The sequence below is a fragment of the Rosa chinensis genome, chromosome 5 (assembly GCF_002994745.2).
Source record: "Rosa chinensis cultivar Old Blush chromosome 5, RchiOBHm-V2, whole genome shotgun sequence".
Lineage (NCBI taxonomy): Eukaryota > Viridiplantae > Streptophyta > Magnoliopsida > Rosales > Rosaceae > Rosa > Rosa chinensis.
Window position 1 is genome coordinate 30,749,346 of NC_037092.1, and position 144,179 is coordinate 30,893,524.

The following is a 144,179-nucleotide window of genomic DNA, read 5'->3' on the forward strand; positions in this document are numbered from 1 at the left end:
GAATCTGAATCAAACTTGGCCCTGGAACTCTCTTTTACTTCAAGTAAGTTTCTTTTCTTGCTTATGTTGATTTTACTTACTGGGAAGAAAAATCTGGTTTTGGGTGTAGTTGGTGTTGAATAAAGTCTAAAACTTTTGTTTGATTTTAGCTGAGGTTGCAGATCCGAGGTTGCTTCTTCCTTTACCACAATCACTCTTCCATCACTGTGTGTGGTATGGAGACTAGAGAGACCCATAACCATGTGGGTCGAAAAGTTCTCAGAAGGAGAAAACAGAAGAAGAAGGGATCGGTGATGTATAGGTGACAGGTTTGTGGCCCAATGTCAAACTCGGTTACAAACCCAACCGTACCAAACCGACAGATTAAATCGGTAAACCAACTTCTCGGTATACGGGATTTTGTGGCCGGTAATGGTATAGTTTTTTGCATACCAGTATAAGTTGGTAAGGTACATGGTATTAGCCCGTAAGCTCCGGTACCGAACCAAACCCAGCCCTAAGGAGAGTGGAATAAGACTCGAGCTAGCCACAACAACACTTATCTCAGTATCCTAGCCATCATCACCACCCCACCACTGCTACACCGCTGGCATCATCGACCCTCCACCAGCTTCAGTCCAACCCGCTCGCACCATCATTGATGCTCCGCCCGTCCAAATTGTTTTCTCTAGAGCCCGTACATGGATCGCCGCCTAAATTGGTCGCCTTTACAGCGATCCAATCCCCCTGGCTTGCTTCTTCGTCAACCATAGTGAAGCTCGATCCCATAACCCCTTCATCTGATCAAACCGCTCGGCATTAGCAATCACCAAATCTACCTGGTCCGACACCAGATCGATCTTGATCTCTACCACCACCAAATCCACCCAACCTTTACCAAAAGCCATGGACATTTCACCCCTCATCCTCCCAAACACAAGACCTGACCTTCTCGTCCAACAACCACTTCCCAAGGACGTGCAACCAGACGAAGATAAAACTCTCAAAGAAAACTCGAGCGGCACGACTTTTTGTTTCTAATCTTGAATATACTTTTATGTATTGTTAAAGATGGATTAACTTTAATTTCTTGAAAATGACTTCATTTCTTGCTTCCAAATCTACCAACAGAGTGTACGAATTCTAGCAAAAGTATTGCTATCACAAGCCCATTTTAGAAACAAATCTTGGAATACATACAAGTAACTAGCATTCAATATATTGGTAAAAATTGGCTATTGTCCAAACATTCTTTGTAAAATGACAAGCTCCAAATATATGATCTACAGTTTAATTATCACAGTTACAAAGAGGACAAGACTATCATTTAGAACTCTAAATCTAGAGAGTATATCTCGTCTTAAACCTTCCCCAAAGAAGAAGCCAACTGAAAATTTTAAGGGCTAAATACTGGTTACTACCCTGTGATTTAGGTCCAAAATCAATTCAGTCTCTAGACTTCTAATTTTATCAAAACCACCCATGTATTTCCAATTTTGATCTAATAGGTCCAATCTGTTAGTTTTCTGATAATTGAGTCATTTAACTTATTGACGTGACTCATATATGGCCTATGTTTTATGATGTGGTGTTGAGGTGGTATGTATAGTCAATTTAGGAGTGGGTCTCACTATTAGAAATCTATCAAATAAAAAGTTTTTCATCAAATAATCCAACTATATATAAGTTGAACCCATAGCAGAATATTAAACATATTGGACTTATTATATCAAAATTGAAAATACAGGGGTGTTTTTGATGAAATTTGAAGTCCAGGGATTGAATTAATTTTGGATCTAAACCACAGGATAGTAACCAATATTTAGCCCAAATTTTATTTTTTGGTAAAATGTTAAGTTTTCCCATCTTCTTAATAAGTTCAATCTGATCATGTTTGTTTAGATAACCATATTGCAACCAAGTTGCGGATTTAATAGAAAACTTGCCATTAGAGGTCTGTCCCTAAACAAATTCATCCTCTTGATTAGTAAGACGAATAGGACTTCTTGGTCCACAATACTTTTATTAAAATAGTCAAGAAATTTTCTTGTGTTCCAAGTTATATTATGTAGAAAATCCTCCATAGTATCTTCCAGTTAATCAACATTTTATGTGCATCAGTAAGAAGTTCATAAAGAGGGAAAGAGAAAGCTCAATTCAAAGACCTGAAATTGATAATTTTATCATTACCAATGATCCACCTCATAGCTTGCATAATAAAGTCTCTTGTTTGAAGAAGCTTCTCCTCTCTTTTATTTATTTCTTTATTTATTTTTATGGGAGGTAATGCATTTGTTTCCTTCTAATATGATATATTCTATTTACTATCTTATCCTTAAGGCTGTTGGAGATACTTACTTCCAAACATGTGTTTCCAAAATCTTTCTTATTTGCATATACTCAACAAAGTAAATTCATGATTTAACCATTTGAAAGTTAAGTCACCCTCTAAAGATCATCTTTGTAAATATATATATATATATATATATATATATATATATAAATGTAAACAAAAATCGTTTATTTATTTGATTGCATCAAACATATGAACAACTTTAATGAAAGTTTACAGTCTAATGATTAACCTTCTATTGCTTGATACAATGGATACATATTTGTCTATAAATATTAGGTCGGAATAAGTGAATGGTAAAAGTAAAAATGTATTGGAATGGTCTACTCATTTCATTTCATAACCCCTTTATATAAGGAGAGAATTACAATGGAAAGAACAATTACAATGATGATATTAACTACTGATTGGTTCGTAATCCATGCTGATTGATGTTAATCGGTAATTGCTTGATTCCCTCTCCGTCAATCACTTTGACGAAGGCACACAATATGTTTTTCCTTTAACACTCTCCCTTGTGCCAAGTCAAAGACGAAATGGTGCATGAGTTGTTGCCTCACTAAAAACCTTGCCAAGTAACAATAAAAATCCTGTGGGACAAAAATACACCTTGGTCGAAGGAAAAGAGCACAACGCACCTTTTACATTTGAGTATGACATGTGTGTGTTAGACTCCCCCTGACGTCTACACCTCCCCCTGATACTTACATTAATCTAGGGAGCTTGGAAAGTCTTCGCATTTTTATGCTTTTCACATGTTTCTCAAATATGTCCTTAGGCAATGATTTGGTGAACAAATCTGCCACATTCTCCTCAGACCTTACTTGATTCATTTGAATCTTGAGGAGAGTCTGTTGTTGCTGATTGTAGGACAACTTTGGCAATATGTGTTTTATGTTCTCACCCTTAATATAACCTAGCTTCATCTGTTCGATGCAAGCTGCATTGTGTTTGAAAATGCAAGTAGGCTCTTTAGTGGTAGAACTCAAACCACTAGTCCCTCGAATATGTGCAATGATAGTTCTTAACCATACACACTCAAGAACCGCCTCATGTAGAACAATGATCTCTGAGTGGTTCGAGGAGGTAGCCACAAAGGTTTGCTTGGTTGATCTCCAAGATATCGCTGTGTTCCAATTGGTAAATACATAACCAGTTTGGGAACGATGTGTGGGTCAGATACGTATCCAGTATCAGCAAAACCGACCAAAACGTCATTTGGCGTTTTAGTGTAGTGAGTGGCATTTTCGCCATAAACATTTCCTTTAGGGATTGCAGTTCCATCTGCGGTCCCTCTTGTCTCTCTGTAGGGAAAGAACAGTCCCAAGTCAATGGTTCCTTTTAGGTATCGAAAATGTTCTTGATACCATTCCAGTGACGCTGCGCTGGCGCTAAGCTAAATCTAGCTAACAAGTTCACTGAGAATGCAATGTCTGGTCAAGTAAACTGGACTAAGTACAATAATGCGCCTATTGCACTTAGATGGGGAATTTCATCTCCCAACACTTGTTCGTCATCTTCCTTTGGACGAAATGGATCTTTCCTTGCATCCAAACTTCGACCGATCATGGGAGTGTTAGCAGGATGTGCTTTGTCCATGTTATATCGCCTGACTTTTGGACATATGCAGACTGGTGGATTAATATTCCACAAACTCGGTGTTCTAGTTCAAGACCTAGATAGAATCGAGTTTTCCCAAGATCCTTCATCTCAAATTCGGATTTCAAGTAGCTCGCGGTTTCTCTTATTTCATCAAGAGTACCTGTTACGTTCATATCATCGACATATACTGCTACAATTGCAAATCCGGAACTTGTTTTCTTTATGAATACGCAGGGGCATAATTCATCGTTCTTATATCCCTTCCTAATCAAGTAGTCACTTAGACGGGTATACCACATCCGTCTGGATTGTTTCAATCCGTAAAGTGAGCATTTCAATTTAATTGCAAACGCACTCTGTGGTTTAGAGTCTCTTGACTTGGGTAATGTAAGGCCATTAGGCATTTTTCATATATATCTCTGAATCTAGATCCCCATAGAGATATGCAGTAACCACATCTATGAGCTGCATTTCCAGTCCTTCAGAAATTACTAAGCTAACTAAGTAGCGGAATGTTATAACATCTATTACGGGAGAGTATGTCTCCTTGTAGTCAATTCCAGGGCGTTGTGAGAAACCTTCCGCCACAAGGCGAGCCTTGTACCTCAGGACTTCATTCTTCTCATTACGCTTTCTGACAAAGACTCATTTATGTCCTACAGGCTTTACACTTGGTGGGGTTAGCACTACCTGACCAAATACCTGTCCCTTTGTCAGAGAATCTAATTCTACCTGGATTAGTTTATTTCATTTAGGCCAATCTGCTCTTTGTTGACATTTTTCAACAGAGCGTGGTTCGATATCATCTTGCTCTATGATTCCTTGAGCAACAGTATATATCATCAATGTGTATGGAAGATCTTTCTATCAACTCATACGCACTCTCGTAATCCTTTGAGATTTCTTTGTTCTCTGGAATCATTTCAAACATCGGAGCGTCCTCCAGTATTGATTCATGGACATAACTATAATCAGAGATAATCTCATGAGAGAGATTCTATACATTGATGATTGGTTTGTGCCTTCGGCTCCCCCGTCCACTCCCCTGCCGTCTTCGGCTCTCCTAAAGTCTCTTCGGTGAGAAGAGCACTGTTACCTCCTCTCTAAGAATCTGTGTCGATTTCGACGTCAACCGCCGCGGCGACAAGTTTATCATTCGAATCCCAGGTTTGTAAAAGAGTTAATTATATATAAGTGCATCTTTGAATATTTTTTTAGCCATAAGGCCACCAACTATTTTTTTTCCCTCATAAGGACACTAGATTTAAAATGGATTAATTTTAGTTTACCCCCCTGAGGTTTGGGGGTGTCATCATTTCACCCCCTCTACTTTCAATTTTGAATTTTTACCCCCTAAACTTTCCAATTTCAATCAGCCGTGTCCAATTTCTACCATTCCATCCAAATTGGACGTTAAGTTTGACCCTTGAGGGCTAAAATGGTCATTTCAACATAAAAAAAAAACTGTTTTTTAGTTTTTTTTTCCCTTCTGTTTCTTCGTTTTTTTTTTGTTTGTTTTTTTATTTATTTTTTATTTTGTCTTCAACTTAAACACCACAAGTTATAATAGGTTTATAAAAATAAAAAAATACTCTAGGTGGTTGAAAACCGCTCGCTGGTCTACGATATTTGTGATATATCTCCGATAAAGTGAAAATTTTTAAGATATATCCCCAATAAAGTGGAGAAATATTTGTAAAAAATAATTTTACACTTTATCTGTAAATAAATATCTGTATATCCCCAATAAAGTGAAGAAATATCTGTGTAAAATCATTTTTGGTCTATGATATTTGTGATATATCTCCAATAAATTGAAGAATTTTAGGATATATCCCCAATAAAGTGAAGAAATATCTGTAAAAAATGATTTTATACTTTATCTGTAAATAAATGTCTGTATATCCCCAATAAAGTGAAGAAATATCTGTGTAAAATCATTTTTTACAGATATTTATTTACAGATAAAGTGTAAAATTATTTTTTACAGATATTTCTTCACTTTATTGGAGATATATCCTAAATCCTTCACTTTATCAGAGATATGTCACAAATATTGTAGACCAGTGAGCAGCTTTCAACCACCTAGAGTATTTTTTTTTGTTTTTATAAACCTATTATAACTTGTGGTGTATAGGTTGAAGACAAAAAAAAACAAAGAAACAGAAGGGGAAAAGAAAAAAAACTAAAAAACAAATTTTTTTTTTATGTTGAAATGACAATTTTAGCCCTCAAGGGTCAAACTTAACGTTCAATTTGGACGGAATAGTATAAATTGGACACGGCTAATTGAAATTGGAAAGTTTAGGGGGTAAAAATTTAAAATTGAAAGTAGAGGGGGTGAAATGATGACACCCCCAAACCTCAGGGGGGTAAACTGAAATTAATCCATTTAAAATAGTGTTATATTTTGGATATAAAAATCAACATATTTACATAAATGCCATTAGAGTAAAAAGTCAACAACCATTCTCTCTCTCCTCTCTGGCTAGGTCTCCGGTCAACTTCGACGGGTCTCTAGCTAACTTTTGGCAAACTCAGGCAACCACAAAATCCACTGTCACTAACACCAAAAGCTAGTGTGGCTAGCAACAAAAATTACTCTGATGAGATTTCCGGCAAACTCCGGTGATGTCACAAAAACTATTGTCACCAACAATAAAGACTACTGTTACTAGTAAAAGATACACTCCCAAAAATCAAAAGCTACTAACACCATTAACAAAATCTACTGTCACGAATACAAAAAGATACTCTCACCAGCAACAAATGGCTACTATCACCATCACCAGTAACAAAAGCTACTTTTACCATCACCAAAAGTTACTATCAATCAAAACAAAAACTACACTAACCAACACCAAAACCTACTCTCACAAAAACCAAAAGCTATACCAAGTAGAAAAAAAGCTACTCCCATAAACTGAGATAGTTATTCTCAAAGTCTAACAAAGCTATGAAAATAAAAAGCTCCTTTTATAGTTTTAAAAACCTACTATCATAGTTGTAAAAATCTATTACAATAGATGCAGAAACCTACTGTCAATGTGCTAAAAAGCCATTATAACAAAAGCTACTAACATCAGCTTAAAAAGATACTAACAAACACATAGAAAACTACTATCACCTTGTTGAAAAACTACTATAACATTTATAAAGAGCTACTAATGTGAAATCTATCAAAATGAAAACAAAAACTCTTAACATCAATTTGAAAATATACGAGCATAAGAAACTAGAAAGCTACTATCACTTGGTTAAATAGCTATTTATAACAGTTGTAAAGAGCAACAACATTCCTTGAGCATCAACATTTTGATTAAACACGAAATAATTCATATCGAGATATCTAGTCAATCCCACCAGCTATTCAAGAAACAAATATTCTAGTAGCAATCTTCTTCTTTCAAGATCAGAACAAGTAGCTTTCTGTGCATAGAATATGGAGAAATTTTTCAACATATACTAAACTCACAAAAAGAATCATAACCTATAGAATAGAAAAGGTTAGAGGAGACTCCTGTTATTATTCAGGATGTTCTCTATGAGGACTCTTGTACTGACGCTCGAGATCAAGGTTTTATGTCCCCCTCGACGCATTTAGTTCATTCTAATATAATAGTCAGGCGTGGGGCTGAGGCTCTCAGCTTGACTGGGTTCCAAACCCCTTCAAAAAAAAAAAATCATAACCTATAGAATAGAAAAGTAAGCGAATAACTGCAGCAGTGGAGAACCAAATTAACAATCCAGATTCAACAAAAGAGCAACTTATATAATCATAAAGGAAAAGGAAATCAGAGTGTTTCATTATTGATCTGTCAAGAGGTCAAAGCACTCCTCAAGGCCAACTCAATCATTTCTCTTCCATCTCTGTCATCCCCTCAGGGCCTTTCTTCACCAGAAACTCATGGAAGATGAAGAAAAAACTTCTCGTCTGTTTCTCGCTAATTTAGCTTTAGCCTCTCCAATTTTCCCTAATTCAAACCAAACAAAATTCAAATCAATTGGTATTTACACAATCCCCCAATTTGAAAACTCTAATTTCACAACCAATCAATACGGTCTTAATTAATAAGCAAAAACTCTAACTCTGGAGAACACAAAATAAAGAGTTAAAGTGAAAAGAATAGACCATGGTAGTGGATAGTTTCTTGTAATCTGAAGTGGATCGAAGCCAGGGAGTCACGAAGAGCTACCGTGGCTCTCAGCAGCCTTTGACCACCAGAATTCCGGACTGGATATGCGAAGAGGTTAGACAAGAAAAGCTCCGGCTCCGGCTTGCTTCGACAGTTATACTCCAGCCTGCTTCGACTCAGACAACTAGATCTGCTTCCCCGGCCTGGCCAATTGGACCTTCGTGAGTCGTCGAATTCAATTGTTATTGCGGCTATCCGAACTCAGCTCCTACTCCGGCCTACTTCGCCTCGGAGAGTTGCACCTGCTTCCATGGCCTGGCCAATCGGACCTCAGTGCTTCATTGTTTGATTTTCCACCGCTTTGACACCATTCGAAGCTACGAGATCCCTCGTCGGACGGCTCAAATTAAAGAAAACCCTAGAAAACCGGAATGAGGAAAAGAAGACGGGTCTGACGGCCGGAGAGAGAGAAGATTTCGCCAGAGAGAGAGAGAGAGAAAGAGAAGGGGTGGAACGGTTAGTATTTTTACGTGGAAGGGTAAAATCGTCAAAAATGAGATAATTTGAAAATATAAGTGGCCTTATGTGTATAAAAAAAATTAGGTGACCTTATGGCTAATTAAAGTTTTAAAATGACACTTGTGTGTAATTTTGAGACATTTCACTTTTCCATTAACCTTATTGTCGGCAAAAATCTCTCATAAAAGAAAGCTATCTAATTTTCCTAAATGTAACTTTGTTAGTGACCCATAAACTCCCAAATTCTGAAGGCGCACCCAGAGAAAATTTATTATGCCAGCAGAAAACATATTCACGTTCGTCCTCTTCAACAACCCTTACGAACAGTTCGTTGAACTTAATTCGAATTCACATGAGCTCGCTGAATCTCAAATTTCATTTTAGACCTTAGTTTAGGCAAAGCTGCTGGCATTTTTCTATAGGGCACAGCCCCACCCGCTTTCCGTGAGACGATGGTAATCTGTTCCTTATTCCCCCAAAACTAGTTGATTGATTTAATCAGTCTCTCTCTGTGTAGTTCCCTTCTTTTAATGTGAACTAGAAACTGCCAGCACACCATGTGAGTTATGGGATCAACATCTTCCCTTATCTCACTCTCGATTCTAATTTAGTTAAGCCCTAAATTATATGCTTGCAGTCTCTGAAAAATCTAAAATCTAGCTAATGCTCTGTGCAGCAGTCACTGTTCTTCTCCCCCAGCTGTCCATTATATCTATGCATGGATGACCAGTTATATTTAGAATAAACTAATGAGCAGCAAACACTAAGCATATAAATTATGATTTATTGTGGTGGGAGTCGAAGAGGGTGGCAAATGAATTATGAGAGTGATTGGGTTTGATTTCTGTTTGCATTAAAGACGAAAAAACGACAGCTAGTAGATAGAGTCTGTGGTGTTGTGCGGAAGACGCAAATGAGTCCCACACACACGGATTCAATAATACCAATACTCCCTCCATTTTAGCCACCCGGTGTAGAATGGGAATGGGGTTTTAATACAAAAGGCCTCGGCATTAGTGTGTGTGGGGTAATTCCTTATAAACCAAGGATGACTCTTCACCTTTCTGATGTGGGATTCCAAATGGCTCTAATCTAAGCCACACTTTTCCAACAATCTCCACCTTGGCGTGATTCGAGCCATCTTCAATTGTCTCATGATCCGAATTCCAATAGCTCCACCTTGACCACAAGCATCCAATTTCAAATCTTGTGATCCCAATCCAAATGGGAGCCCCTCCAAATTGCAACTCGACCGTATGAGACACCAAGTCTCAAGCGTAACCTGGCTTTGATACCACTTGTTGTGTGGAAGACACAAATGAGTCCCACACACACGGATTCAATAATGCCGATACTCCCCCCATTTTAGCCACCCGGTGTAGAACGGGTATGGGGTTTTAATACAAAAAGCCTCGGCATTAGTGTGTATGGTACCATTCCTTATAAACCAAGGATGACTCTTCACATTTCTGATGTGGGATTCCAAATGGCTCTAATCTAAGCCACACTTTTCCAACATGTGGGTGATTTGATTGGGAGGGAGGAGCAAAATGGTAAATAAATAACGTAAATTACTGATTCAGGAACGCGGGAGCTTTGGATAAGAGAATACGTACAAGAAATCAAAAGAAAATTTATTACCTCTGACTTGTCAAACACCAATAGTGTTTTTCCACCGTACTTTGACGGTTGACTAACGATGACTATAATACTGTTGCTGGAGAAAGGCAACGTTGTTTTATTCCTAATCTCTTATCTCTTGACAAAGTTCATTTTTGTATAACACTAAATGTTGCCTGCTTTTGACTAAGATGTATGCATGCTTATTAGTCAATAGGCCTTCACAGAATTTGCATATTTTCTTCTAGATCCTCAACCACCCCATGTTTTTTTCTCTGTTTCGATCAACCATACATTTTCTTTCCTTTTTTTTTTTTTGAATATGAATGCAACCCGAAGAGTCGGTAGCTAATGTAGAAAAATTAAATTCAATGGGTGATCTGTGTTTTGTGGTGTTTAGTACCAGTTTGCTGTTTCTGTTGTTCACAGGTTCATTTGCAGTTGACAGCATCAGTCCCTCGCAGTCTATCAGTGATAATGACAGCGCCTTGGTTTCAAGTGATGGAACATTTATGTTGGGTTTCTTCAGTCCAGGTAACTCGAAACACCGTTACTTGGGAATTTGGTACAAAAACATCCCAGTTAGAACTGTTGTTTGGGTTGCAAATCGGTGCAACCCGATTGATGACTCATCCGGTGTGTTGATGATAAACAGCACAGGATATCTTGTGCTGTTGGGTCAGAATAAGAGTGTAGTTTGGTGGACAAGTTTAGCTAAGTATACCCAGAGTGTAATGGTACAGCTATTAGATTCTGGAAACTTGGTAGTAAGAGATCTGACAGATGGAAAGTCATTGTGGCAAAGCTTCGATTATCCTTCTGATACATTGTTACCAGAAATGAAGATGGGATGGGACTTTAGGACAGGTCTTAAAAGGGGATTATCAGCATGGAACAATTCAGAAGACCCATGTCCAGGGGAATTCACTTATGGAATTGAAATGGAACCTCATGCATACCCTGAGGCATATTTTCGGAAAGGTGGCCTGAAATTTTATCGTTCTGGCCCATGGAATGGCCTAAGATTCAGTGGTGCACCAGAACTAAGGCCTAATCCAATTTATAGTTTCTATTTTGTGTATAATGATGATGAAGTTTACTACATGTACAAACTTCAAAGCAAGTCCGTAATTTCAATCATGGTCTTAAATGGAACCACTAGCACACGCGATCGCCTTACATGGATTGGAGCCGAGCAAACTTGGAGGGCCTATGCATCAGTACCTAGAGATTTCTGTGATCAATATAACCTCTGTGGAGCAAATGCAAATTGTATCATCAGTAACAATCCAGTATGTGAATGTCTACAAGGATTCATGCCTAAGTCACCAGAGAAATGGAATTCGACAGACTGGTCACTTGGATGTATGCGCAAGAAACCCCTAAGCTGCCAGGAAAGTGATAAAGATGGGTTTGTCAAGTTCAATAACTTGAAATTGCCGGATACTACACATTCTTGGCTGAACAAAAGTATGAACATCAAGGAATGCAGAGCCAAATGCTTGAACAACTGTTCCTGTATGGCTTATACAAGCTCGGACATCAGAGCAGGAGGTTCTGGCTGCGCCATTTGGTTTGGTGATCTACTAGATATCAGAAAGTTTCCGGATGCTGGCCAGGGTCTATACATTCGAATGTCGGCTTCAGAGATAGGTATGGTACTTTGTAACATGAACTTCTGAAATACTTTTATGTGAATTCAGTTATTCTTGCTAGGGTGTTTCAAGAATGTCATTGTTGTCTTTATATCTAAGACATTAAACTTGCTTTCTCAATTTTCTCCGGGCCTACAATCTAATATTTTATCTACTTTACTGCATCATCAACCATGACAAGAAGATGATGGTAAAATGAAGACAGGAATTATAGTTGCTGTTGTGATAGGCGCAGTTTTTTCAGGAATGCTCTTAGTTGGCTACTACGTCTACCGATGCAGGACCAAATTGAAAGGTAGACTAACTTTTAAAAATTAAGTTTAATTCTGTTTGATTGGATTTGGATGAGCTCAAATGTCTAAAGGGATTGAAAGTACTATCTGCTTTGAATAAGTTTTAGTGCGTTTAAATTTTTCTTGTACACTTCTCTTATAGGCTACACTCTCGAGCTAACATTAGGTTCATTTATACTGTATCAGAGACAGAAAAACGAGAAGAAAATCTGAAGAATGAAGGGGCAGAAAAGGAGGACCTGGAGCTCCCGCTCTTCAACATAAGCACAATAGCTAGTGCAACAGATAACTTTTCAGATGATATGAAGCTTGGAGAAGGTGGCTTTGGACCTGTTTACAGGGTAAACTTTCATCTTGCTTCAGAATAATGGCCAAAACTAACAAAGAATGACTTCATACTGAATTCCACAATACTTGAAATTTGAAATAATGTATAAACTTACAGGGGACACTAGAAGGTGGACAAGAAATTGCTGTGAAGAGGCTTTCAAGCAGTTCTGGCCAAGGATTTGACGAGTTCATGAATGAAATTATAATGATTGCTAAACTTCAGCACCGAAATCTTGTAAAGATTCTTGGTTGTTGCGTGCAAGAAGAGGAGAAAATGCTGATGTACGAATACATGCCCAACGGAAGCCTGGACAACTTCATTTTTGGTATGGACTTTTGAAATATTATAAAACTCTAGTGAAATTAGTTTTGTCCATAGTAGATAAACAGTTTCATATAGAGAATAGTTGGATTTGGATTAACATTATACTATTGGAATGATGGACTTGCAGATCAAACAAGGGCAGTACTGTTAGATTGGCCTAAACGTTTCCACATCATTTGTGGGATTGCTCGGGGTCTCCTCTATCTCCACCAAGATTCCAGGCTAAGGATTATACATAGAGATCTAAAAGCAAGTAATGTTCTACTTGATGATGAAATGAATCCCAAAATTTCAGACTTTGGCTTGGCTAGAATATTAACTGGAGGAGATCAGACTGGAGGAAATACTAAGAGAGTGGTCGGGACATAGTAAGTTTTCCTCTGAACATTTTTCTTGATAGACATCTGTACTTTTAATAATCGACATCAATGGTTTAGTTTTTCTTACTAATCTGCAATGTTTCTACTTACTACAGTGGCTACATGGCACCTGAATATGCTGCTGATGGGGTATTTTCTGTGAAATCTGATGTCTTTAGCTTCGGGGTATTGGTGCTGGAGATTTTAAGTAGAAGGCGAAACAAGGGTTTTTATCATCCAGACACAAGCCATAATCTTATTGGAAATGTGAGTAACTGAGTATCAAATAAAAAGTTCTTCCTCTTCCTTGTTAAACCTTTATACATAGAGATTGACGAATGGGGTTTGACGTTTTTCAGGCTTGGAGATCGTGGAATGAAGGAAGGCCTTTAGAATTGATTGATTCCTGGTTAGAGAGCTCATGTAATCTATCGGAAGTGTTACGTTGCATCCAAGTTGGTCTTTTGTGCTTGCAACATCATCCTGAGGATCGGCCAAGCATGGCGTCTGTGGTTATAATGTTGGGAAGTGATATTGCATTAGCTCAACCTAAACAACCTGGTTTCTTTCTGGAAAAGGAACATAAAGCAGGCCCTGATATAGGTAATGAATCATCAACCAATGAAATATCCATTTCGCTTTTGCAAGCTCGGTAAGGATCGATTTGTGTAGCTAGGTTCATGCTGCTTTGTTAAGGACATGTTTATATATTTAAAACAAGTAACTTTTAGATCTATACGCCAGAAATTATAGTTCAACATGAGGTAACCTGATTCAGAACAAGAAACATTCACTTTGCAACTCATATTGATGTATCCAAGTAGAAGCCAATTTTATAAAAATTGGTGGAAAACGAATGTTGTTTCTTTTCTTTAGATTAGAGGGGGAAGACATTTTATACACAGTAACACTTGGCTCTGTGCTACTCTAAAGTCTATTACAATATATGGGGGGAGCAAGAAGCTGCCGGGTCAATTGTCGCTTCATATAACGTGCTTCATTGATAAGCTCGGCCAATGACGGCACAGACCGGCCAGTTCAGCAAAGCTCACCCTTCGTGCATTTGACATTCTGACCCAACTCAAGGAGGAGAACTGCCCTTAAACATGCAGTCATAGTGATATCAATTTAGTGAGTTGATAAGACTATCCTATTTTGAAATGGAGTGTCACCGCATTTGTTTCCGTGCGGCAACATAGTAGAAAATCTGTGCTATTTGTAATGATGCTTCTTCGTGATAAAGTAATCTTTCTGTTATGTCACTGCTTTGTCAAAGCAAATAGAGTAGCCAGTTGTGCATTCTTTGCTAGTTGGTGCTTGTTAGAATACATAGATTTAGTGGAGACTCCTGATATTATTTCAGGTTGTTCTCTTGACACTTATTGTAATCTGGGGTTCAGGCTTTACATCCCCCCCATGTATTCTGCAATTTCATTAAACAAGGCTTGAGGGCCGCCACACTAGCACCCTTTCAAAAAAAAAAAAAAAACTATCCTATTTTGATTTGTATTGGTTGTGGCGATGTTTTTATTTATGTATTTTTTTTTTTTAAATAAAGGGTTAGTGCGGCTATTCTCAAGTCTTGATTAAGGAAACTGTCGAATACAAGGGGAAGATATTAAGCCTAAACCCCTCATTACAATAACCATTTAGAGAATGTCTTGAAATGATATGTCTACTGAATAAATGTATTCAACTAGGCACCAACTAGCAAAGAGTGTTCTAGTAACTACTCTATTTTCTTTAACATAACGGTGACATAACGGAAAGATAACTTGATTACAATGAAACACAATTGCTTTTGGCACAACTTTCCTACCATGTTGCCACCAAAGGATACATCCGATAACACTTAGCTTCACTCTGCCACTAGGCGGTAGCGACCATTTGATGAAGCAAAGGAACTCACCGCCTACCTAGAGCAAACGGGGCACTTTGAGTGCACACACAGGAATATAGCCCGATTAGCCATACACAAAAAATGTAGGGACTTCTTACTCGCACAAAGCGCAACCAAACTAAACAACATAAAAAACAAAAACTAGCAAAAACATAAAAGCCAGGTTAAGGCCTAGTAAGTGAGTCCAAACCCGAGCACTAGCAAGGAGATCACAGTCATGTAAGGCCCAGCCCAATTCAACCATAGTCCCCACCGACTGTTCACTGCCGTTGTTGTACCACTTCTTGCGTTGAGCCACCACCTCCAGTGCTCCACCAACCATGTTGCCCCAGATGGTTGCTCCACCTCCAGCGCACCATAGCATGCACTCCACCATGCCAGGAATCCACCTAATCCAAATTGGACCTGGGATGAATCACGACACCAATCCACAATAGAGCAACCAATGAACAATCGCCTTCGACGCGTGCTAGACCCTACGACCTTAGGTAGATCCCTCGACGACATTAGCCTTTAACCTGGCCAACAAAAATCAGACCACTACTAGACAATGACCCTGATCTCTCCTACCACCTGCCATCGATCTATAGTGACACCGTCCCGATGTCAGGCACCATGCTCACTCATCAACAACGCTAGTTGATGACACGATGGAGACAAGAAATTTTTTTTTTGAAAACTCTAGCGCAGTGGCGAGAGAGAGAGAGAGAGAGAGAGAGAGAGAGAGAGAGAGAGAGAGAGAGAGAGAGAGAGAGTGAGAATGCTTGTTCTTATCTTTGGTTATGGATATGCTAGAATGTGAAGATGTATATAAACAATTTTGTTTGTTATGTTTACCTACTCAATTACTTCCTAAGTCTATTGTGCTTAACTGTTATTTTGAATTTCAATCAAAGAGTGGAGAATAAATCTTAAAATACGCTTATTTGCCTCATTATTCTCTACTATTGAAATTAGAGCCAAGATCAGTTGAGCACAACTGAACAAAGATTCAACTGAGTAGGTGATTGTTATTAAAAACAGTGGCAAAGTAAAAAGTTCCTAGGAAAGTTAAAATTAAAAGAGGGAGAGTGTACTAAGGAATGGAAGCATATACAGATTATTTAGTGGTGACACTAACTACAATACGAAAAAGATGAAATAATCACTGATATGTTCACTAAATTTTCAAGAGTTCCATGTCCTCCTTTTTTTTTTAGATGGAATTGTAGTGAATTGGCTTAAGGAAACATAGGGTAGCAAATTGCCTTTGAAAACTTAGAATAATAAATTAGCTAAAATAAAACTTATGATAGCAAATTGGGCATTATTAGGGTTTAGGAATGAAATAATCAACACGATTCTCAAGATAGAAACCCTAAACCCAGGCCTCCCTTCTTGGCGGCAGCATGGCGCTTCCTCAACCGTCTGCCCCGCGACCTTCCTCTGCCTCTTTGCTGAGCCCCCAGCCTCCTCCACTAGATTTCAATATCGACGATTTGCCAACTCCTTTTCTCGACATGGCGTTGTCTCCGTCCAGATTTTTGAAGAACCATATCTTGTTGGTCGAGTTGTGCTCCCACCAAAAGCAACCCCTCTTAAGTCCCATGAATTGGTGTCGCAGCTTAAGTCTTGCTGGCCCGCCCTAAGCAACTAGTCCGTCTCACCCTTGGGAAGGGGTTTTTTTATGCTCCAGTTCCAATCCCTAGAGGATATGCAGAGTGTCTGGTCTACTAGTTCAGTCTCATTGCAACAAGGAATCCTGCGCCTGATAAAGTGGACGCCGAGTTTCTCCCCTTCAAACTACAGAAACACCTTCGCGTAGGTCTAGGTTCGTGTTTGGGACTTGGGCTTTGCGTTCTGGGAATAACAGACCCTCTTTGAAATTGCAAGGGGAATTGGGATACCCATGAAGCTCGACCCGAGAACAATTGATCGATCTGTTGGTCTGTATGCTAGGGTTCTAGTTGACATTGACCTTTCAAAGCCTTTGGTTTAGCAGCTTCAAGTGACCCGTGTAAATGGAGACCAGATTTCAGTTGGCATTAAGTACGAAGCCCTTCCAAGCTTGTGTTCCAAGTGCGGCCTTGTTGGGCACGTAGAGGTTAAATGCAGAGTAATGGCCCGAGCTCCTACAGATGGGGTGCATATCTCCGGTCGTGGTCGCTCTACCACTCGTAGACCGAGGAGGAAGTCCAAGGATGTTTCTAGTCTTCCCACTTGCAGCAGAGCTGCTCCGCCATGCAATGTGGATGCAGTTAATGTTAGTGAGAGTAATGGTCTGGTGGATAAGAACAGTTCAACAAGCCAGATGGATGTTAATTTAATGGCAAGTGTTGTGAAGTCTGGTGCCATCCTTGAGAGTGGTGAATGATGGTGCCGAAAATGGCTTGGTTATGCAGCAAACTTCTAACCAGGCTTCTTCCTTTGAGAGTGTCCCACCTGGCTTTCAGAGGCTACCTACGGGAAGTTTGAAGGAGGTTGAGACAGTTAGTATTCATCAGATAGTGTTACTAAGTCGCCAATTAGTGACTTGGAAAGAGGGGCAGTTTCAATCCCTCTTGAGAATGTTGCGGACTAGGAGGACTAGTTGGAGGATGGTGAGTTCACACCAATAGTTTCCAAGAGAACTAAAAAACAGCTCAAAAAACCTGTTTTGAAGGTTCCAACAGGTAAAACTTTCACAGAATGTGCTCTCATTCAAAAGGGAGCGAAGCATAAGTCCATCTAATTAATGAAAGTTCTGTACTGGAACGCTCGTGGCATCGCCAATGATGACACTCAGCAAGCATTAATGGATCTAGAACGAGTACATCGTCCTTGTTTTGTTGCTCTATCTGAACCATTTGTCCCGATTAGTGCTATTAACATGTCTTTTTGGAGGGCTTTAGGCCTGTCTCCTTTTGCTACTAATGACCGGGGTTTGCAAGCTCCCAACTTATGGATTCTTTGTCAGGAGGCTCTTCAGCCCACGGCCTTATCCTCTACTTCTCAGCAGGTTACTTTTTCTTGTCGGCTTGATGGTCATCGGTGCGTATTCACTGCGGTTTATGCTAAAACATCTACTGTGGACAGAAGGTTACTTTGGCAGGATCTGACTAGTATCTGATGTGCCCATGTTCAAGGCCCATGGGTAGTGATTGGTGACTTCAATTGTGTTATGGCTGCGCATCAGAAGTGGGGAGGCAGTAATCCGAATCTGACTTCCAACAAATGAGTGCTACATGTGGGCTAGTGGATATTCCTACTGCTGGGCTAGCCTTCACATGGTCTAATCGTCGAACTGATGTTAGGTTGGATAGGGCTCTAGGTAATTTGGCCTGGTTGGAGGCTTGGCAGGTCCTAGAGTGTACTACTTAACTAAATCAGCCTTAGACCACTGTCCAATTCTTCTCTCTTTCTCAAAGTTTGCTTTGTGTTATCGATCTCCTTTCAAGTTTCAAAATATGTGGCTACAGGCCCCCAATTTCATCCAGCTTGTTAAAGTTTTTTTGGGATGGTCTTCAGTTCTATGGCTGCCCAATTTTCGTTATGTGCTCTTAAAGTCATGCTTAAGACATGGAATAAAGCCCACTTCGGCAATGTGCATGCGCGGGTGGATGCTGCTAGGCATGATTTGGATGTTATTCAAGCACAAATTAGGGACTTGGGCCCTTCAGAGGATAGGTACATGAGGGAGGATGCAACTAATGCTCATTATCAATTTGAGCTTTCACTGCAACATACTCTACTTAGGGATAAGTCTCGTGTGCGGTGGCTAAACGACGGAGATCGTAATACATCTTTCCTACACAACTTGGTAAAGGTGCGTCGTTTAAATAAAACGATTTGTACTTTGTCTAATGGACAAGTTACCTTGCAGGACCACGACTCTATTGCTAGTTACATTGTGCAACACTATCAGACTATGTTTACTAGGGACCAGGGCATCATTGATTCTGTCCTTGTGGAAAGAGTGATCCCACATTTGGTCACAGCTGAAGAGAATTTGTCGCTCATTTCTATACCTACTGACGAGGGGATCTCTTTAGTAGGCAGGTCCATGGATAGTGGTAGGTCACCTGGGCCCGATGGTTTTGGAGGAGGGTTTTTTTAAAGCCTGCTGGTCCATGGTCTCTGGTGATGTGATTCTTGCAGTTCGAAGCTTTTTTGAGATGGGTCACCTTCCTCCACATTTCAACTCCAATATGCTTATTATGATTCCGAAAGTCCTTGAGGCTGAGGGTATCTCAGACTACAGGCCTATTGCATTAGCGAATTTTTTTTTTCAAAATGATAACTAAATTGATGGCTGATCGGTTAAGTCAAGTTGCTCCAAGGTTAGTTTCTGCAAACCAGAGTGCTTTTATTCAAGGTAGGTCTATAATTAACCCTATTATTCTTACTTCAGAGTGCATGAATCTCCTGGATCACAAGTGTAATTTTGGGAATATTGCTATCAAGTTCGATATTGCAAAGGCCTTTGATACTGTTGATTGGAGCTTTCTGCTTCAGGTTCTTCGAGCTTTTGGTTTTGATGGAACCTTTGTGCATTGGATTCATTATGTGCTTCAGTCCGCGCATCTTTCCATATTGGTGAATGGTCAATCGTGTGGTTTCTTTACCTGCTTGCATGGTGTGAGGCAAGGGGACCCTTTATCACCAATTCTATTTTGTTTGGCTGAAGAGGTGTTGAGTCGAGGTCTTTTTGGGCTTGTATCTGACAGCCAGATTGAGCGAATTGCTACCCCTAGCTCTTGTTCTCCTCCTTCACATGTCCTCTTTGCAGATGATGTAATGATTTTCATGCAAGCTAGTCCTAGGGGTTTAAATGCTCTCACCCAGTTCATGGAAGAGTATGCTACGAATTCAGGATAGGTTGTCAACCGAAACAAGTCACTTTTATTCCTTGGCAAGCATGCCTTTGCTCGGCAAGCGGCAATCCAGTCTACCTTGGGTATTAAAATGGGTGAGCTTCTTTTTATCTACCTTGGTGTTCCCATCTTTCAAGGTAGGCCCAAGAGTGAATTCTTAAGACCGGTGGCAGACAAGGTTCAGTGTAAACTGTCTGCATGGAAGGGAAAGATGCTTTCTCACGCGGCGAGGTTACAGTTAATTGATTCGGTTATACACAGTGTGCTTATATGCAGTTTTCAAATCTATGCTTGGCCTCGCTCTCTTTTGAAGAAAGTGCAGCGCTGGATTCGAAATTTCTTTTGGACTAGGGATTCCCTCAAAAAAGGTGCTACGTTGGTTTTCTGGGATAAAGTCTGCCAGCCAAAGGATAGGGGTGGTCTGGGGCTTAAAAATATAGTTGTCTATAATCAGGCCCTTCTTCTCAAACGGGGTTGGGATGTCATCTCCAAAGCTTCCCCTGCAACATGTTTTTTGCAAGATCGGTTTCTTATTGCTGGATTTCAGCCTTGTCTTTATTACAAAAAGTCCTCAATCTGGCTTGGGTTGAAGCAAGTTTGGAAGACTCTTCTTTCCAAGTTGGATAATTGGCGATGACGCTTCAATAAGGCTATCGAAGGATAATTGGATGGGAGACATATTGGGGGAAGCTTTCAATTTGAGTCCCCAGGAGCTTGCTAATCTCGATAACACAATTAGTGAGTTCATTGTTCATGGTAAATGGGTATTACCTGACATCTTTGGTCAGGTGTTTCCTGAGATTGCAGCAGCCCTTGCTTCTACCACTCTTCCCATAGAGCCAACAAAGGACCAAGTGGTTTGGTCTGACTCCTCCTCCGGTTCTTTGACTTCGAAGGATGCTTACCTAACCTTGGCTCCATCTTCTCCTATGTTGGCTTGGGGTTCTCTCTTATGGCATCCTGCAATTCAGCCGCAGAAAAGTATTTGTTCTTGGAAGATTTTTCATCAAAAAATTCTCACTGATGAATGGCTTCAAAAGATGGGGATTACTTTTTGTTCTCGGTGTAGCCTTTGTGAAGCTAGTTGTGAGAATTGGCAGCATTTATTTTTAAGTTGCACGGTGGTGTTAAAAGTTTGGAGGTGGTGCTTTAGCATGTTCAATATAGCTCTCCCTCAGTTACTTTTGTTGCATAATTTTCTTACTGTGGAGTTTATGTCTAATCTCTCTGTCTCCTCGAAGATCCCTTGGCGTATCACTGTCTGCAACGTTATGTGGTGCCTCTAGTCTGAGCGAAACAGATTGCGACATGATGGAGCAGGTAGGTTTAATTGGCTAGCTTCATGCATTCTTTAATTAATGCTATAAAACTGCTTGTTTGGTGTTTGCGTCATGCACTTCACATTCTGGGGCTCCCATGTTTAAGTTCTTGCATCTCTCTCCTTTGTGGCATAGTGCTCCCAAGTTTACTAGAGTCACTTGGATGCCTCCACCGGCCCTTTGGATAAAGATTAATATTGATGGGTCTTTCAAAAATCAGGACCAAGCAGGCTTTGAAGGCATAGCACAGGATAATGATGGTTCCTTTGTTCTTGCTTTTGCCTCAAGAGTGTGTGTCCCAAGTGCTCTAGAAGCAGAGGTGTTGGCCTTTATTGAGGCTATCAGGGTGGCCAAACTGAATGAGTGGCATTACCTGTGGGTCGAAACAGACTCGACCTTGGTCTTGAAGTATGTTGCTACTCCGAAATTGATTCCTTGGCAACTGGGTGTGCAATGGTCCAACTGTCTAGCTCTTGCAAAGAACTTGCAATTGCATGTTTCTCATATATTCAGGGAGGGGAATGCTCCAGCTGATACCTTGGCTAATTATGGTGCGTCTCATGTTGGAAGCCATTTATGGTCAGCACTGCCTTTGTTCTTGGTTCATGGTTTTGGTCGTGATTTTTCATCAAGGCCAACCTACAGGTTCTCTTAGTCCTATAAGTTGCTTTATTGGTTCTTTTTGCACTTAATTCAATTATGTTTGTTCTCTTTTGCATTAGTACAGAATCTTCTAGAATGTTCCATGTAGAATTGGGTCTCATTGCTTTTTTGTAATTTTATTTGGGAGTGGCCTTGCCTGCGTCCTCCACCCCACTTGTATTGTTTTTGAGTTATCAATAAAATTCCGAGAGTGGGCGTTGCTAGCCCTCTTCTCATTTTCCAAAAAAAAAAAAATTGGGCATTATGCCTGATGTATGCTACATTGCCACTCTATATGTTAATGTTCAAGATCTGGGAGTATCCAAATCTCATTAACACTGATCCGAGTTAGGACTGCTACTGAAGGATGCGCAGCACTAGCGTCACCTGTCAATTGAAATACAAAGAGCGTCAGAGGGGAGACTGCGGTTAGCGGTCTTCTCTACTCTGATGCCTAAGTTAGTCAATATATTTGTGTTGACAGCATAATGTTAGACAAATATTTAATACATAATGAATGAAGAGAGAGGAATGAACCTTTTATAGGTGAAGAAGAGAGTGATCTCCTCTTGGTTTTCGATGTTGGACTGATGTGCATCAGTTTGCAGCTTCTGATGCATAAGCGAGGTAACCATGACGCGGCGCGTTGGAGGTGATCTTGCCCTGAACCTGAGCTCAGGTGATAGTCCATGTGATGGTGTTCCTGTAGGTCACACCTTTGATGGCGCTAGTGCCTCTAGTGTCAAACTAGGGCTGACCTGATAGAACTAATTATACTTAGACAAATGCTCATATAAGTACACTATAGTCGATTACAATATAATAGAGAGGAGCAAGAAGCTGCCTTATCAGTTATTGCTAAATATAACGAGCTTCATTGAGGCAATGACTCCTCATACCAGTTTAGCAAATTAGCTCAACACCCCTTTGTGCATCTTACCTGACTGAAAGAGATGATAACAATGCAATGTCGCTTTTCTTTGTACATATCGGGTTCCACAGATGAGGTTTTCATATTTGATTGTGTCCCCTTCCTGCCCTCATGGAATGTGAAAGGGAAATTTGGACAAATTAGCTTCCAGTTGTTATCAACGTGGTTACATTTCATTGGTGCATCAATTCACCTTGTCAAGAACATGTCACACTCAAAAAAGGGAGAGGATCCTCTCCTAAGGTAGTATTTTACCTAAGCTACCTAAGCTTTTAAGCTAGTATTGTTAGATCTAATGGTCTACCATAAACTTGGTTTTCATTTTGCTTATAGAGCTCACTTTCCTCTACTATTGCCAATATTCTTTTCCTTTTCTCTTTGCTGCGCACTCTTCCAGTTCTTCATCCTTCATCCTCCACCCATTAAACAAGTCATTTTGTTTCGATTTAAGAAAACAACACCAACTCCATCGAAATTTAAATAAATCAAGAGCCATGGAAGGTGGTTTGATTTAGTCTGGGATGATTGGGTCTGGAATTGTGATGAAGACGACAAGTGAAAAGAATAGCCAAATCGAAAGATAATGGGAAGTTAGCAGTCGAGACCTTCTAATGCAAGATCTCTCTCCATTCTCTTCTCTTCTCAATCTTGTCATTTCACAAGGTTATAGAAGAAGAAAAACTCTCTGCATTGAACTAAGAAGACCAATTCAAACATCATCGATAGAAATTTCCGAAGAAAAATTCAATAAAAATTATTTGTCAGCAAGAAAGGTGCCATCTTCCCCCAACCCCATCAACCATTTTGATTCTTACAGATAGAGATAATATTGGGGAAAAATTCACCAACGGTGTCTGGACACTTAAGGGACTTTCAGAATGATACCTGAACTTACAAAGTTATCAATGTGATACCTGGACTCATTTTTTCGTATCAATGTCGTACCTATGACCAATTTCTGTAACGGCTCCGTGACGGAAATTGGCCGTAGGTATCACATTGATACGAAAAAATGAGTCCAGGTATCACATTGATAACTTTGTAAGTTCAGGTATCATTCTGAAAGTCCCTAAGTGTCCAGTCACCGTTGGTGAATTTTCCCAATTTTGCACGTGAGTCACTTAATGAAGACAAAATGACCGATTTACCCTCAAATTCTTTCTTTCTTTTCTTTTGTTTTTTTCTTTATTCTTCTTTCTTTCTTTCTTTCTTTCTTTCTTTCTTTCTTTCTTCTTCTTCTTTTCTGGTTTCTTCTTCCCCTGATTTGAATCATCAAGATTCAAATCATCTTGCTCGTCCGATTCCCACCGCCACTGCGTCTCAATCCACCTTCATGCACCACAGATGTTTCTGGTTCCCCCAACTTCAAATCCTATAGCAAATTGAAATTGTGCATTGAGGCTTCACCGCACACTCTGAGTTCATCCTCGCCGCCGTCGCCAATGACTTGACCACAACAACCTCCACCACCGCACAACAACGTCATCCTCCGCTGCTTCTCGATTGGGTTTGGGGATAAGGACTGCTTCTTCCTCCACCGCTAGCGAAATCGTGGAGGCTCAAGGCCACATTCTAAGGGCCACCGGCCGGAAGGACAGCCACAGCAAGGTTTGCACCACCAAAGGCCCCAGGGATCGCAATATCAGGCTCGTCGGCCACACCGCCATTCAATTCTACGACATGCAGGACCGGCTTGGATACGTCCAGCCTAGCAAGGTCATCGATTGGCCGCGCAGGACACGCAGAACGTGAGCCTCAATTTCTCGATGGTGGAGGCTCCGAGTCCTTTGTTTACTAATCGGCAAGGCACAATGGTGGGTAGCAGCGGAGTGGCGAAGCTAGTGAATAAGAACAGCTCAAATTTTCTACAGGTGAGGATGGTGTTGAGGCCGAAGTTGTTAATCTTTGTCTGCCGAAAATTGCCTCTGATCGAAGTTGGGCTAGAGGCCGAAGTTGTCGGCTAAACCGATGAAGTTACAGGTGAGGATGGTGTGGAGGTGGTGTTGCATGTCGGGAAGAAGGAGAGGATGGAGGGGTGTGATTGGAGCTGTGATTTGAGAGTGCAGGGCTGGCGGGGTCTGAGTTTCTGATTAATGGTGTATAAAAGGGGGTCGGAGGAGAGAACGAGAGTGGTGGTGGTCAAGTCATTGGCGGCGGGGGCGGGGATGAACTCGGAGTGAACGGTGAAGCCTCAATCCACAATTTCAATTTGCTATAGGATTTGAAGTTGGGGGAACCAGAAACATCTGTGGTGCATGAAGGTGGATTGAGACGCAGCGGCAGTGTTTGATCGGCGATCGGCGGTGGGAATCGGACGAGCAAGATGATTTGAATCTTGATGATTCAAATCAGGGGAAGAAGAAACTAGAAAAGAAGAAGAAGAAGAAAGAAAGAAAGAAAGAAAGAAAGAAGAATAAAGAAAAAAAGAAAAGAAAAGAAAGAAAGAATTTGAGGGTAAATCGGTCATTTTGTCTTCATTAAGTGACTCACGTGCAAAATTGGGAAAAATTCACTAACGGTGTCTGGACAATTAGGGACTTTCATAATGATACCTGAACTTACAAAGTTATCAATGTGATACCTGGACTTATTTTTTCGTATCAATGTGATACCTACGGCCAATTTCCGTCACGGAGCCGTTACGGAAATTGGTCATAGGTACGATGTTGATACGAAAAAATGAGTCCAGGTATCACATTGATAACTTTGTAAGTTCAGGTATCATTCTGAAAGTCCCCTAAGTGTCCAGACACCGTTGGTGAATTTTTCCCATAATATTGCTGCAAGAACAATTCCCTTATGAGAAACCTATTTTAGGGACCAACCTAAGACACCTATTTAATGGAATTTTTGTTTTAATTTCAGAAAATCAAACCTTCTTATATACCAAATTACAGCAAAATCCACTTCAATTAATTGCTTGTTGTATATATTGGTGTTGATGGCTGGTAAATTCATGGCGCAATTTGTACAACCCAATGGGCTGTATGAAGGAAAGAAAGACCACAAGGAAGAAAGAAAACAAAATCAGTGAAGGAAACACGAGAGCAAAAACTACGATTGGCGCATAATCGCGGATGGCTTTAGAACAACAAATTGGAAGCAATCAGATTTTGATGAAGCAAATCCTAATAAAGCATTGAAAGAAATAAAATTTTGATAAAGCCATAATCGTTGATGGCTTTAGAAGAACAAATTGGGGGGGGGGGGGGGGGGGGAGAGAGAGAGAGAGAGAGAGAGAACTAAAGAATGAAAAAGAATTGTTAGTACTAGGCCGTTGGATCTGATATAGACACGTGTTGTTATCTGGTCCAAAGCTTAGGAAGCTGAGGACAATAAAGAGATTATGAGAGGATACACGTCCTTCAAAAAATGCTCCAATAGTCCAATTTTTGGTACATACACATAAATCTTATTACTGTATAAATTTAGGAATATTGGACCCAGCTTGGTCTGATGTTAATTGACGGTATAGCACCAAAATAATCTCCAATATGAGGTTCATATAAATCTGGACCCAGCTTGGTCTTGGCCCGGCAGTTGCAGACCTCTAGTTTCTATTTTATTGTTTGTTTTTATTTTTGAAAGGGGGCTGGTGCGGCTGCCCTCAAGCCTTGATTAATGAAATTACAGAATACAAGGGGTCGGACGTAGAGCCTGAACCCCAACTTACAATAAGCATAAAGAGAAGTTTTGATCCTGAAATAATACCAAGACTCTCCACAAAATCTATGTATTCTAACAAGCACCAATTAGCAAATAGTGCACGAATGGCTACTCCATTTGCATTGACATAGCGGTGACATAACGGAAAGATAACTCTATTACGAAGAAGCATCATTACAAATAGCACAGCTTTCCCACTATGTTACTGCACGGAAATAAATCCGGCGACACTTAATTTCATCATGCCACTAAGAGGTTGCGTCCATTTAATCAAGCAAACGGCTCGCCTCTTCACTAGGCCAGACAAGGCACATCGAGTGTGCAATCCGGGACAGAGCCCACGTCACCTTACCAAAACTAGGTAAGGACTTATTATCAGCATAAAGCCACGTTTAAATAAAGGTAAAAAATAATAAAACATAAAAGTAAATAAGTTTGGGCCCATAGCCAAAGCCCATGCCCAAAAGCCACCAAGCCCAAGGCAGAATTGCAATATGCTGATGTCACTACACCTCCATCTCACACGCGAGATCCTGACCATCCCATCATTGGCAACAGGCCCGCCGCCTCCTACTTGGCAGCGAGTAACTACTGGTCGTTCCTCCACCCCTTCATCATCCCCATCGCGCTGGTGAGAAGCGCTGCCCCTCTCAACCATCCTCTTACCCCTTGCAACTCCAAAAATTCTGAACCAAATCTAAGTACTCCGATAAGATCCTAGTATATCAGAGTCTATCAAGCCGCCACCCATTCGTCACCGCCCGACAACCTTACCTCTCGCAGTCCACGCTCCGATCTTGGGTCAATCAGCACCAGCGCCACTAGTCTGCCTCCTAATCGACGCCGCCTTTCGTCGACAGGATCCCCACTCGATCTGGACACCAGATCCACCACCACACAGCCTGCAATCTGATTGGGCCTACTCCATAATAGCCTACGACCAGACACTTGGTCCACTCTGGCCAGTCCGACGAAGCCGCCACAAAGACGGGCAGCCGGACCAGGCATTACTGTCGTCGGGGACTAACCAAGCACGTCTAGGTTAGAGAGCGTCTCTTTCTTAAGACCTTTTCTTAAGATCTTTACTATTGTTTGTTTTTCTTTGTTTAATATCTTATTGGCAAATATGTTCGATCATCTATGATTGATTTCATTGCTTAATTTGCTAAATATTTTTCACCCGAAACTATCACATGTATTCATTGCTAAAGAAACAAAGTTGACTTGCGTACAAGTATTTTCTTAATGGACTCAGAGCCATTATCCGGTTAGGTTGCTGATGTTGTTCTACCAACACTACTAAAAAAATTGCAATTGCTTTGCCCTTTTACTTCGGCAATAGTTGCCATCGCAATTGACGCCCTATTGCTATGGAAAATCTTCCGTCGCGATTAAGCCTTATCATTTGCCATGGAAAATCTTTGTCATAGTAATTTTGTGCTCAATTGTGACGCTTTTACTTCTTGCTGTCGCAAAACTTATATGTATATGTGCTTTACCAAAAAAAAACTACGGAAAGAAGCTGTGACAACACATAAATATCACTATATTACTCTTTTGTAATACTGGTATGGGTGTGCGTGGACATAAGATAAAAGTTTCATCAAACACGTTGGCCTATACCAATTTGCCTCCTAAAGTTGTATGACTTATACATTGCATTTAAATTGTTGATGTTCATTCTAAAGCAACTATGAAGTTAAAAATGAATTTGGAGAAACCAACCGCTCGATGGAGAGATTGTAATGTTTTATGATGGTTGTAAAAAATCCAGCCAATTTAGTTGTCGTTTCAAACTCGATCCACTAGGTCAAACTTAGTTACTTTTATAAACCTATATTTATAAATCATATACTCCAAAGTGCAATGTTATTGGCATTTTGTCGAATTTAAGGTTTCCATAGTTAGTCCAGCCCTATGGTGTACGGAAGAGTTTGTAAATCCTAGATTATCCTTTTGGATTTAGGAAGTTAGATTCAAATTCATTGGTCTAATGTTATGTTATGAGTAAATCATGACTCATATTTGTAATACTTACATAATTTATTTGTCTTATTTGATAAAAAAAAAAATTAGGAATGCTGATCTATCACACATCTCTCTATATACGCCCAACATATCTCTCAGAAAGAAAAAAGAAGAAACTTATTACACAATGCTACAACAACTGGATTAATGTTACACTCCGAACCTAAATTTAATGGTTTGCTGGTCATGATTTGGACGGTAAACAACTAAAATCAGTTTAAACTTTTACGTCAGTTTAAACTTTTAAGAGCTCCAAATGTTGACTCTTTTTATAGTTCACTTTTTGAACAAAATTCATTCTGGAAAGTTGTAGAGGACATTAAACCTAGTTCGTGGGCACAAAGCACACATAAATCATAGTTTGTATGAAGAAGTTACGATCTGAAAAGCAAAATGTACTACTTTAGAAAACCATCTATAAGTAGCAATTTCACCTTCCACTTCGGAAAAATTTCCATTTTAGTCGAAACCATAATTCCTGAATCATCTCTAACGAGACCGCGAGACTGACCAGACTTGTCACGCCAACCTACCGATTTCTTCACTGTTTGACTAGTACTCGCCGTCACCTCAGTCCACTTTGAAGTGCCTCAACCTCCTCTTTCTCTCTATGGTGGTGAGTTAGAACGATTCAGGACGTAGAAAAACATGAGCCAAAAACTATCCTGACAGGTCTGAAATTTAGACCAAGCTGGAACTTTCTCCTCCGGCCACTAAAGATGACGACACAACATGGGTTTTGGATCTATCCTGACCCTGATCAATCCATCCAAACTGCTTAGGAAGATTTAAAACAATGGAGGAGAATCAAGCTTTGAAATTGTGATGCCTCGTAAATTCGTTATTATTTTCCGAGGATTTTCCGGAATCTAATTTGTGGTTATTGGAAGGTTTCGTGGCTCATGGATGGAGCGGAAGTGTTTCGGATGAATAATTATTCGAAGAATTTGGTTTTAGGGGCGTTGCAAAGGTTGACTTTTTATTCGTTAGGTTTCTCTAAAAACTTCCTCCAGAAAAGTCGTAGAGCGCGTCGATACGAGTTCGTGGATATGCGAAACACCTAATTCGGAGTTCGTATGAAGAAGTTATGTCCATTGGAAAAAGTTTCGATTTTGGTATATATGGGATTTTTCCTGAAATTATTTCAGAAAATACCAACTTTCCATTTTCGGAAAGTTTTCTCTCTCCTCTCTCTAGACCTCAATTCCGCCCAGCCAACTTCGGTGGCTTCGTTCTCAAATGTTCGGCCACCATAGGCAGTGATTTTTGTCCCTATTTCTTCGCCTCACTCCCATCTAGCACCCTGTGAAGTTTCACTGTGTGGGTAGACTTGTGCACGACGCTACAAGGCCGAGAAGTCGCACGGCGGAGCTGCAAATCGCCCAGATCAGAAATCATGTTTCCGGCCACCATAGCCGGTGATCCATGGGGGCTTTTGAAGCCCAGAAGACGTAGATACTCTCCACAAAACGGCTTGTAACGATTTGATCTGTGGAGATCGAATTTTAAAGTTTTTGAAACTAGGGTTCAACGTATCCGTTGACTTCCAAGGTAAAATTCGATCTTTTGGCTTATAATCTGACTTTGGTGTAGTTATGAAAAGTGAAATTGGAGTCGAAATGAAGAACTTTCATGTTGTGAGTTTTGTCAAATTTTGACTTTGGATGGGCAGCGACGCCGCCACTGTGGTGGTGTTTTCCAGCGGCTTCCAGCCACCCCGGGGATAGTTTCTATTCCTGATTATGATCTACTCGTCGATATGAGCATTTCAATATATTGTTTGTAATTTTTGGAAATCGTATGAGCAAGTTATGGATTTTCAAAGTTTTAGGGTTTTCGGTTCGATCGGTTTTCGATCCGTGAGGATTCGGCCGTTTGATCAACTTGTAGTTTTGATTTATTGATCATAGAAGTGTTCCAAAGACGTTGGATGGTCTCGGATGAGGATCCGACTGTTGGATCGTCGTATAATTGTGTTTTGTGAATTGTGTGCTTTGTGTTGTATTGAGTGTGACCTTGATGTGATTAGGTGATTGATGGAATTGTGTGAGCGGAGTTTGGACGATTTGTGCTTGTTTTGGTTTGTGTGAAGACTCAGCAGGATTTGGAGGTGAGTAAATCTCAAGGTGTTTCCGTCAATAAATTAGTTATGTTTAATTTAGTAGATTTAATTGTTAGCATGCAAAATCATATTTATCAAAATAAATTATTTGTTTTAAAATATATGAACTTGATCGACAATGGTTCATGGGTAAGTTAAAACATGGTTTTGATATAAAATGATTTCGAGTAGTTAATTTGTAAAACTATAGTTGTTATTAGTGGGCATTCCTGCTTGAATGACTACGTATATATATATATATATATATATATATATTTACGTGGAATATATATATTGATTGGCGTGTTATCGAGTGATGAGATGATTGGAATGGATTGATTATTATTCAAGCTTTTATTTCCGCACGTAAGATGTTGAATAATGAATTGTTGAACATGTGGTGAGAAAGCTATCCTGTATGTTGCGAATTTTGGATTCAGGGTCGACGTAGTGACCGGTTTGAGGGAATCGGATGCTCTAATCTTAGGCAGATGATGGGTTACGATTAGTTGAGGGAATCGGATGCTCTAATCTTAGGCGAATGATAGGCTACGATTAGTTGAGGGAATCAGATGCTCTAACCTTAGGCGGATGATGGGCTACGATTGGTTGAGGGAATCAGATGCTCTAATCTTAGGCAGATGACGCGCTACGATTGGTTGAGAGTATCAGATGCCATAACCTTGGGCGAGGGATGGGCTATGATTGAGGCGAGTGTATCGGATTCCATAACCCTAGGCGGTGACGGGCTACGATTGAGGTAATGATGTCGAGTTTTGAAACTAGTTATTTTGTGAGATAGTGTAATTGGAGTTGAAGGGTGAAGTCTTGGTTTTAGCATGAGTTGTTGATTTCTTTAATTAATTTCCTTTTTCATTTCCATTTTTTGGTTTCTTTTTGTCTTCTATGATTGATTTTTAAGTAATCTCCTGAACTAAATTTCTACGCAGGGATTACTGCATTTTGTATTGTTTGTTTTAATGTAATTTCCTGAACTAAACTATACGCAGGAATTGCTATGGTTTGAATTGTGTTATTTTAGGTGATCTCCTGAACTAATTCTCTATGCAGGGGTTACTAATTGTTTACCTAGTGTGATTGTATGTTTGGTTGTGCTTTGTGGAGTTAAATATTGTTGCTTTAATTTATCTCACGAGTTAAGGAATTATAAGCATGCATGACGTGAGTCACTTTATTTGAGTTTACTCATACGGGCTTAAAAAGCTTACCGGGTTTGTTGTTTGCAATCCCGGTGCACTATTCTATGGTGTAGAGTTTATTGTGCAGGTTAGAATATCTAGTGATTGTCGTTAAAGCTGAGGTGTACGTTCGGTAGCGTGGGTGTAGAAGGTTGCTTCTAATTGTAGTCTTCCGCTATATAGTGAGTTGGTGAGTGTGATTAATTATTGAAGTGTTGTTCAGTTTAATTATTGAAGTGTTGTTCAGTAATGTAGTATGTGACTCTAAAGAATGAGTCGGTATTGACGTTGTGAGCTCAGTTGTTTAGTTACTTAATTTAAATGAAAATTTTTCTATGTGTTTTTCTTGTGTTTGTTCTGGCGTTTCGGATTTGAATTTATTTATTCAAAATTAGGGGCGTGACAGAAATGCTAGGATTCGACCCCTTTTTAAAAACAATCGAGAAAAATATCAGCCATTTGGCTTCGATTTAGTCTTTGTTGTAGCTTTAGGAATGGATGGGGTTGTTGAGAGGAAAATTTTGATATAGGATACGTAGCCCATATAGGAGGACAGATCGGTGGTGCATGGGGCATGTGTGTGTAAAAATGACTAAACACTGAATGGTGGTGATGTGGATATATGCTCAAAAAGTGAGTATAATCAATCATGCCTTAAAATGGCCAAAAAAAGAAATCCCTCACTAGAAGGGCCTGTGTGTGTGTGTAAAGGAACTAACCATTGAACGTTGCAGATGTGGATGTATGATCGAAAAGTGAGTATAATAAGTTATCACTTAAAATGGCCAAAAAAAGGATCCCTACTAGAAAGGCCCTCTGTGTGTGTCTATATATATATATATATATATATATAGAATCTTGCTCTGCTAAGAAAGTCCTTAACTTAGCTTAAGGAACTTTTCCATATTTTGACCACTTTTCGATCACATATTCACATCTTAACCGTTCAGTTTTTAGATATATATGAGTAGATCATCTCTACAAATTTTCAGTCAAATTGATGATCGTTAAGGCATCCAAAACTACAATTTACACGAACAAACTGAATCTGTCCAACCTGAACCGTTCATGTAAATTGCAGTTTTGGATGCCTTAACGATCATCAATTTGGCTGAAAATTTGTAGAAGTGATCTACTCATATATACCTAAAAACTGAACAGTTACGATGTGAATATACGATAGAAAAGTGGTCAAAATATGGAAATCCGTTCCTTAAGCTAAGTTAAAGACCTCCTTAGCATAGAAGGCCTATATACTGGAGTTTTACCAAACAATCACAATCATTCTTATAAAGAATGGTGTGTTATGGTCTTAGAGGCCCGGTACAAAAAAATTAATTAAGGTACTCAAATAATGACAAAATAATTGGTTGGTTGTTAAATACTTAAATGTATTAGTGGTGACAAAAAAATCTTTAATCGATAAAATAGAACTTTTAGTGAGGAAGACTTAGTTGCGTCGCTATTAAATTTGGCGGGTTCAAAAAACTTTCTGCTAAAATTATTGCAGCGCTATTAATAATTTCGCCACTTCTTTATTCGATTATCGCTAAATGTATCAAAGGCGACGAAATCGTTCATCACTATAACTCCTCTTTTAGCAAGGAACATGTACTTTTGTAGCTGTAAAATTTAGCGGATTTGACATAAATTCCCACCAAAACTATAGCATCGAAATTATTATTTTCTTGCTAAATATATCAAAGGCGAGGAAATCATTCATCGCTAAAGGTTCTCTTTTAGCGAGGAAATCATTCATCGATAAAAGCCCTCTTTTAGCAAGGAAATCGTTCATCGTTAAAAGTTATCTATTGGCGAGAAAATCATACTTTTGTCCCTATATAATCTGGCTGTTTTGAGAAAACTTCCCACCAAAACTATAGTGACAAATTAATTATTTTCTCGCAAACTGCATCTTTTGGCGACCACATGTTTCCTCGTAGAACATTGACATTTAGCGAGAAACCTATAGTTTCGTCACTACTAGATTTGGCGGGTCTCACAAAATCTTCCGCCAAACCTATAATGAGGAAATCCGTATTTCCTCGCTAAATGTAACTTTGACAATGAAAAATTTCCTCGCTAATAATAGAACAATTGATGCTACTGAATTATGATTTTCTTTAATGAGAAACTTAAAAATTCCTCGTAGAAAATGACATCTAATGAGGAAATTATTTTTCTCGCAAAAAATTCAACACATTTAGCGAGAAAGTTAAATATTCCTCGTAGAACGTGACATTTTGAGATGAAAATAAATTTCTCGCTAAAAATATGGTCTCTGAAAAGCCTTTTTGTTGTAGTGGCCCATGCGCAGTCACTTTTGGTTGCGCGTGGGGGCGCGTACTAACTCTTCTGGCTTCCTAGTTTAGCTTATTGGATGGAGCTCGTCGTTACAAGCATGTGAATATAGTTTGGTAGCCATACGATAAACTTTGGAATCGATAGGAGTTTCCAAAGTTTCAGAAATTCAGGTTTCTATTCAAGAAAATCTGACTGTTAGATTATTGTAATTTTTCATTAGGATGTCAAAATAATTAACTTGGTGAAACCCTTGAAGTTTGGGTTGATTTTGATGTTATTTCGAAACTCCGACGAATTGGATTTTCGGGTGTCATTTTAGAAGCCATCATTCGATAACAAATCCCTATACTTGGCTGCTTAAGTCGTAGACAGTGAGTGGACATTTGCTTTTAAATTAAATTTTATTCAGTATAATTTTTTGGGTATTAAATTATCATATTGATTTTTATGATGATAATTGAGTATGAATAATTAATCAAGATTTAATAAATTATACTTTTGATAGCATGGTGATAATTTTCAAGTTTTGTTGAAGTATGATATTGATTTCCTTTCCAAAAGGTTTTATTATTTATTGAGTTATTGTATTATTGAGTTATTAGGATTTTTTTTTTTTTTCGGAAAGAGTGATGACTTAATCTCGTGAGTATGATATTCGAGTGTTGAGTATGGTTGAATTATTGAGATTTCATAAATTGTGTTTTAATGATTTATGAAGTTAATATTGAGTTCCTTTCTGGATATTATTATTAGCGGTGAGTTGTTTTGAGCTATGAGCATTTAAAGAATTTTCTGATACTTGAATTTTTAAAAATATTTTCCTTTCCAAAAGTTGTTATTAATATATTGAGGAATTTCGACCAATTGAGAATTTCTTTTCGGAAAGTGGATATTTAAGTATTGTTAATGAGATTGAATTATGAATCAAAGGAGACAAATTTTGTAGTTGTGCATTACCTAGTTGGCAGTACCCTCCAGGTAATAGTCTGGTTGGTAGTACCCTCCACTAGGGGTGGGCGCGGTGCAGGGCGGTGAGGGACTCCAGACAATATTTTTGTTGGCAGTATCCTCCTATAATATATATTCCGGTCGGCAATACCCTCTAGATGACATGAGATTGTTAGTCAGTAGTATCCTCTAACTATCTCCTCGTAGTATATTGGTCGACAGTACCATCAGATGAGTTATCTGGTCGATAATGCCCTCCAGATGGCATGAGATGGTTAGTCGGCATTACCTTCTAGCCATCGCCTCCTCATATTCCGGTTGGCAGTACTCTCCGATGTGTCACATGGTCGGCAGCATCCTCCAGGTGGCATGATATGGCTAGTTGGCAGTACCTTTTAGTCATCACTTATTTTATCATGTGAATAATTTAAATGAGATGCTGAGATTTCTGAAATGATTCTGAGATGCTCGTAATTTAAGCAAGTTGATTAACAGTATATTTTGAGATTTCAGTACCAGAAAATGATTAAAAGTATTTTCATGAGACCTTATTGCATGCTTTGTTTTTTATTTGATAGTAAATTTTGGGAAAGCATTAAATTTTTTATTCTATTTCTTTGAAATTATTTATTTCTCATCCACTCACTCTAATAGTTTTTCTAAATACTTTTTCTTGGGCCTGTCGATTTTACGTTGCCCAAATTGCAGATTAGTTGAGGTCAAGCATGCGTAGGAATCGAGGCATAGTGTCCACCATTTTCGACTTTATTGTAGGTTTATATGTATAAACTACTTGTATTTTCTTCCAGTTATTGGTCTAGTTTGCTCTGATCACTAGACTATTGAATTATGTTGTAAAGTTAAGCATTTGGAAATTGATTTTGGTTGTTGCGATCTTTCGGATAAAAATCTTGTTTACATGTTTTGGTAGTCCATTTTAGGGATAATTTTGCCAAATTCTTGGTAAAATTTCTCATAAGGTGGGTCTCGTAGGGCTATTTCAGGATGAAATTTAGGGCAGGTCTTGTCAATTAGCTTTACTTTACCTGAAAATGACTTCATTTCTTGCTTTCCAAATCTCTAACAGTGTAAGAATTCTGAGAAAACTATTGTTATCACAGGCTGTTTTAGAAACAAATCCTGGAATACATTCAAATAACCAATATTCCAATCTAAGGCCAAGTTAACATTGTCTATTCTCCAAACATTCTTAATAAAAGAACAAGCTCCAAATATGTGACATGCAGTTTCATTATTACAGTTATAAAGAGGACAAGAGTTATCATTTAGAACTCTAAATCTGGAGTGTCTTTCTCTTGTCTTAAGCCTTCCCTAAACGAAAGAGCCATTTGAAAATTTTAACATTTGGTGGGATGTTAAGTTTCCACATCTTCTTAGTAAGTTCAATCTAATCATGTTTGTTAAGATTACCATACTACAACTAAGTTGCAGATTTAATAGAAAAACTTGTCATTAAGGTAGGTCCCTAAACATATTCATCCTCCCAATCAGTAAGAGGAATAGGAATTCCAACTATTTGGTCCACAATACTTTGATCAAAGTAGTCAAGCAATTTTCCTGTGTTCCAAGTTTTATTTTGCAGAAAATCCTCCCCAGCAGTTAATTAACATCTACATCAGTAAGATGATCAAAAAAGGGGGAAGAGAAAACCCAATTGAAAGTCCAAAAATTGATAGTTTTACTTTTACGGTTATCGATTATCCACTTCATACCTTGCATAATAAGATCTCTAGACTCCAAAATTCACTTCCAAACAAGAGAATGAGATTTTTTCTTCTTAAGGAGAGAAGACAAATTTTTCAGATACTTCTTTTTCATAATTTGAACCCACCAATTATTTTAATCATATATAAGAAGCAATCCCTGAACTATGGTTACACAATGAAAATAACTAAATAGTTCACTCTTGATGGTTGTTTGACTATCTACATTGAATTTGACTTATTACCTATCACTCACACTCTGAAACAAAACATTTTAATTTGGTGGTGTATTTTGTGACGTGTAATTGACAAATATTGACACAACTTAAAACGCATATTGAACACGTGAGACAGTGTCCACTATTTTTGACTTTACACTTTTAAGAATATACATTGACACACATGTAGCCATAACCAAAATTTTGCTACTTCTCTTTGGCTATCTTCAAATTTTACAAAACAAAATCAAGGTTTATTTTAAATTGTTTTGAGGGTATAATTGCAACATTTACTTCTCATTGTAAGCTATAAGAAGTAAATGCCATGTTTAGTGTTTTTATTTTATTTTTAATGTTAACAATTGAGAGCATTTTATCTCGCAGACCTAGCTGACACAGGCTAGTTTGTTCACGGCAACCACAGTTTCAACTACTACCAGCACGTCTTTGCCTTCTGTGTATCAGACCCATCTACAATTTTTCCATACGATTAATGTCAAACCATTTTAGTGATGTGAGTGCCAAATCAGGGCATTTAGAGTTGTTGTACTCCTATTGACAACAATTTGACTCAAGGATCTAAGATTGGGGTTTATCGGTGCCCTATTCTGTAGCCATGGTTCACCATGCTCTGATGGGTGTTAAGCTTGCTACATTTGGTCGAAAACCACTTAGAACTGAGTTTCGATTAATGATGACTACTGGTGTAGCCCAACAAAAGAGTATGTGGAGAAATCATGCTTTGTACCTAACCCTTCCGACGTGGGTTATTCTCTACGCCCTTCATCGGACTTCAGGGTGGAAGACAAATCGAGAATGGCTAGTGGTGCAAGTTGTTCGAGGAGCTTTTTACACTATCATGGTGTATGTACGGAATTTGAGGTGGAGGACAAATCAGGGACGACTTGATCATTCAATTACTATAATAGAGTACTAGCTCGAAGCGAATGTCAATTGATTATATATATACACACACACACGGAGCCGTTCGAGAGCGAACGTCCGCAACCTAGAAACAGTGCGGACGTTGCTGCTCTGGTCTCTATCGAGCGGCGACGGCGCGGCGCGGCTTGCCTGACAGAGGCCAGGGGTCATGCGGAAGGGTCCGTGGTAGGGTGGAGTCGCCGGCGACGGATTTTGCAATGCTGCATAGAACTTGCAGTTGCAGGTGAGGTGGCTGCCCAGAAACCGGCAAGCCCGACCTCCTCCGACCTCGAACGGTGCCCAGAATTGTCCGAGACGCCTCTGGCCTCCCTCCTGCAAGCGCCGCTCCACCATCGCCGCCTGCTGCGTCGACGTCCGCACTTTAGCGATAGTGCTGACATCCGCCCTTGATTGGGCCTATATATATATATATATATATATATATATATATATATATGTTGGTTCACAAAAATTTGGGAGGAAGATTACCCAACAAAAATCTCCCTCCTTCAATCTTCGAGAAGCTCTAGAAGCATCCATCTTGTAATCGATTATGGGGAGAAAGGACCTGCAAAACAAGAAAACACTCCAACGCCTAAGTAAATATCAATTCGAGAATAATAAAAAAAAATTGGATTGATACTTGTTACTATTGTTCGTTCCTCCTCCAAATTCCTCCATAAGCTTCAGGATTTATAGTCATTGATCCCTTGATCCTAACTTCATGGTTCTTGGCCCTTACTCCATGTTGTCGTGGGCGGAGTAGTGTTTGCCCGTTCTCCACTACCTGATAATCTTTTACTCTATTTCACTCTATTTCACTCTAGTAAGTTGTTAGTCATTTTTGGGCTTTGATAAGTGGACTTTGTTTAGTGGGTGGGAGCCCAAAGCCAAAATTTTACACCCCCCACAATATATATATATATATATATATATATATATATATGAATAACTAATTATGTACATATATGTATTTGTTTTCAGCCGTCAGATTTACTTGTCCCTCACTGTCCTTTAAAAATTGTCATTTAGGTGAGTTGAACACACACACACAGTCCTTCTATGCTAAGGAGGTCCTTAATTTAGCTTAAGGTACAAATTTCCATATTTTGACCACTTTTTGATCATATATTCACATCTTAACAATTCAGTTTATAAGTATATATGAGTAGATCATCTCTGCAAATTTTCAGTCAAATTGATGATTGTTAAGGCATCTAAAACTGCAATTTATACGAACGAACCGAATCTGTCCAACTTGGATTGTTCGTATAAATTGCAGTTTTGGATGCTTTAATGATCATCAATTTGGTTGAAATTTGCAGAAGTGATCTATACATTATGACCTAAAAGCTGAACGGTTAAGATGTGAATATGTGATTGAAAAATGATCAAAATATGAAAATCCGTTCCTTAAGTTAAGTTAAGGACCTCCTAGTTAGGAATAGAAGGCCTATATATATAAGGAGATCATCTCTTGATCCTCCATATATATATATATATATATATATATATATATATATCTTACTTTAAGAATTTGATGATTTTTAATATTTTACACTAGTGTGTGTGTGTGTGTGTGTGTGGAGGATCAAGAGATGAACTCCTTACTTTAAGAATTTGATGTTTTTTACTATTTTACACTAGTATATGACCTAATTCAATAATTTCAACGGTTAATCCTTTAAATTCTTATGCAAAAATAGTGTTTACAAAAAATCAACCAAATCCATAATCATTCGGTCATTCAAAATTGTGTAAACAAATATACACCGTTAGAATAAATTAAAGTGATATGCTAATCAAATGTCAAACATTTTTCAATTTGGCTAATTTTTTATATGATTCATATGTGTATAGGTAACTAGAAAATAAGTGGTTTAGATTATTTAAGTACAGGCTAGAAACAAAAACACCCTCACTTTTCAAGTTTAAGGAGGTCATCTCTTGATCCTCCCTCTATATATATACAGGGCCCTTCTAGGGATATCTTATTAGACCCATTTTTTGATCACATATCCACATCTCTACCGTTCAGTCTTTAGGTCTATATGAGTAGATCACCTCTGCAAATTTTCAGCCAAATTGGTAACCATGAAGGCATTCAAATATGCAATTTAAAATTATTAATATGAATGGTTCAGGTTCAAAACCAGCTTAGCCCTGTGTGAGAAAAATTTCTCTTATTTGCTTACATTCGGCAATTTAAATCAATGACTTAACAATTTGAAAGTTTAATCAACCTTTAAAGATCATTTCTGCAAAAAATTCAATGTAAACCAAAATCTTTTACTTATTTGATTGCATCAAACAAATTTTTTGAATCAAAGAAATAACTTTCATATCATAGTGCCCTTAACTGGGCGTATTACAATCAAAAGTGCATCCTGGAGCACTGTCAAACCAGACCAAATTAGGCCAGTCTTCATAAGCTATATTGGCTAGTATGTGAGCCACTTTATTACATGATCTAGGGGCATAAGAAATTGATACAGTTGGCATAGTACTTAACCATAATTTGATGTCATTTTTTCAGCCCTCCCTCAACCATTAAAGTATGATTTGAATTCCGGATATCCATTGTAGCCTCTAAGCAGTCAGTTTTCAAGACTACATTGTGAATCTGCAAATGTTGCAGTAGCTTTAGACCCTCCCTTAGTGCCAGCAATTCAACTTGCTTTGCTGTTGCTGCATACGAGATTTGTAGTGCAAAAGCTGTCTTAAAACGCCCAGCATCATCTCGGAGGACTCCTCCCAAGCCCCCAATTGTCTTATTAGGTAAGAAACTTCCATCCACATTGAGTTTCCACATACCTTGTGGTGCAGGGCTCCGTGTTTGTTTTTGTCGGGCCTGTTTTGACATCGGATCGATTCGCCTAGCACTCTTGAATTCTTCTAGCCAAGTCATCGAGCTCAAGAGAATGTCATTTGCAGTTTGACAAGAGTCATTCCACAACATATTGTTTCTGTTCTTCCAGAGCGCCCACATCACCATAAGAAGACATTCAAATTGCTCCTGTTGAAGGTGTAATGCATGATCAAGCATCCATTCCTTAAAATTGATAGATGGAAGCAAACTCCTGATTGCATCAAACAAATGAACAGATTTGCTGAAAGTTTATAATATCACTACAAGAAAAATGGCCTTTTGCAAGGAATTTTTTCCTTGTAAAAAACCGAAAATTCGTTGCATTAACCCAAATGCAAGGAATATTCCTTGCATTTGAGTCCTTGCAAAGAGGCCCTTGCAAAAGAGCAAATACAACAACTTGAAAATTCCTTGCATTTGGAAAATCATTTGCAAGGAATTTGTCCTTGCATTTTACAATTTGGGGTCCACATTACTGACCATATGTAAGGATAATTCCTTGCATATCAGTCCTTGCATTAAACTATATACAAGGAATTTTCACTATTTTCCCAAATGCAAGGACTAATATACAAGGAAATTTCCTTACATTTTTGTAAAGTATGAGTGTGCAAATATCAAATGCAAGGAAATTTCTTTGCATGTTGGTCTTTGCATTTGCTTTTGCGTATGCTATTGCAAGGAATTTGAGAACTTCCATTCCTTGAATAATTATTGTTTTTTTCTTCTAATTAAATATAAATTGATTTTCCAGCAAATAAAAAAAATACACTGAATATAAAAGAAATTCTTCATATTTCACATTAAATAACTGCTTCATATATAATCAACTTGTTCATTTGTACATCAAAAGTTAGAAGCTACTCAGCCTACATTAGCTGCACTAATCTAATTAGATGTCCTATATGTGTTGAGACTTTGAGCTGAGTGAGGCACAAGGTCAAAACTCAAGAAAATCCACCAAAGTTCTAATATACTAGTTATGTGTCAGCTTGCATTACTCAAAAGGGACACATTGGATTTGCTTGAGTATTGCTAGACAGTACCATAATCAAGGTAAAAAGCTATAACTGCACAAAAAGGGACATCAGACCAAAAGTCTAGCAAATGCTCACCCAAACTACTCAAGCAAAGTCTTAGAAGTTGGTGCTAGGATGGGGGAAGTCATCCTCACTCATCTGCCCAGGAGATTGCCGCAATAAACATTCCACTTGAGCCTTCAATAGTCCATTTTGTTCCTTCATACTGAGCATGTTAAAGGTAAGTTGGTCGATAAGATCACGCAGTTCAGCTACCTCAGAATTGTTGCCACCCCATGCAGATACTCTACGTATGTTAGAACGTATGTGAGGGATGTTACCAATGCCATGGATCATCCTACCCTTCCTCCCAAGCTCCTTAGCCATTATTGGGTACTCAGCTTCCAAAGTCAGTTTGATAGAATCATGTGCAGTACCCTCGGGTGCCTTTTGGTACAACTTCTGTAAAAGGGCATTCCTCTCAGCCTCCATCTTCTCCTACACAAACAGAATTAACTAGGTAATGCCTCCCGGTTTGTTCACTTGCTAAACTTTATACATTTGTTGTACAAATATTTACATAACCAGCAGTGATTTGCAAGCACTGACTTCATTAAAGACTTGCAATAGGAGAAATACACAAAGCAATAGCACACAATTTGCAAGCCCAATTGCATACATTAAATCAAGCACAACATCTATTTCAAAGAAAAGTTCCAGATTTACCAACTATACCTCAAAAGATTAAACTGAGCAGTAGCAAGTTTGAGACTCTGAGCAGGAAATGTATTTCTATTTCTTTTCTTACAAAGTTAACAAAGAAAGAGAGAGTTTGCAATAGAATATATGCAATTGGTGTAAACAGCCACAAACTATCTCCCTACTTCAAATAACCATACAGAACATCGTCACATTAGTACATTAAATGATTCATTCTGTTTCTTTCCCTCTTGATAATTTAGCAAGCAATTAAACATTCTTTCCATAGATGATAATATCATGGTGTCATGTAGAGTCAAAAAGCAATCAATTGCCCTGTAACATGAAAATACATAATGATTAAGCATAGGAACCACATGTTTACAGCTTCAGAGTTTTACTTCTGGAGATTGTGAGTAGCAAAAAGAACAATGTCTTTGCTTCATCAATATCTCTCAGCCTTATTGAGCACCTAAGTTATGAAGGAATCAAAATCCAAATCAAACAAACCCATTTATATCAGTAGCAAAAAGAACAATCTTTCAAAATCCAAATCAAACAAACGCATATATACAAATCCAAATCCTACTGATCTAACACTCCAATTGAAGAAATTGAAATGAATAAATTTCATATTGATGTAACGAACCCCAGTTGTAGATATCCAAATCAAGCACAGCAATAATTGATGCAACAATCCTAACACAATACAGCCATTAAATGATAATATACCCGCAGTCAAGGCGAATACAAAGTCTCAAACTCGGGAAATCGATTAGAGTCACAAACAGCGATCTAGTAAGAGATTAATGAGCTTAATTTAAAGGCCAAAAGGAGTGGAGGGCTGAGATCATCACCAACACAATCTTAATGCAGTATACACAACCTAAATTGGGTTAAGTGACTTAAATATTTGTTCTTGGCAGCCTCATTGATCCATTCATGATTATTATCCTTGTGTTTCTCTCCCCAATTCTGTATGAGTGACAACTCCTTCCCACCCTCCATTAAACAAATACACACACACACACACACATATATATATATATATATATATATTAATAATCAGTTAACTGAACATTTAAGAGTGGCTTTTGAACTTGAAACTAATTCATGTTTACCTTAGAGGCCACCAAAGCATGTTGCACGTATGGCCGTGCACCAGCTCTGTGAGTATGTTGTTGCATATACCTGTTAGCAGAATTCTTTTCCGCAATCTCCTTTATTATGCAAATAATTACCAATCAAATCTATAAAAGTTCAGTTAGAATAATTGAATAATAAAACCAAAGAAATTAATGAATCCATACAATGCAAGACTGGTTGGTGTATATGTTGTCACAAAGCCAGTGCCAATGTGAGACAGGTCTCCCATTCCATAAATCTGCACTAGGCAAGTTTGCTCTTCCTAGCTCAGGTGAGCCAAATGCTTTCCATTCCTTCTTTAGTCTAGTCTTGAATTGGGAGTAGGCAGTAGACATTTTGGAATCCACATATGCAACAACAGCTGGATCAGTTAAGTCCACCGTAAAGAACACCTGATTAAGAATTGTTAGGTACATAAAATTTACATTTACTTAGGTACACATATACTTATTAGAATTGTTAGTAAATAATTATTTATTTAAAACAAAGAATAAATCCACCTCATTTAGGATAAACTCACCCGCAATTCCTCTCTTAGCAACCTCTTATCATCTTCTTCATCAATATCAGACCAGCCATATTTGCATACTGGTGCCCCACCCCGAATAGTAATTCCTATCTCAGAAGTAAACATTTTAGAAATTGTGTCATCAGAAGGGACATGAATGGTCGGATGAAAGTCAACACGCAGAGGTCCACCATTAGCCTTTATAAGCTCCTGAAGAGCTTTACCACAGGATTTACCACGCTTCCTTTTCATTCCAATGCCCACAAAAGGGATTTCTGCAAACAAAAGCCAATTATATATATTTACCTATCCTATATGCCTAACTTAATTTTCTTTGGGAAAAAAAAAAAAGAAAAATAGGAAGAAATAGAAAAATCCAAGACAAATACGATCGATTTACCTTGTTGGGTAGGCAGTTGATGAATTGATGGAGCCACGTTAGCTGGTAGTGGCACGTTGGTTTGTGGTGGCAAATTAGCTCTTGGTGGCGTGTTAGCTCTTGCTCGTACTTGACTGACATGAGCATGTACAGTAGTTGTTGCTGGCACATTTTCACGCACAGTAGGGGGAGCAAATGCAGTATCTGCCATAGTTGGCGTTGCTGGCACATTCTCACGCACAGTAGGTCTAGCTGACACATTATTAGCCATAGTTGTTGTAGCTGGCTGTTGAGGTGGAGGCACTTTTTGAACCTTCCTTATCCGCTTCCCTCTCCCTTGAGCCATCTGCAATACCAATATGTCAATTACCTTTAGCTCAATTACAAATAAAACAGTTTCCTTAGCCTAAAGAAAAATAAGTACAAGCAGTGCACTAATCATACATAGAATACATTATAAAAAAATAACAAGTATATTTCATTGAACTTCAACTGAGATATTACCTAGACTAATTGACCACTACCATTATTCTAAATCACTATCTGCCTCACTACCAACTATATCTTCATTTTCATTTGATGATAGTTCATCATCCTCCATAACGTCAGCATCATCATTTATGAAATCATTGTCATTCTCTGTGTCAATTAGCAATGACCTATTGGAATCATCTAAGATTATAGTTTCAGGCTCACCATCATCTCTAACTAACGATGTTTCAATTTCATCATCCTCCATCTGGACTTCCCATTCCATGTTAGTGTCACTATCATCATCAGTATTCTCATCACCATTGTTGTCAATGTTATTGTCATCTTCATTATCTTCTTTCTCTGGCACATCCCACACATGTCTAGGTTGAATCCTTTGAACAACTTTCCATGGATGACCCAACTTTGGGTCATCGAGATAAAAGACTTGATCTGCTTCAATTGCTAGCACATATGGATCGTTCTTGTACCATCGACTATTTATATTAACTGACAAGAGATGATAATCTTTCTTCACTCTATTGTTCTTGTTCCCTGTATTATACCACTCACAATTGAAAAGAATAACCTTAAAGCCTAATTGAAATTGGACTTTAACAACACTGAGCAACTTGCCATTGTAAGTACAGGCTTCTCCTTCATGTGACCCCATTGTCATAACTCCACTATTTTGGGTTGTCTTAGTCTGATCAATCTGTTTGATTCGCCATCGAACACCATTCACAATACATCCAGTATGTTGGACACATCGGCGAGTTGGACCTTGTGCCAATGCATACAACTCTTCATTCACCAATGCAGATTTCTGATCATACAATACTTTGACACGACCCTTAAACCAACTTGGAAAACTTGTCCTATGCCTTTCTTCCAATTGGTTGAGACTCTCCCTTTTCAACAGTACTTTATGCTCACTACATGACCCAAAAGAAATAATTATAATTATGTGATCAATGCAATGAAAAAGGTCAGGAACTTTGGCATCTTCTTTAATTAAAGTTCTATTGGATATAAAGTTCATATATATTTTAAAAATCTGCATATTTAAATACAAACTAATTGAAATGCCACAGATCCTAACCCTTAAATAAATGAAAGAAGCAAAAAATTAAACAACTAAAAAGCGGTCACTTACTCTCTAAATGATTCAATCTCAACGCAATTGTCTAAGATATACCAATAAATTACTTCCATTTGCTCCTTTGAATACTCTACCAGTGTACTACCACCAGTGAGATGCACTTTCTGAGCAAATACTGAAATCTTTGCTTTGGATTCAACCCCCTCATTATTCCGTTCTGGACGATTATGGGATGACTCAATGTCACGTAAGTACATTGAACAAAAGGTCAATGCCTCATACGAAATGTATGCCTCTGCAATAGAACCCTCTGGATGAGCTTTATTACGTACATACTTCTTGTATGTTCCCAATAATCTGGGAATAAGACAAATACAAAACAGTTGGTTTATTCTATATAATGAAAGATCCATCATAATCTAAAAGTAAATAAATGTGTGTTACCTTTCTATCGGATACATCCACCGATATCCTACAGGGCCAGCAAGTTTGGCTTCACCGGGTAAGTGGACTGCCAAGTGCACCATGATATCAAAGAACGCTGGTGGGAAGATTCTTTCCAATTTACATAGAATAATGACAATTTCTGCTTCTAACCTATCCAGATCAGCAGTACATAGAGTCTTTGCACATATCTTTTCGAAGAATTGTGATAACTCCACAAGTGGAGTACAAATTGATTTTTTTAAGTGTTTTCTAATTCCCACAGGAAGAAGTCGTTGGATTAGTACATGGCAGTCATGGCTTTTCAAACCCGATAACTTCCCCTCATCAACTTTCACACAACGGGATATATTAGATGCATACCCATCTGGAAATCTGCAAAATTTAATGAACTCAAGAAAAAATCTGCATTGTGATGGAGTAAATACATACTCAGCTAGGGGCTTATCAACCTTGTTCCCCTTGAGCTTCAAATGCAAATCTTCCTTGATATTCATATTTTTCAAATCTACCCTTGCCTTGACTGTGTCCTTTGATTTTCCCTCTATATTCAACAATGTTCCAATGATGTTATCACATATATTCTTTTCAATATGCATAACATCTAGATTATTCCTGATTTTCAAAGTAGACCAGTAATCTAACTCAAAAAATATACTTTTTTTTGACCAATTTAATTCTTCTGTGGTCCTCTTTCTTTTCCTATCCAAATTGCTCTCATGCTTACCAGGTTTGCTTGGTCTAAGGCATCTAAGTTGTTTCAGTATATCCTTACCAGAGAGCTTTACAGGGGGCTTTCTCATCTCTCGTTTACCAGTGAAGGTCTTTTTACTGGTATCTTTGCGCCAAGAATGATGCATGGGTAAGAAGCGACGATGCACACCATAACCAATCTTGTTTTTCAATCGATGGCTTGCTGTATCTTTATTACATACAGGGCATGCCAAATATCCTTTCGTGCTCCAACCGGATAGATTAGCGTATGTTGGAAAATCATTAATCGTCCACATTACCGCTGCACGCATGTTAAAATCAGACTCAGCCATCTTATCATATGTTTTAGCACCATGATCCCACAACTCCTTAAGTTCATCAATTAAAGGGCGTAGATATACATCAATGTCCCTTCCTGGTGAAATTGGTCCAGGAATTAATAACGTAAGCATAGAGAATGCTTTCTTCATACACATCCAAGGGGGTAGATTATATGGAACCACCACCACAGGCCACATGCTATAAGACAAACTCATGTTACCAAAAGGATTGAAACCATCGGTAGCGAGGCCTAGTCTGACATTTCGTGGGTCTTGAGCAAAATCTGGATAAGATATATCAAAATCCTTCCATGCAGACCCATCTGCAGGATGCCTCATCTTTCCTTCCTCATCTACCCGTTTGTCCTTGTGCCACCTCATATCACCCGCTGTGTGTCTAGACTTAAACAACCTTTGCAATCTTGGAGTCAAGGGAAAATATCGCAAAATTTTTTTAGGAATCTTCTTTTTTTGTGGAGAGTCACTATTTTTGTACCGTGGTTCATTACACACAGGACACTTATCCTTCCCTTCATGCTCCTTATAAAATAAGACACAATCATACTTACACGCATGAATATTTTCATATCCTAACCCCAAATCTTTCAACATCTTCTTGCATGCGTAATAAGATTCGGGAATGTTATTGGGTTTTGGACACATTTTTCTCATGATTTGTAAGTTCCTCTCAACTGATTTGTTAGTCCACAAATTATCCACTTTACAACTAAGCAACTCCACGACAAAAGTCAAAACAGTATATTCAGTGCAACCAGGGAACAATTCCCTTTGTGCTTCAACTAATAACTTATCATAGTTATCACCATCTACCCTTTGAACCTTATCAATATCATCGCCCTCTAGAGTGTCTTCACCCCCTTCAATAGGCTGATCAATAGAGTCATGCCTATCAAGCATATCATCCATCATATCAAATATGTCATTGTTGGGTTCAGTGGCTGGCTCCTGAACTGGAGAAGGCATACTCTCACTTCCTAACCTAAAGTACGTTTCAAATATTACCGACAACCCATGTTGCAGTAAATGGATGTGAACTACATCAATAGTTTTCAACTTTGAATAACCACAACTAGAGCAGGGACATACAGTCTCATTCTCCTCATTCACATTCTGTTTAGCAAATTCAATGAATGATTTGACCCCATTTTTGTACTCTTCACTACGTCGATCGCAGTGAATCCACTGCCTATTCATCTTAGAGTTCCTGTTATTTCGTGAAAAGTACACCTATTGATAAATGAACATATACCTATATTAGTATGTGTATGAAACATATGTGTTCATTTTGTTTTTTATTTTTATTTTTCATTCGTACTAAGAAGTATTGATTCAGTATTACTTGTTTACCATCATTATTATATTATATCCTAACTCTACAACTCTTCCAAAAATAATTCAAGTAACCAAGTACTTCAATATACACATATATCGTGCATGTGTATATATGTATATAATGGGCCACTAATCTTCAAAATTAAGTAATTGAAGGAAAGCAAGCAAAGTACTTAAAAATATATACCAAGTTCATAATGAACTAAAGACATGCTGAAACTTTTGAACTTGTATAAATATTGATAGACAAATAATTCATATCATGACATATTGAGATCGATACTTGAAAAAAGTAGGTAGTGAAATCAAACCTTTTCCTTAGTTTCTTTGAGGACTGCACAAGCTCAATTTAACAACTTCACACAAATCGTTTCAGGAGGATTCTAATGACCTTAATGTTTCCTTGTACTGAAATAATATGTGCAAGATCAAACAGTTAAATTTTGACACAATAAGTATAAGTGACACTATTAAAAAAAAAAAAAAACAGAGTAATAATCCTTTGGTCTTTCCTAGGAAGTGTCAGTCAACAATCTTTATCATAAACTAAGACATGTCGAAATTGGCTGAGATACATGTAATTAAAGTCAAAGCAATCAAAATTATCTTTATTGAAATACCTGAGCTCTACCCAAAGCAAATGAAGGAATTAGCACTTTTTCCCCACTAGCAGCACATGAATGAACCTGCATATGGATCAAACAACACAACCACCTTCAGAGAGAAATCAATATCTGAAACCAGACAAAGCTATAACCAAGAAGTTTTACTAGTGTAGAAAACTAATTAAATGAGAAAATGATTTTAGAGGAGTGTCAATATAACAGCTATTATAATTAAGATGCAAACTCGAAGGCTAGCTCTTCGGCGAGGAGCCGAAAGCAAGCATTAAACATGACCCGTTTTGGTCGCTATACCATGTCTAACCATACATGTGCATTTTTCTCCATTACTACTCACATCCTCTTTGATCCACGGGTCAATTATATCAATCATGCATCAATTTTCCTATTATGAGTAATAACTAAATAAGGACTCAAAGTGTGAAACAGAAACTCAATGCCCCCAACTCTATCTAATTAAATGTTTAAAGTAACCTCTTGCTTAAGGAACCCATCTGTAACATGCAAGGCAGTTTATAAATAAATTGAAGGTTGGTGTATGAAATCCATCAACTATGACCCAGAATGGTTCAATTATAAATTCTGGGAGCCAGGAAAGAATTCCATATATTTATAGTGGCAAAACTCCATCATAATTTTACAGTGATCATACTTCCAAAATATCATAAATTGATACTGATATACTGGTATTCATTATTGAAACACATAGCTCGATAAAAAAGTGCACAATTTGTCCAAGAGCAGAATGACGGTAAGCCAACCTCAACCTTTATTGTGTGTTTTTCTTTTATGGTCTATTCATTTCCTCAGTAATTACAACATCTATCATACTTTGGTCAAAATTATCAAATTTTGATTTGAGTACATACTAATTGGATTACTGATCATGCAGACAATAGAGATGAGAGTGCATATGGACCACTATTGCATGCATATCTTTAAAAGTTAAAATGGAAGAGGAAAACAAAAAACTGGGAGCAGGAGGTAATTGATGTCTAATATTGTACTTCTGGCATATTCTCATACATAACTTCAGTTAAAGGAATCAATCATATAAGCGTAAGTTGTAATTCTGTCATCCCTAAAGCTCAGTTGAAGAAATCGAACACATAGACAGAAGCTTTTTATGTCGAGTGGACAGAAGTTCATAGTATGAAGTTTATTTTGTCTTAGCTTGTTTCTTTCACCTAAATATCTTGAACAATTCATAAATCTCAGAATCCCCATGCCAAGAACACTTCTCATAAATGAAACCATTTTCGTCTTATAAAAAAAAAATGAAACCATTTTCATTCTGCAACTCCCTATTCTGGTAAAGCTAGCAGACCATGAAAGCCCAACACTTTACCTTAATCCTCCTTTCTTACTTTCCCTCTTTTTCTCACTTGGTTTTCACAGAGTTCTTTGTTATAGAGCTCTGAGTTTGCAAAAAGGTATGAACTATATCAAGATCTTTAGCAATTTTCATTCTTTAGATTGTCAAATGATCAATTTTGTATATTTGCAATTGAAAGCTAAATTAACATCGTCAGGCTAATGTTTAGCCAAACTAAAATCCTTTCTTGTTGCTTTTATACAAAGCAAATTCAAAACATTCTCATCACCACCAATCAACAGAGAATCATAAAAATCCCAAATTGACTTGTTAAAAGAGAACCCAGAGCACAAAAATAGAAAGCCCATACATCAATTCGCAAGAACATAATTATCAAAGATTAAATCTTCAAGTAGAGAGAGAACAAGAACCTGAATACAACTTTCACCATGTCAATGACATCAAGGACGAGAGAGATGAAGAAATGTCTTCTTCTAATGCCAAAGACGAATAGGAAAATTGATAGGAACAAGAAGCATCGGCGGTACTCGTAAGAGTTCGTCGTCAAATTCTGAGAGAATATCGAGAGCTTTCAGAATTGGTCTTTGGGATATGTGAGAGAAGCTTCCATATGTTTATTTTTCTATTTGATATCGGCAAAGCAAGTAAGGAATTGGGTTCCTTGTTTTTTATTACATACAAGGAATTTTCTCAAATCCTTGCCGTATTAATGTAAACAAAACAAAGAATTGTACAATTCCTTGTATTAAGTTTTTTTTCATTTTAGCGCCAACTCTCCCGCCCAGATTAATGCAAGGATTGTGAAACATTTACAAGGAATTGTTTGGTTCTAAAATATCTGGAGCCCAAATGCAAGGAAGTTTGCTATTCATTGTATATTCTCTTAAACAAATATAAGGAACTGTAATATTCTTTGCAAACTCTCACCAAATACAAGGAACTTTGGCTCTTTGCATATAAACCCCTTGCAAAAGCTCATATTTCTTGTAGTGTATCCTGATCAACCTTCCATTTGTTTGATGTAATGGATACATATTTGGTCAATAAATACTATGTCGGAATAAGTAACCCATAAAATATAGAAATGAAAGAATTCTTTCAAATTATTTGTCCGCAATAGCCTCTATAAAAAAATATATAAAAAAGAAATGAACGTTTATCATCATAATAAAAGGAGACATGGCCGTAACTTAGTCATGCGTGAAACTAAAATATCTATTAAAATATAAAAACGAACATATCTTTACCAAGGGTCCTTGACCCAGAAGAACAAAATTAGAAATAATGTTCCCATCAGTCTATAAAAAAAAATTAAATAAATAAAATTCTGCCAAACAGGCATGTAATTTTACCAATTTATCGTCATCATTTTCAAGAAATTACAATTCTGCCAAAATGCTAAGGGAGGCGTGCGTGTAGCAGAGCTGATTGGAGGGAGAGGGAGGGAGGATGCATGAGATAAGGCGGGGCAAAACAGTCAAAACAACTGTAAAAGGTCTAAAGAAGAAAGTTGGAGAGTAAAAAGGAAATAATTAAATATAAGTTACGAGGAACAAATGTGAGATGGCATATACCGCCAGCAAAAACATAAATCACGTTCGTCCTCTTCAAAAAACCTTACAAGCAGTTCGCCGAACCCAATTTGAATTCCCATGAACTCACTCAAAGCTAAAATCTTTTAAGCCGGAAACTCAAATTTCATTTCAGACCTTAGTTTAGCCAAAGCTGCTGGCATTTTTATACGGGGTATAGGCCCAACCGCTTGCTGTGAGACGCTTGTAATCTTTTCCTTACTCCGCCAAAACTAGTTCTGCTCTGCAATTATTGTATATGTTCAGCCCTTGAATCAGTCGACTCTCTCTGATTAGTTTTTTTTTTTTTTCTTTTTCTGTTTTTTTTTTTAGTATGTATATTGATGGTTTCGTACAAGAAATCACAAGAACTTGTCAAACACCAATAGTGATTTTCCACCAATAGTTTGACCATGGACTGACAATGAATATATTACTGCTGCTGGAGAAAGACGTCGTTATTTTTATTAGGAAGTAGTGCTCTCGTCTTTTGACGAAGTTACATTTTGGTATAGATTAAATGTTGCCGGCCTTTGACTAAGATGCATGCTTATAGGTCAATAGGCCTTGTCCTAACTTGCATATTTTCTTCTCGATCCTCAACCATATGTTTCCTTTCCATTTTGAATTTTAATGCAACCTGTAGAGTAAGTTGCTAGTGAACAAAACTTAAATTCAATGGGTGATCTTTGTTTTGTGGTGTTTAGTACTAGTTTGCTCTTTCTGTTGTTCACAGCTTCATTTGCAGTTGACAGCATCAGTCCCTCGCAGTCTATCAGTGATAATGGCAGTGCCTTGGTTTCAAGTGATGGAACATTTGAGTTGGGTTTCTTTAGTCCAGGTAACTCGAAACATCGTTACGTGGGAATTTGGTACAAAAACATCCCAGTTAGAACTGTTGTTTGGGTTGCAAATCGATGCAACCCGATTGATGACTCATCCGGTGTGTTGATGATAAATAGCACAGGATATCTTGTGCTGTTGGGTCAGAATAAGAGTGTTGTTTGGTGGACAAGTTTAGCGAAGTATACCCAGAGTGTAATGGTACAGCTATTAGATTCTGGAAACTTGGTAGTAAGAGATGTGACAGATGGAAAGTCATTGTGGCAAAGCTTTGATTATCCTTCTGATACATTGTTACCGGAAATGAAGATGGGACGGGACTTTAGGACAGGTCTTAAAAGGGAATTATCAGCATGGAAAAATTCAGAAGACCCATGTCCAGGAGAATTCACTTATGGGATTGAAATGGAGCCTCATGCAAACCCTGAGGCATATCTTCGGAAAAGTGGTGTGAAATTTTATCGTTCTGGCCCATGGAATGGCCTAAGATTCAGTGGGGCACCAGAACTAGGGCCTAATTCAATTTATAGTTTTGATTTTGTGTATAATGATGATGAAGTGTACTACATGTACAAACTTCAAAACAAGTCTGTAATTTCAATTGTGGTCTTAAATGGAACCAGGAGTACGCGCCCACGCCTTACATGGATTGAAGCAGAGCAAACTTGGAGGGCCGCAACAGTATCTAGAGATTTCTGTGATCAATATGGCCTCTGTGGAGCAAATGCAGAGTGTATCGTTAGTAACAATCCAGTATGTCAATGTCTACAAGGATTCACGCCCATGTCACCAGAGAAATGGAATTTGACAGACTGGTCACTTGGATGTACGCGCAAGAAACCCCAAAGCTGCCAGGAAAGTGATAAAGACGGGTTTGTCAAATTCACTGACTTGAAATTGCCAGATACTACACATTCTTGGGTGAACAAAAGTATGAACATCAAGGAATGCAGAGCCGAATGCTTGAACAACTGTTCCTGTATGGCTTATACAAGCTCGGACATTAGAGCAGGAGGTTCTGGCTGCGCCATTTGGTTTGGCGATCTATTAGATATCAGACAGTTTCCGGGTGCTGGCCAAGATCTATACATTCGAATGTTAGCTTCAGAGATAGGTAAATATGTAACTCTGTTACATGAACTGCTTCTTTTAATACTTTTATTTGAATTCAGTTATTCTTGTTAGTTTGTTTCAAGTATCCCATTTTTGTCTCTATATTTATGTATTTAAACTTGCTTTCTCAATTTTGTTTGGGCCTGCAATCTAATATTTTATCCACTGTACTGCATCATCAACCTTGAGAAGAAGATGATGGTAAAGTGAAGACAGGAATTGTAGTTGCTGTTGTGATAGCCGCAGTGTTTTCAGGAATGATCTTAATTGGCTACTACGTGTACCGAAACAGGACCAAATTAAAAGGTAAATTAAATTTGTAAAAAATTTGTCAAATGCTGTTTGATTGGATTTGGATGTGGTTAAAACTTAAAAAGGGATTGATCGTACTATCTGCCTAGAAGATGTTTTAGTCGGTTTACTTTTTTCTTGTACACTTCTTATAGAGGCTATAGCTTTTTTTATTTTTTATTTTTCTGGTCTGGTATAGGCTATAGCTAATAGCATATTAAGTTCATTTATACTATATCAGATACAGAAAAACGAGAAGGGGCACAGAAGGAGGACCTGGAGCTCCCTCTTTTCAACACAACCACAATAGCTACTGCTACAGATAACTTTTCAGATGATAAGAAGCTTGGAGAAGGTGGCTTTGGACCTGTTTACAGGGTAAACTTTCTACATGCTTCAGAAAACTGGCCAGAACAACTTCATTCTGAATTTCACAATATTTGAAATTTGAAATACTGTATAAACTTCCAGGGGACACTAGCAGATGGACAAGAATTTGCTGTGAAGAGGCTTTCAAGCAGTTCTAGCCAAGGATTTAATGAGTTTATGAATGAAATTATAATGATTGCCAAACTTCAGCACCGAAATCTTGTAAAGATTCTTGGTTGTTGTGTGCAAGAAGAGAAAATGCTCATGTACGAATACATGCCCAACGGAAGCCTGGACAACTTCATTTTTGGTATGGACTTTTGAAATATTATAAAAGTCTAGTGAAATTAGTTTTGTCCATAGTAGATGAACAGTTTCATATAGAGAATAGTTGGATTTGGATTAATATTATAATACTATTGGAATGATGGACTTGCAGATCAAACAAGGGCAGTACTGTTAGATTGGCCTAAACGTTTCCACATCATTTGTGGAATTGCTCGGGGTCTCCTCTATCTCCACCAAGATTCCAGGCTAAGGATTATACATAGAGATCTAAAAGCAAGTAATGTTCTACTTGATGATGAAATGAATCCTAAAATTTCAGACTTTGGCTTGGCTAGAATATTAACTGGAGGAGATCAGACTGGAGGAAATACTAAGAGAGTGGTCGGGACATAGTAAGTTTTCCTCTAAACATTTGTCATGATCTACATCTCTACTTTTAATAATCGACATCAATGGTTTTGTTTTTCTTACTAATCTGCGATGCTTCTACTTACTACAGTGGCTACATGGCACCTGAATATGCTGCTGATGGGGTATTTTCTGTGAAATCCGATGTCTTTAGCTTTGGTATATTGGTGCTGGAGATTATAAGTGGAAGGAGAAACAAGGGATTTTATCATCCAGACCACAGCCATAATCTTATTGGAAATGCAAGTATCAAGTAAAAAGTTCCGCCTCTTACTTGTTAAACCTTTATACATAGAAATTGACGAATGAGGTTTGAAATGATTCAGGCTTGGAGATTGTGGAATGAAGGAAGGCCTTTAGAATTGATTGATTCGTGGTTAAAGAGCCTTTGTAATCTATCAGAAGTGTTACGTTGCATCCAAGTTAGTCTTTTGTGCATTCAACATCATCCTGAGAATCGGCCAAGCATGGCGTCTGTGGTTATAATGTTGGGAAGCGATATTGCATTGGCTCAACCTAAACAACCTGGTTTCTTTCTGGAAAAGGAACATGAAGCAGGCCCTGATATAGGTAATGAATCATCAACCAATGAAATATCCATTTCGCTTTTGGAAGCTCGGTAAGGATCGATTTGTGTAGCTAGGTTCATGCTGCTTTGTTGAGGACATGTTCATATATTTAAAACAAGTAACTTTAAGATCTATACGCCAGAAATTATAGCTCAACTTGAGGTAACCTGATTCAGAACAAGAAACATTCACTTTGCAACTCATATTGATGTAACTGACTTAGAAAGTGAGTGAGTAGGTGAACATAACTAAATTAAATATACAATTCCACAACCAATACCAATCCGAATAGGTGAAATGTAGTCTTATCAACTCACTAAATTGATATCACCATGACTGCATTTCATGTCTAAGGGCAGTTCTCCTTCTTGCTTCCCCATATATTGTAATAGACTTGAGAGTAGCACAAATTGGGTCAAATAAAATTTAAAAAATAATAGACTTTATTCTCCTTTTTGAATTTTATTTGACTTTATTTGAGAGTAGCATAAAGTCTATTATTCTCCACTTTTTTTCAAAATCCAAAATGACATACTTGAGAATAAAATTAAAAAAATAACTTTATTTGACTCATTATTCTCTACTAATGTAAGTTGAGTACAACTGAGTAGGTACCTATTATTAAAAACAACAACAAAATAGGAAGTTCCATAATTTTTAGAGGTGGCACTAAAAATTAAAAAAGGAATACTGTACAAAGGAATGGATAGTATATACATAATTTTTTGTGGTGACACTATTTACTAGAGGAAAAGAGATGAAATAAGGGGGGTGAAATTTACACACCCAAATTTACAAACCACACACCCTTTTATTTTTTTTAATAATATTTCAACTCCCATCTTTTTTCACTTCCTAAAATACCCTCAAAGTCAGATTTGGTCTTCTCTCTCCCTCTTTTTTCTCCAAAACCACGACAACGCTCTTTCTTCTCCAAAAACAAGACCAAGATGGGTTCCTCTTTCTAGCTGCGAGGTTAAAGAACAGAGGCCCAGAGAGAGAGAGAGCAAATGAAGGCAATAATTTTGGACTTGCAAAGTCATACTTTAACAAGAGCAATATTGGCGGGAATGACAGAGAGCTCTCCACTCGCAAAGCCTATAACCAAAATCTGTGCTCCCAGTTCAATACCTTCATGGCTTCTTTAGTAAGCTTCCCTCCAACCAAATCATACAAAACATCAACACCTTTAAGCTTTCTGGTTTTCAAAAAGTCCTTCACACTTTGGATAATACTTTGACTGCTGGAGTCCACCACATGATCAATGACTTCAAATACTGCACCTTCTCAGCTCCCCTGCAAATTCATCACCCAAAACACAAACAATCTTCAAATCACTCCAATTCAAACCCAGACACAATCCCAATTTCCCACAAACAACAAAAGCAATGAAGCAATGAAATATGCACACACCTAGCTACTGCAATAACAACGGCTTCAACAACCTTTCCAATCTGCACCATCACAAGTCCACCACCTCCAGCTGCACCGAGCACCAACAATACCTACAAACAAACACGAAAATGAAAACTCCACATACAAAACACCAACACATCCACACATGAATTACATAAACCCAATCACAAATGTACTTACTTGACCAGAGCTGAAATTGGCCTGGTGAAGAAGAGCCACATGAGAGGTCCCAAATGCAACTGGTAGTGCACCAGCAGCCACCAGACCACACCCTTTCGCTCCAAACCTTCCAACACCAAAAATTTCCGCAATCAAATTCAACTCAATTGTAATTATCAATGTTGTGTATATGACAAAGAACTCACAGAAGTCACTGATCGACGACGATGAACTGAGAAAAGGACCCGAGGGCAGCGACGGAGCAAACAGCATCGCCGACTTTAAACTTGGAGACGGCGGCGTTGACGACATCGGAGTAATCGGAGTAGGAGATGAAAGGAAGATGGGGCTTCTCTTGGTACTTGCCAAGTATTTGAAGGTAATGGGCGTAGTTTAAGCTCGTAGCTTTCACTCTTATTCTCACCGATGTGGGAGTCTCCAGTTTAGGAATCGGATAACTCTTCTCAATCACTATTGCTTTCTCTTCCGAAATCGGAACCGTGGGATTGAGGGCGGAGTAGACGGCTTCGATTTGGGCGAAGAGAATGTTGTTGTAGCGAACCGGCGCTGGGTTCGATTTGTAGGCGAAGGGTAAGCGTTGATCAGGAATGGAGATCCAATTTTAGCGTGGAAATCGAGGATCGGATATAAGCAATTCTTCAGATCCCGGCGGAATGCTCTGGCCGACGGAGATTGAGGTGGACTCAATTTATGGGGTGTGTGTGAGAGAGAGAGAGAGAGAGGACCAAATCTGACTTTGAGAGTATTTTAGGAAGTGCAAAAATGGGAGTTGAAATATTATTAAAAAATTAAAGAGTTCATCGTTTGTAAATTTGGGTATGCAAATTTCACCCCCCATGAAATAATCCTCGATATGTTCACTAAATTTTCTACAGTCCCATGCCCTTTTTTTTTAGGCTAGTGGTGGAAGACCTCCTAAGGATAAGAGACATAGGGCTAAAGAGAGAGCCAAAAAAGGATCATTTGTGTATAATCCTGCATAATCTCGAATGTTATCAGTTCCGGTACGTAGACCAAATGATACAATGCAAGCAAAAGTTCCTAGATTCATGGAGATATAGAACAGCATATAAGTTATCGTTGTAGTAAAGGTCGTACTGCCAGAGGAATCATTACCGCAGGGCATAAAGGGGGAGGTCATAAGAGTTTATATCGTAAAATCGATTTTAGACGGAATGAAAAAATGAAAAAGACATGTATGGTAGAATCATAACTATAGAATACGACCCTAACCGAAATGCATACATTTGTCTCATACACTATGGGCTTAATGAAACTTAAGGTAGCAACTTGCTAAATTTTTAAAATAATAAATTAGCTAAAAGCCCAAATTAATAGTAACATGAAACCTAGAATTGCAAATTGGACAATGTGTCCGATTCATATTCATGTATCCAAGTAGAGGACTGTATGCTACTCTAAGTCGATTATAATATAATCTAGAGGAGTAAGGAGCCAAGAAGTTGCCTTATCAGTTATTGCCTCATATAACGAGCTTCATTGAGCCAATGAATCCTCAGACCAGGTCAGTAAGTAAATTAACTCAACAACCCTTTGTGCATCTTACCCAACTGAAGGAGATGAAAACATTGCAATGTTGCTTTTCTTGTACATATCGGGTTCCACAGATGAGATGTTGATATTTGATTGGGTTGCCTTTTCTGTCGTCCTAATCTAATTTTGCATGGAATGTTAAAAGGGAAAGTTGGACAAATTAGTTTCCAGTTGTTATCAACGTATTTTCATTTTATTGATGCATCAATTCACCTCCTCAAGAACATGTCGCACTCAAAATTTTTCTCTAATTTGTGGTACAAAATTCAGTCACCCTCCTCAAACTATGCTGTTAAGGCCAATTTGATACCTGAACTCTTAAAAGTATCAATGTGATATCCAAAAACCTATTTTGACAGCAACGTAATATTTTCATCAAAAATCTCAAACAGCTCCGTTTGTTTACTGACGTGGCAAGCTCGTGGGTCCAAAAAAAGGGCAAAATGGACTTTTTACCTAAAAGTTAAACCTAATCGAACAAAACCTCCCATTTCCTTCATTTTTGATACTTCCCTCTTCTAAACATACCCAAACCCTCCCAAACTAAATATTTGACCTTTATCTCCAAAAGATTCGAAAAGTGAGAATCTCACATTGACACTCTGATCAGAGCAGGTCACGGGCTTGATTCTCGAATCTCCGACAGTAGAGGATCACTGTCATGGCGAAGATGTGGGGGATATTTCGGGAGTCTGGACCACCACCCAAAAGTGAGTCCTCCAATCTCTATCTTCTATTGTATTCGTATCCTATGTAAACGCACTTTGCACAAAAGTTGAAAACGAGTTTGTCTCTATTCTGGGTTTCATCGAGGTATATGGTTTGATCGAGGAAGATATTAAAATGGGTTTCGTGGTGTTGGTTTAATAAAGAAAAGAGAAGAAAGCAAATCGATTTGTGTGTTCTGGGTTTTTAAATAGTGCTTTGGACTGTAGTTGAATCATCGTTGAACACAAACTAGGGTTTTTAAATGTTGAAATCCCCAATCTGATTTTCAGAAACTGAGATGCTGAAAATTAGTTGAATATTTTAAGTAATCTGAAATTTGAGTTGAAAGCACATGAAATTAGCGTGTTCATACTATGTTTTTTGTGTAATGAGTTTGAAAAACTAAAGATAGGTGCTGACTTTTATCGTTTGAATTTCAGTTCCAGAAAACTTGTATACAATGGAGATTTTTCAAGGTGGTTTTTTTGACAAGAACCTGGATGGCACAAGGAAGTATAAGTTTCCTAGGTTTAACAAGTTGGGAGGGAAGTTATACCTTGATGGTCTAGATCCTGAGTTGATCAGTTGGGTGGAGATGAATACTATTGCTCATGCATTGGGGTATAGGGAGAAGCCAATATCTTACCACTTTAAGATACATTGGACACCCCCTAATGAAGGATTCATACAGAGTAAGAGTGATGGAGATGCCATAGAGATGGTGAAGATGATACCATTGAAGAAGAGGCAGATTATTGTCTACATTACAGGTGGGGATCCTAGGTAAAAAGAAGAAGCTTATGCTGAGTTTGCATTGCCACCTGATCCAGATTTTGTTAATCCTTTGAACAATCAGACTTCAAGAGAGAAGGAAAGGGCTTTTTTAAAAAGCAAACTTGATGGCTAGCCAGTTATATAGTGAACCATATGGAGTAAATGCAGTTGGTGGCTCATCTAGAGTAAATGCAAAAGTGGAGGCAGAAGTTATTAATCTTGAAGATGATAGTGGTTCAGGTGGCAATGTGGTTGGGTAGAGCTAGTCAGTCCACTTTTGCTGGTTTGTCTGATATTGTACCAGACATCATGGGTTCACAAGCATGTGCAAGCCAAGGTGAGGTGGGGCAGGGTGGTAATACATCAACGATGCAAGGGCATATATGTAACTTACAGCCCCTAAAGCCATACCTAGCTAGAAGGGTGAAACACACTGTTAAAAGACCCTGGCCTACATTTGCAAGAGAAGCTTTGAACAAAAAACTGGAGGATATAGAGAAGAGGGCTAGAGAGGAAGCTGAGAAAAGGGAAAGAGAGGAGTTTAAGAAAGTTGAGAGGGAGGCTGCTAAATTGAGGAAGAGTCAAGCTTCTGCTGCACTTAGTGTTGAAGAAGTTGAGCAGAGGGCAAGAGAAGAAGAAAAATAAAGAGAAAGGGAGGCTGATGAGCAGAAGGCAAGGGAAAAAGCTGATTGAGCTTAGAGAAAGGGAGGCTTCTGAGAAGAGGGCTAGAGATGCTTTAGTTGTGAGGCAACAGTTAGCTGCTGAATTAGAAAAGAGAAGGGTTGAGAATCAAACATCTAACGCTGCACCAAACAAGGCGAAGGAGACTGTTCACCATAAGGCTAAGGCAAACAAAAGAGGGAGGAAGCCTAGAGAGCCAAGGTGTAACACAAGGCACAAAGGGCAAAAGAAGTTTGAAGCACAAGTTGAAGAGGAGAGGACAACAGTGATGGGTCCGACTTCAAGATGTCCTGCAAAATATGTGGCCAGCAAGGACAAAACAAATTGGGTTGTCCTATAACAAAGGCCAAAAAGGCAGCAGCAATAGTAAGTAGTTTTCATCAACATTCTATTCTTATTTTCATCAAATTCATGTTGACAAGTTCTTTTTTGTTGTACAAATCCAACCAACTAATTGTAATAAGGATAAGGAACATCAAGTGGAGCAACTACAAATAAAAGGCAGAGAAAAGAGGTTCGGGCTTATGGATTTTTTAACACTTGGTTGTGTGAATTGGGTGTGTGTGTGTGTGTGTGTGTGTGTGTATATGTTGACTGAAATGTTGCAATAGTTGTGTGAATTTTGGTATATGTGTTGGCTGTGTTCAACTGAAATTGGTATTAAAATTGGTTGGTTATGTGAAATTTGTAGGTCAATAGAGCACCTGCACCAGAGGGGTGTACTAATGTAAAGGACCAAGTTATCAGGTCTAGGAAAACATGGAAGAAAATCAAGCAAACTGTGGAGAGAACTTCTGGTCCCAATGTTGGTGCTCAACAGTACAATCATATTAGTAGCCTCTCACTCAAAGTAGCCAGAATCCAACAGCTAGGAGTGCTCAAAGGAAAGCAGCAGAGCCTATGCAGCCAAGCCAAGCTTCATCTGAATATGCAGCATTTTAATCCAATTTGAACTATCTCTTTTTGCTATTACTTAACGGTTAAATTTTGCTAAACTACCATTGCACATTAAGGCACTTACTGCTTATGCATTTTGCTGGACAAATTATGTATGTGTGATTTGTCAATGGATATCTATGTTGATTTGGTTGGTATGATCTTTTTCTTATTGAAGTGTTTGAATCAGTTTTTATGTTCATATTTATTGCTTGATGGATATGGTTGAAATGGAGTGAAATGAGTCTGTTATAGTGGTCAAACATGGAGTCAAATTAGGTACAATCAGTTTGCTTCAATTTGGAGGGAAAACGGTTAAGGAACAGTGCAAAAATGATGGGAAGATGTGTGGGATCTGTTAAATAGGGCGGAAAAGGTATTGTTGATCGAAATTGAGGGTTGTTTCTGTCATTTGCCCTTTTTTTGGGGCCCACATGCTTGCCACATCAGCAGACAAATGGAGCCGTTTGATATTTTTGACAGAAGTATCACGTTGATGTCAAAATAGGTCTTTGGGTATCACATTGATACTTTTGAGAGTTCGGGTATCAAATTGGCCTTAACAGCATAGTTTGGAGATGGTGACTGAATTTTTCTCTAAATCTTACCTCTATATAAATTTAGTAATATTGGACCCAGCTTGGTCTGAGTGAATTGACAGTATAAGGCTGGCCAATTATACCGATCCAAACCAACCAACCGATTACCACCCGAACCAACAATGTTGGTAACCGACATAGTTGGTTACCGAGATATTGGTACGGTAGTACCGAACCGAGTTCAAGATATTGGTACGGTACTGGTACTGATTTTCAAATAAATACGGTATACCGTACCGTACCGTATATTATATATATTATTGATTTATTTTAAATATATTTTATACCTATTGATCTGAACCGTTTATCATTAATAATTTGATTTCAAATCTTATCACAACCGTTGATTAGACTTGAACTGTCCAAACCCTAACTGAGAGTACAGAACGTCAGAACCTAATCCAGTTCCCATTCCCTACTCACTCCTCAGCCGCTCAGCCCCTCGACTCCTCGAGGACTCGAAGGCTTGAGGCTCGAACCGAGCCCTTTCTCTCAGACTCAATCACTCAAACCCTCTCCTCCTCTCGATTCAATTCAAAGTTTCAAACACAGAACTCTTCGATTTCATTCTAGGCCTCGAAGGCTTGAAGTTCGATTCGATTCAAAGCTTTAAACCCAGAACTCTTCGATTCGATTCGAGGCATCGACGGCTTGAAGTTCGATTCAATTCAAAGCTTCAAACCTAGAACTCTTCGATTCGATTCGAGGCATCGACGGCTTGAAGTTCGATTCAATTCGAGGCATCGACGGCTTGAAGTTTGATTCGATTCAAAGCTTCAAACCCAGAAAATCTCGTATCTAATCAGAGATTCATGGCCTACGGCCGAAGTTCGATTAGATTCTAACCCAGAACTCTTCGCCTCTCGACCTCTTCTTTGAAGTTCGTTTCGATTCAAATCTTCAAACCCAGAAATCTCGTATCAATTCATTCGATTCATGGCCTACGGCCGGTGAGTTTTCTCTCTCGTATCAATTTTTGGTAGATTTGAGTTTTCTCTTTGGTTAATCTTTCGATTCTAGACTGAGTAATCTCAAAATTGTAATGGTTTTACTTTTTTGCATCTTGCTGCAGTTAATCACTTAATCTCAAGTGGAATCAGTCTCTTTGAAGTGGAATCTTGATTTTTTACTTGTATATGTGAGTTCTAAACCTGTGAGTTGGGACTCTTTCTTAGTTTCTTAGTTTCAGATACCAATTTATTCTGGGTTTCATGGTTTCTTAGTTTCTTTACCAATTTGTGCTTGCAGGAACAGGAGGACGAGGACTAAGAAGCAAAGTGACTGCACAACTGAATTGATGGGATGAACTGTGAATTGATGGGATTAATTATTGAACTGTGAATTGATGAGATGAATTATTGAACTGTGAATTATTGAATTATAATTTGTATGAACTATGAAGTGATGATTGATTGATGAGATAAACTGAATTGATGAACTGAAGTTATGTATGACAGGTTTTTTGCTTATTTTTCATTTGATTATGGTTGGGCCTTTGTTTGGAAATTTCTGATAGGTTTGAGCCTTTACAATTTCAGTTGGGCCATAGCTGAAAGCTGGCCCAATCTTAAACTCGGTTGGAGGCCCAACCAACCGATACCAACCGATACCAACCGATACCGAGAAGTTGGTATACCGACTTTCGTGGCCGGTAATGGTAGCCTATTTTGTGTGCCAAGAGTGTTTGGTACGGTAGATGGTATTGGTCTTGAATGTCCGGTACCGAACCGAACCCACCCCTAAGTATAACACCAATAAAATGCTCCAATCTGTGGTTCATATAAATCTGGACACTGCTTGGTCTTGGCCCAGCAGTAGCACACCTCTAGTTTCTATTTTATTATTTTTGTAGTTATTTATTTTTCTGAGAGGTAGGTCATCCATTATCCAATTCTGCAAACATTAAAATAATGACTTGCTGTCAGAAAAAGCCATTAACTAGAGAAAACCAGCCTACCACACTCCTCACACAAGCATACCAAAAGTAAACTCCAAGTACATCCACCTTTTAAGAAAATTAAGCATGAAACAAAAAAATCTAGAAACTTCGAAGTAGAAAACAAACCTTGGCAATCAAAGTTTTAGTCTCCCTATTAATCTCCTTCAACCAAATAGAAATAGGAAGAGAGGCATCAATAGTTGCCTCCATACTACCCTCCTCAACATGAACCAAGTCTGTCGAACCTTGAATAACTTCAACCTCTGCAATATCTTTCACAACCAAAACACCACTGATGAATGATGTCGGTTAATTTTTATCCAAAACTATCACATGTATTCATTACTCAAGAATCGGAGTTGACTCGAGTCAAACTAATTTAATTCATGGGCTCAAAGTCATTACTAAATTGGCAGGTTCATTTGCTGACGGTGTTGGCATTTTCTTGGATCTGGGTTCTCCATGATCAGTATGATCATTTTTCTAGCCCAGTGGTGTACTGAAGAGTTTGTGGATCCTGGATGATTTTTTTTATACTTAAGTAGTTAGGTTCAAGCTCTTTGGTTTAGCGTTATGAAGTTTGTTATGACTCTTATTTGTATTGATCATCCTAGTTAATGAATTTATTTAATTTAATTTAAAAATTAAAAATTAAAAAATGATCATGTATAGCATATCTGTTTATATGTATGCCTGAAATATTTATATATATATATATATATATATATACACACATATCCGATCCAGAGCGGAGCTCCGCTTTGAAATTAACGTGTGAAGTTCGAGTTTTGGGTCACTTTTCAGTCACATATCCACATCTCGACTGTTCAGTTTTTAGGTACTAGTGTATAGATCATCTCTGCAAATTTTCAGCCAAATTGATGATCGTTAAGGTATCTAACTCGCTTAAACCAATGGACGGACTGAATCTGTCAACCTGAACCGTACTAGCTTTAAGGCAGTTATCAATGCCTTAACGATCATCATTTTGGCTGAAAATTTGCAGAGACGATCTATACACTAGTACCTAAAAACTAACGGTCGAGATATGGATATGCGACCGAAAAGTGACCCAAAACTTGAACTTCACACGTTAATTTTCAAAGCGGAGCTCCGCTCATGATAGGATCTGTATATATATATATATATCTGTAACTAACTAAACATAGCAAAAGATACAGTGATGAGCACAAAATGACTAGGTGTTCAAGAATTTTGTAGTCACGCACGCTTAGTCTAATTTCAAGGATTGAGATTAAGATATTTAAATTTTATTTTTTTAATCTCAATTCTTGATATTAAATCTAAGGGTGATTAACTATATAATTCTTCTGTCAATTGATGACCGTGTGAATATTACTCACGAAAAATATATCTAGTTGATAAATTGTACTATTTTCTTAGACTAAGACCTATGGTACAGATGGAATCTTTAGATTTTGCTAAAATAGAGTTTCCTTTTTTTTTTTTCTTGGTACCTTTCTTTAGATTGATCGTTGTATCCCAAAGGTTTCTTAAACCGAGAGACTAATCCGTTGGGGGACCCGGGCGCTAAACATGGCATTACAGGCGCTCCCCAGACCACATTTATAATTCAACAATTACACAAAGTGACCAAGCGTTCTAAATGCAAGACGTAGGGTTTCACATCTTGAACATTCATGTGGGGGGAGACCCAATGCATCCACTGAACCACTTGCCGTAGTTGCTAAAATAGAGTTTAGGTCTTGAAATCCTGTCTTTTGAGGAGATATGATTGTAATACTTTTAGTTCCCTAATTTTTAATATTTAGGTACATATATCTTTTGTGAATCCCGAAAAAATTTCACGAGCTAAGGTGAGGTCGTTCGGAAATTATCTGTCGATCTCGGTAATTATTAAGGTATTTAGAAAAATATTTCAATAACTTTCACAAGATGTAATTATTGACTTAAGGGTCCAATAATAAAGTACGTGATGTGGCAAAATATATTAAATAATAATATTGGTGTGGGGATGAGCCTCCTAACTTGACTAGATTCCAAACCTCATTATTCAAAAAAAAAAAAAAAAAAAAACTATGAGATGCGACGAGTCGGTGTAAATTTTCCGGAAAGTTTTCAGGCGCCCATGCTAATTGTTATAATTTTCCGATGTTTCGAAATTATGGACATTAATTAAGGGGAAAAAGAAAAATCGAGGTGCAATGTGGACCATTGAATTTTATCACCGATGCATATAGTCTGTGAGGTTTAAATGAGAATTGGGCTATAAATACCCCTCAGATCAAGTCAATGCCTCAGATTATTCCAGACCGATCAGAGCTCTTGACACGTTTTGCCATCGCAATGACCAGCAACCGACCTTGACTATAAGTTCGCTGTCAGGGCATCTCCAGCCGGAGCAACCATGCTAATTGATTTGTCTCCTCATGGCTGGCCTCCCTCTGTGGCGGAGGTGGATCGAGTGGATAAAATCGAGGTCGGATATGAGCTTGGAGAGAGAGAGAGAGAGAGAGAGAGAGAGAGAGAGAGAGAACCAGCCAGAAAAAAAATATAAATAAAAAAGAGAAAAAAGAGAGAGAGAAAAATTTAAAGAAGAGAGAGAAAAAATAAAAAAAGGATCTTGGGGTTAGAATAGTCATTTTAGAGCTGTTGTGTGAGAATTAGAGAGAATAAGGACTATCCAGTTTAATTTGAAAGGCGAGAGACTAAACTGTTTTTTAGGGAAAAGTTTGAGGAGTAACAAGGATTTAATCCTTCTTTAAAATACAATATGATCTTTAACCTTAGCAAGGATGTAGAACAGCCACGGCTTTAAGAGGATATTTTTTATGTACAGTTGCACTAGTATTTTTAGTCATTTAGACATCCTCTCCCACTATGCCAAAAAACGTATCAGACGACAGACAGAAACTGTTGTTTTATTTGGAGTGCCACCGTTGTAGAGCGAGCCGTTGTGGAACACAGTTGTCTGATAAACACACAGACAACGGGTATGTGTTATAACTGTTGTGTGATGGCTCGACAGATGCCATGAACAGCTGCGCAGCAGTTGAAGCTCTGCCTTCAGACAACAGTTCTTGGTTTCAAGATGTTGTATGTTAAGCATATCAGACAACAGACTTTTAGTTTGTGTGTTGTCTGATTGATCCTTAAACTTCAGTGCTTGGACTATATCTGTTGTATGATCAACTTTGGGACAACATAATTCAATTTCTTCTGTTGTCTGATTAACTTTGCGACAACAGAGTTTAATTACTTCTGTTGTGTGTGTGTAGATTAGAAGACAATGATTTGTTAAAAACCGATGTGTGATATGAATGATTGCAGTGTGATTTGTCCCCATTTTTGGCCATTCAGACAACTGGCAGTTATCATTATATCTGTTTTGTTGTCTGATTATTTGAACATATCCCATTCCTGAATTAAATTGTGCATTTGATCCATTTACATACCAAATATAAACATTCCAAATCACTAATCATTGTGTGATTGTGTGATCAAAATTCGACCTAAATAATGGTACTGATCAATATTAGAAAGAAATCTGAATCCAATTCATCAATTGAAGTACTCCAGTTCATACATTAAAGAATCAAATGCATGTGCTATAAAGAACGTATTTCCCAATCATCCATACATTAAAACACACAAAATCATTGTAATAGCTCCAAGATAAATGTATTGACGACAAAATTAGCCCACTCATTCCACATCTGAAAATACCATATCATCTGGTGCTCTTAACTGCTCTCCCAACAGAGATGCTTCGTCATCTTTCCAAATCCTACTCCCCCTTATCACTTCTACCAGCCATACCATATGAAGTACCAAACCTATAATTCAGACAAAGCAACAATATTCAGTTATGCAACTCTATTACCTAAAACAAAATGTTACCTAAAATAAAATGTTACATTCTATGTTGTTTGAAGTCTAGTAGAGTAACTGATATCAAGACTTAACAAACCTTATGAGCACTAAAGTAATCAGCCACGGAATGTAAACACAAATGTACTTACCTTTCTTTCTTGTCTAGGCAGAAATTGCCTATGCAGAAAAGTGCTGGCAACGGTTTATAGAATGGGACCTAAAATTCATTACAGTTCTGATCCTAAAAGACATGCTAATAGATAAGATGAGTATAATAAATTTAAAACTTGTATCCTTCAACTATTGCAGTAACAAGTAACTAGCATAATAAGATTCATATATATATATATATATATATATATATATATATATATATATATATATATATATAACTATTAGCCTATTGAAGCCTATAGAAAGCAGCACAAGGACTAGAGACATATTCAGATTCAAAGAAGCTCAAACCAAGTAAAAAGAAAAAAAAAATCTTGGACCACATTAGAGCTAGTTGGATCTCCAATTATCACCTAAGATGTCCATAATGTATTTTCAGTTCACAATACTCAAAAAATTCTGGGTACTAAATTGATAGCTCCACAATCACATTGGCCAATTAACTAAGCTTTATGAAATCAGAACAAAAAAGAGAGTTGGAGTTAACTAATGATGACACAATTGATCAAACTAAGAAATAAGATTGTAGATTTATATGAATCTGTTCATAAAAGTGTGACTAAGAGGATAAACCACCCCCTGAAGCGGCATCTCCTATATGGCTGATCTATGTTCTTTAAAGTAGCATTTATAAGTTTAGCACATTCAAATCTTCTTAACAGGATATATTTCACCACAGAAGCCAACTTAATATACACTACAGATTTTTGCATAACCCACCAAGTATTCACTTGACCAAATGGAGAAAATCATGCTCACAGCCCCTCAGACACTAGACAAAGACGAATTACAATGGTAACACTGAGAGCAGAGAAACTACGGTTTAAGAATGGTAAACCAAAAAAGAATCAAAACCCATAACTATAAAAAAATTAATACATACGAAATAATCATGAGTGAGTACAGCTTACTGACTGAAGACATACAAGTAATTAATCCAAAGTGCAACCAAATCCTAAATTAAATGCATCCCAAATGAAATAATAATGAAAAAGGCAGACGAAATATATTCCTAGCTTTGGAGGTGGTATATAAAAACGCATAAATAACCGACTATGTGACTACTAAGCTGAATAAAACTCATAATTTGCATAATAGTTGAAGAATATATGATAAAAGTTCAATTAAAAGAAAAAAGAGCATATGGAATTTCTCATACCTTTACTCTTGTATGTGATAGTTCTGTGTGATTTGAAGTAATGCAGCCACCTATGTTCAGATAAACATTCTCCAGTCAAACAACAACCATCTCAACTTGCATCATTTGGGTGAGTCGTAAAACTCCGTCTAATAATACATACACAACATAAACACAAGTCCACAACATCAGAAGCTGAAATTCCAATTATACTAAGCATGCGACAATAGGCTTCACCTAAGGGTCTTAAAGTTGAATGCCTAGGGTACTGCCTAAGGTAAACCAAGAAACAAATTATAATAAAAAATCCAAACATGTACAAGGTAGAGAGGGATTGTATACCTGAAACGAGCATATGCAAAGGAGTAATCAAAACTCAAATCCTAAGTACAACCTGCAATATCAGAAAAATAAAGTTTAGTTTAAACAAGTTAACAATCGATACCTACACCAAAAGAAAGAAAAACCAGATCTAGTGAGGTACTATCCAGAACCAAATACCCTGCCACAGGCTTACTAACCAGAAGAACATCGTGAGAGCGCAGTTCCATAATCATCCAGACGAACAACGGGGGAGAGTGATACGGCAGATCAAGTCACTTTGTGGAGAAGTCTCCATATGGGTATAGAAATTGAGAGAGAGAGAGAGAGAGAGAGAGAGAGAGAGAGAGAGAGAGACAGAGAGAGGGGACAAAAGCTAGGTTTATGGATGGTAAATCGAGGACTTTCCAAAAGTTCATGACTTTCGATCACAGAAGACCCACGAGGAAGGCCGAGAAGATGCAGGAAGACTCCCAGATCTGAAAAAACTCATCGCGAGTGAGGGAAGAGAGAGAGCGTATTTTTCTTTCTTTTTTTTTTCCTTTCTGTAGTGTAGAACATGTGGTCTATTTGCTCCGTTTTCCTTTTAAGTGTGAGCTGTTTTGGGCCCAACGTCGTTAAATGGATTTCATGACATTCGAAGTGAGGCAACGTCCTTATAAAAAAAACTGGGTGTCTAGGAATGTGTTTTCTGTAGTAGTGCCTGGAGAACAACGGTGCCTCGGAGGAGGCACTTAGAGAGGTAGTGAGAGCTGCTAGAGGTGGACGACAACGATGATCTGAACCGTTCCACCTTTTAGAACTCGAATCGAAACCCCATTCGGAAATCACATATGAAACCTCAAGCTGAAAGAGAAATTGATATGAAAGATCAAAAATCAACAAAGAGAAACTAACTTTTCCTCACCAAAATAGTTCAATTGAAGAGAGGAATGAAGAGTGTCTCTTCCCAGTCTGGAAAACAAAAAGAACCCTAAAATAAAAATCAGGAAATCCAAACATGGTAGAATAGTGCGAAGTGACCACATCTAGAGAAGGGGAAGAGGGAGTTACCTTCGTGGTGATGTTGCTTAGAATCAAAACTTTGGGTTTCTTCCTTTTTGGTTTGCAGGTGAGGAGAGATGAGAGAGGAAATGGGTTGGCTTCTAAGAGATAGACACGAACAAGAAGAGGGGCCTGAAGGCAGAGTTACTTTGTGCAAGCCGAGTGGGAAGACAAAGTCACTAAGGTCCTAACTAAGTTGTTAAAGGCGGGCATTTTTTTTTTTTTTTAATAACTTTTTCACACAACGCATGTTTGAAGTTAAGTTGTCTGATTATGTACATGTTAAATTTGAGTTAAGGGAGCAAGGAGGGAAAGTTCCCTCCTCTGTGCAATCAAAGTAGCAGTTTTGACGTTAGGGACATATATTTCTCATTCAGACAACACAAATAAGCCATTCCGTTGTAGGAGTTTAAATCGTGTACCAGCATTTCACACAAATATTGGCCTTTTTGGGGCTACTCACTCACATTTTGGGGTACATGTGACAACGGAAATAAAAAAATGCGTTGTATGTTATTTTGCAACTTACTCTCATACAACATATACAACAATACTGTTTGCAAGGTGAGTCAAAATTTCGACCCAAATTTGAGCAAGGTGAGGGGGAAATTTTTTTTACATTCAGACAACAGACAAATCCTTAAAACTGTTGTACAATAATCTTAGACCCAAAAAAATTGATGTACGACCTCCTTATACAACGCCAATCTCATTAAACCTGTTGTGTGAAGCAGTTTCAGTGATCACACAACGGAATTTTTTTTTTCGTTGTCTAAAAAGTGTAGTGTGATGCAGTTTTTGGCATAGTGTCCTCTTGCACCATTAGGCAATACCCAATCAAACTTGTATTAAATTTGCAAAAGCAATCTCTTGAACAACCATGGCAAACTGAATACGTGGACAACTACCAGCCCCAAATGGAATAAATTGAAAACCATCATTCCCTTTATAATCTATGGCATTGTTTATAAATCTTTCTGGTTTGAACTCTTCTGGTTCCTTGTATGATTTTGGGTCTCTTCCAGTCTGCCATGCATTAACAAAGACTTGTATACCGGACAATATATTGTAACCATTTATCTTTGCATCTTGGGTAGTAATTCTAGGCAATAGTAATGGAACCGGAGGATGCAAGCGAAAAGTCTCCTTGATCACTGCCTTCAAATAATTCATTCCAACCAAATCATCCTCTGTTATTATGTCTTTATGGTTTCCGACTATTTCCCTTACCTCACTTTGCAATTTCCTCATAAGACTTGGATGCTTGAAAAGCTCAGACATCCCCCATTCTAAAATTGTAAAAGTAGTATCGGTGCCGCCCACAAAGATATCCTACAAGAATATTTATGATGTCATTAATTTTAATTAGTCAAATTAAATGATATAGAAAATGAATGAAATAATTAATATAACAAATTACATATAAGTTATTGACAAAAGATGACTTAACAAATACATATTCTAAAGATTGAATTAAACATATAAGAACTAAATCGTACAAATAAGGACAATGTGCTCTCCACTTGCCACATGTCATGAGTTAATTTACTTTTTTACCCTTAACTACTTCTTTTAACTTTTAATCCCTTTATAAGGATCAAATCTTTCAAATAAGGATAATCTGCTCTCCACTTGCCACATGTCATGAATTAATTTACTTTTTTACCCGTAATTATTTTTTTTTACTTTTAATCCCCTTATGTTACTTTTTTTTTAGAATAATCTTTTTATGTTACATTTTTTTTTTCTGAGAATAATCTGTTTATGTTACTTTTTTTTTTTTTTCCCTTGAGAATAATCTCTTTCTGTTACTTCACAAAACCTCACTCTCCTACTACTCTCATCTCATCATCTAATCATGCTACTGCACTCATACTTGTCTAGTTCTGCTACTCATTTTCTGCTACTGCACACATCATTGCCTAATCCTGCTACTGCACTCATACTCGTCCAGTTCTCCTACTCGTGTTCTGCTATTGCACTCATCATCGCCTAATCCTGCTACTGCACTCATACTCGTCCAATCCTGCTACTACACTTGTACTCGTATTCTGCTACTACACTCGTCATCGTCTAATCCTGATACTGCACTCGCTGCACTCATACTTATTCAGTTTTGCTACTACACTTGCACTCGTGTTCTGCTACTACACTCGTCATCACCTAATCCTGCTACTGCACTCGTCCAATCCTTTGCAGTAGCAGCTTCATTTGCAATAGCAAGAGTAGTAACAGTAGTAGTAGTAGCAGCAGCAGCAGGAGCAATAGCAATAGCAGTAGCAGTAGCAGGAGTAGCAGCAGTAGCAAGAGCAATTAGATCTGTCAATCCATGAATGAAATTCAAGCCTTCGGTTGAATCTTAGGTTACTAAAATTTGGAAACAAGATTCATCATTTCACCACAATTGAAATATTAACTTACAAAATAATATTGGCTACAACCAATCCTAGAAAAAAAAATACCAGCTGAACGATAGAAGTTCACGCCCCACACAAAGTAACACAATGAGGAGAACTATATAACAAAATATATTGGCTACAACCAATCCCAGAGTATACAGCGAAGCCCTCTATGTGATTCTTTTCGCGTTCCAAAGAATCACAGGTTACAAAGAGAGGGTATGTGCAAGATTTTATCTCCATTTCATCTGTTTCTACTTCAAAAAATGCCTACAGATTAACAGCATTTGAAAGATAGAAAGTGAGCTATTCTGCTCAGTTATGAGGAAATCTGCAGGCATAGGCTAAGAACGTAAGTATTGAATAAAGAACTGGGAGACAAAGTTCAAAACTCCAATATTTGGGATGGACATAGTACAGGACTGGTACTGCTACTCAATTTAAATGAGAAACTCAAGATAATGAAAATTTTGAGGACGTACAACATTTAGTAGTGAATTCTAGCAAAAAATAGTCGTTCAAATATCACATATTAATTGGCTTTCTGAGAACTAGACTTAAGGAGTTCTGATCATAATGTTGATACCATATGGGTCCAACACAAATATCAACATATATGACTTGATGATATTCTAGGAAATTAAAGCAATGCGTACTTGATATTCTCCCGTATTTTCATTGCCCAGTGCCTTATAATATAACAACCTGTAGAGATATCAGCGTAGCCAATCATGTCGGCACGAAGAAGAACCTGCAGGGATCAGCTAGATATATTAATGTAGTCAATTATGTCAGTACAAAGAGGAACCTGCTGGGAACAAATGGCCAATTTCTCAATCATATTTGTGAAAGAACACTAGGAACAAAACCCAGAAAACATGGAAGGATAGATACTTGACGATACCACTCTCCAAAATTCTCGTCTTCTTATAGGAAAGACCTAGTTCAGCCATGTCTTAGTACCTAATTGACAGTAGCCAGTAACACAGTTAGGTTCTATATATTAGGCTCGTACAATTCACAATGCTAAAGAACACCAGAATGCCTAACATTTAAGTTAAATAGACTAACAAAATACCAGTAGGCAGAAACTGAATTCCTTTGAAGGCAAATATTAACCCAAAGACTAAAGGCAAAACAAATTGGGGAAGTTTGATGCTCACCAAACTGAATCTGCTGTTGTGTTTTCTAATTCGGCCTCCTCTTTGCTTCATACTGCTTAGCCTTCTCTCTGAAATCGGAGGAAAGAAAGAGTTCGACGACTCACTGTATAGTATATCACTCTGCTACTACGTCGGATTCTGTTTTGGGGTTTGCGTTTTGAGATTTTGGTTGTTGAGTATTTTGTCAGTGGCATGCACGTAAATTTTGATGAAAACAGAGCATTTTGGTCATTTTCTATTAAAATTCAGAATCAAGCATGCTTCATTTGGTTTTGGGTCTGGGCATGTGTCCTTATTTGTATAAATTTATTTGAATGTGGGTTTTCTGTGTTTACATCTTTGGTCTGGTGCTACTGTGTAATTTTCTATAATTTTAAAGCACTATAGGGAACTAATAATCTATGTCATAAAATTATAACAACTTATGGCTATATATTTATATATTTTCAGCCTTTAGATTCACTTGTTCCTAAAAGTCTCTCAAAAGTTGTCTCTTAGTTGATCAACTTCGTATATATACTAAATAAAGTTTGACAAGATTACAAATGATGAGAAAAAATTAATCCAGAGAAAGAGTAGTTACGTACCAAGATGATAGCCTTCATGCTAACTCTATCAATAGGGAGACCTTTTGTGTTTTCTTTTTGAACTGAAAGCAAAACGTCAACTCAATCCTTTTGGCCATCATCCTCGTCTCCTTTGGAACCCTTTGAACTATCCATATGCTCCTGAATAGCCATATCTAAAAATTCAGAAAACCCTTTAGCCAGACGGTCTAATTTAGCGTCCAAACCATTAACACGGCTAACCTAAGCAAGCCATGGAATATAGTCACCGATGTTGACACGGGCCATTAACTTTGCGAACTCTCCATAAACATCCTCCCTTGACCTTCCCTGCGATCACTGTATTTCCTCCCCAAAGCTACTCTACAAATGACATCATTAGTAAGTCTCACAAACATTTCGCTTAGATTCAAAACAGACACTACTACAATTCTTAGCAACAGGCACGTTCATGATTCGTGGGTATGAGGGTCAGAGGACACGGTTATGCGTATCTATAGAGTACAGCAACGGTGCAGCCACTTTCTTTGTGGTCAGTGCCCTGTAGAGCCGTATCCATTGCCGAAACACACACAAACTCTTCAAACGTGACATGATGGGTCCCGCAACTGATGCAAGCGGCTGACTTCTTTTATTTTATTAGTACAGGCCACATGCGCTTTCTGTTCGTGTCTTTATAAACAAATATATTAAAAAAAAATTGTTGAACAATTTTTTTTTTTCATAGCTGCAAACTACATATTTGATATTTCCATCAACTGCCACAAAGGAATGCATACCAAACAGCAATACATAGCAAAATAACTCCAACGAAGTTCATCAAACCAGCAATCCAAAGACTTACACACTGGAACAAGTAAAGGAATATTTCACCAAGGAATATAGGATTTCCTTATATGATGGCCTCGTTATCATGACTAGAGCATTTCTACCTCTATAAACCAACTTCTACTAAATAACTTCAACTTCTCTACCTCTATAAACCAACTTCTACTAAATGACTTCAACTTCTGGTTAAGATCCGGTGACGACTTCAACTTCTGGTTAAGATCCGGTGACGACTTCAACTTCTGGTTAAGCTCCGGTGACAACTTCAACTTTTGAAAATTCTGTATATAAATGGAAGTTATAAATATGATATCTTAACAAAAAGTTGTTACTAAAATATAAAATAGCAATTACAGTGAAACATATTAGCTGACCTGAAATCCAGTTGCAACAGATCGACTGGAGCTGCCATGAATATAACACCACCTTCAACTTCAAACTTTTCCACTAGGTTAATTCCCTATATGAATATTACACATTTTTAGTATGAAAATATACCTTAATTCTCTGTTAATAAGTAATACAGTAAGAGATACAAAGCTCTTATAATGGCAATATAAGAAAGCTAATCAGATGAAGTCGTCCAAAGCAAAAACAAGCATATAACATTTGAAAAGTATTGTATAAAATATCACACATGAAAATATACCAAGTCATGTACTTACAAATCTTGCAAATAGCTAGATTACTTGAGTTGCAACTTCATTGTTAAACTCCTAGTCAAACCTGTAAGGCAGGAAATGGATCATATGCCACATAATATGAAGTAATTGTAGAAACAAATGGAATTCACAAGCACAGACTTTAAGTATAAAGTTTCCAACTTCTGTAACTCGAGTATAATTAGTCTAAGTTGAAGCACACAATAACACTAAACGAGTCATCATAAAAAGGCAAGTCGGCAACAAAATGCATCTGACTCAGCTAAGTTAAGCAAAGTTGTACTTGTACATCTATGAACTCCAACTTACCCCCTTTTTTTCTTGTCTGAAGAAAAATTCATTGCAAAGGCCAGAAAGGCAAGACTTACAGGGAAAGAAAGGAGACAAACACATAAGATGGAACCTACAACTAGAACCTACTAACAAAACAGAAACAAACTGTAGCAAACTGATGGATAGTTAGGGAGGGCCAGGAAGACCATCACTTCTCAAAATAGACAGGAGGAAGGTTGGGGGCCTATTAGCCCAATCCTGTGAGCACAACCTCATTTTAGCAAGCTTAGCCGCTGCATCCGCAACACGGTTAGCTTCTCTGGGGATCCAGCTCCATCTGATTCCAGTGAACGAAGGTAAACCCTATGGGAGAGATCTTCCAACTGTGATGGTTGGCTTGATTCTCCAAGGCCCTGATGATCTCAAGACAGTCACCTTCCATAATGATATTTTTAAGCTTCAAATGGGCTGCAAACTGAAGACCTTTTACCACTGCATCCGCTTCCACTTCTATGGAAGAGTTGTGGTTCCCATGTAGACTTGCACCCGCAATAGAGAAACCTCTATGATTTCTAATGATTACTCCCACCCCACTTGTATGGTTGGTTTCATCCCAGGCACCATCGACATTGATTTTCACAAATGGGTGGGTAGGGGGTTGCCAATTATGCTGACTGGCATGAGAGGGTGGCTCATTCCCAGTTCGATCATCAATTTGAGCTTCATTACAGTTGATCGTTTCCAACCACTCATTATAATTGCGCTTAACTCTCTCCAAGGTGGCAATCAGATTTGGCTTTCCAGTCCTTAGAGAACTCCAACTTACCCTTTGGCCATCTTATTGTGCAAAAAACAAATGATTAACCTGGTTAACATATATAAAAGACAAATATTTACCTAAGTAAACTGTGGTTCATCATCTGATTGGATTCCTAGCATACTGAAAGTACAAAGTTCAAACTGTCAGACGAAATATTTCTATAACACATAAACTAAGTGCACAAATTAATAAAAATCAAACGTATGCTGGAATTAATATCATCGAATTAGTGAGGTACAATAATGCTTATCTATCAAAAAAAATCTTACGTCAATTTATGCCTAGCTAGTCATTGGACCTTGTGAACTAGTTTTCCACTGCCAAAAGAATAGAGCTAGATAAGAACAGCCATGTTTCTTATTAGAAAATTAAGTGCCCAATTTTTGAGCTACAAGGATATCAAAATTGGTGTTAGATTACTTATATTGTTACAAAAGTAGAAAAGAAAAAAACTAGATATGACATATAAGATCTACAACAAAACCAGTAGAGCCACACTACCCAAAAAATGCTAGATAAGAACATCTAATTCTGTAAAGCATATAACAAATCAATTGAAACTTACGTGCACACCCAAAAACCATATGAAAATCAGAGTCCAAAATCACACAGGACATGCAAAAGCTGTGAAATTGAGCAATATACACATCAACAAATGCATATAGACAAGGGAACAATATGAAATTGAGATAAAACAAAGCTAAAAGAATAGATTAAGTACTGAGATAGCAACCAGTGAAAAGAAAGAATGAATCTTTGAACGACGGAAATGATCGAAACCCACCCATCATCGGAAGATGGACCAATCCTACAACAAAAATAATAGATTGAGAAGAGAAAAAAGGAACCAATCCTAATCAAGCCCTCCTAAATTCAAAATCGGAAACAATAAATCAAACCCCAAACCCTAATCAGATATGGGAACAAAATGAAGAAACTTGAGCACTTCAAATTAAAATACTCAATAGTGATAGGGAAAACTTAGCTATTACCGAAGAAATTAAATTGATCTATGAGAGGGGAAGAAAAGAGAGCCAAACCTGAGAATTGCCCAGAAAGAACAAAAGAGAGGAGAGAGAGCGATGTGGGCGACAATTGAGAAGAGGCAGACCGAGTGAGAGAAAGATGACAGACGAGAGATGAGAGATGAGAGCGAGTGTTTTTGTTTTTGTTTTTGTTTTTGTTTTTATTTTATATTTTATATATTATATCGTAGGAGAGTGAGTGAATGAGTTGATAAACTGATAAGTAAAAATCCATTATCTAATCGGAGTGGAGTACAAGAGTGGACCACAATGATGAATAAAATGTTAAAAAATTGGATACACACCAACACAAGTGATAAATGTGGCATTCAACCACCCATATTACAAGTTTGCCCAACATATCCACCTATCAATCAATGTGTGGCTAAGCAAATCGTGGCCTTTGGTCATTATTGGAGTAGTGAGAGGACGACGAGGATGACAGAAATGAAGATGAAGATGGAGTACAAGACTGCTTGATGTTGTTGATCATCGACTCCGTGTCTTCTTCTCTCACATAACGAAAAGAGCGAATTCTAGAGTTGTTCAAGAGGTTCAAGACACATATACTCTTAAGCCGCCACTAGTAATTACCATACGGTGCCATCGCAACATCCTTGAAAATTGTAGAGAAGCTTCTTGAAAAAGGCGATCTTGGATCTGTCAGAGAATGACAGATCATGGGTTTTCATGATATTGCAAGCAGCCTCGGCGGACGAGACAATAAGGACCGACATGCTTCCAAATCAAGGCCGGTCCTGATGCCTCAGGCGAAATTTTTTTTTGGTGCCTACGGCTAGTCCCAAGATTTTTTTAATGATGATTCTGAGATTGATTTGGTTTGAAAAGTTACGAATTAACAAGTTTTTAATTAGAATAATCATTAAAACCACAAAAAACAAGCAGCAAAACTTCTAATATTCATAATTTCAAAATTAAAGAACACCCAATACCTATTTTGATATATACCTCAACTTACACCATGGAATGTCAAAAAATTTGTCTAATCATAGTGGAAGAGCAAAAAAGTAGAGAGGAAAAAGATCGACAAATGAAAAACAGATTGAAGAAAGATTCAAGGGACATATGATGAAAATGAATTGAGTGATGAACAAACATTGAAACCCCAAATTTAAAGATAGGGACCTTGACAAAAAGCACCAAAATAACAAAAAATTATCCCACTTACCCCAGCAACAATTTTTTCTTCCCACCTACACAATTTAACAACAAATGACTATTTTGCCCTAAACAAAATTAATAAATTACAGCTTCGCCACTCAATATCAATCTCTCTGACTCTCTCTTATCCGATCTCTCTCTCTCCTCTCTCCCCCATCTCTCCCAACTGACCTTCGGCTCTCTCACCTCTGGCTCCGGCGATCGACCCAGCCCTCTCTCTCCTCCGGCTCCGGCGCTCGACACGGCCCTCTCTCTCCTCCGGCTCCGGCGCTCGACACGGCCCTCTCTCTCTCCCCTCCAACTTCGACGTTCGACCCATGCCATCTCCCTCTCTCTTTCAGCTCCGGCGACGACGCAGCAACTCGAAGATCGGAGGAATATACCGGCTTCATTTCCAGTTTCATGTGGTGTCGTCTTTGTCGCAATTTAACCTCGCTTTGGTGTCGATCAACCAACTAGGACCAGGCTGATCCCGTCACGGCGAAGCAAACGGCCATCATCTACGGAGGACGTCAGCGACATGGAAATGAGTGAATCAGATCGGGTTTCGAGGAGGCTCTGGGCTCGAGCTCCTGAAGGACGTCAGCGACATCATCCAAGATCTTTGCCTCGCCGGAAGACTACTTCCGGTCCCGGGTCTGCAGTCGGAAAGATGGGAGAAGAGGACATGGGTGCCCAAATCATTTTTTTTTAAGTAATGGGACAGTGAAAGAAAAAAAAGTTTTGAATGTCTATTGGGGGGAAATAGACGTCTATTGGCGGGCAATAGACTTTTTAAATTGATGTAATCTCCTTTTTTTTTTATCTATAATCAAAGTTTTATTTGTCTAAATTTAGGGAGATTAATTCCCATTCTGGGGATTGAAAGTCCTATTGGAGGGCAATAGAAGTCTATTAGGGGGCAATACATGGCTGATAGTCGTCTATTATTGGGGGGCAATAGACGTCTATTAGGGGCAATAGACGTCTATTAGGGGCAATAGATGTCTATTGGGGGCAATAAAACCTTTTCGATGAGATTTTCAGCAAATTTCAGTGGGCGGCGGTCGGTGACCGGAATCCTGCGAAAGTTCGCCGGATTCCGGCGGCCGGTGATGGGGCTCCGGCGAAGTCTCCTATGGTTTCTCTCTTTTCCATTCTCTCTTTCTCTCTCTAAGTTTTAAAGGGGTGAGGGTAAAATGGTATTAAAAAAATTAAAAAAACAAAAAAAAAATCTTAATGGGGTATTAGGAAAGACCTCCTTAGAGTATTTTGTGTAAGAGAGAATTAAAAAAAAACTTAATGGGGTAAGTGGGAAAATATCTCTAAAAATGGGGTAAATGGACAAAAACCCTTAAAGATAAATTTGTTTGATTTCAACGTTTTGGAGAGAGTGAGAGATTCTGCTATAATGATACTTGACTTTTTGCAGTTTGTGATGACTAGAAGAGTCGAAGAAGAAGAAAACATCCTCGAATGATAACATGGCTATCATGGTGCTATGAGTTACAGAGTTGTAGGTGAAGCTTGAAGAAGATAAGAAAAATCTAGAGAAAATTTTAATAGTGTAATATCAGGTTTTTCTCATAATCTTAAGCTTAAACAACTGTTACAATTCAAAGGCTATATATAGAAGAGAAACTACTGGCTTGGTAATCGGGGAAGACGCCGACTCTGGCCTAACAAACTTCACAGCTAGCAGCCTGCCACATAGAAGATAAGATGCCATGTGTCAAACACTTTGTGGATCTATCTGGAACCTTCATGCCACATCAGCACAACAGCATATTTATAACATCAACATCGAAATGGAGCAGCATGAGAGGGCCACGGATTTGAGCTAGGGCTTGAAGTGAACGATGAGGGTGTAAGCCCAGTTGGTGAAGGTTTCCGATCACAGGAAACTTACGTGGAGAACGAGGTGGTGATGAGCTTTTTGAAGAATACCATTTGTATAAAAGGACAAGGCCGGAAAATGGCCAGAATTATTAGCTACATGGGAGAATGCTGCAACAAGCTTGAGAATGTTGCAACAAGCATTGGCAGGACATCTAACATCTTGTTCTTCTTGTTTGTAGCTCTGTGCTTGGATAAGAATTTTGTGTGCGCGCGTACGTTGCTGCAGTTATAGTATTAATCCCCAAATATGGACAAGAAAATAGGGCATCTATCAGAAAATAAATGGAGAGCATCTCGGAATTAATTAACGAATAAACATAATACCTGGTACAAAAGTTAATTAAGAATATAAAAGGGAGCATCTCGTGCCAAATTGATTAGTAATTTCATTGACTTATTCGACAAGAAGTACCATCATTAACTAGTTTCATAATTGCAAATAGAAATAACTGGTGTTTAAAATAGCAAGCCTTTGAGGCGTGGTATGCGAGGTTTCATCAAAATGTCTTGAGCCTACCTTTAAAAGGTTTTTTAAATTTTATTTTTAACTTTTATTTTTTATTCTTTAAATATAAAGATCATGCAATTATTTATCATAGCAAGAACTAACTCTATTTTTTTTTTAGGGAAATGGAATCAGGTTCCAATATATTACGACGTCTTTGCGTTAAACTAGAGGGTTTCAAGAAACCACTCATACAAAGAAATCAAGCACAATACAGACTGCACAGAGCAGTCAATCAGACTGCATATAGCAGAACGACTAAAAACAAAAACAAACAAACCAAAAAAGAAAGAAAATGCAGAAAGTAAAAAAATCTACACCTATCCAATTCTAAATCAATGCTACTAACTTGACAAACTTTGACGCCTAAGACCATTCTGGTGTACATCGCACTACGACCACGGTTAGACAAGGTAAGAGCTCTTATTTGAAGCAAAAAATAAATTGGGCTTTGCCACTCCGTAAAAGTCCACAACAGTCCCAAACTAACAGAGAAAGGTGAAAAAGAGGTTGGGCTAGCCCAACCAGACCACAAAACAGCAGCCTAGCTAGACCAGGCCTATGGCCCAATCCCACCTCCATCCACGAGTCTTCCCAGAAGGACCTGCTATCAACCGTCGAGGAAGCAGCCTCACCCCATCAAATCCGGTGGCTGGTAGGGCTGGGCGCAAGTCGGGTCGGGCCCGAAAATTACTAAGACCGAGACTATCGGTTCGGGCCTGTTCGGGCTTTTTTCGAAGTGAAAACCGACAGAGACCGAACCCGTTCGGGCCGGTTCGGTCTTTCGGGCTTTTCGGGCCTTTCGGGCCAGTTCAACAAACTTCGGCTATTTTCCCTATTTTCCAAACTGCACTTCTGTGACTTCTAATCTGCAACTCAATCATAGCCTTTTCATCAAAATCAATCCAACATGGGTAAAAAGATACATACTGTAATCACATCTAAGCACAAGAAATGTTCCATCTAATTCAAAAACAAAAACCCAGATCTAAAATAGGCAAAAAGATGAGAGCTTTACTGACCTGGATGACCTAAAGAGCGGTGGTGCCGGCGGCGACACCCCACAAGGCAGCGGCTTGGATATTCAATGTGTTTACTAGAACAATTTGCAAGCGAAACTTGATAGTATTAGAACATCAGAGGTGAGAATCGTAGCAACTTACTTGGAATTACTGAATAACACATACTAATTTTATCCCATAGATCAATTTCATTCATTGATTTCAATCTAGATTACTCATCGAAGTACTGAACTGAGTTGTGCGGAGCGGCGACCGCGTCACAGGGCCAGCGACGGGAGAATCGAAACGGCTAAATGGCGGAGGCGCACATCGGGAGCTTCTAATCCAATCACGGTGCATGTCGCTGGCGGAGGGGATTTCGGAGACCGATAGTGGAGCAGCAGCTGGTACTGAACGGAGAGACAGAGAGAGAAGGGTGAGACCGTGAGGGAGGAACTGAGAGAGTGAGAGGGAGATTTCTGGGCAGCTGGGGCTGAGAATCTGAGATGGTATCGAGAGAGAGGGAGGCTGATATGTGGCAATAGATATAATATTCGGGTCGGTTCGGGCTTTCGGTCCTTGAAATATTGAAGCCTGAGACCGAACTGATTATGTTAATTCGGGTCGGGCTCTAGACCGAACCGAAAATTTCAATATTAAAACCGAACCGAATCGGGCTTTTTTCCTCTGTTTGGGTTGGGTCCTCGGTCTTTCAGGCTCGGACACCCAGCCCTAGTGGCCGGCCACGTTGCTCCACCATCATCGTTGTCAAAGAAGCTCACCCCGACCTGGACAATAAAGATCAAGCCCCGCCGTTGAGCTCAGGTACCCCTGGATCACCATACAAAACGCCACCCCGAAGCACAGAGCCCTGACGTGAAACGCAACCCCCGCCCCTAGAAGAACCTCTTCGCCCCCCTGTCTACACCCTCAACCGTCGCAACCGAAACAGTCGCAAATCGGAGCCCTTGCCGTCTCAAGCTTTCCTGTCGAAACACTGATCTGAAAACAACTCCGCCTGAGAATCCAGAGGACTGCAATGACGCTTCTTACCCTCACCGCCTGGTCTGGGGATCTTGAGATCGCTGCCGCCAGCAATCGAAACCTAGGTTTCGCAATCGAGGTTGCTCTGAAGTCCCCAGAGACCTCCTTTGATTATTTTGGTTTTTTTATTTTTGAAAACTAACTCTATTTATCATGTGATTTCATGATAAATTTGGATGATATCTTACAAATTTTAGTAGTTTCCACTAAAATAATGATGATTATTTCTATTTGTAACCTATAGTATAATTTTTAGGATTAATTATAAAAGGCCCTCTGAACTATAGGCTCATTTTCAATTCCATACTCAAGTATCAAATTTTATCGTTTTTCATATATCTACCATTTGATTTTGTTAACGATTTAATACTTCCATCTCTAACACCATTAAATAGCCCGGTTAATTGATGATGTGGCAAGATTCCTAATTTCTAATGACAGCAGTTTCGTTCATTCCATGCATAGGTGGTCCAAGAAAATATAACAGATAGCGTGCACCCATAGAAAATCAATCACTAGACTTGCCGTCCCCAGGTGTGCAGGTGCACCACCGCGCTGCCTTTTACATTAGGTATATACGTGGTTTCTACTATAAAAGAATGACAACGTACATATTAAGGAATTTACTTGTTTCTTCATAGTACAAATTGATTCTATCACATCAGACCTGTAAATGGACTGAATTTTGATCCGAACTCACTCCATATCCTTGGCTATTAGATAGGTTTGGATTGAAAATTTTGATCCGTTGATCCGTTAATGATCCGAATCCGTTAACCCATTTATTTAACGGATCAAATACGGATTTAGATCGATCTGGTCTGTTAATGATCCTGTCCGTTTTTATAATAATAAATATTATTTTTTATTAATACATTATTATTTTGAAAAATAATATTATGAATTTATACAATTTTTTTGTAAAAACCTAAGGGACAGTCTTCTTAAACAGAAGCCATCAGTCCATCACCCAGGAAGCATTATTGATAAGGGCTTTGTTTACTTTATCAAAAAGCCAAGAAGGTTGTAGAAGCACAATTAATCTCATACACATCTCATGACGTCTCTCTTAATTTATTAGGTGTAGTGAATATTTTGATAATGTAATTCTACTTTCGATGATACTCTTCATATTGTTTTAATATTTTATGAAGTATCATGATATAAATTTAATATTACTACTTAAAATTTAAAAATATTTAAAATTATAAACGGATCGGATTAGTGGATCAGGTATCCGTTAATCTAGCGGATACGGATTTAGATCGAGCTATTAACGATCTGCTGGGTTAACGGAGTGGGTTTTTTTGTTGATTTTTTTTATTAGTAAACATATTTGAATTTAGGTCGATCCGCTCCAAATCCGGTCCATTTACAGGTCTAAATTCACATGTAACTTTTTTTTTAGAAAACAAATTATATTATACTTTGGATTCGTTTTTACTATCTTATTAAATGTGTCTATAGTTTAAAAACAAAAAGAACTTGTTCCTATTTTTTTTTTTTTTAAATATTGACAAAGCATATTTTTTTACTTTTAGAGTCTTTAATGCAATTTTTCACTATAATTTTTTTTCTTTTAAGAAGAAGAAAAATCTATTATTAAATGAAAAGATTACATCGCATTAGAATGACCGGTTTGTTACCACAACACACATTCCTACCAAGAATAATAGTTATGGGTCCATCACAATGAATGACATCCATGAGACAAATGGACCAAACCCCCAACCAACTTTCACGCCCAAACCCACGGGCTACAATGAAAAGTAATCAATCCCGAAAGTTACAGTACGACCTCAGCGACAAATCACTTTATCTTCTTCGATACCATGTTCCAAAATAGCCAGACCACGTGCAAGGGTGATTCACCGCCACACTGATAACCAGAAAGCACTGATAATAGAACAAGTAGTCCCCAGGAATAACGCCATAGAGATGGCACACCAGGAATACCAAAACTCCCAAATCCTAGTGTAAACACGGAAATCTGAAACCAAACAAGATGCAGACACGTGTACAAAAATAATAATTTTATTAATTTAAGTGTGGGTTACAATCTTTGGTAATCCTCTGATTCGATCTCCGACGATGAATTTCACTCAAGGGCTTGACGCTTGATCTTGAGCTGTACGACGGTCACGAGAGTTGGCACGTGACGAACGTTGTGACTTGAGGTTGGTGAGGAACCGGCTATTTGGCAGGTTGATAGTTCTTCACACGTGCTTGGGAGGCTTCAGGAATTTTGAGAGTATTTCCTTCTCTTTTCTGGCCGAAGTCCTTCTCTTGATCTGAGAGGGGGGGGTATTTATAATATCGGCATCTCGATGACACAACATTAATCACATTCCGTAATTGCGTAATTAAACCAATCAGTTTTAATTGATTGATTTAATTATGTTTTATCTAAGGAATATGACAATCAATTTTGATTTGATTTAATGCCCGATTTCAATCGGAATTAAACAATCTAATCTGATTGATATTTGAATTTAATACTTGATTTCAATCAGAATTAAACAATTTAATCTGATCGATATTTGTATTTAATACTTGATTTTCATCGAGATCAATCAATTGAATGCGATTGATCCGCTTTAAATACTTAACTTGAGCAACAATCAATCAGCGATAATTTGAAGCTTCCACAATTGATGCTTTCACGTCATTCAATCAATGGATCACTCGTGTTTTGACATGTGTCATCCTCGAAGCTCACATAATTTTGGTGATATATGAGCCACCTGTGCCTTTTGTAGGACCCATGTGCCAACTAAGCTTGTTTAGTCAAAATTTCAAAGATTGACCGATTTATTTAATGAATTTTATTTTCATTAAATTTCTTGTGTCTACAAATGCCCCCAATTCAAGATGCGCCGTAAACATGTTGTCACGTGTAGGAGGTGCGACTTGAAGTTTTGAATTTTTACTTTTTTTTTTTTTTTTAGTCGCTTTGACTTTGACTGCTTTTTCATTTTGGCTTGTCGCAATGTATTGCTTTAACGGAGGTAGCTTGTAGAACTCTAAAGTTGTAGAGATTCCCTTGGAATTTTGATTTAATTTCTTAGAGATTCTCCCAAAACGTTTTTGTAGAGATTCTCTCGCAATCGGGAATTAATTTTGTAAATATGGCAAGGACTTCAAATGGGCATGTGACAAAGCCCATAATATAAGAATATTTACAGAATAAACCCTTGATTTTTCTGAATAAAACATTTATTCACAAAATTTCTGCACTCAAAATATTATTGCCATATATAGCAGAAAATTTAGAATTTCTGCCATATTTTCCTAGTCTCAACTAAGAAATTAATGAAGTGAGAAACTCTAGCCTGTTAATTTAAAGGGACGGCCTCCTCACACTTACTTTTCCAACCTGTCTTCTTCAGCAACAGCAACTCTAGGCTCAGCTGCAACTCTCAATTTTCTTGCTTCATTTTCGTTTGCCCTTGATATTGCAGAAGAACATCAGGCTATAAAGGTAATTTGTTTGCACTCATTTCTTTATTTATTAATCAAGGAATCAATGATAGCTTGTGCTTACCCTTTCTTTCCCCCATCTTCTGACATGAGCTTGATTTCTTTGATTTGAAAATTTCACGCGTCGCTAGTGCATTAGGAGAGACTGAGGTATGTCTCTTTATCTCTCTCCCTCTGTCTGCTTTTGGTTTCTTTCACAATCTGCCTTGATCGTTGTTTAATTATCCAGGTCCACATTCTAACAATATATATATGCTCTGACATTATTCCATGATTCATCCTATATATATACATATATGTACACATAGAGACATATATATGCACGCACCTTCAGACCCCAAAGTCAAAGCATCTTTTCAATTAATCACACTTTTTCACATGCCCCCACTCCCTGACAACATGGACATGTTGATGATTTTTTTTTTCTTCTGGTCAGACTAAGTGCAAAGCATGAATTGATTTATCATGTTGCCCCCATATTCTTCCTCTTCCATGACGCCGCAGCCTTCTTCTTTTTTTTTTTTTTTTTTTTTCCGGCACCGTACATGCATATATATTGCCAGAATCATAATATCATGATTCCACGTTTCCTTCTAATCATCACATGCCATGACATAATTGTCTTCTATGTGTGTGTATATATTTTATACTGCATAGTATGTGTACGGTGTACCCTTGATAATTGCTTTAAACATTTTTTTCTTTGCTCAGAATTGAGGTGACAATTGGAGAACCCCAGTTCTGATTTCTTTATTTGCTTGCAACTATTACTCATTTCTTGCCTTGGGCTCTGCAAATTACTCATTTCTTGCCTTGGGCTCTGCAAATCATCAAGCTGAGGTATGGCTTTCTGTCCTTTTTTATTCAATAATCCCCAAATTGTCCGGCTTCTCCTAACTCTACATATATATACATGCACGTGCCATTAAAGCATGATTGATGGATTTTTTTTTTGTCTGGTTCCAAAACATGATTCTTTTTTTTTTTTTTTTTTCTTGATCATGCTTTGTGCCGCAACCACCCTTTTTTTTTTAACCTTACATGCATTCTGAAAGTGATTTGAAATATATATATATATATATATTTTCCTCTTTCTTTTTCAGGACTTAGGTGATAATTGAAGAACACGGACGTCCTCAGTGCTTGGATTCCTCCACTTTTGTGCGTGGCAGGGTCCGCCAAAAACAGTTAGGCTTTGCGTGTTTGGCGGCTCACGGAGAGAAGAACGCGGACGTCTTAAACGCTTGGATTCCTCCACATTTGTGCGTGGTAGGGTCCATTGAAAGCGGTTAGGCTTCGCGTATTTGGCGGTCACGGAGAGAAGAATGCGGACGTCCTAAACGCTTGGATTCCTCCACATTTGTGCGTGGTAGGGTCCATTGAAAGCGGTTAGGCTTCGCGTATTTGGTGGCTCACGGAGAGAAGAACGCGGACGTCTTAAACGCTTGGATTCCTCCACATTTGTGCGTGGTAGGGTCCACTGAAAGCAGTTAGGCTTCGCGTACATCGTCAGGCACTTGCGATCGCATTTTCCGTCCTTTTGTGGCCATGGCCTTCTTTAAGTGCTTCAAGAAAGGGACAGTCACCATCCTCGAGGATCCGGAGGACGCTCAAAGTGATGGAACTACTCTGCAAGTGCACCCATCGTTGACTGGGCCTCAAGCAATCGATGTCCCTCCTTATGACCCTTCAGCTCACATCCTCCAGTGGACTCATGTGGTACCTCGCCAGCTGGCTATGTTCCAACAACCGAGATCTGGAAGAGACCAACAAAACTCGCATGTACTGTTGCCGAAGTCTTCGCATCATGATCAGAACATTCCTCAGACCCCATTCAAGCTTCTCAGCGATCGTGTACGCAGCAGTTCAGTGAAGTGGAGCAATGCATTTCATGCAAACGAGGGCTTCTCTTACACAGAATTCTACTGGGAATGGGTAGAAGATATCTTAAGCAGGAATGGCAAGCTTACTCGGGAGGCCGGTCTCTATCGAGCAATATTCGCTTCACTATTCAGCTATGACCGTGTTGCATCTGTCATACGGGCTTTCTGCGAGTACTGGTGCCCCGCGACGAATACTCTCCACACATCTAGCGGAGAAATGTCCATCTCCCTCTGGGATTTGTACCAACTCGGAGGTTTGCCCATTGCTGGACGGTTTTATGATGAGGTGGTTCCAGCTGCTGAAGAGCTTATTGTAGCAAGCAAAGGGAGTCAACAGAGTTGCCGCTATTTGTTTCTCGCCTACCATAAGCTTTGCAAAGAAGGCCAAGGGTAGAAAGTGAAGATAACTTCATGGATACGATATTGGTATAGAGGAGCTTTGCGCTATAAGAGGCCTCCAAACAAAAGCACCAGGAACAAAAGAGATCCGCCCCAGAATGTGTTTAATCCATCTGGTAGAATCCATGAGATCCAACAACGTACTTCTGCAGACCTCGCAGTATTTGATGACTTAGGCATTGAGGGTGAAGATGTAGAGCCCACCTATTTGGCTGCCTTTCTTGCTTGTTGGTTGTGTCTGTTTGTTTTACCCAGAGACGACACTGGTTTGATTCATCCGGGAGTATTCAAAGTTGCCAGCAAAATGTCACAGGGTGTACAGTTTTGCCTAGCAGTACCAGTGTTGGCCAACATCTATCAGGGTTTAGGCGAGATTTCTGTTTCCAGCGGTCCAGGTAACTGCTCGGCTACCTTTCCTTTTCATTATATTTATGCATGGCTAGCAGAGTACTTTGGCACCCACTTTCAGTCTCCGCTTCCCAACGACTTAAGGCCCTGTATGGTTCGCTTCTCTGGAGAATTTTCAGCTAAATATTGTGGGGACTCACAGGCGCTTTCTTTGTTCAATGCATGTGATAATGTGAGGATGGATGCATTTGCCAGGGTATTTTCGGAGAGCAGAGTGATTATCAACCGCGAGAACATCTCCCATTTAGACCTCATATATCTCATCAGCCTTCGATCTGTGTATCTTTCTCTCAGACAGGATAACCGACGAGTCATTCAGCCATACAGTCCACATCGGTTCAGTCAACAGTTTGGTTATGTCCAAGACGTTCCTGGCAGTCATAAGAATGACATTCGCACCAGCGTATTGGCTTTGATTTATAAGCATTGGGATTCTTGCACCAGAATGAACAGCAAGTGCGTGACAACGTTGCCGACCCAGAGTGCTATCACGGAGTACATGGTTACTTGAGACTATGTCGGTTGGTGGTCTAAAGTGTACCATTCTACACCAGTGAAAGCAACGAAAGAAGCGCCTACTAGTAGACCATTGCACAAGACTCTGAAAGCAAAAGAAGATAAGAACGTCACCCGTGCAACACCTCCTCATCACAAAAATGTGATTCCTCGTGAAGTTGAATGTAGCACCAACGTCCCTGCACCTCCTAATAGGACTTTGCTTCCTAGTAGTGATTGCCAGACTCATCTGCCCAACACTCTAGATGATGATGGGGACTCTTTAGATTCTCACATTGCTTTGGCTCATCCACCTAAGTTGAAAAGACCTGCCATCAAAGAAAGAAGGCATAGTGGAAGCAGCGGTAGCAATAATAGTGAAGTGCACTTTAAGCGTAGGAAAACTGACACCAATCTTGGCCCTATTTATTGTGATCCCAATGCTGAGTTCACTCTGAATACTGACTTTCTTGGTGACATTTCAACTTCTTCACAACTGATGTTGCAACGAAATGAGGTAACTTTTTTTTGGACTTACGTCAGAGATTATTATTATTATTTTTTTCTTTTCTTTTTGTGATCTTTTTTTTTTTTTTTTTTTAAACTTGAATTGCTCTTTTCCCATCTTTTCAGGGTGCAGAGATTGATGATCATTCACTTTGGGGGAACGATGACGCCTCTTCAGATGCTATACGTGTTCCTTCTGCAGTGGAACTTGAGGCTTACGCTTTACCCACGAAAGGAAAATCCAATGCAAAGAATGACTCACAGCAAATTGACCCTACAGGTACAATTCTTAACTCTTGTGTATTTTCATTGCACTTTAAGCCTTTTTTTTAACTAATGATATATGTACAGGTCCACTTACCATGGTGCATCCTCCTAAGCCTCTGAACACCATAGCCTTTTCTGAGGCCTCTCTTGGTGGAGCTGCTATTATAGATGCCAGCCAAAGACTTCGTAATATTCGTCAATAAGCTGCTACTGCAGTTTGTGAACAAATTGAAGATATGATAATGAAGCACTCCTCCAAGACCATTCTTTCCAGCAAGGGGGAACTTGACAAGCTGATAGCTGAGCTTAGCCATTAGGGGATTGATCCTTCATCCATAAGGGTAAAAGTTGAAGGATTGTTGACTAGTGCTGACCAATACAACCTGGCACGACTTTCTTGTTCACGCAAGGCTACTCCAGGCACACGTATTCAACGTCTGGCTGACACAGAGTCAGAAATTGCAAAGGTCACTTCAATTCGTCAAGCTGACTCTGATCATCGTCAATCTGCACTCAAGTCTTTGGAGAAATTAAAAGAGGAGCAACGAAAATTGGAGCAAACAGTGACTTTACTAGACGAGAGACTTCTACTATAGGAGAAGAAGCTTGTCGACCTAGAAAAAGAGAAGTCTCAAATCCAAGAGACCCCCGAGGTGACCACTGCAGAGCTTGAGACGACAAAATCATTGCGAGATACTTTTGAGAACCACCGCAATAGCTTCAAGGGTTTGACTTGGGTGTGAAGAGCTGTTCTCCATTTGTAACTTATGATGATTTTTTTTATTTTCCTTTATCATTTGTAATAAGTCAAACTTTGACAGTCATAACTTATTATAAAAATAGGTACTTTTCTACTTATTTACCCCTTGAATAGTAAACAAACCCTTTATTTTTTATTTGATTTGACTGAACTCGAGATTGTTATTCCCAAGCTGCCTACGTATCCTTCCAATGAAGAAATCAAGTCATCACGTAGTTCAAGGGTTTATGGATGAAGTGAATTTTTTTTTTTTGTATGTGCCATGTGCAGTTTAGGCTCGTGCTGGCTAGGAGCGTCTTCTTATGCGTTTCAAGCATAGTACCTCTTCAAGAACTTTCCATTTATGGGGCCAATCCTCAGGCCATCTTCAGCCACAATTTTGTAGGCTCCATTGGTGTAGACTTCGCGGACTACATAAGGTCCATCCCACTTTGACTGAAACTTTGGACCAGTCTTGTGTGTCATAATGATAGGTCTGCGCACGGCAAACACTAGATCACCAACTTGAAAGGATCTGGGTCGAACCCCTTTGTTGAAAGCTCGTAACATTCGAGCTTGATAGCATTCCAAGTGCTGTTGCGCGTCAAGTCTCTTTTCATCTAAGGCTTCCAACTCCTGAAGGCGTAACTTGACGTTCTCTTCATCAGTCAGACCTTCTTGCAAAGCAATCCTCAGAGATGGAATCTGTTTCTCCAAGGGTAAGACGGCTTCAACACCATATACAAGGGAGTAAGGTGTAGCTTTCGTGGGAGTTTGATATGTCGTTCTATAGGCCCAGAGCGCCTCGCCCATTCTTTCATGCCAATCCCTTTTTGTTTTGCTGACAACTTTCTTCAAAATGTTACACAATGTCTTGTTGAATGCTTCAGCCAACCCATTTGCCGAGGCGTTGTACATATAAGAAAAGTGCAACTTGAAGTGATATTTCTCACAGAGTTTCTCCATGGCACTATTGGAAAAGTACTTGGCATTGTCTGTGATGATGCAGCGAGGGACACCATATCATTGAATGATATTCCCTTTGATGAAGTCTACAACATTTTCTTTCTTTATTTCCTTAAGCGGTACCGCCTCTGCCCACTTTGAAAAGGAATCCGTAGCTGCTAGAATGTATGAGTGACTGGCGGAGGATTTCGGAGTTATGGGCCCAATAGCATCAAGTCCCCACATATCGAAGGGGTAGGAAGCAATCGTTGGATGCAATGGCTCTGGTGGTTGATGGATGAAGTTTGCATGAAACTGGCAAGCTTGACACCTTTGTGCATACGCCATGCAATCTTTAACCATAGTGGGCCAATAGTAACCCATCCTCTTCACTTGAAAATGGAACTTAGGACCTGACTGATGAGCTCCGCATACTCCTGAATGAGCTTCCTCCATAGCCTTGGCAGCTTCCTCTTTCCCCAGACATCTAAGAAGCAATCCATCGAATGATCGTCGATAAAGAGTCTCCTTATAGTAGAAGAAGCGTGATACTCTTCGTCTTATATCCGAGCGTTGCTTTGGGTCATCTGACAACTTATTTCGCTCAAGGTAATCAATCAACGGGTACCTCCAATCATCCACATCAATCACGTAAATAGAGACAACATTGGAGTATTCATGCCAAAGCTCAGAGATTGTTGGTATGACCCACCGTTGGCAGATTGGAAGGTGTATGATTTCATCCTCTGATAATGCCAAAGTTGCTGCTAAGTTGGCCAAAGCGTCTGGTGTTTGATTTTCTTTTCTTGGCACATGCGTTAGTGTGACAGCATCAAAACCCTTTAAGAGTTGTGTGGCAAGCTGAAAGTAAGGAACTAAATCCTCTTTCTTCACTTTATAGAGAGTTAGTAATTGGTCAACTACCAACTTCGAGTCTCCATACACCTCTAGATTTGAGATTTTCATTTCAGTTGCGGTTTGTAGTCCCATAATTAGCGCTTGGTACTCAGCAACATTATTGGAACATAACTCACCAAGAGTAAAGGCATAAGGCATCTGCCTCTGTGGAGAAGTGAAGACCACACCAGCTTCTGCTCCATCTGCTCGTGAAGACCCATCAAAGAACATTTGCCATGCAGGGAGGACCTCTGTATTAAATACTTCCTCATCTGGCAACTCATCTGAAATCTCCCAATCTGCAGGAATAGGATGATCCGCTAAGAAATCAGCCAATGCTTGTCCTTTAACCGCTTTGGCCAGTATGTAGATGATCTCATACTGATTGAGGAGTAGTGCCCATTTTTCCATTCGCCCTGTCAAGACGGGTTGTGACATAACGAACTTGACTGGGTCAGCTCGCGCCACTAGATGCACTGTGTAAGCTTGCATGTAATGTCTTAACTTTTGGATGGCGAAGACAAGTGCGAGACAGATTTTCTCTATCGGCGAATAGTTTAGTTCTGGTCCTGTGAGAGTTCGACTTAAGTAATACAACGCCCTCTCCTTCTTTGCTTCATTTTCTTGGGCTAGGAGTGCTCCGAGTGATCGCTCTTGAGCAGCAATGTAGAGGATAAGCGACTTCCCAAGGATGGGTGCACCTAACACTGGAGGGTTTGCCAAGTACTTCTTTATGCTTTCAAAGGAGTTATGGCAAGCTTCATCCCATACGAAAGGCACATCCTTCTTCAGAAGTCGACTAAACGGCTGACAACGGCCTGCGAGGTTTGATATAAACAGTCTAATAAATGCAAGCCGTCCTTGGAGACTTTTTAACTCGCGCAGATTTCTTGGCTCAGGCATGTCTTGAATGGCTTTAATCTTTGACTGGTCCACTTCAATGCCACGATGTTTCACAATAAATCCAAGAAACTTGCCTGAACTAACTCCAAAAGCACATTTGAGGGGGTTCATCTTGAGCTGGTACTTGCGTAGTCTATCAAACACCCTTCTTAAGTCTTGGAAGTGATCTGTCATCCTTTTTGACTTGACCACCAAATCGTCGACATAACATTCCACATACTTGTGAAGCATGTCTCCGAAGATTTTTTGCATAGCACGTTGATATGTTGCACCAGCATTTTTCAACCCGAATGGCATGACTTTGTAGCAATAAATACCTTTGGGAGTACGGAACGCAGTAAGCTCTTCATCTTCTAAGGCCATCCTGATTTGATTGTACCCAGATGACCCATCCATGAAGGAAAAAGCTTCATGCCCTGTTGTTGCATCCACCATGAGTTCAATGATGGGCAAAGGGAAGTCATCTTTCGGACACGCGTCATTTAAGTCGCGGAAGTCCACACACACACGGAGTTGTCCGTTCTTCTTCTTGACAGGAACAATGTTTGCAATCCACTTAGGATATTGAACCTCGCTAATGAAACCTGCAGCAATCAACTTATCAACTTCAGCTTCAATTTGAGGAAGGAGTTCTGTCCGAAAGCGTCGTTGCATTTGCTTGATCGGTCGAGCCTCAGGCTTAACTGCGAGACGATGAACCGCTACCTTTGGGTTAAGACCAGGCATTTCTTTGTACGTCCATGCAAAGACGTCTTTATATTCAAGCAGCAGATCATAGTATTTCTTTTCTTCTTCGGGACTCAACGAAGCACTCACGAAGACAGGTCTTGGATCTTCCTCAGTTCCCAAATTGAGCTCTTTAAGCTCGTCGACAGTAGCTTGCCCCCCGTCTTCAAGTTCTGGAGGAGCTTCATCTACTTCATCCTCAGAATGATCATGGTCATCTTCTTCAAAAGCCTCTGCTTCTGCTACCGTGATATGATAGGCAGACTGTACAATCTCATCTTCACCAGTGCCATCAACATTACTAGTTCCGACTTGGCCAGTGAGTACGATGGTGTGCTCCTTCACTTTGAGTTGTTCGCTTGAGCTCACCTCTAACATAGAGCGTCGCTTCATGCGTGACGGAATGAGACTTCGGATCTCTTTGTTGTTTCCTTGGTCGTCAATCTCCTTTCTCTTTTGCCTTTGCTGCTCTTTGGGTGCTTGTATCCTCTCAAGTGCTGACTTTCGAGGGACTGACTCAGATTTCTTATTTCCTTCATCGGAAGATGACAACCTATTGAACACGGAAGCTCGAGTGGTCGTTTGGGTGATGCGATTGAAAACTGAGACTCGACTTGTTGACGTATCAACACGATCAAATACAGAAACTCGAGGCGCCAACTCATCAACTTGTTTAGGCACCGCAGCTTGAGAATTAGGACGAATACGATCAAGCGCAGAAACGCGAGAGGTAGATTTAGATTCCTGAATTTCTTCTTCTATTACTTCGACACTAATGTGTTGAGTGCTTGCCTTTGCAACTTTTCTTCTTCCTGATATTTTGATCGGTTTGCCTGGTACAAAACCAAGACCTGCTTTAGCAGGGTCAGCTGTGCATCCTTGCTCTCTCAACCTCCTTTGAGATTCATTAAGCTCATGCACCTTCTTACTAGGGGTGACCTAATCACCTTCCTTGCTTGACGATCAGAAGTCAAATCCTTCCTTTGTCCTTTTCTCAGGAAGGGTACCATGTTCTGTCTTGCCTTGAATCGGTTTGACAAATCCCTTTAGCGGCTGCTTGGTGGGTGTTGCATTGCTCAACTTCGTCAACGGTATGGTTGATGTTTCTTTTAGCAATTCTACGTCCTTCTCATCTAGCTTTCGCGGACGTTCTTGCTCATTTGCCTCCACAAAAGGAGATTCCCCTTCTTTTCTCCTAGACCTTGGCACGTAGCGAAGAACCGGAGCAGAGGAGCTGATTTTGTTCTTTGAAGCTGTCACTTTAGTTTCCGACAAAACTTTATGTGGTTCCTCAGTGGAACTTCTTGCCATGTTGGATTCCACTTCCTTATTACGCACCTCTGCAGTCTTCCCTGTAGAGGGTACTCCAACTGGGAGAACTTCCTTTACTGTTTCATCATCCATGTAGAACTTAGAATCCGCAAAGTAAGATTCAGCTTCAGTGAATGGTTTAGTATCACCTGCTACTATTTTTACTCCGCTATCATAGAACTTGAAGCATTGATGAAGAGTGGAGGGAACGACACCATTTTTGTGAACCCATGGTCGCCCCAACAATAAATTGTAGGAGGTCTTCGCATCAATCACGTGAAACAAAGTGTTCGACTTCATTTCTCCAATTGTCATGTCTACTCTGATCATGCCTATGGCTCTTTGTACCCCTTGGTTGAAGCCTTGAATCATGAGACGGCTTCAGGACAACTCCTCCATATTGATGCCAAGCTGCTTCATGGTCGACCTAGGCATAATGTTTACAGCAGACCCTCCGTCTACAAGCATGCGGTTTATCTTTTGATCTCGCACATACCCTGACACAAAGAGAGGTCTATTATGCGGCTTAGAGCCTAACTGAAGGTCTTCATCCGTAAAGTGGATGGCATCACAATCTGCAACACACGTGACGCATTCCTTTGGTTTCACCTTGTTAATGTCCATGGAGTTCTTGCCCATGTCAATCAACACCTGTACCAAAGCACATCTTGTCGATTTTGGCAATTGTAGTAGATCAGAGATGCTAAAGTGAAATGGTAGGTCTTCTAGTTGCTTCATCACCTCATTCTCTTTTGACGTTTGGTTCGTATTGACCGTGCTTGACTCAGCCTTGGCAGAATCTTTCGAACCAAATTTGTAGCTTGTTGTCATGTGGGCGGCTCTCACCTTTTCTTGTTTGTTGCCTTTCTTGGGAAAGACTGTTGTTGACAAAGCCACACCACGGGGTCTTCGAACAAAAGAAATGCCCCTTTCCTTGACAAATCTTGTCCCTCCTTTCTCGAGACACCGACGACTTTCTTGTGATTGCTTGCACTTTGCTTGAGTGATAGGTAAACTTGGCGACGGGCTCTTGCGTGCCCTCCTTCGAGTGACAGGTATCCATCCCTCGTCATCGACAACTGAGTCAACTTTAGGAGTCGCAACAGGTACGAGACTTGCTTTCTGGATTGGCTTGACTTCCTCTAACTTTGACTTCATGCATGGTCTTCTCGAAAGCTGATATGGTGCTTTCATTGGAAGAGAAGGCAACGGGGCAGGCTCGAACGACCCAAACACGATGGTAGTGCAGTTTACCTCAGCAACATCGTCGACCTCCAGCTCAATCCTTCCTTGCTTGGCGAGATTCATTATTAAATCTTTTAGGACGAAGCATTTCTCCACTGGGTGACTGACGAGCCGGTGGTACTTGCAGTATTTAGGGTCCTTGACATGATGCATTTCCTCGGGTCGCTTGCATTCTGGGAGTTCTATCACCTTCTTCTCAAGTAAATCTTCCAACATGCCTGCTACGTCAGAATCTGGGAAAGGATATGTCTTTTGTTGCCATTCCTTCAACGAACGCTTTGTTCTGTCGTAGGTGCGAGTTGGCTCTGCTTTCATAACCTCCTTATCTCGTGTAGAGATTTTGACTGGGGCAATGTTAACAGCCATTGATTCTTTTGTAGGTTTCTTCGGTGCCTTATCAAACTTGCTTCCGAAGACCTTGTCTTTTCTTTGGTCAACAATTGACTCCTTCTTCCCTTTATGGCTAGCTATACTCAACTCCATGTCGTGTGCTCGCGTAGCTAGCTCTTCAAACGTACGGGGCTTGATTCCCTGTGAAATATATAGCAAATCAAAGTGCATACCTTAGATGCACATTTCCACCGCAGATACTTCTGGCAGTCGATCTTTGCAATCAAGACTCAACGAACGCCACCTGTTGATGTAATCAATTGCGCGTTCATCCTTCCATTTCTTGGCGCTAGTAAGTTCCATCATGCTCACTGTACGTCTCGTGCTATAGAAACGATTTAGGAACTCACGCTCCATCTGATCCCAACTGTCGATTGATTCAGGTTCCAGATCAGTGTACCATTCGAAGGCGTTACCTTTTAATGAACGTACAAACTGCTTAACAAGATGATCTCCCTCCGTTCCTGCATTGTTACAAGTCTCGACGAAATGAGCAATATGTTGTTTTGGATTGCCCTTCCCCTCGAATTGCTGAAACTTGGGCGGCTGGTACCCATAGGGCATCCTCAGGCTATCCACCCTTTTTGTGTATGGCTTGGAATATGTAAGGGAATCACGAGAGGTACCTCCATATTGAGCTCTAATGGAGTTGTTGATCATGTCTTGCAGCTGCTGAATGGACAAAGAACCAAGTTGGCCATCAGTGTCCTTGTCATTTGCCTTTGACGTTTCTTCTTGTTTGTCTTTGTCATCCTTGTACGGAATCCTAGCAGAATCCTCATCATTTTGCTTCTCAAGCCTGCTCCAAAGTTGAGCAATCTGCATATCTTTTTCTTCGACGGTGTTGATGAGCTTTTGAACCGCCTCCATCAGATTAGCTACCTGCTCTTCGAGCGTGGTTGCCCTAGTCATCATGACTTGCATTGCTGAGGGGTGAGACGCACAGTCTGACTGTATCTCAGAAGTGTTCTTTTCTTCAGCATTAGGACTTCCATGGTATGATCCGGTGCTTGAGTGATTATCTGAGGCAGGTGAGAATGATCGTTCCCTTGGTTTTGTGTTTGGAGCTTGTCTCTCTTCACTTCGAGGGACATGCTTCCCTGCCCCTAGACTTTCTAGGGTGATGATTAGTTGGCGAGGCTTAGAAGGCAATGCCACAAATGTTGTAGGCTGAACCTTTGCCATGCTTCGAGTGACGTGACCAGATGAGCTGCTGCTCGATTTTGAGGTCGTGGTCTTGGACTTGTTCTTTGGGATGACTTGAGTGTTCTTGGAAGCTATTGCTCGAACAGATTTGTTTGCAATCGTCTTACGGAGAAGGAGATGAGAGGCAAAGAGGTCCCACTGGGCGTGCCAATTTGTAAACACGGAAATCTGAAAACAAACAAGATGCAGACACGTGTACAAAAATAATAATTTTATTAATTTAAGTGTGGGTTACAATCTTTGGTAATCCTCTGATTCGATCTCCGACGATGAATTTCACTCAAGGGCTTGACGCTTGATCTTGAGCTGTACGATGGTCACGAGAGTTGGCACGTGACGAACGTTGTGACTTGAGGTTGGTGAGGAACCGGCTATTTGGCAGCTTGATGGTTCTTCACACGTGCTTGGGAGGCTTCAGGAATTTTGAGAGTATTTCCTTCTCTTTTCTGGCCGAAGTCCTTCTCTTTTCTGGCCGAAGTCCTTCTCTTGATCTGAGAGGGGGTATTTATAATATCGGCGTCTCGATGACACAGCATTAATCACATTCCGTAATTGCGTAATTAAACCAATCAGTTTTAATTGATTGATTTAATTATCTTTTATCTAAGGAATATGACAATCAATTTCGATTTGATTTAATGCCCGATTTCAATCGGAATTAAACAATCTAATCTGATTGATATTTGAATTTAATACTTGATTTCAATCAGAATTAAACAATTTAATCTGATCGATATTTGTATTTAATACTTGATTTTCATCGAGATCAATCAATTGAATGCGATTGATCCGCTTTAAATACTTAACTCGAGCAACAATCAATCAGCGATAATTTGAAGCTTCCACAATTGATGCTTCCACGTCATTCAATCAATGGATCACTCGTGTTTTGACATGTGTCATCCTCGAAACTCACATAATTTTGGTGACATATGAGCCACGTGTGCATTTTGTAGGACCCATGTGTCAACTAAGCTTGTTTAGTCAAAATTTCAAAGATTGACCGATTTATTTAATGAATTTTATTTTCATTAAATTTCTTGTGTCTACACCTAGCTCTCCTAGCTCAATTGAGTAGGGACTTATTTGACCAAAAAGATCACCGAAAAAGAAAATCCTAAAAAAAAAAAAAAACAAAATGAACCGCCACGACTCGCTTTCCACTCCAACGGTGCAGCCTTCCATGGCTCAGTGATCCCCGCAGTGATATGGAATTTGAGTTTGACAATATAGCCCCATGGCACACAATCCACTGCCCACCACAATGCAGCCATGTAATTATTAATTCATCATCAATGATCATCCACTTATAGCTCTAATCCATCCAACAAGCCCCACAATATAATCCATACATAGCCACCATGCTATCCCCTATGAACCCCAACAGTCTCCAGGAAAACTAATAGCCTCTATAATGCACAACAGCCTCCATGAAAACCCGCCACTCCAGTATTATCCATGAAGCCCCAGCCACCAATCAGCAAACATCACAATGGATTTGATAAATTTCAGCCCTGTCACCGACAACCTCCTGTTCATAGCCGCCACAGTGAGATGACCCAAACCCACCGGATCTCATCGATCCAACCACCGCTCTGCCACCCACTTCGGAGCAGAAACATGCGCAACCCGACCTCTGGCATGTAGCCAAGATCTGGCACCCATCATCTTTTCCAAAGAGGTTGATTAAGTCTAGCCATCGAAACCATCATCGTCGTCATCAGGAGGAGGAATCGCATAGACCCTCCTTGGAGAAAGTCAGCCTTTCGTAGCAAATTCGACCCTAACAAAACCAAATATAGCGAAGAAACAAAAGCCAGTCCGGCTGCGACTGCCACACACAGACGAGGCAGGACACTGTCGTTGACGCGGGGGCGCCGCCAGACAAGCCCCAACTCATCCAATCCTAGAAAACCCAACCCTAGTGCGACACCAGAAATATCGGAGCGAAAAAAGACAGAGGACCGAAATTTTCTCACTATAACATATCGGAGGATATGTGACTGAGTAATTATTAAATTTTGTAGCTTTTAATATTCGTTTTAACAAAATTTCTACAAAAATGAGGTACTCTTTTTCACCAAATATTCATGCCTCTAAATAAGATTTTGAAGTCGCCATAACACAAAATAATTTAAAAACTAAATTTGGTTTGGTTAAAAAAATAAGAAGTGCTAGCTCCAATTTTTTTTTTTGAAAGAATTATAGATACATACATATATGTATATATTAGGGAATCATCAATTTCCATAACATACATATAATGGTAGGGCTGTCAATTCCGACACGACCAGATAACACGACTCGAAACCTGCACGAAATAAAGCGGCCATGGGTCAACCCGCCATGACCCATTTAATAAATGGGTAGGCCACGGGTCAACCCGCCAACACGAAGTGAACCCGTATAACCTAATTATGTTGTACTTCTTCTTGAAATTTTAGACGTTGGGAGTATTTGATCATAGGATTAAACAATTTGATATATTTTACTTTATAATGATTGGATTTAATTATTTATGAATTATATATAATTATTTATATTCTTCGTCTTGTGGAGTTTTTAGAGAATTTTATCAATTTATGCATTTTTTTAGTTAAATGGGTCGTATTGTTTACTTTTAAATGGGTCATTTTGTCTAACACTACACGACCTATTTATTAAATGGGTTAAGCGGGTTGGAAACGGGTAACCCGTTTAATAAAAAGGTTGGGTTTAGGTTTAAATTTTTGACACGATTATTAAATGGGTTGGGTTTGGGTTTGTCTCTTGCGACATAACAAATACCTTGACCCGACACGAAACCAACCCGACACGACCCATTGACAGCCTTATATAATGGTATACATGAACATGGTAGTTTGTTCATCAAATGCATCCGATGTGAATTATTATTATTTTTCTTTTAATAGAAGGTGATAAAACAAGTTTTGGTACAAGGAAAGTTCTAATTAAAGAGTGGATGGGGGCTAGCTCCTCAGAAGCAGGGAAAATATGGTTTGGCAACCACTTTGAGAGGATATTTTCTATGTGCAGTTATGGATTCACTCATGTCTAAGTCCTCCGCTCTTGCACCATCAGGCAATATCCAATCAAACTTGTGAACAATATTTGCCAAGACAATCTCTACCACAACCACGGGAAAATGCATTCCTGGGCATCCTCGTCTACCAGAACCAAATGGAATTAATTCGAAGTCATTCCCTTTGTAATCTATGGCACTGTTTAAGAATCTTTCAGGCTCATACTGCTTGGCATTTATAAATGAATTGGGATCTCTCCCAATCGCCCAAGCATTCACCATAACTTGTGTGTTAGCCTTAATGTTGTAACCGTTGATTTTCACATTTTGGTTGGACATCCTAGGAACAAGTAATGGAAATGGAGGATGTAAGCGAAAAGTCTCTTTGATCACTGCCTTCAAGTAGTGCATTCCAGCAAAATCATCCTCTGTAATGTCTTCTTTGTTTCCAACTCCTCCCCTCACCTCATTTTGCAGTTTTTTCATCACCCTTGGAATCTTCATAAGCTCAGACATCACCCACTCTAAGGTTGTAAATGTGGTATCACTGCCACCGATAAACATATCCTGCAAGAGTATTCAATTAATTAATTTAACCTCCTTCAAATGAAGGTAAGGTAATATTCAAACTAACCACTACAAGTGGCCTAGTGGTCGTTCTTGCTTAGTTGGGTTGCTCTCCAACCTATGTTCGAACCCCGAAGCTGTCAAAGTGACCAGGCACTGTGCTGCAATGCACAGGTGGACCATTTCACATACGCCTTTATCTTGGGCCTAGGAAGTTTTTGGGTTCCCCTTGACAAAGTCAAAAAAAAAAAAAAAAAAAAGGTAATATTCAAACTATTGACGTAATTAAGATTATATGTAACATCATGTGTGGGAGACTTAAAAAAAAAATTAAAAATAAAAAACCCCACTATTCAGGCCTTTTGGAATTCGAATCTACTACTGTATCTTTACTTAAATTCAGTTAGCTAGGGTCTTTTATGAACTTATTTTGTTCTAAAAACAACTCTATTGTAAGTTTCATTTAATCCGGGAATAGATTGTAAGATATCACAATGTAAGTACATATTGTACTGTAAGTATATATGTATTCCAGACACCGAGTAATCAAGATTCAAGAAAGTATTTATTACGTACCAGGATGGTACCCTTCATGCTAACTCAATCAATAGGGACACCAACTGCATTTTCTTTCTGAACTGCAAGCAAAACGTCCACAAAATCCTTCAGGTCTTCATTGTCGTTCATACCATCAATTCCACTATTTGATTTATCAATATGCACTTGAATAACCAAATCTAAAAATGCATCTGCTCGTTTAGCCAGGTCATCTAATTTAGCGTCAAACCCACTGAGGCGAGTGAACCAAGTTCTGTCACCGGAAACGCTGCACCTGCCAGCGACCCGTGTTCCGGATCGAACGAACCCAATCGCGGGGCTTTCGCGATCCGGATCGCTATGTTTAGCGATCCCATGGTTTTGGCGAACTCACGCATACCAGAGCCAATTCCAATCACAACTCAAAGTCTGCAAGCCTTTTGCTCAAGAAATTTCATTGTCAAGTTCCCATCCTTAGGCACTTTAATCATTACTGAATGCCTCATTGAGATGAAGATTTCCCTTGATAAGGTACTACTGAGCAATTCAAAACCGGGAAGGTTGAAGTTAATAGAGGAAGAGGCAAAAGATCATGACAAACCGATAAGTATAAATTTCGGTTTTTCCAAATTCACGCATACTAGAGCCAGTTCCAATCACAACTCAAACAGAACAAAAATATGGTGTTACCGGAATCTGGAAACTCACACACATCAGAGACAAACGTCACCGTGACTACGGCTTTCTGAACCATTTCCAAGAGCTCTTGTGATTTTCCACACCGGTCTAAGGAAGCCTAACCTCTCTTTGCTGATCTGAAATTTGAATCGTGTCCTGCAGCAGAGAAGGAAGGAAGGCTCGCCTAGCTTCCTCTAGATCGGCGGCGGCGGCGCGGCAGTTCCTTCTACTTTTTGAACAGATGAAAAGAATCAACTGATGCAAAAACGTAATATTTGATTTACTCGGATTCTGGGAAAGATTACAAATCTCAATCTCTGGGATTCTCTCTATTGTTCACGGCAGATTGCCAGAATGCCATAATCATCTCAATTTGGGATCCAAGATTACCAATAAATAATAATATAATATAAAAAAAAAGCAGCTTTCTTTATTATTTGTTTTCTGTTATTTGTTAATTACTTGTTTATCCTCCATAAGTAAGGTGCTTCTCATAGTATATTAATAAGGGGTATTTAGGTAAAATAAAAGCCCTTTACAATTAAGATTAGGAATCCTGATTTCTAGATTGATAAGGAATCTAATTCCAAAATTGAAAACAAACTCTATATAAGCTACATGCAAACAGTACGTACAAACTACAAAGCATTAAAAAAAAAACCTCTCCTTTCAAAAGAAAAATCCTCTATTATTTTAGCTCAGCTCAACAATGGCGTTTGGAAAAAGAAAACCATCCCATCAAGAACCAATTTTTGAAGAAAATTATGAAGGTGATGTCGGTGAGCATGAAGACAATAATACTATTGAAGAAACTCAAGCAAGTAATACAGACCAATCATCGAGTAGAAACAGCCATGAACAAGCTGAAGAATCTCAAGAAATTCCAATGAATTCTGACGTAAAGCCATTACTCAATGAAGTTATTATCACAGGTGGAGCGCAAGGAAAAAATTCGGGTGGAACAAAATCATGGACCTGCAAACATTGTGATGGTCAGTATAAGAGTTCATATACTCGCATTCACTACCACTTTTTTGGTAATCTCCCTGGAAAAAAATCAGAGATTCGTCGATGTCAATCATTGATTAATAATCGGGAGGAATATGAGAGGGTTCGCAGAATGGTTGTGGAAGCTGAAAAAAAAAAGGAGTTTCTTCATCTTTGAAAAGCTCAAAAATCTTGATGCAACAACCGCAAAAATTCACCGCAGGTGCTCTTGATGATATGTTCAAGATTATGGACAAAAATACTGTTGATATGAAGGTGATGAAAGGATTGTGCGCTAATGGAATTCCGTTTAATGTGTTAAGAAATCCCCAATTTCATGAGATGATTTCAGCTATAAATCATGGACCCAAGGGTTATAAGGCTCCATCTTCTGAAAAAGCAAGAACTACTTTGCTTGATGAGTGTAAACGAAGTCTGGAAAAAGAATTAGCTCCTGTTAAAGATACATGGTTTACTCACGGTGTTTCAATTGTATCAGATGGATGGTCTAACATGAAGCATGAGCCACTTATCAACATTATTGCTACAAATAGTAGAGGAGCGTTGTTTCTTTATGCTCAAGATTTTTCTGGGATACAAAAAACTGGTGAAGTGATTGCTGACTTTATGCTTACTGCAATTGAAGATGTGGGAGCGTCAAATGTCCTCCAGATAGTCACTAACAATGCAAAAACCTGTGAATCTGCTGGGAGAGAGATTGAAAAGGTACATAAACATATCTTTTGGTCTCCCTGTGTTGTTCATACCTTGAATCTTATTTTTAAAGAACTGGCAAAAGAGTTTGAGTGGTTTCAGCAAATTTATAATATTGGAAAAGTTATTGTTAAGTTCTTTTTGAACCATTCACATGCTTTGGCCATGTTCAGAAGTCAATCAAAATTGGAGTTATTGAAAGTTGCAAAAACTAGATTTGCATCGCATTATATCTTGTTGAAGCGACTTATTGATTGCAAAGAAGCACAAGCAAGTACGGTAATTCTTCAAAAATGGAAAGATTGGGTGAAGACTTTAGACCCCGAGAAAAGAAAACTTGGGGAGAATATAACACAAGCTGTGTTGGCAAACAACTTTTGGGATGATGTGTCGGCTATAGTGAATATCACAAAGCCAATATATTTTTTAATTAAATATTGTGATAGTGATGGTCAAAAGATGGGTGAAATTTATGAAAGGATGGATAATATGCTTGGATAAATAAGAGAAGTTATGAGTTCTGGGCCGCACTCTAATTATTTTCCACAAGTCAAAAAGATTGTGCTCCAAAGGTGGCAAAAAATGAATTACCCTATCCATTGTGTTGGATATGCCCTGACGCGAAGATTTTATGATAGAGAATATCTCAATAAAAAAGCACCATGAGGATTCACTCGAAAGAGCCCTAATCAAGATATAGAAGTGATTACAAGTCTCATGGAAGCATTTGATAAGATATTAGAAGATCGAGAAGAAGCAGAGTTATTACGTCAATAATATGCCATTTTTCATCAGCGGAAAGGTATTTTTGCTACACAAGCTGTCCAGACAGATGCTGTAACTATGGATGCCATTGATTGGTGGTCAACATATGGTTCACAAGTTCCAGAATTAGCAGAAGTTGCACAAAAGGTAATTTTTTGTTATTATTAATCTTTTAATCTCTGTTCATTTATAATATACTTTATTATTGTTATATATATATATTTTTTTTTTAAGGTTGTCCTAGGTTGAATGATTGATTATTGTTATTTTTTTTGTCAAACGTTGCTATAGGTTGAATGTATTGCTATAGGATTTTTTTTTTTTTTGGGTTAACTTTGCAGTAGGTTGAATGATTGAACTCCAATGAATTGTCGTAATAATTGTGTTATAATTAACATATATTCCATCCTCTGCACTTAATGCCTTAATTGTGTCCATGTTTGTTACACAGCTTGTTAAAACCTTTATCCATGTTCTCTAGCATATTTATTCACTAAGTTATCAATGTATTTTTTATATAGCAATATTTTGTACCTTGCCGTCTTTTTCTTTTACCAAGTATATTAATTAGTTTAATTACTAACTTGATATATGTATGTTTTGTTTCACACGATATCACAAATAAACAGGTACTAGCTCAACCAATATCAAGTTCATCTGCTGAAAGGAATTGGAGTACGTATTCATACATTCACAATGTCAAGAGAAATAGGCTGAATGCTGAAAGAGCTGATAAATTAGTTTTTATTCATTCTAATATTCGTTTGCTTTCACGTTTCTCCGAAGGCTACAATAATGGAACTTAAAAGAGATGGGACATTAATCCAGAATCAATGGAAGTAGATGATTCGCCAATGAGATTGGAGGACTTGCGATGGAGAATGTTAGACAGAGACTATGTTGATGAGGAAGAATCATCGCGTACCAAGAATACTTCAAGCAGACCTGTTCCACCCGTCACTACTACAAAAAGTTAATCACACAACGGAACAGAAATCATCCGTTGTGTGTTTAAGTAAGCTTTATTGCACAACGGTACTTGTTATATTCTGTTGTGTGAATGCCAATAAAGTGATAACTTTTTTATCAGAACTACATTGCACAACGGACTTAAGTAATGTCTATCGTCTGAGTCTTAAAAAAATTAGCGGCAGATTTCCCTCCACTTTGGAGCCTTGGTTGCCTCTTGAAATCTGAAATTTGTGCTACTTGATACAACGGTGCTTTATATTTCCGTTGTGTGATTGAAAACTGGATGCCAAATTTTGAGGAAGCTTGATTGAATGTCTTCCACAAGGTAAACCTAGTGCAAGCTGTAGAAATTAGACAACAGAAGTTATACTTTTCTGTTGTGTGAAAGTGGGAACATATAGGCGGCAACATTTTGAGCCAAATTGCTGTATGCAGCAGATTTCCCTCCATGTTTTGACATTTTGATACTCTTACAACAGTTTGTTAGGTTTCTGTTGTGTGAGCAACTTTAGAATTTGTTGGAAGTTTAATTGTGCCTCCCACCCAGCCCAAGCCACATCATGTCGAAAGAAAAATGAAACAAATTCTCTCGAGCTCTCTCAGTTGTGAAACCCCCGTCTCTCCACCCTCCCCTCCCCACGACTCTCCCAATCGTGAAACCCCCCCCCCCCCCCCCCCCCACGAAACCCCTCTCTCTCAGTCTCTCGATCTCTCGTCTCAATTTCATGCTCTCTTCTTCTTCAATCTCATCACCCCCTTTCAAACCCTAACCCTAAAATCTTCCTCCCCCAGCAATGGCCTCCTCCCCTGACCACAACCACACCTTGAACGGCAATTCCAACACCCACGCCTCCAAAAAGCCCAAACTCTCCTTCATCACCCCCTCCGAATTCTCCCACCACGACCCCACCGTCGCTCGAATCAACAACGGCAGCTTCGGGTCCTGCCCCGACTCCGTCCTCCAGGCCCAGCGCCGCTGGCAGCTCAAGTACCTCTCCCAGCCCGATCACTTCTACTTCAACCACCTCCAAGCCGGCATCCTCCACTCCCGCACCCTCATCAAGGACCTCATCAACGCCGACCACGTCGACGAGGTCTCCATCATCGACAACGCCACCACCGCCGTCGCCATCGTCCTCCAGCAAGCCGCCTGGGGCTTCTCCGAGAGCAAGTTCAAGCAGGGCGACGCCGTCATCATGCTCCACTACGCCTACGGCGCCGTCAAGAAGTCGATTGAGGCCTACATCACTCGCGCCGGCGGGCACGTCATTGAGGTACCCTTGCCATTTCCTTTGAATTCCAACGATGAGATTGTAACCGAGTTTAAGAAGGCTTTGGAGAAGGGGAAGGCTAATGGTAGGAGGGTTAGGTTAGCTGTGATTGATCATATTACTTCAATGCCGTGTGTGGTTATACCTGTTAAGGAGTTGGTTAAGATTTGTAGGGAGGAGGGAGTTGATCAGGTTTTAGTCGATGCGGCACACAGCATTGGGTGCACTAAGGTTGATATGAAGGAGATTGGGGCTGATTATTATACTAGTAATTTGCACAAGTGGTTCTTTTGCCCGCCGTCGATTGCGTTTTTGTATTGTAGGAAGTCGCCCAAGGGTGTGGAATTGCACCACCCGGTGGTTTCCCATGAGTATGGGAATGGATTGGCTATTGAAAGTGCTTGGATTGGGACTAGGGATTACAGCCCTCAGTTGGTTGTAAGTGTCATTTCTATATTGTAAGTGTCATTTCTATATTGTAAGTGTCATTTCCACTTACAGTTAGCATATGAACCAGTTATGACTTCAGTAGCTTTTAAGTTTCAACTATAGCAGTTGTTTCAATTAAGTCTGGTGTTAGAAGTTTGTTGTCAAGTATATAATGTTCGGATTCATTTTATATCATAGCCTCTAGGTAAAGCTAATAAGGTATCCCTTTATGGATAGTAGGCCTTTAGATTAGCTAATAAGCACCTTCATTTGCAGTTGTAGCATGAGCTTAACAAAATCATATGAAAGAGTTGTTGTCAACAAGGCATGTGCCATAATTATACTGCCAAAAAAGGCAGATAAGTGAGGATTTGATCAACTTTGATTCTATTTGAGAAATTGTTGTGGACTATATGCTCTCAAATTTTCTTTGAAATTTCTTGTCATGCGAAATTCCATTGAATATTCTGGCACATCTAAATTTTTAACTCCATGGAACTTATTTGACTTGACATCCTCAATTGATTAGGTATGAAGTTGACACTGATGCCTGTCTATCAGTTCTGGCTGTTCAACCTACTCTTAAGATGGAATCTGTCCTCTATATTGTTGAGGTATATCAGTAATTAGTTTCTATATGTACGGAACTATGTTATGAAGTTTTCTGAAATCAGGTTAATAAATTCCCCTGAATGGATGCAGGTTTCAAGTTCGAAGACATGCAAGCTTTTGAAGTCAATCTCAAGGTTGAAAGCTTTTGAAATCAGGTTAATAAATTCTGTTATGGAGCTTCAAAATATATGCAATCATCCATATTTCAGCCAGCTTCATGTAGAGGAGGTATGTTCATTCCCTTTTCATTTTAAATTCTCAACTCTTATAAATGATAATGGAAATGAGAACTAAATAATTTTTAATTATCACCTTCATTATACTTGTCAGCATCGAATCATATGCAGTCTCAGTGATGATTAAAAATAGGTCTTCAAATCTTAAAAGGGCACTTGTGAAAAAACAAAGAAACAATCTTCATTTTACAATTTCCCCCATCAATTCCTGAGGAGCTTCACCATTTCAGCTTCTGCTTCATCTAATGGTGAAACAAATTTGATGGGTCAGCTTTATTTGTTAGTTTTTTGTGATAAAGATGTGATCTTTGATCAGAATTTTGTGTTTCAGGGTCTCCTCCTTTGAGTTCTAGTGGTAGTAGTGGTGGGGGCGGCGGTCCTGTGATATTGGAGCTTCCTCTTGATAAGATAAGGAGGCCTTTGATGAGAACCAGAACTAATGATCCGGTCAAGGTTCAAGAACTGATGGATAGCATAAGTGAAATTGGCCTCCAAGTACCTGTAAGTATTGATAACAAACTCAATTAGTAGTTTGCTTTATTGGGTTATGTATTTTCAGTTTGATCATCCTTCTCATATAGGACTGATTGAGCACTTTTGAGTTTTGTTGATTTCAGATAATCAATGCTTTACTTGATTTTTCATGAATAAGTTGGGTTATTACTCCTCTCAAGCTGGTTTTGAATCATAGTTCCATAGAGGGTGAACGTTGTTGTCTGAAACTGAAAGAATTTGGTCCATGCTAGGATCTGTTAATAGTTAAGATCGAGGTTTTGCTTTCCGAGCAGATAGTTTGAGCTAAATGCATGCATATTCCAAAATCACTTTTTGTATGACTAATTATCTAATCAATGCAGATTGATGTGCTTGAGGTCGATGGAGTTTATTATGGTATGTGCTTATCATTATTCTTTATATTGCTCCCTTACAAACCATTGGAGTGCTCTATTTTTAAATTTTGAAGTGAGACACAAAGATTACAGAAAAGAAACTTTATTCACTTGTTTTCTTATCTTTTCCTTTCTTGTCTGTAACTACTGCATGTTGTAACAGGTCTGCTAATAGCCGAAGTTAATGTAAATACCAAGTCTAAACTCGGTTCTGGTGGTGTATCACTGGTATTTAATTCTTTCTCTTCTTTACTTGAGAACTGTCTTCAATAGCATACAGACTATTGTACAATATCACTGGTATAGCATACAGACTGTTGTACAATAGACTTGAATAAAGGAATTACAGCAAAATTCTTTTTGAATACGCAGCTTTTATTTAGTATCAGAACAATGGATTTTCTGTACTTTTCGAACTTTGCTTGAACTTCCTTGCAAACTTCTGGAATTTCTGCTTCTGCTTTGTTATTTTTTCGTCTTCGTCGTCGTTTTTTGTTTTTTAATCTCAAATTTTCTGATTAAAATTGTTTATGGGTCCTGTATTTGATAACTCAAGGATTGCATGCTTCAAAATTTAATACTTGATCATAGAGAGTGAGATTTTGAGTAATAGCAGATATAAAATTGATTATGATGTTTTTCATATTGGGTTGTGATGGATTTTGCTTGCAGCTTTTGCTTCCTACTATTGTTCCTATTTCAAGTGATTTATCTGTCAGAAGATTTGTGTTCCAGGTGTGAGTTATTTCTTTTCTTGGATGTTAAACAACAATAGCTTAGGCTATTGAACATGAAAACATCTTTGTTTAGGTACTTCTCATAAATCATAATGGTCTCTCATTTTAACAGTTCATAATGGGTTGTGCTTTTCTCTTGAGCAGTGATGGTGCAGCTTCATTGGTGCTAGTGAGTGGGGAAAATGCACTTGAACTTGGGTTACATGCTCTTGTTCTTCATTCCTCTGGAAAACCAACCCCTTTGGTACTGTATCATGCTCTTCTGCTGCAATATGTGCTAACTCGTGAAGCTTCACAATAAGCTTGGAGGTGATGCAAATGAGAGTATATATAGTGCACATGATGCTTGATAAAATGGCACAAGAAGGTTTTGTTGAAGCGAAAGGATATTATATCAGCTTTTGATTCATGTGTATGTGTAGCTAGCTAGGAATGTTTTCTTGTTTGGTACATTACCTAGTCACTTGAATGTATGGATGTTTGAAAAATGGTAATGGAATGATATGGATTTGAGTACTTTTTATGTGGTAATTACTGTCCAATATTTAGTCTTACAACACAATGCAAATCAATGTGTTGTCTGACTGTAAACAAGTTCAAAATTGAGGCTTTTCCTACAATAGTCACTAGTTTGTTACCCAATTTGATTACAATATTCACACCACAGCTAACCAAATAGAGTAGTTGTGTGAACTAACAACCAACAACAAAATAAACAAAGTTCTGTTGTGTGAGATTCATAACACACAACAGAAACCAAATAGAGTAGTTGTGTGAACTAACAACCAACAACAAAAGAAAACAAAGTTCTGTTGTGTGAGATTCATAACACACAACAGAAGATGAACTTGGGTCTGTCGGAGAATATTAGGTCATAGGTTTTGAAGATCTGGGAGGCAGCCTCAGCCGACGAGATGACAAGGACTGGCCTGCTTCCGAAATGGAACAGCATAACAGGCCCATGGCGTTCAGATAAAGTTTGAAGTGAGCGATGAGGGAGCAAGCCTACTTAGTGAAGGTTTCCAATGATGGGTAGCTTTGGCGGAGAAGGTGGTACACATGAGTTTCTATAGGAGGACCATCTGCGTAAGAGAACGAAGAAAATGGCCGCAAGACATATATATTGGAAAGGGAAAGGTTGCAAAGGGTTTGGAAAGGTTTCATTAAGTTTCAGTTCTAGCATTTGCAGAACTCTTGGCATCATCATCTCTTCGATCAAATAATTCAATGACTCTGTGATTATACGCATTTATATGCGTGTAATTATATCTAAAACACTAGAATTAAGCTAATCCTCATGTCAATTAATATGTAATTAATCTATTTTTATTTATTTTGTAGAAAATAAGCGAAATTGCGGAAACGAGAGAAAATAGTGCGAAATTGGAGCAAATTGGAGTTTCCGACAAAAGGACGAAAAGTCAACATTGGTCAACGATGGTTAACATGAGCGAGAAAGCCAAATCCGATTATTCTAAGATGGTGCATTCGGTTGTGCTTTAAGATCGGAAGAATAAAAGAAAATATTAATAAAGAATTGAAGAAAAGAAAGAAAGTGATGTTAATTAATCAATTAATTAATTAATCAAACCACTTGATTAATTACATTAATTAGATTAATTAATCAATCATGCATCTGCTATTCACGTGCTGCATTTCAACCTTAGATTTGATCCAGTCAGACGGCGACACGTGGCAGCCATAACAAATATCTTCTTATCTCTCATGCACCCTCAGCACACCGGATCACTCTCCTTTTCTTGTGGAGCCAATGTGGTGCTGCCACATCAGCTGACCCTTTCCTCTTGCCTACAAAAATGCAGCCGACCCACCCTTATATTCCATCTCTCTTCTGATACCGAAAAAAACAACAGCTCATACCACCATCAAGACCGCACCCTCTCACTCTCTCTCTCTCACCCTACACCCAAAACCTCCTCCACACCATTTTCCTCCACACCATTTTCCTCCTCACCAAGATCCACTCCACCTCACCAAAATCCATTTTCTTCCTCACTAAGATTTATTTTTCTCCTCACCAAGATCCACCATCACCTCAACAAGATTCACCTCACCAAAATTTCATCAAATCCTCATCAATTTCTCAAGGGATTTCAAGAGGCATCAAGATTTGAGATTGGGTATAGTGGGAAGCCATCAATCAAGGCTTGTCATAATTACTCCATAGCAATTTGTGACTTGTTCTTGTTACTTTTCACTCTTCTTCACCTTTACCTATTTAATTGATGAATATTGTTGTTGATTTGTGGATGGGTTGTGAGTAGTCTATTTAGGAAGCTAGGGTTTGAGCCCTAGCATGGATTTAATGTAATAAATATGTTTTGATTTAATGGTTTTCAATTTCTTGTTTGGCATATGTTCTATTCTATAATATTTGGCTTAGATTCATGCTTAGGAGCTTGATTAACTCTTGAATGTGTAGATGAGCATGTCTAGAACAAATTAGGGGACGTAATCACTTCTCTAATTTATGGCTAGGACACTTGTTTAGAACATGGTTAGCTGCAATACCAATTTCGATTGCCGTATTGGCTAACTTGAGAACCTTGATTCTAGGACTCTTCGCCTGTTGATGCAACTAGAGGCCCTTACAAGGCTCTAGATTGTCTCAATTGAGTTTCTACGACCCTTGATCCGGAGTAGGAATACCCTTTAAGGAATCTAATGACTCATGAGCCTTGAAAAGCCTTGGGTACGGTTCTTGATGCCATTATGAATTAAATGACCATATCGGATCATATTTATGCATTGAATTTGGCTAGGAGGATATCCTAGTGACCTAATTTTCATTTTGTGATAAGTTTCTATTATCTTTATCTTTAGTTGCAATATTAATTTTCAATTGTCAATTTTATTTTTCGCAATCAAAATCAAATTTCATAAACCACTTTCATTGTCAATACCACTTGGTTGTGGGTTTCCGCATTTATTTGTGGTTCTCTTGACCAATTTTAGGCTTGGTTGTTCCGAGCCGGGCATGTAAATAGCTTGGTGCTATTTTTCTAGGTTTTGTTTGTTAAATTGTTGGTGACTTAGTAATCGGCATAACCAAGGATTAAAGTTAGCTTTTCAATCCCCGTGGTACGATAATTTCGGGTTCAAATATTTCCCACTTCTTTGATGACCGTGCCCTTATTGCGCGTAAGTTGCATTTAAGCACACAAATCACTCTGGTACTTTGGTTTGTGTTTATTTATGCACTATGCAGTGTAAAGTGGTTCATCTATAAGATGCTTTTTTTGTTGTGTGAACAAAGCTATATTAAAAGATCAGGAGGCAGGAGCCCTCCGTGAGCAACACTAAAGCAAAACTAGAGTATAATCTTAAATAAGGACTACCACTGTATGTACGTAGGGCGGCAGTGGGCAAATTTCATTTGTAAATAGTAATTTGCAACTTTGCAATTACCTGGTGTAATACCCCGAAAAATCCAAATTAAATTCCGTGGATTTTTAGAATTGATTTTACGGTAATAGGAGCGAGTACGAAGTTTGGAGAAGTTGTGGAAGTAGTTCGAACGATTTTATTTTCGAAATCGAACGTTATTTAGGGGATCTCAAAAAGTGACTTTTTATACGTATGGAATTTGGGAAAATTTCCTTCATGAAAGTTGTAGAGCTCGTCGATACGATCGCGTGCATATGTGGAACGCAATATTCGGAGTTTGTATGAATAAGTTATGAATATTTGAAATTTGGGATTTTTCTATAAATAGGTGGGAAACCTGATTTTTTCGGAAGGACGAAATTTTCTCAAAATTGCAATTTGGTCCCCCAAACTCTCCGTTCTCTCTCCTCCCTACGCAGCCGACCCGGTCGACCCGACCCGGCTGGAACTCCCTCCTCCGGCGTCCTCCGGCCACGACTCGGCCATCCCGGTGATCGCCGCAAGCCGTCCAGTCGTCCGGTGGTGTTGCCTTGCCCCGCCGCCGCCCACAGAGCTGGATCGAAGAAGCTACAGCCGTGCGAAACCCGACCCGGCCGGAAAACCTCGACGCCGGCGATGCACGGGCCGATCCTTCCTATTTTCGTGATCTCCTCCTCCCCCTGATCATCCCCATATAAGTCTTTCATCACGATTTTGTGTGTAGAACGCTAGATCAAGGTTTGACTTTTTCGACGTCCCTGATTTGATCTAGGATCTGATCGTGCGCACCAGATTAATCCAAACTTCAAAGCTTGATCTAGGACGATCTAGGCCGAACCAGACTTAGCTCCAGGTATGAAAGTTCATCAGCCCTTCATTTTGAAGAAGTTTGTAGTTGACAACTTTTGCATCGGAGGTGGTTGACCGCTGCGTTGACCGCCGTCTGACCACCGCTTGTGGCGGCACGTCGGACCATATTTTGAGTTTATATTATCTGGACGATGATCTACGCATCCATACGAGCGTTTTGATATATTACAAGGTTATTTTTTGAAAAAGTTGATAAATAGTGGATTTACGTTTTGACCTTACTATTTAACGTTTTTACGTTTTATCTTCGGTTTACGATCTGTGAAGATCAGACCATCGGTTTTACTTCAAATTTTAATATGATGATCGTATGACTGTCCCGATGACTTTGTGAGGTCACGGGCGAAGATCCGACCGTTGGATCTTCATATAATTGTGAAATAGTGATTCGGAAGGCGATTCGTGAGAATCCGACGGTCGGATTTTCATGAAATTTTGTGGAGATGTTTATAAGGACGATTCAGGAAGATCCGACCGTTGGATCTTCGTGATAATTTTGGAGGATGATCCTAAGGGCGATCCGTGAGGATCCGACCGTTGGATCATCATATAATTTCGATCCGACCGTTGGATCGTCTTTATTTTCGAATCCGACCGTTGGATCACCTTTATTTTTGAATCCGACCGTTGGATTGTCTTTATTTTAGAATCCGACCGTTGGATCGTCGTTTAAGGTTATTTCGTGTTTCGTTTACTAAGCAAAGACCATACTTGATTAGGTACTTGACGGTTTGAGTTGACGAGCGTTCGGAATATTGATATATTCGACTTTTTAGAAGACGCAGCTGGATTAGAGGTGAGTAAACCTCACATGGTTCATATTACGAACCGAATAAATTTAATTACTTTATTTTTGTCGCAATTGTGTGAAAATATCTCAATTATGTGAAAATATTTGTGGAATAAATATTTGTTTTAAATCATATGGACTTGATCAACTACGGTCCATAGGTAAGTAAAATGATTTTATTATACAAATGAATTTCACGGTTTTTATACTTGAACTATAGTTGGTATTAGTAGTCATTCCTGAGCGGATGATTACGTATATATATATTTACGTGGAATATATATTTTGGTTGACGTGTGATTAGCATGATGAAATGATTGAGAATTGATTGGATATTATTCAAGCTATTAATCTCCCATTTAATTGTTGAATAATGAAATATTGATCATGTGATGTGAAAGCTATTTTATATGGCCAATTGTGAATATGTGGAAATTATTTTAAGAAGTAAAGATTTGTCTTGAAATAATATGTCTCTTTATATGGGTGTACATATACATTTATACAATCTAAAACTTATAAAGATTGTATGTTGTGAATTTGATTATGTCTGAAAAATATAATTATGAAGCCGGGTGATTACAACAACCCCGTGCTTAAGTGAATTACTGGTAAATGTGCTTCGTGGTTGTGCTTCATGGTTATGCTTCGTGGTTGTGCTTCGTGGTTGTTAAGCTGTGGGCTCTAGTCCCTTCAGATAGTGCACTATTATACTCTTAGGAAGGGTGCTTACTTTGAGTATACATGCCTTGGTGGTGGCCTTGGTATGCTGCGGCTTACCCGTGCTTTGGGATTATGGCCCTAGCACGTGGATTTATGATTTGATACCAGTCAACCTGGTTTTCCCTTGTTTTGGTATTATGGACCCTAACACGTGGATTTATGATCTGATACCAGTTAATCTGAAAATTCACTAAAAAGACTTATGTTATGTTGATCAAATATCTATCTATGATATATTTTGAATATGTGAAGGTGTTTGTGAAAAGTAAATCAAGCATGTGTTACTTTAATGTTATTTCACATATTAATGTTGCAATATTTGTTGATTGTTTACTTGAGTTATAAGAATTGTAATTTAATCAATCAACAGTTCTTTCTTGTTTACTCACAAGCTGTCAAAAGCTTACCGGGTTTTGTGTTGTTGCAATTCCCGGTACACTATTCAAATTGTGTAGCGGGTAATCTCACAGGTCAGGAGAATCAGGCAGTGATCGTGCAGTTTAGAGTACTAGTATTAGATTTACAGCAATTGTTTTGTGAGGAGAATTATACTCATTTGAGTTTTACAATTTGATTTGGTGAGAGTGTGCTGTAATAAGTAGCTCGAGGATTTGGTTTATGTAATATTAAGAGGTGTAAACTAGTGGTTGTTTCTGAGAGAAAAATTCAGAACGTTATTTGTATTGTTATTAGTCATGTTCCGGATTTAAATCCTTATTTCAAAATTCGGGGTGTGACACCTGGATACTTTAATGTTTAATGGATTTAATATGTGCCTCCTTCACATATATATAAATCTAATGGGTTTGTGCAAGGAACACTCACTGATTAAATAAGACAGACTAAAGAATATAAAGTTAGTAACACTGACCATGTAACGTCCCTGACCTAAATTTTACCGTTTACTAGTCATTTGGACGGGAAACGACAATTTCTTTCAACTTTTACTTGTTTAGATACTTTTAGTGGCCCTAAAAGTTGACTTTTCGTTCGGGTCAAAATTTGAGGAAACTTCCTTCATGAAAATTGTAGTGGACGTTAAACCGAGCGCGTGCATATGTGGTGCGTAAAAATTGGAGTTCGTATGTGAAAGTTATAAGCGAAAGATTAAAGTTACTGTTTACGGTTACTGTTCATGGTAAGTTTCTATAAATAGCTGAGTTACTGTGGTAAGTTTCCATTTTTGGAAACCTACCCGGCTCTTTCTCTCTCCTCCCCCGACATTTCCTTCCTCTTCGGCCCGATTCTTCCTCCTCCGATTTCTCCCTCCTCCGGCCGACCCACGGCGAAATCCAGCCATCCCCAAGCTCGTCTCCTCCCCCTTGACGCATCTGTGGAGGTATTTTGGGGAGATTTGGCCGGAGGAGCTCGATTTCTTGCTGGGAAGGTTACTGTATCAACTTGCGGGTTTTGACGATTTCCGGCGATTCCGGCCGTCTCCGGCCACCAAACCGGCGTCGAAGGGTTCTTGGAGTTTTCTGGAAAAATTTCACCGGCCGGTTTCGACTGTTTAAAGGACGAGGTACCGACCCATCGCTTGACGAGGATCCTTACGCTTGGGTACCACGTTAGCCGCATACTGTGAGTGGACTTTTGTTTTTAAGTAAATGATGCATGCATTTATTTCTTGATTATGCTCTATTTATTTATCAATTTACTTTTTCGAGCATATGGTTATTTTCGAAAATGGATTTGGATTTATGATTATTTGAAGGTTTTATGGCGTGCGGGGTCACGTCATTGGAATGCTTATTTCCCTCCTATTTATTTTATTAATGAGATTTTTTAGAAAGATTTTCGAAATGGGATTTCGATGAAGTTAATGCTTATTTATTTATTGACTTCGGTTTTGGCATTGAGAATGCCTTGTTGATGATTTTGGAAATTGATTTTGTTCCGGTTTACGAGTAATATTATTTCTTCCTATTTATTTTGAACTTGAGATTATCTTGGCGTGTGGGACACGTCGTTGGAAATTCATTTACGAGAGTTGGGGAAGTTTTATGGATTTATGAGGTTTTCGGATCTTCTTTTGTCATACTTTGGGTGACTTATCATTGCTAGCTTTGATCTTCCGCCTTTGTGGCGAGGTGATGGGATCACCGAAGCCCTCCGCCTTTGTGGCGCTAGTTACTGTCTCTGTGACAGTAATTCTGAAGCCTAGTATCCTATCGCTACACATAGTGGCGTGAGGGTATATTACGGGAGTAATGGGAGTATTTTAGCCTGGGAGGCTATCACCCGAGCCTGGGAGGCTCACTCATATGGCTATCGCCTTCCCCTACTCACTTTACTACTTAGGCTAGCGGGGCTAGCTCGATTTTCGTTTAACCAGCGGGGCTGGTCTTATTTTTCCTTGAGTATCAGAGTTCCAACTTTTTCTTTTAAATCGTATGTGACTAGCGGGGCTAGTTGGTTTTCATAAGCGGAATTCCTCTTGTTTTATTTTCGTTAATCATTGCATGCATCGGGAATTTTTAAAGAAATAAATGTGGGAAAGTATAAAATCCCTTTTGTTTGAAATTGTTTATTTTTGTCCACTCACGCTAACGTTTTTATGTACTTTCCCCTGGGCCCTTCGGTTTCAAATGCCCAGTTCGCAGTGTAGCTGTTCGGCTTTAGGAGTTGAGGCTTAGCACCACCGCTGTCATCTATCCCTCGTAGGTTACTTGCTAACCTACTATGTGTATCGTTGTTCTTTTGGTTCTAGATTGCTCTGATAACCTTGAGATTTTTGTATTAATATTGTAACCTATGACTTGGTTGTAATTTGAGTTAATTGGATAATTTGATACTCTAAATTGTGGAGTTGTGCAGTTTTGGGAGCAGGGTGGCTCCAGGAGTTTTGGGAGGGTTGTTTAGAAGTGAAATTGAAATTCTACAGGTTTTGGGTTGCCCATTTTTAAGGGAGGTTATGCCGAAATTTTTGGTAAACCTTCTTTAAAGGTGGGTCCCGCGGGGCCACTTCAGATTCCAGGGTGGAATCCGGGGCGAACCCTGTCAAACCAGATGGAAAGGACATCAACAACAATCTCAGTATTGGGCATAAACCCAGACACTATCACCAAAACTCAAAATTCTCCAATCTGCAACACAAAATGCACATCTTTAAATAAAAGATAATCACAACATAAATACATAATCAGAATAAAAAATATTCACTACATCACTAACATAGTAACATCAGTCAGTAATTCTAACTAAAAAAGTAAAAAAACAAATATACAAATACAATCATGAATCATCATTCATGAATTATCAATTCATCAGATAGCCTATGACTCTATCAGTCTATCTTGCTATCCACCGACTGGGCGACTGACCGTGACCGAGTGAGTAGTGACCGACCATGATCAACATTCAACAAATCAAGAATCAAGATCCTCAGGCCTCACCGCCTCAGCTAACCACCGGGTTCTCTCTCTCTCTCTCAGAGTCTCAGTCTCTCAGTCTCTCATTCTCTATCTCCCTCAGTCCCTCTCTCCCCCAAACCTCAACTTATACACAAAAGCCCAACTCAGAAGATCTGGGATTTCAGGGATTTCAGTGGTAAGAAACAGAATCGGCAAAGCCCAACTCAGAAGATCTGGGATTTCAGGGATTTCAGTGGTAGCAAACAGAATCGGCAAGAGCTAAGAGGAGATCTGGGATTTAGAGCTTCACAAATTCAAAACAGGGGAGATCGATAGGTTTAGAACTTCATACCTTGTTTGAGTTGTTTCAATCGATTTAGGGATAACCTCCAATCCTCCATGGCTCCATCGAAACACTAGAGACAGTGAGGTAGTAAGGGCGTGACCGCGTGACTGACTGACTGCGTGAGGCTGTCAGCTGCTGTGGGCTGGGAGCTGGGAATACACGCGATGAGTGATGAGTCGATGACGCGAATCAGCTGGGATTCTGGGAATACACGCGATGAGTCGATGACGCGAATGAATCAAACCTATAATTTTTTTTTCTTTGGGCTGGTATGGGCTGAAGGTAGAGATATATGTATACTTAAAAGTTTTTAGCCCAAAATGTTGTCTACGCTTAAGCCCATAAAGCCTTCAACGTTGTTCCGCCCCTGTTTGCAAGTACCTGGCAAATAAAGAAACAAGGCATAGTTATACAATCAATACTGGAACTGTTAACCACATTCACGTATGACAGCTATACTAGATGCTTGAAAAGGACTGGAATTATATATATGACAAGCCGACAACAATACTAAAAGTTAGCGAAGACAACTGGAACTATATATATACACGACAGCTATACTATATATAAAGCCTAGATAAGACAACAGGAACTATATATATATACACGACAGCTATACTATAAAGCTTAGATAAGACAACCGGAACTATATATATACACGACAACTATACTATAGAGCCTAGATAAGACAACCGGAACTATATATATATAGGGGAGTGAAATTTGCACCCCCATATTACAATCTGCACCTCCTTCCTAATTTTTAAATATTTTCTGATGTCCTCTTACATTTGTTTCCCATATTACCCTTCTTCTCCAACCAACTCAAAGTTGCATCTCATCCTCTGTTTGCAAAGAGAGAACAGACTAGTTGCAGAGCCAAAGCTTCTGCAGCAATCGGAGAGGGGGCCAAAGCATTAGAAGCACAGAGACACAGACCGATAGCCAAGCACAGTGAACGACGACGACGGCCGAAACAATCAAAACACCCATCCATCAAAACTGAAAACCAATTTATACCAATAATTTTCCCAACTTGTTTTCATTTGATATCAAAACTTTCATTTAATTTCTTTTCCTTCGATTTCTCAGCATCCAAACAAAATAGTCTTCACAACCAAAGACCTTCTGCTGACTCACTTTAAAAAACAAAACAAAATCTAAAGACCATAAAGCAGAACAAGTAAAAACCCCTCACTTTCTCAGCAAACTCCATCCATCATTCACACAAAACCAAAAACAATTCAAAAGGAACCAGCCAAACAAAACCCAAATCAAACTTACAAGAAAAAGAGCCTTCCAAAAATCCATATCAGTCTTGGGCGCCTCAACAATCCTGGTAGCCCAAGACACCAACATGATCAAAGACCCACATGCCAGAGACAGAGTGGAGGTCAACCAAGGGAACGGGTACGCATTCAACACCTTCTTATTGTAAATATTGAACACCACATGCAGAGCCCACAACATAGCAAAATACACATCGATCTTCAACTTCTCCGCGTGTAGAGCACAACGAGTCGAAGAAGGTTCATACCTCGAACAGCCCAGAAGATCGCTAGAAAACTTGCCTGCGTCGAAGACAAGACGGGGCCAAAGCAACCCCAGAACCAAAATCAGTCAAAATTGATCGAATTGAAAAGCTAAGTAGACTAACGTGAGAGTATGACGAGGGGATCGATTTTCATACCACATGCAAGTCATCGGTGGCCCGAATTCGATGATGACTGCCGGAGCTCCAAAAACCTCTCGTCATTGATTCTTCCTCCACAGTCGACAATTGAACGAACTACGACCAAAAGTGTGACGGCGACGTTGAGAAGAGAACGGTGCCGGTGCGCCATCGTGGGGGGCCGGACGCCGGAGTTGCCTGAACTTGCCCAGAAACCGTCAGAGGATCATAAACTTCGGGCCTTCGACTCTCTCTCTACAGCCATTGCATGGATGATCCGAAACCACCAACAGGTCGACGATGAAGAGACGCTTCGATTGATGGTGGTCCGCTGTCGTGTCGTGGCCGGATGGCGAAGATGGAATAGGGTTGCCGGTAGGAGCACTCGGGTCAACGATCCACCGCGGCAACATCCATCTTCTGCAGCTGAGCAGGAATCTCTCTGTCGCAGGCCAACTTTAGCGACTCGGTTTGGTGTCCATCGCCGGAGACTAGAGTAAGAGATAGAGAGAGAGAGGGAGGGAGGGAGGGAGGGAGTGAGGAGTGAGAGTTTTGAGATGGAGAGGGAGAGAGTGAAGAAAAATGGTTGGAGAACAAAGGTAATATGGGAAACACATGTAAGAGGGCATCAGAAAATATTAAAAAACTAAGAAAGGGGTGCAGATTGTAATATGGTGGGTGCAAATTATATATATATATATATAGACAGACACACGCACACACGACAGCTATCCTATAACGGCCAAAAGATTCAATGGTCACTTCGTTAGGTTAAGAGCTTCCTTACTGGCCAATCAATAAAATAAAAGTTTTAGTGAACGTACTATTTTAATGGTAGGTTCGTATAATGCATGTGTTGAGTGACCATGTTGATTGATGACACTGATGATAATAATAAAATTATGCTCATGAACAAAATGACAGAAATATATCTTTTGCCAATATTGCTCATATATTCGGATATTCTCTTTTTCATCGTATAAACTTTAATGTCTTTTTTAACCTTGCCGTATGCTGGGGTTGAGAGTGAGTTTGGGGTTTATGAATAGCTGAAATTTTTTGGCATTGTGATGGCTAAGGCCATGACAATGAAACCGATAAGGCGGTAGTTGATTACAGTGACGTAGGTTCGGTAGCAATCTCAGTCTCTCAGATATTCACAGTGAGATTGTTGACTCATGAACCAAGTGATTAGAAGAGCTTGTCGGGGTAAATTTGGGCCTAATACTGCATGCTTAGTTTGATGATGGATGGTTTTTTGGATGCTGGTGTTGGAGGAGTATGACAGATTAGGAGAGGCTGAGGCGGCGCCGCTGCACTCACCGGAGGTTTGGGTGGTAGTGGAGCTACTGTCTCAACAATTGAGTGGAGGACCCACAGTCCTTATTATTTTCTTCCCATTCGCTTAGATTAAGTACATTCATCGGGTCAGGACACTATTTATTTAATATTTTATTAATTTATTTATTGTAAATGAATAATATATAATCTAAATAAATAGTAGATCGAGAAAATTATACAAACAGTATCCGAATTAAAGTTCATTCTAAACTTTCGTACCTGACTATTCAAAATTATCACTTTGGTACCCAGAGTTTCTAACCCAACCAACATTCATACACGCCGTCAACTAGCTGACCACGTAGCATATTTTGAGGGGTAATTCAGTCCAATTTTTTTTTTACTTAATTAAAAAAAAAATTATGAGATTGTTTTAGAGAAACTGAATTTGAGAGGAATTTGCTGTGTCTTCTCATTGATAATAGGGGTCTCTTTATATAGAGGATTACAATGCATAGAATCTCAATCATACAAGGAAAGTAATTCTACATTTATTAGGATTCTAGATCCTTCTAATTAAATCCTATTACCACTAGGTCAAGTAACCTAGAGTTTGGGCTAAACACAAATTAGGTTTTCCTTGAACACTCCCCCTTGTGTTGCCCAAACGAGGTGCTTCTCTCGTTGCCTCGTTAAAAACCTTGCCTAGTAACAAAAACCCAGTGGGACAAAAATAACCTCGGTCGAAGGGGAAAAAGAGCACAACACACCCTTCACGTTTCGAGGTGAACATGTAGACATCTCCCCCTGATGTCTGCGCCTCCCCCTGATGTCTACGATCATGGGAGTTCAGATAATTTCCGCAAGCCAATTCTTGCCACATGTTTCTCGAACGTGGAATTGGGCAATGACTTAGTAAACAAGTCTGCCTCACTGTTCTCAGATCGAACCTAGTTCACTTTGATCTCGAGGAGTGTCTGTTGTTGCTGATTATGCTTGGTGTTGTCGCTTTTGATGTAGTCTTGCCTCATTTGTTCAAAACAAGTAGCATTATCCTAAATGCTCGTAGGCTCATCTGTGGTAGACTTCAAACCACAATTGTTCGAATATGCGTAATTATGAATCCAATCCATATTCATTCACGAACCACTTCATGAAGAGCAATGATCTCTGAATTGTTCGAAGATATAGCGACTAGGGTCTATTCTGTAGACCTCCAAGATGTCACGGTCTTTTCCCATGGTGAACACTTGACCAGATTGGGAGTGACCATTGTGTGGGTCAGAGAGATACCCAACATCAGCAAAACCTTCCAAAACACATGTCGTTTTGGGATGGGGATAAAGAACGCAGGCCAGTGTTGGCGGCGTACCTGGTGTGTGATGGGTCTGAATCCATCATCTCTTTGTAGGGATAGAACAAGCTCATATCAATCGTATATCTCAAGTATCGAAAGATATCTTTTACACCAATCCAATGGCATTGCGTTGGCGCAGAGCTATACCTAGCTAACAAGTTCACAACATATGAGATGTCCGATCTTGTGCATTGAGATAAGTACAATAATGCGCCTATTGTACTAAGTAAGGCACTTATGCCTCTAGCACATCTTCGTTATCATCCTTTCGACGAAGAGGATCCTTTTCAGGATCAAGACTATGGACGATCATGGGGGTGCTTGAAGGCTTGACCTTGTCAAAATGCCTAAGCATCTATCGACACGATGCTCAAGTTCTAAACAGAGACATAATCGTGTTCTCCCAAAATCCTTCATCTCAAAACTCGGATTTCAAGTGTTCAGCGGTTTCCCTTAACTCTTTAAAGGCTTCTAATGAAGATCATGTCCAACATGAACCGCGATAGAATCCGAAACTTGTTATAGAAACGCGTGGGCATATCCCTTCCCAATCAAGTAGTCACTTTAGTGAGTGTTTCAACCTCTTTGTAAACGCGCTCCATGGTCTAGAGCCAATTGACTTGGGTAAATGAAGTTCGCCATGAACCTTCATGTATATTCCACATCTAGATCCCTATAGAGATACGTAGTGACCATATTTGTAAGCTGCATGTTCAGTTATTCGGAAACTACCAAATTGACAGGGTAGTGGAGTGCAATGACATCCATTACGAGAGAATATGTCTCATCGTAGTCGATTCCAGGGCGTTTTGTGAGAAGCCTTGCGCCATAAGGCGAGATTACCATCTCTTTTTCTCACTACGCTTTCTAACGAAGACCCATTAGTCAACAGGTTTTATATTAGGAGGTGTTGGCATCTCTAGCTCGAAAACCTTCCTTTTCGTTAGAGAATCCATCTTAACCTGGATCGCATCTTTCCATATATGCCAAAACTCTCTACGTTGGCATTCATTCATCAACGGAGCGTGGTTCGATATCATTTGACTCAACAAACTCATGCGCAACAAAATACGCAACTACATCATCAATTATGAAGGAGTTTCTATCCCACGTCTCATGTACACTAGTGTAAGTTTCATAGAGCTCTATATTCTCAGGAATAGGTTTTGACGTTGAGGCGTCCCCCAACGATAACCATAACCCGGAAGATTCTCATGAGACGGATTTTGAGTCTTGATGATCAAAGGATTGGAATGTGCCAAAGTATCCTTCGAACCCACGGGCCTCTCCACGCATCCTAGCTAGGGCCCTGGCCTGTAATGCCAGAGTGCCACTCTCTTTGGCATTGGCGCCATGCCTACCTCCATGTAGGGTGGCGCTACGTCCTCTCGTAGGGACGTCCTTCCTTGCAGGCATGTTTGCAGCATATTTGTGTGATCTCGTCACTTTAATAGGGATCAAGATGAGACATAGTGGGGACAGACTACGACAATTCATGTCATTCCTGTTGAACATTAGTGTTCTTATCTCCCCCTAACGACGGGAAGACTGTCTCATCAAAGTGACATCCGCAAATCTAACGGTAAGGAGATCGCCTAGCAAGGGCATTTAAGTGGCGGACGATTGTTGGAAGCTCAAATCCAATGTAGTTGCTCATTCGTCTGTAAGGACCCATCATAGAGCGTTGTGGCGGCGCAATTGGCACATAAATGGCTCACTCAAATATGCGTAAGTACGATATTTGTACCCAGTCACTAGCTGTATCGCAGAGGTAGATTGAGTGGCAGTGGGTTGTAGACGAATTAGCATAGCTGCATATGATATTGCATCACCCCAAGCGGATATAAGGAGGTTGGTGCGCATTACCAATGTCCGGACTACCATTGTAGTCGTTTCCGAGAGACCATTTGGGTGTGCTTATGGGAATATGATGTCCAACATGAGTCCCAAATGCAATAACCATCGAAAGTCTTCGATGTAAACTCACTAGCATAGTCAAATCCAATTGACTGAATAGGATGATTTGGGGAGTGAGCCCATTGTCATATGATATGTGCTAGGAGTGGAGCATAAGCAGCATTTATAGGTGGACAATGGCATAACACGTGACCAGCGTATTTGCGTGTCAACCAACATCATGAAATATTTAAGTGTCCGCAAGTTGGTTGAATCAATCCACAAAATCCCTACGGATTCTTTGTAAGAACAGAATGAGTATTGTCATATCCTTTGCATAGGATGGTCTCAGTCCTAATTTCCCTAAGGAACGGGCTTAGTAAAACGAGCGAGAGGCTTTAGAAGCAACCAATGAGAATTTTGGTTAGGCCTGAGCGTCTGAAACGCTATTTTGAAGCAAGTTGGTGATTGCAGCATCACCTATGGCGCCATCACCATGATGGACGCCATCCATGGAGTCATGGATAGGGACTACGCCAGCCCTAGGCTGGTGGTGGACGGAGGCGGTGCCCTAGGCAGCAGCGTCGGTCACACTTAGTCTAAGAATCAACTTTTGATTCATGCTTCATTTCGCTCGAGAGAAAAGATGTCCGTGTGAAGTCTTTTGAAGACAGATCATCATATCATGACTAGGAGGATCTATCCTGTCGTGACAAAGCCAATATGTGTCTAAATCCAAGAGATCTTCTCTCATAACTTTATTGGATTTAATAGCTCGAATAGTGACATAAAGTCCACTAGAGAGACACATAAACTTCTCTAAGATGCGTCTTTGTTCGCAATCGTTAGAGGTAATGCAAAGGAACTCATTTCCGTTCTCTACATGCATTTTCGCATGGAATTCATTGGCTATTCATAGGGTACTATGTGCCCTAAGAGCGTAGAGAGTTTCTGTGACAACTGTAATCAAGGTGCCATTTGGCAAGTGGAACTTGGGCTATTCCATGTCCTTGAATTAATACGGATGGCCCAGCCATCGTAGTCACAAAGTAATATGCTCAGAATCAAAATTGAGTCATAATGAAAAGCACTCGAAATTTTATTCATAAGCCAACGGAGTACATCATTGTTTCTATGATCAAAGAAAATCTAATCCAATAAAAAGTAATATGGCAATCGCCTACATCTCTTGGAAAATAAAAAGACTTAATCAAAATCGCCAGTTTCTGGATCTTGATCCTTGTAGTCTTCCACCCTTAGATCTAGATCGCTATCTTGATATTCTTGTGCCATGTAATTTGCTTCCCTTGCTTCATGATACGTCTTGTATGCGTGGTACGCCTGAATTAAGCGCACAAAATTACCCTGCAAAAGACAATTGTTAGTATAGGATAAGCAGGGATCGTTCAGTCCGGGGATTGAGGGTACTTTCACAAATTGCACTAATTGAACAAAACTATCAAAAACTAAAGAAAGAAAAGGAAAATAAAGTTGACACAAAAACTAAATGAAAGGGGGGTTTAGGTTTTGAAAATGCAAGCAATAATAAAGGAAAGAAAATATTGTAATTTTTAGGGATTCTAAATCAGATGTATGGATGTTGAGAACTCCGTAATCCACCACTAGTTATGATCAGAGAAAGACAATTTAACCTAATCTTCAATTACTAAGGCATGTGAATGAAACCAATCAAGAACTTTAGGATCGCCGCTAAAGCCTTATTTTTCCCAAAATTACTTAGAACCGTGAACGCACTGCATCCTAAGCTTGCTTATATGCAATCAAGGTGTAGAACGCTACCCTATCAAATTAACTCATTAAGCACACATAAACACATTAAGCTCTTTGGAAAGATTGATTTTAGAGTACAAAACTAGTGAGGAACGCCATCCTAGCATGCATTCTATTTGTTTGATTTCACCTAACATGTAGGCTTTACTACTTTAGTGTTTTAAGATCGTGAACGCACTGCACCTTAAAACTAGCTCCATTTACATGCTCATATTTTAGATGATCAATCTAAGACATAAACATATAAAAGAATTTATAAAACAAAACCAAACAAAGCATTCACAAAACCTTGTAATCGAAAAAGAGATTCAAAAGCTAAATATCCATCACATAACTAGGGTTTCATACTAGTTCTCAACAAGAAAATTACTCACTTATAGTTTGGAAATCCAAAAACATATACATATTGAAATTGAAAAGTACAAAAGGAATAAACCGTAGAGGGACGATCTCACTTTGATTATTCTTCAAGAAAGCTTGAGGAGTCTTCAAAGCAGGAGTACGACAGGATGATGGAAGATGATTTGATGGAAGAGATGTGTGAGAGAATGAGAGGAGAGGAAATGGTGAGACAAGGAGATGAAATGGGTGAAGGAAATGTGTGTGTTAGAATGAAAGGAGAAGGTGTTTATATAGGGAAGAAAAAGAAGAGTGAAATGATGAGTGGAAGAAAAATAATGAAAGTGGATCTAAGTTCACTTGTAAAATATGGAAAAGATAGAGAAATGATGAAATAAAAGCAAAGCATGAAGGTGCAGCAACATGGAAGTGATGATGATCTATTAAAGAGATTGTAGAAGAAAAATATATCCAAGGAAAAAGAGAAAAGCATCTAGCTTTCTTCATGTGGGTAGGAAACATGAACATGTGAATATTGAGCTGGTTTTAGGTCAGTTTCTGCCCCTTTATTCCTTCAATTATTTCTCCAACAAGACTTCAGAATGAGCCTTCGACTTCTTCATAATAAATGTTCCACTATGAGTGTAGATCATCCTGACAAATTTTCAGAGCTTTATTCCATGCGGTTGGGCCGAAAATACTGCTGGACCTCTTACAGGTCTAGTTTTCCAGTTTTGCTTCTGCTGAAAATTGGACTGATTGTTTGAAGGCCTTCCACTCAAAATTAGCTCTGGCACTTTTCATAAGAAATGATCCTTGGGTTTTCTAGATTGAATCTGGAAAGTTTCAATTCATTTGGAGTTCGGATGGTTAGTCTGCCACTCCTCATTTCTTGTCTAGCTCGCTTTCTCATTGGCTCAATTTCTCCAAGACACGCTTTGTCAGGCCAAAATGCTCATTTTGGGGCCAAACAGCTCATTTCATCATCATCTACTCCAATGTACCTAAAAAATAGAAATTGAGTTAAAAATCGATTCGTTAAGGAATTAACTAAGCAAAATGTGAGGAATTAACTATTAAAATACCACATTAAAATGCTCCTATCAATGCGTTTGCAACATTCTGGGGTGCGGTACATGTTTTGGCCCAATGTTCAGTTGATCCACATCGAAAACAAACATCATTATGGTCAGGCTCCCTTGATCGAGGCTCCATTGGGGCGCGATTTGGACTACCTATCCTCTTGGTGGCATTACCACCATGGTCGGAGGCTCCGCCTCTCTCTCTCTTCACACATTGACCTCCACGGTTTCGTGCACGCCTCTCTTGGCGATTTCCTTCCTCTTTAGGGCGAACATATAGACCAGAATGTCCAGAATTATCCCTATCCTTAGGGTTTCGTTCCTTGCGTCCTCTATTGGGGGCGCGACTATAGTTAGACTCCGGAATAGGCTTAGTTCCCATGGGTCTAGCATTATAGTTCTTCACAAGGATATTATCGTGCTTTTCAGCTACGTTCATGGCGCCAATGAGCTCATGAAACCTTGTGATACGTCCTGCATTTAGATTAATCCGATAATTCTTTGAAATCATCAGTGCAGAGACGGGGAAGGTAGAGAGAGTCTTCTCGATCAACATCGTATCAGTTATGGCTTGGCCACAAAACTCCATCAGAGACTTGATACGAAGAGCTTCCAAGTTATAATCAAGCACAGACTTGAAATCAAAAAAGCGGAGGCTATGCCATCGCACTTCTAAATCAGGAAGCAGGGAGTCACGAACGTTGCCAAATCGCTGCTCAAGTTCTACCCATAGCTTTCTTGGGTCTTCCTCATTGAGGTATTCATTTTGGAGCGCGTCATTCATGTGCCTTGTCATGAGAATTATGGCTTTAGCATGATTTGCTTCAAAAGCAGTAGCTTGCTCAATGGAGAGCACGTTCTGACTAGGCTCTTGGATGGTTTCCAGAAGTCCATCAGCCTTAAGATGTTGGCGCACATCTCGGACCCACCTACGGTATCCTGCACCAGTTGTCTCAAGTGGAACAAAGTTCAACTTGTTCAGGTAACTCATCCTGAAAAACAACACAAGATTAGGGTTAGTTTCGGAGCGAAAAAGGCTACCACGAAAAACTATTAAATTTCTGAGTGTAGTCGCTTCCAAGAAATTATGAATTTTCTGAGCGTAGTTGCTTCCAAGAAAATCCGATTCCAAGAGGGGTTTTGGATTAGATCGAAACAACGATGTATGTGGTCGATCGTTTTCTTCTCAACAAACTCTAAGTTTGGAGGACTCTACAAGCTCCAAGCTTGGAGTGAGCACGAACCCCCACAGTTCAACTATTAGTCTCCCCTATGAAGAAGAAAGGGGGGTAGAAGAAGGGATGTTGGAAGTCCCCGAGAAAAGAAGAAGAAATTAAAAAAAAACTTCAAAAACAGGAACTTTTAGAAAAATTACCTTAAAAAAATAGCCGGGAAAATGTCGCCGGAAAGTTACTGTAGCTACCTGGAAAAATCGCCGGAAAAGTGGTCGGGAAGTTGCCGGAAAATGGCCGAAAAGTCGCCGGAAAATGGCCGAAAAGTTGCCTGAAAATAGTTTACCGGAGTTGACTGTTGACCTGCTGACGTGGCAGTGGGTCCCTGTTGCTGACGTGGCAGTGGGTCCCTGTTTGTTGATATGGCAGTGGGTCCCTATTTGCTGACGTGGCAGTGGGTCAGTGTGCTGATGTGGCAGTGGGTCCTCCTGCTGACGTGGAAGTGGGCCTGCATCAGTGGGCCTCTACCATGGGCTTGGGCTTCTGCTTCTTGGGCTTCTGGGCTTCCTTTCCCTTTTTTTGCTTTTCTTTTCTTTTTGCAGGAGATTTAGTAGGCCGGTTCACGCACTTTTAGGCCGGTTTTCTAACTTTTTCTTCCGGTTCCAACATCTTTGACTTGAAAGGCTTCTGCTACCAAAATTTGGTGAGATTTGAAGGTCCGGAAGATGGTGAACCGGTGGAATATTTGCTGCGAGTTGTATGGAGCTTCCGGTGGCCGGTTCGGTAAGTTTCCGGCCGGTTCTTGGGGTGGGGCCGCCGGTTCTGGACTCCTGGGATCGATTCCTTTAAGGTGTGAGGTGGAGACAGAAAAGGCTTCAATGATTTGTATTCGGATTAAAGGTTTTTAGCTTCTTGAATCAGGGTTTGGCTATTTGTTTCAGGGTTAGGGCTTCGTGCTGATAACGTGTTTTAGAGAAACTGAATTTGAGAGGAATTTGCTGTGTCTTCTCATTGATAATAGGGGCCTCTTTATATAGAGGATTACAATGCATAGAATCTCAATCATACAAGGAAAGTAATTCTACATTGATTAGGATTCTCGATCTTTCTAATTAAATCCTATTACCACTAGGTCAAGTAACCTAGAGTTTGGGCTAAACACAAATTAGGTTTTCCTTGAACAGAGATCAATTTTTTTGTTTCTTTCTCCTTTTGGTTATTCTCTTCAAGGACTGCTCTCTCTCTCTCTCATCTCTGTTCTTCTTTACTTCACTATTCTTCTCGTTGCTCAGAGGCATACTCCATAAGTGAATACACACAAAGCTAAGCAAGCATCAAACTTGGAATTTAGTATTGATTCATAAACTCAAACAAACAAAAATGTTGGATTAAATTAAGAAATAAATCACCAGCTTAATTTCACATCATCACTACCAATTCCCCAACCTCTCTCTCTCTATGACAATTGAAGATCTTAAGAAGGTAACAAGCTCGTGAAAAAATCAGGATGACAGAGAGCTAGCTGAGTTATATATGAGAGCTTCATACATGTTTGCTGCTCAATTAACATCTCTAACAAGAGCCCATTTGATTGACATGATTGACAAGAGGAAACATGGGTCGGCCATGCCAATTTCTTCTTTACACTCAAATCGATCATGGCTCATATAATTGAATAAGAAGACCACACCACATGCTTCCAATTCTTCACCAACAACCAGAAAATCATGAAGCAATCCAAAATACAGATCCCCAAATTCGAGGGGTAAGTACAAGCCCAGTTAAAAAGGATAAAATCAACCAAAAGTAATCAAACAAATTGAAGGATCTCGATGGAAACGACGCCGTCATTGGCCTTGGCCTTGGGTTGTGAGAGTAAAGTACAGTAGGAAAAGAAGAATAGAAGAGAGAGAAAGGGAATGAAAAGAGAAAACAGGATCTACAAAAGATAAGGGAAGAAGAAGAAGGGATCTGCAAAAGATAAGGTCTGGGTAACGAAATGACCCAAGTACCCATCCAAATTTAGTATGTGGATGTTAGTTAACACCGTCATAGACGGCGTGTATGAATTATGGGTCAGGCTTCAAATTTCAGGTACCAAAGTTGTAGTTTTGCATAGTCAGGTACGAAAGTTTAGAATGGACCTAAATTCGGGTACCATTTGTATAATTTTCTCCAAAAGTAATATATAATGAACATTTCGAAAAACCTACCCAATGATATTAATTTATTAAGATATATTGGTACAAGACTAAAACTTTTTTTTCTAAAAGGGAGGACGTCAAGCTATTAATAACCAAAGGTAGGTAATTACAAGTCATGACTTACCCACAATGGCACCGTCAATATTAAGCCATCCTAAGCTACGTAACATACAATTAACAACCTAATTGTAATTACCCTAGAAATAAGCGCTAGTAACTAAAATAATCAAAACAATGTTAAGAGTATAGAAGAAGCCTGTCCTAACATATTCAAAAAGTATCCAAGACCACCCTGAACAGAGGGGGCTCCCTTGAGATTCCGATCCTGATACCAACTTAAAAGTGATTGAGCCTAAGAATCTCAGCTAGTAATAGCAGAGCCCTAGGCCCTGTTGCAAATTAAACCAAGCCCATTATCATTTACCAAGCCCATTAGAATTTACTTAGTAATCTTTGAGTTACCTCTGGAGTCTTCTAGATTGTGAACTTTTCATATTCCGAGGTAGTTGGTAGTTGTGTTTTAATGTTGCATTCTATAGACTTCATGTAGTGTCTTAGTATTTTGTGTAAGACAGTAACTCTCTTTAAATAGAAGAGTTTGTTTTGAGGTAGAGGTGTGGAAGTAGCAGTGATTGACATATCAATAAAGTTTTCTTCCGTAGTTTTCTCTCTTGGTTAGTTAGTCTTGTGTCACTACTACAAAAAGGTCATCAGACAACGGTGATTTTCTGTTGTGTGATGACCAAACTAAACGTGGTCTAAACAAGTGTTGTGTGATTGAAAAATCAGACAACGGTGATTTCACCGTTGTGTGACAATACTTTGCTCAACAGAATATCTGTTTCCGTTGTGTGAATTATGCGCAAGCATGTGCCGGGCATGGCATGCGCGGGGATGTGTCGGTACATTCAGATAACAGAAGAAATAATTCACTGTTGTGTGAGATTCATAACACACAACATATATAACTCATTCTTTGTTGTCTGAGATTCATAACACACAACAGATATTACTCATTTTTTGTTGTCTGAGATATGTAACACACAACAGATATTACTCATTCTTTGTTGTCTGAGATTGATAACACACAACTGAAGTGAAATTATATCCCTTGTCTGTTGATTACTCAGACAACGGAGATGATTTCATTTCTGTTGTGTGTTATGAATCTCACACAACAGAACTTTGTTTTCTTTTGTTGTTGGTTGTTAGTTCACACAACTACTCTATTTGGTTTTTGTTGTGTGTTATGAATCTCACACAACAGAACTTTGTTTATTTTGTTGTTGGTTGTTAGTTCACACAACTACTCTATTTGGTTAGCTGTGGTGTGAATATTGTAATTAAATTGGGTAACAAACCAGTGACTGTTGTAGGAAAAGCCTCAATTTTGAACTTGTTTACAGTCAGACAATACATTGATTTGCATTGTGTTGTAAGACTAAATATTGGACAGTAATTACCACATAAAAAGTACTCAAATCCATATCATTCCATTACCATTTTTCAAACATCCATACATTCAAGTGACTAGGTAATGTACCAAACAAGAAAACATTCCTAGCTAGCTACACATACACATGAATCAAAAGCTGATATAATATCTTTTCGCTTCAACAAAACCTTCTTGTGCCATTTTATCAAGCATCCTGTGCACTATATATGCTCTCATTTGCATCACCTCCAAGCTTATTGTGAAGCTTCACGAGTTAGCACATATTGCAGCAGAAGAGCATGATACAGTACCAAAGGGGTTGGTTTTCCAGAGGAATGAAGAACAAGAGCATGTAACCCAAGTTCAAGTGCATTTTCCCCACTCACTAGCACAAATGAAGCTGCACCATCATTGCTCAAGAGAAAAGCACAACCCATTATGAACTGTTAAAAATGAGAGACCATTATGATTTATGAGAAGTACCTAAACAAAGATGTTTTCATGTTCAATAGCCTAAGCTATTGTTGTTTAACATCCAAGAAAAGAAATAACTCACACCTGGAACACAAATCTTCTGACAGATAAATCACTTGAAATAGGAATAGTAGTAGGAAGCAAAAGCTGCAAGCAAAATCTATCACAACCCAATATGAAAAACAGCATAATCAATTTTATATCTGCTATTACTCAAAATCTCACTCTCTATGATCAAATATTAAATTTTGAAGCATGCAATCCTTGAGTTATCAAATACAGGACCCAGAAACAATTTTAATCAGAAAATTTGAGATTAAAAAACAAAAAACGAAGACGAAGACGAAAAAATAACAAAGCAGAAGCAGAAATTCCAGAAGTTTGCAAGGAAGTTCAAGCAAAGTTTGAAAAGTACAGAAAATCCATTGTTCTGATACTAAATAAAAGCTGCGTATTCAAAAAGAATTTTGCTGTAATTCCTTTATTCAAGTCTATTGTACAACAGTCTGTATGCTATACCAGTGATATTGTACAACAGTCTGTATGTTATTGAAGACAGTTCTCGAGTAAAGAAGAGAAAGAATTAAATACCAGTGATACACCACCAGAACCGAGTTTAGACTTGGTATTTACATTAACTTCGGCTATTAGCAGACCTGTTACAACCTGCAGTAGTTACAGACAAGAAAGGAAAAGATAAGAAAACAAGTGAATAAAGTTTCTTTTCTGTAATCTTTGTGTCTCACTTCAAAATTTAAAAATAGAGCACTCCAATGGTTTGTAAGGGAGCAATATAAAGAATAATGATAAGCACATACCATAATAAACTCCATCGACCTCAAGCACATCAATCTGCATTGATTAGATAATTAGTCATACAAAAAATGATTTTGGAATATGCATGCATTTAGCTCAAACTATCTGCTCAGAAAGCAAAACCTCGATCTTAACTATTAACAGATCCTAGCATGGACCAAATTCTTTCAGTTTCAGACAACAACGTTCACCCTCTATGGAACTATGATTCAAAACCAGCTTGAGAGGAGTAATAACCCAACTTATTCATGAAAAATCAAGTAAAGCATTGATTATCTGAAATCAACAAAACTCAAAAGTGCTCAATCAGTCCTATATGAGAAGGATGATCAAACTGAAAATACATAACCCAATAAAGCAAACTACTAATTGAGTTTGTTACCAATACTTACAGGTACTTGGAGGCCAATTTCACTTATGCTATCCATCAGTTCTTGAACCTTGACCGGATCATTAGTTCTGGTTCTCATCAAAGGCCTCTTTATCTTATCAACAGGAAGCTCCAATATCACAGGACCCCCACCCCCACCACTACTACCACTAGAACTCAAAGGAGGAGACCCTGAAACACAAAATTCTGATCAAAGATCACATCTTTATCACAAAAAACTAACAAATAAAGCTGACCCATCAAATTTGTTTCACCATTAGATGAAGCAGAAGCTGAAATGGTGAAGCTCCTCAGGAAGTTTCCCCCATCAACTTCATTATACTTGTCAGCATCGAATCATATGCAGTCTCAGTGATGATTAAAAATAGGTCTTCAAATCTTAAAAGGGCACTTGTGAAAAAACAAAGAAACAATCTTCATTTTACAAGGTGATAATTAAAAATTATTTAGTTCTCATTACCATTATCATTTATAAGAGTTGAGAATTTAAAATGAAAAGGGAATGAACATACCTCCTCTACATGAAGCTGGCTGAAATATGGATGATTGCATATATTTTGAAGCTCCATAACAGAATTTATTAACCTGATTTCAAAAGCTTTCAACCTTGAGATTGACTTCAAAAGCTTGCATGTCTTCGAACTTGAAACCTGCATCCATTCAGGGGAATTTGTTAACCTGATTTCAGAAAACTTCATAGTTCCGTACATATAGAAACTAATTACTGATATACCTCAACAATATAGAGGACAGATTCCATCTTAAGAATAGGTTGAAGAGCTAGAACTGATAGACAGGCATCAGTGTCAACTTCATACCTAATCAATTGAGGATGTCAAGTCAAATAAGTTCCATGGAGTTAAAAATTTAGATGTGCCAGAATATTCAATGGAATTTCGCATGACAAGAAATTTCAAAGAAAATTTGAGAGCATATAGTCCACAACAATTTCTCAAATAGAATCAAAGTTGATCAAATCCTCACCTATCTGCCTTTTTTGGCAGTATAATTATGGCACATGCCTTGTTGACAACAACTCTTTCATATGATTTTGTTAAGCTCATGCTACAACTGCAAATGAAGGTGCTTATTAGCTAATCTAAAGGCCTACTATCCATAAAGGGATACCTTATTAGCTTTACCTAGAGGCTATGATATAAAATGAATCCGAATGTACATTATATACTTGACAACAAACTTGTAACACCAGACTTAATTGAAACAACTGCTATAGTTGAAACTTAAAAGCTACTGAAGTCATAACTGGTTCATATGCTAACTGTAAGTGGAAATGACACTTACAACCAACTGAGGGCTGTAATCCCTAGTCCCAATCCAAGCACTTTCAATAGCCAATCCATTCCCATACTCATGGGAAACCACCGGGTGGTGCAATTCCACACCCTTGGGCGACTCCTACAATACAAAAACGCAATCGACGGCGGGCAAAAGAACCACTTGTGCAAATTACTAGTATAATAATCAGCCCCAATCTCCTTCATATCAACCTCAGTGCACCCAATGCTGTGTGCCGCATCGATGAAAACCTGATCAACTCCCTCCTCCCTACAAATCTTAACCAACTCCTCAACAGGTATAACTACACACGGCATTGAAGTAATATGATCAATCACAGCTAACCTAACCCTCCTACCATTAGCCTTCCCCTTCTCCAAAGCCTTCTTAAACTCGGTTACAATCTCATCGTTGGAATTCAAAGGAAACGGCAAGGGTACCTCAATGACGTGCCCGCCGGCGCGAGTGACGTAGGCCTCAATCGACTTCTTGACGGCGCCGTAGGCGTAGTGGAGCATGACGACGGCATCGCCCTGCTCGAACTTGCTCTCGGAGAAGCCCCAGGCGGCCTGCTGGAGGACGATGGCGGCGGCGGTGGTGGCGTTGTCGACGATGGAGACCTCGTCGACGTGGTCGGCGTTGATGAGGTCCTTGATGAGGGTGCGGGAGTGGAGGATGCCGGCTTGGAGGTGGTTGAAGTAGAAGTGATCGGGCTGGGAGAGGTACTTGAGCTGCCAGCGGCGCTGGGCCTGGAGGACGGAGTCGGGGCAAGACCCGAAGTTGCCGTTGTTGATTCGGGCGACGGTGGGGTCGTGGTGGGAGAATTCGGCGGCGATTTCGGAGGGGGTGATGAAGGAGAGTTTGGGCTTTTTGGAGGCGTGGGTGTTGGAATCGCCGTTCAGGGTGTGGTTGTGGTCGGGGGAGGAAGATTTTAGGGTTAGGGTTTGAAAGGGGGTGATGAGATTGAAGAATAAGAGAGCATGAAATTGAGACGAGAGATCGAGAGACTGAGAGAGAGGGGTTTCGTGGGGGGGGGGGGGGGGGGGGGTTTCACGATTGGGAGAGTCGTGGGGAGGGGGGGGTGGAGAGACGGGGGTTTCACAACTGAGAGAGCTCGAGAGAATTTGTTTCATTTTTCTTTCGACACGATGTGGCTTGGGCTGGGTGGGAGGCACAATTAAACTTCCAACAAATTCTAAAGTTGCTCACACAACAGAAACCTAACAAACTGTTGTAAGAGTATCAAAATGTCAAAACATGGAGGGAAATCTGCCGCATACAGCAATTTGGATCAAAATGTTGCCGCCTATATGTTCCCACTTTCACACAACAGAAAAGTATAACTTCTGTTGTCTAATTTCTACAGCTTGCACTAGGTTTACCTTGTGGAAGACATTCAATCAAGCTTCCTCAAAATTTGGCATCCAGTTTTCAATCACACAACGGAAATATAAAGCACCGTTGTATCAAGTAGCACAAATTTCAGATTTCAAGAGGCAACCAAGGCTCCAAAGTGGAGGGAAATCTGCCGCTAATTTTTTTAAGACTCAGACGACAGACATTACTTAAGTCCGTTGTGCAATGTAGTTCTGATAAAAAAGTTATCATTTTGTTGGCATTCACACAACAGAATATAACAAGTACCGTTGTGCAATAAAGCTTACTTAAACACACAACGGATGATTGCTGTTCCGTTGTGTGATTAGTGTTGTGTGATTAACTTTTTGTAGTAGTGTGTGAGTTATTTATGTTTCCATCTACTGCTGTGAACATATTCTCCCCAGCTATTTACTGTTGTTATTCCTGGTATTCTACATCTGGTGTCAGAGCTCTGAGGAGTGAAGAGCTAGTGGTGGTTCAAGGATGGCCAACAGGGTCGAGTTCTCGCAGTGCCCAGTCAAGAAATTTGACGGGAAGGGCAACTTTCAACATTGGAAAGCCCAAATGGAGCTTTTCTTCAAGGTGATGGAATACACAGAGTTTGTAATCAATGGATTCAGAGATTCGGGAAATCAGGCTAATCTCACACAGAACTAGAGAGAAGAGTTAATCAAGAATCAGAAGAAAGATAGCAGAGCCCTGATATATATCCATGGAGCCATTGATTCGGAGATTTATGAAAATATTGCACATGCTGCTACGGCGAAGGAGGCTTGGGATTGTCTCATTAATAGCTATGTGGGACAAGATAAGGTGAAAAAGGTTTTGCTCCAGACTTTACGGCGGCAATTTGAGCTTTTTTAGATGGAGAAAAGGGACACCATCTTTGATTACTTCTCACGCACCTTAGCAATTGTGAATCAGATAAGAGCCAACGGAGAGGTTATAGCGGATCTGCAAGTTGTGGAGAAAATTCTTCGGACTTTTGCAGAGCATTCGAAGGTAAATTCGCAGCAATAGAGGAGTCAAGAGATCTTACTGCTGCGACGGTGGATGAACTTATGGGTTATCTCCAAGCTTATGAGCAGAGGCTGAATGAGAAGTCAGAGGTTGCAATCGAATAATCATTAGAGACTCAATTGAATCTAAAGAAGCAGAGAAATTTGACGCACCGCAGCGAAGAAGGTTACTGCGGTGAGGGAGGCTACCACCGTGAAACAAGAAACCAGAATTCAAGCTACAAGAGAGGATTGAATGACCGATTTGGAGCAAGAAGAGGAAGAGGAAAAGGCTACAATTAGAGCCAACCACGGGATAAGTCCAGGGTTCAATTTTTTAATTGCAGGGAGTATGGCCACTACAAAACGGAGTGCAATCAGAGAAGGAGGTCAGAGAGTAATGAGTTCCATGCCAAGATTGTAGAGAATGATGCTGATAATGAAGAGAATCTGCTGCTTGCTTTTAATGCTGTGAATGGTCGAGAAAAAACCAAGTGGTTCTTGGATACAGGATGTAGCAACCATATGTGTGGCCATAAGGACTTGTTCACTGAACTAAACGAGTCCATAACATCAGAGATCACATTTGGCAATGCAGCAAAGATGCCGGTGAATGGAAAAGGCAAAGTGTCCATCAAGTTGAAAGAAGGGCAAAACAATAGCATATCTGATGTGTATTACGTACCTGGTCTTCACCACAATTTACGAAGTGTGGGGCAGCTGTCTGAGAAGGGATATGATATAAGGATCTACAGAGGAGTCTTCACCAACAAAGGCTCGCAGCAAAGGCTAATAGCTAAGGTAAACATGACCCTAAATCATCTGTTTCCTTTATATGCTGATAGTGAGAATTTACCTTGCTTTAGCTCTTCTATTACTAGAGATAATTGGTTATGGCATATGCGTTTTGGGCATTTAAATTTCAATAACCTAAACTTGCTTGCTCGGAAGAATTTAGTCACTGGTTTGCCTCCAATTTCTGTTCCAAATCAAGTATGTGAGGCTTGTGTGATTGGGAAGAAGCACAGAGATCCTTTTCCTTAAAGGGAAGGTCTACAAAGAAAAAATGCGGTTGAAGATTATTCATTCTGATTTGTGTAGTGTTGAAGTTCCTTCTTATGGTGGTGGAAAGTGCTTTGTCACTTTCATTGACGATTTCAGTGGGAAGACCTGGGTGAACATCTTGAAGAATAAATCGGAGGCCTGTCATACATTCAAGAGCTATAAAGCTTATGTTGAAAAACATAGTGGGGAAAAAATCAAGGTGCAGAGAACTGATAGAGGGTAGGAATATATTGTGTGTGATGATTTCTTGCAGAATAATGGAATTAAGCATCAATTGACAGCCCGGTATACACCGCAGCAAAATGGTGTAGCGGAAAGAAAGAACAGAACCATCATGGATATGGTAAGGTGTATGTTGAAACTTAAGAATTTGCCAAAGTATTTGTGGGTAGAAGCCGTTTCTTGTGCAATATATATTTTGAACAGATCTCCCAGCAGCAGTGTTGATGGAAAAACTCCTTATGAAGTATGGAGTGGAAGGAGGCCAAATATCCAACATATGAGGGTATTTGGATGCATTGCATATGCACATGTACCTGATCATATTCAAAAGAAGCTTGATGACAAGGCCAAAAAAGGCATCTTCATTGGCTACAACAATGTTACGAAGGGGTACAAGTTGTATAATCCCAAGACGGAGAAAGTGATTGTCAGCCGTGATGTTATCTTTGATGAGCAGAACAAGTGGGATTGGTCTTCAAAAGAAAGCACACTAGGAGCATTTATTCCAATCGATGATGAATTTCAAGTCCAGCAAGAAAATGTCCCAGCAGTTCAATCTTCAGGAGTTACTGCTGTTCAAATCCCTGTAGCTCAATCTTCAGTTCAAATCCCCG

At 39.1% G+C, this 144,179-nt stretch overlaps 7 protein-coding genes and 3 pseudogenes across 16 annotated transcripts; 4 read left to right on the top strand and 6 right to left on the bottom strand.

Moving 5' to 3' along the window:
• Positions 1–10,346: 10,346 nt before the first annotated feature.
• LOC112167637 (G-type lectin S-receptor-like serine/threonine-protein kinase SD1-1) lies at positions 10,347–14,046 on the top strand. 4 transcript variants are annotated; one of them, XM_024304681.2, is made up of 7 exons: positions 10,347–11,862; positions 12,046–12,159; positions 12,344–12,498; positions 12,603–12,813; positions 12,940–13,180; positions 13,288–13,438; positions 13,531–14,046. In XM_024304681.2, the coding sequence occupies exons 1-7, from the start codon at positions 10,536–10,538 to the stop codon at positions 13,825–13,827; spliced, it is 2,496 nt and encodes an 831-aa protein (XP_024160449.1). In that variant the 5' UTR covers positions 10,347–10,535; the 3' UTR covers positions 13,828–14,046. The 4 variants fall into 4 exon arrangements, with proteins under 4 accessions (XP_024160449.1, XP_040363340.1, XP_024160450.1 ...); XM_040507406.1 differs by having other exon boundaries at positions 13,351–13,438; XM_024304682.2 differs by having other exon boundaries at positions 12,049–12,159.
• Positions 14,047–41,612: 27,566 nt separating this feature from the next.
• Positions 41,613–51,724, bottom strand: LOC121049604. Of its 7 annotated transcripts, XM_040507409.1 has the most exons (9): positions 51,301–51,724; positions 49,552–49,617; positions 49,243–49,339; positions 44,549–44,873; positions 44,161–44,423; positions 43,805–44,032; positions 43,616–43,714; positions 43,404–43,496; positions 41,613–42,293 (listed from the first exon to the last, which is right to left on the bottom strand). In XM_040507409.1, the coding sequence occupies exons 4-9, from the start codon at positions 44,871–44,873 to the stop codon at positions 41,913–41,915; spliced, it is 1,389 nt and encodes a 462-aa protein (XP_040363343.1). In that variant the 5' UTR covers positions 49,243–49,339; positions 49,552–49,617; positions 51,301–51,724; the 3' UTR covers positions 41,613–41,912. The 7 variants fall into 7 exon arrangements, with proteins under 7 accessions (XP_040363343.1, XP_040363344.1, XP_040363345.1 ...); XM_040507410.1 differs by lacking the exons at positions 49,243–49,339; positions 49,552–49,617; positions 51,301–51,724 and adding an exon at positions 45,032–45,362; XM_040507411.1 differs by lacking the exons at positions 49,243–49,339; positions 49,552–49,617; positions 51,301–51,724 and adding an exon at positions 45,224–45,354 and having other exon boundaries at positions 43,805–43,948.
• LOC121049185 lies at positions 47,149–48,793 on the bottom strand. Its single transcript, XM_040505819.1, has 2 exons — positions 47,272–48,793; positions 47,149–47,159 (listed from the first exon to the last, which is right to left on the bottom strand). Exons 1-2 carry the CDS (start codon positions 48,791–48,793, stop codon positions 47,149–47,151), a joined length of 1,533 nt encoding a protein of 510 aa, XP_040361753.1.
• A 1,320-nt stretch (positions 51,725–53,044) lies between the features above and the next one.
• Positions 53,045–56,515, top strand: LOC112167639 (G-type lectin S-receptor-like serine/threonine-protein kinase At4g27290). Its single transcript, XM_024304685.2, has 7 exons — positions 53,045–54,418; positions 54,610–54,723; positions 54,950–55,086; positions 55,180–55,387; positions 55,517–55,757; positions 55,865–56,015; positions 56,100–56,515. The coding sequence occupies exons 1-7, from the start codon at positions 53,140–53,142 to the stop codon at positions 56,394–56,396; spliced, it is 2,427 nt and encodes an 808-aa protein (XP_024160453.1). The 5' UTR covers positions 53,045–53,139; the 3' UTR covers positions 56,397–56,515.
• A 369-nt stretch (positions 56,516–56,884) lies between these two features.
• LOC112203623 lies at positions 56,885–58,229 on the bottom strand (annotated as a pseudogene).
• A 9,668-nt stretch (positions 58,230–67,897) lies between these two features.
• On the bottom strand, positions 67,898–83,350 carry LOC112203624 (annotated as a pseudogene).
• A 20,435-nt stretch (positions 83,351–103,785) lies between these two features.
• Positions 103,786–105,311, bottom strand: LOC112203625 (cytochrome P450 736A117). The gene is made up of 2 exons (XM_024344559.1): positions 105,189–105,311; positions 103,786–104,397 (listed from the first exon to the last, which is right to left on the bottom strand). Exons 1-2 carry the CDS (start codon positions 105,309–105,311, stop codon positions 103,786–103,788), a joined length of 735 nt encoding a protein of 244 aa, XP_024200327.1.
• Positions 105,312–109,844: 4,533 nt separating this feature from the next.
• On the top strand, positions 109,845–110,783 carry LOC112203626 (probable L-cysteine desulfhydrase, chloroplastic). The gene has a single exon (XM_024344560.2). It carries the CDS (start codon positions 109,845–109,847, stop codon positions 110,781–110,783), a length of 939 nt encoding a protein of 312 aa, XP_024200328.2.
• A 602-nt stretch (positions 110,784–111,385) lies between these two features.
• LOC121049478 (sulfiredoxin, chloroplastic/mitochondrial-like) lies at positions 111,386–113,405 on the top strand. Its single transcript, XM_040506980.1, has 5 exons — positions 111,386–111,590; positions 111,930–112,099; positions 112,456–112,489; positions 112,652–112,716; positions 113,370–113,405. The coding sequence occupies exons 1-5, from the start codon at positions 111,551–111,553 to the stop codon at positions 113,370–113,372; spliced, it is 312 nt and encodes a 103-aa protein (XP_040362914.1). The 5' UTR covers positions 111,386–111,550; the 3' UTR covers positions 113,373–113,405.
• A 26,474-nt stretch (positions 113,406–139,879) lies between these two features.
• On the bottom strand, positions 139,880–140,832 carry LOC112203627 (annotated as a pseudogene).
• Between the last annotated feature and the right edge of the window lie 3,347 nt (positions 140,833–144,179).

What these genes read in the sequence shown, in the direction of transcription:
- LOC121049478 (XM_040506980.1), top strand. Translation starts at nt 111,551, where the DNA reads ATGCAATCATCCATATTTCAGCCAGCTTCATGTAGAGGAG. An exon ending in GCCAGCTTCATGTAGAGGAG is followed by an intron (nt 111,591 to 111,929) that starts GTATGTTCATTC and finishes TTTGTGTTTCAG; the next exon opens with GGTCTCCTCCTTTGAGTTCT. An exon ending in AAATTGGCCTCCAAGTACCT is followed by an intron (nt 112,100 to 112,455) that starts GTAAGTATTGAT and finishes TAATCAATGCAG; the next exon opens with ATTGATGTGCTTGAGGTCGA.
- LOC112203625 (XM_024344559.1), bottom strand. Translation starts at nt 105,311, where the DNA reads ATGGGATCGCTAAACATAGCGATCCGGATCGCGAAAGCCCCGCGATTG. An exon ending in AACTTGGTTCACTCGCCTCA is followed by an intron (nt 104,398 to 105,188) that starts GTGGGTTTGACG and finishes ATACTCTTGCAG; the next exon opens with GATATGTTTATCGGTGGCAG.
- LOC121049604 (XM_040507408.1), bottom strand. An exon ending in TGCTAAGAGAGGAATTGCGG is followed by an intron (nt 44,033 to 44,160) that starts GTGAGTTTATCC and finishes ATTCTTAATCAG; the next exon opens with GTGTTCTTTACGGTGGACTT. An exon ending in AGGCTGCCAAGAACAAATAT is followed by an intron (nt 42,294 to 43,403) that starts TTAAGTCACTTA and finishes CTGTTTGTGTAG; the next exon opens with GAGAAGATGGAGGCTGAGAG.
- LOC112167637 (XM_024304681.2), top strand. Translation starts at nt 10,536, where the DNA reads ATGCAACCCGAAGAGTCGGTAGCTAATGTAGAAAAATTAAATTCAATG. An exon ending in ATGCAGGACCAAATTGAAAG is followed by an intron (nt 12,160 to 12,343) that starts GTAGACTAACTT and finishes ATACTGTATCAG; the next exon opens with AGACAGAAAAACGAGAAGAA. An exon ending in GCCATAATCTTATTGGAAAT is followed by an intron (nt 13,439 to 13,530) that starts GTGAGTAACTGA and finishes GACGTTTTTCAG; the next exon opens with GCTTGGAGATCGTGGAATGA.
- LOC112167639 (XM_024304685.2), top strand. Translation starts at nt 53,140, where the DNA reads ATGGGTGATCTTTGTTTTGTGGTGTTTAGTACTAGTTTGCTCTTTCTG. An exon ending in AATGTTAGCTTCAGAGATAG is followed by an intron (nt 54,419 to 54,609) that starts GTAAATATGTAA and finishes AACCTTGAGAAG; the next exon opens with AAGATGATGGTAAAGTGAAG. An exon ending in AAACAGGACCAAATTAAAAG is followed by an intron (nt 54,724 to 54,949) that starts GTAAATTAAATT and finishes ATACTATATCAG; the next exon opens with ATACAGAAAAACGAGAAGGG.
- LOC112203626 (XM_024344560.2), top strand. Translation starts at nt 109,845, where the DNA reads ATGGCCTCCTCCCCTGACCACAACCACACCTTGAACGGCAATTCCAAC.
- LOC121049185 (XM_040505819.1), bottom strand. Translation starts at nt 48,793, where the DNA reads ATGAATAGGCAGTGGATTCACTGCGATCGACGTAGTGAAGAGTACAAA.